This window comes from Manis pentadactyla, chromosome 3 (genome assembly GCF_030020395.1).
Source record: "Manis pentadactyla isolate mManPen7 chromosome 3, mManPen7.hap1, whole genome shotgun sequence".
Lineage (NCBI taxonomy): Eukaryota > Metazoa > Chordata > Mammalia > Pholidota > Manidae > Manis > Manis pentadactyla.
The window spans coordinates 83,831,561-83,975,739 of NC_080021.1; the positions used below are offsets into that span (position 1 = coordinate 83,831,561).

The window sequence follows — 144,179 nt, forward strand, 5'->3', positions numbered from 1 at the left end:
TTTGTCTGCTGCTCTCACTAGTTTTTAATTTCATCCTCTGGTCTGCCAATAAATGCTAATCAACCTTTTAAGCATATATCTTATTGAGTCTCATCTCTGTGCTATTATTCATTGTAACCCATTGCCTAGGAACAGCTGCCTCTTCTTAAAGAATCAGGTCAAACTGATGCTCCAGCAAGCCCTGTATGGCCATGATAAGCTTGCTTGAACCTTATAGATCAGATCATACAAGAATGCCTCTAATTATTCTTATATTCTAATTTAAGTATTGGCTTTTAATTTTTGTGGGGTTTTTTGCATTTAAATTTGTAAGCTCTTGGGGACAGGACTGTGTTTTAATGAGATGCAAGATAAAGATGCAAATAAAACATTAACTTCCCATTTAACAGCAATAACCAATTATAAAATGTAATAGGAAAAAGATCCCATTTATAATATTAAAACAACAATATACCTAGGAATGTAACTACAAATAAACATCTACAAATTGTGAAGAAAACTTTACTGAAGGACAGCAAAGAAAACCAGAAAAAAATAGAGCAATATAGCTTTGTTATTGTAGGAGACTCACCACTCTAAGAAGTCAGTGCTTCCCAAACTAATTTATCAACTTAAATCAACCTCAAAAACATTCCATATTTTGACAAGCTATTAATAGGCCATTAAGGAAATAAAGCAAAGGGCAAGATTGACCTAAATACTTTTAGGGGGAAAAAATTATAGATTAATTTGCTGTAGCAGATACCAAACATTTTATAATTGTGCAGTGCTTGAAACAGGACTCACTTTTCTTTGTCCCGGGTGCACCGGCTGTGGGGACCCGCTCACAGGTCTTACTGTCCTTTTTCCCTAGTTTCCAGCACCCCATGCATGCACTGTGTCTGCTCTGTGGTGCGGAGGTCCTAGGCATGGCAATTAGACAAAACAAAGAAATACAAGGAATCCAGATTGGTAAAGAAGAAGTTAAACTGTCACTATTTGCAGATGACATGATATTGTACATAAAAAACCCTAAAGACTCCACTCCAAAACTACTAGAACTGATATCGGAATACAGCAAAGTTGCAGGATACAAAATTAACACACAGAAATCTGTGGCTTTCCTATACACTAACGATGAACCAATAGAAAGAGAAATCAGGAAAACAATTCCATTCACAATTGCATCAAAAAGAATAAAATACCTAGGAATAAACCTAACCAAAGAAGTGAAAGACTTATACTCTGAAAACTATAAGACACTCTCGAAAGAAATTAAAGAGGACACTAACAAATGGAAACTCATCCCATGCTCTTGGCTAGGAAGAATTAATATAGTCAAAATGGCCATCCTGCCAAAAGCAATATACAGATTTGATGCAATCCCTATCAAAAAAAAAAAAAAGCCAGCTGTCTGCAAGGCAAGGAAGAGGCCTCAGGAGAAACCAGCCATGAAGACCCCTTCCAGATAGACTTGCAGCCTCTAGAACAGTGAGACAATAAATTTAAGCCACCAAGTCTTGGGTATTTGTTATGGCAGCCCTAGCAAATTAATTCACATAGTAAAGAATTTAGGAAGATATGCACCCAGCTGAACATAGAGGTCATTTCTGGAGCTCTGGAATGACAGGAAGAGAGGAAAGAGTTTAAAGTATGTGTGTGTATATATATATACATATGTATATATACACATATACACACTTTATATATGCTTTCATATTGCTAGAAATGTTTAGAGCAGACACTTATATATTCCATACTTAAAAACGAAAGGAAAAAAACAAGAACTATCACCCTGGTAAGTAAGGGAACATTTGGAGATGATGCACAAAGTAATAGATACTTTAGTCCATTACACAATTTTTTCCAACAAGTAGCATGTAGACAGTATGTTTTGAGCTTAGTTTTACAGGAATCTCATATAGCTTATATAAGAGGTACATTTCTTAAAAGATTTAAAATATCACTTCTATTTTCAGAAGGCCCATTTTCAAAAAAAGAAAACTCACTAGCAAGTCTAATTTTAAGTCTGAGGACTCTCATAGAAGACTGCTGCCTCAGGTTCCTCTACTCCAGTTCCAGTTCTACAATAAGCCACCACCACCACATTTTGCTAAATCTGTTATTCAGAATTAAACACCACACACATGAAGTCAGAAATATTTCCACCACACAAACAGCAGCAGAATCCACAATGCAGTTCTCTTGTTTCAATCACACACAGCTATTTATATCACAACACAGACTCTGACAGGTTATCTTTCTGGACAGTTGGAGACCTTGCTTCGTGATTAGATGACTACAGGAGAAATTCAAGGAAAAGAAGCACAGGGATGAGAAGTCCCCACTTCTCCCAGCTCTACAACACCTGGAAACTTTAAATTGTTGGCTAGAGGTATAAAAACTCTACCCACCAAAGTTTCAAAATAACTCAAAGCCACGTTTTAACCCCAGAGCCCTTTACACTCTGCCACCCACCCCCATCCCAGCCTGCCCCTAAGCTTAGAGTTTTGGATTCAGCAGCTGTTACATGTTTGTTAAACTTACTCTTATTATGTCATTTTTGTCAATACAAAATCTTGATCTCTTTAGGCTGCTTCTTACCACTTCAACATTTGAACTCAATAAACAAAACATTAAAAAGTAAGGAAATGTGAACCATCTAATTTTAGTATAAAAATCACCTTGCATGTCTTGAACAAAATCCTTTAGAAGTGATGATTTTCTTCTTTCTACCATCTCTGTGGGGGAAACAAATTGAAATTATATTTGACTTTTAAAGCACTGAAGCCATTTTTGAGAGTCTGCCATTAAGGTATAAAGAGGAAAGTCCTCTCAGATTTGATGATAATGGAGTAAGTCTGTGTCTTGCCAATGGGTTTCAGCCCCAGGCAAGTTCACTGTGGATTCAATGTGACCAAAGATATGACAGTAGAAAGTTCTTGGGGGTGAAAGGGTTATACCCAACTTTATTTCAACAGTGACATCAGATCAATCACTAGAATCCTGTCCAACAGTGACATCAGATCAATCACTAGAATCAGAGCAAGTCTGCATGCAGCAAGCTGGTCTCTGCCTCTGGGCCACTGTCCTTAGTGCTGCCACCACTCCAGCCTCTGCTCTGCTCTCCTGCAGCCTTGCAGCCCTGCCACCGTATCATCCAGAGCACTGGGCAGGGCTCTTTATATAGAGTCAGTAGCAACGTATTGCGCACACGTGTGTAGTGAGCTAGCCAACCAGGACCAGGTGAGAATTCTGGCCACAGGAACCTTCACTTTATCCACAGTCTGCCAGTAAAAAGAAAGCTGCAGATGGGGTGATAAGTCAGCTGTGGGAACCTGACAAAGGTGTGACAGGTGCAAAGCACATGTGTGATGAAGGTATGACAGGTGCCTTACTCTTGGGAAAGGAAGGGCAGAGCAGGTGCAGGAAGGTCTTCCCAGGAAAAGTCAGCTTGAGCCTCATCAGTGGGAAACACTGCTGCAAGCATGTTGTTGTAAAGGTTGCATTTGCAGGCAAGGGATCAGCTCGCAGGTGTGGCTCATAGGCAGGACTCAAGGTGGGGCTCACAGGTGGGGTTCACAGGTAGGACCTGGTTTTACAGCACTGCTGAAAGGCTGGTGCCCAGGCTGCAGACAGAACGCAGGCTTCACTTGTCTCAGAAGACGGGACATGGTCCCTGTGCAATCCTCTCCCCACAAACTGCCCCCTAAAGGACATCATGCAGGGTGACCAGTGGGTCCAGAATCTCCCAGGCTGCCTCCAGGAGGTCAGGTCACATGTCTCAATTGCTCCAGACCGTGACCTCAGAATCTCAAACTCAGAAGGACCAAGGTCCCTGCACAATCAGAGCTCCAACTCCAGGATTCAGCCACCCAAGGTGCAGAGTGGCACAGAGGACAGGGACATGCTGGGACAATGGGCTCTCTTCATTTTTGACAAATGAGTAGTTTTATGTATTGTTAACATGTTGAGCACATTTCAGAAATGCTCGCAATTTCAAAAGTAACCAAAGGAATCTTCACCTTATGCCAGTGTGGATAAAGTGAAGGTTCCTGTGGCCAGGATTCTCACCTGGCCCTGGTTGGCTAGGTCACTACACACATGTGGGCAATGCGTTGTTATGGACTCTATATAAAGAGCCCTGCCCAGTGCTATGGTGACATGGTGGCATGTCTGCAAGGCTGCAGGAGAGCAGAGGTTGGAGTGGTGGCAGCACCGAGGACAGAGACTGAGACGACTGCACAGGCAGAGAGGCCCAGAGGCAGAGATCAGCTTGCTGCATGCAGACTCCCTCTGAGTGGGTGGGATTCTAGTAATTGACCTGCCACCGTGGGAATAAAGTTGGGAATAACCCTTTCACCCCAAGAACGTTCTACTGTCATTTCTTTGGTCACATTGAATCCATAGTGAACTTGCCCAGGGCTGAAACCCATTGGCAAGGCAGCCAGTTAGATTTCTGTGAAAATCCATTCCTTTTTACCAAAGGGCAGCTGCCCTGTCGTGCTTTGGGACTTCTGGTTGACCGGGAGGCAGTGGCTTCTTTAGGGAAGCACTGCCTATGTTAGGCTTTCTGCCATGCCATGGTGGGTTAAGTCCTGTCCAGAAAAAGGATTGAGTGCAGAGGAAAAGATATGGTGGAAGTGTTTTTGGAAATGAAAGATCTATTTCAGTTTAAAGACCTGGAGAAGATCGCTCCCCAAAAGAAAGGCATTCTGTCAGGGAAAGAAGTCCTTTAAAGCTTCTTCCATGAAGGTACCATTAACTGAGAGAAGACTGGAGTTCCCAATTATTGTTGGGCTTTTCCAACTAAAGCTCTTCATGCAAGGAGAAGGAAGTAGGGGATACTCAATCAGTTATCTGAGGAAAACCTAAGCACATGGGAAAAAACATAAAATGTAAAACAATTAAAATAGGCCAGCATGAAACGGAAAAGTGAACTATGCTAGGAAAAGAGCGTTCTTCACTTAGAGACCAAAGGCCAGATAAAGGCTCAAGTAGAAAAACACCAAGAATGTGACCCGCAAGTCGTGGAAGAACTATGCCAAGTTAATAAAGTAGCTGCAGAAGCTGCTAACAGACTGGTAACACATTCACAATAAAACTTTGGCCAGGAGAAATACTGGGTTCAAAGAAAATAAAATTGATAAAAATTCTGGAATTACAGAAGACTTTGACTACATAGACTATATATATTGTTTGACGTTGGTGAAGAATTTATGTGCCTGTGAATATGTATATACATTTAAAAAAATATGTTCCAACCAAATGTACTGAATTTCCATTTACCTAAAACTTTTTTTATCTTATTAATTTTAAATAAAATGTAAAAAATAAAAATTAAAGAATCTCTCCTTCTTGCCTCCTGCTTCATCGCAGTGTGTTCTATTTCTCTTTCATCCTATCCTGGTTTTGGTGCCTCACTTTACCTGTGTGGCCCCACCATCTTCTGACTCACCTCTTTCCCAGGTGACTTCTCCTTTGTGGACAACTGCTTTTGCACATGGCACACTGTGGGTGGCCCAGGGAGATCTCTCTGCTCTGTCCGAGGCCCTTTCTCTCTGCCCCACAGTACTAGGGCTCCAGACCCAGGTGGACTGAACATCATATGATGTACCTGTGCTGAGGAGCATGAACTAGAGCACACAGGCACCTGGAATCTAATCTGAAGACACAGCCTTCTGAGAACTGAATGCAGAGTAGATCAGAAGGGATCAAAGCTGGAGACTCAACAAAAAGCTTGTCTTCAAACTAGTTTTTATAGGGAATAACAGCTTGAATTAATCTAAGGTAATAGCAATGGATGTGCAAAATATTTGGATGGTAAACACTAATTGTCTTTCTCAACCAAGTGACATCAGAGTGGAGAGAAGAAACTTAAGATCACCCCCAGGCAATCTCCCAGCAACCAGCTTTGTGATGATGCCCTTAGCTGAGAAAAGGAGCTGTTAGTTCAGAGGAAATATGCATTTAGTTTTAGACTAGGTCTTTTTGAGGTACCTGTAGCATTTTGTCAAAATCATACAAAAATAAAAATAAGAGGAAAATTACTTTAAGATTTGGGCTATATTTTTAAGCAGCTGTGTATTGTATAGCACTATGCTTTTTAAAACTATTATTCATAGTAAAATTTGTTTTTAAAAGTTTAGGTGAGAGGGTATGAGCAGTAACATTAACTGTTAATGCAATACTAATTATTGGTTAGAATATTAAGTGGTATGTTTATCATTTAGAAAAGTATTAGTAACTTAGTTTTTAATCCAAGCTGTAGTCAAATCTTAGCAGTAAAGGAAAAAAAAATCTAGAATAAATGATGTTTATTTTTTCCACTTAATGCTAAATATAAAAGGCAATTTTCTAAAATTTGCCTATATTATGCCTTATAAAAGAAAATGGGAAATGCTTTATTTAGCCCAAAGCAACCATGGGTTGGATACCAGCATTTCTGGAGACCAACTATATACTTCTTACACATGAATAGGGATACTAAAATGTGTGCTAACATGTTTTAGAAATAATTTATAAATAATTGCTTTGAAATTTATTTTTAATCAAACATTGTCACTAATGTTTTCCCTTCACCTCTTTTACCCATCCCCTCACCCTCCATATTGAGTTTTTTCTTGAATAAAATTTTTAGGAAAACCAACTCAAGGTATTTACAACTACTATTATAACTATACTAAAATCTTAATATATGTCAAATACCTTATAATCCAAGAAAGAAAAAAATCACTAAAATTTTTCTGTATAAAAACAAACATTACTGAAAGAAGGTTTAGGTGGTAATTAAAGTGCACACATACAACTATAATATGTGGAGAACTTCCTAAATATACTACTATGCATTTTACATACATTTATATAATTTGTTCATCAAAACAACATATGAGAGCTCTTGTTTTTATTTTAAAAATCAACAGACTTAGTCCTGAAGGAGTGATATTACCTACCCCAGATCATACCAGCAGGATTCTCAGCAGGTTGCAGGACCCCAAGTTTTATTTATGCATCCCCTCAACAAACGTTTCAATTCAGTGACAAGATCTGCTCTAGGCATTGGGTATGGAATGGTGAAAATGCAGGCAAAATCTCTGCCGTGGTACAGGTTGCATCCTAGCAGGGGAAGACCTGGTGAAAAACAAAAAAGTGAATAAAATGATATGTTTTAGAAGTTAAATGCTTTGAGAGAAAAAAAAGAAAGCAGGGAGGAGGAATAGCCAATGCCACAGGCCTTCTGGGCTGGGACTTTAAACAAGATGGTCTGAAAAGGCTTGTCATGAAGGTGTCAACAAACAAAGGCTTGGAAGCCCTGAGTGAAAGCACCTGTCATGAGGTATCTGGAAAAAGAGCAATCCAGATGGCAGAACAGGAACCTTGCCATGACACTAAGCTGAAAGATGCTGAGTGTCCAAGGAGCACTCAGGAGGCTAGGAGAAGGAAACGAGCAGCAGTGAGGTCAGAGAATTTCTACCCTGAGATTGGATGGTATTGGAGGTTTGAGCAGAGGGATTTCATCCCTAGAAACCAGCTGTAAAAATGACACTGGATGCTTCATGGACAATAGACAGGTGAGAGGGCTTACAAGAGAGCAAGCAGGCAGAAGAAAGCAGGCAAAAGTGTTAACACATATTAAAATCAGCTTAGTAAGATGATGGTGGTGTTTTAGACCAGGGCATGGTGAAGTGGAGCAGTGAGAAGTCAGATTCTGGATACTTTAAGGGTAGAGTTAAGATGATTTCCTGATGATTAACTTGAGGTGTGATAATAAAATAAAATAACCAAAGATAACTTGGAGTTTAGGTCCTGGACAACTGGAAGATCAAATTGCAGACATGGGAGATTTTGGAGAATCAAGGAGTGTGGTTTGGGCATAGTTTGGAGATTTCACCAGAAACATTGGATATATAATTAGAGTTTAGAGGAAAGGTCTGAACTGAAGATAAAGATTTGGGAGTGGACCCTGTATAGTTGGTATCTAATTCCATGAACCTGGGGGTGGTAAAGATGAGGTCCAAGGTCATAGAGATGAAGAGGGACAGCAGAGATGAGAGGAAGGGGAGCATGATATTCTGAGGAAACCTAGGTAAAGAAAAGCCTTCAGGGAGTAGAGCTGACCAGTCCTGGCCAAGTCTGCTGTTAGTGCAGGCAGGGATGAGGAAAGGCCTTTGATTTCACACACAGTTATTGGGGGCTGCTGTAAAAGCAGTCTGTTGCAAAGATCTTTCAAGTGGTTCAAGAGAAAATGGCAGAAAAGGGGATTGGAGTGAACCCAAGTTCTAAAATCCTCAACAATATTAGCAAATTTAATCCAACAATGCAAAGAATTATGTACTGTGATGAAGTTGGATTTATTCCAGTTATGCAGGGCTGGTTCAACATTTAAAATCAATGTAACACACCACATCAAAAAGCTGAAGATGAAAAAAAATCACATTATCATAGCAATAAATGCATAAAAAGCATTTGACAAAACCCTACTCCCATTCAAGATAAAACTCAGTAAATTAGGAATACAGAGAAACCTCTCAACTTGTAGAAACAAAGAATATCTACAAGAAAAAAAAATGACTAACATCTAACTTTATGATGAGAAACTCAGTGTTTTCTCTTAAGTAAATCAGGTACAAAGTAGGATGTCCACTCTCACTGCTCTTTTTCAATATCATACTAGAAGTTTTAACTAATGCAATGAGACAAGAAAAGGAAATAAAAAGTAAGGAGATTGGGAAGGAAGAAAAGGAATTAAAGATAGGAGGCAATTACTTAGTAGTTTTGCCACAAGGATGGTAGTTTGTGTTTTAAAGATGGAAGTAATAAAGTAGAGAAAGAAGCAATAATGCTAGAGAGCAGAGAATTGCTGAAGAAATACCTTTATTCATGCTACCTTATCTCTAGCCATCACGATGTTAAAAACCATCAATGAATGCTGATGTCATCACTGTTTATTCTCTCCCTCTTGTTCTCTCCTTCCCATCATCCTCTGTCACTTTCTTTCATTTTTTTTTTCATTTCAGACATCTTTCTAGTCTTTTTTTTTTCACCCAAGACAGTAGTAAACTTTGAAATTATTTCTTCTGTAAGGATACTGACAGTGACTATTCGATTAACAGTTTCTTGGTAATTCTATGCAACTCCTTTTAAAAATCTTATGTAGAACTAGAAAAAAATTTGCCTCTACTAAGCCACATATGTGTTCAAATGTAAACAATTTTGGGGGACCCAGGGAGGGCTGTACAACACAGAGAAGACAAGTAGTGATTTTACAGCATCTTACTATGCTGATGAACAGTGACTGTGAAGGGGTATGTGGGGGGGACTTGGTGAAGGGGGGAGCCTAGTAAACATAATGTTCTTCATGTAATTGTAGATTAATGATATCAAAATAAAAAAAAATGTAAACAATTTCATTCAACCAACAGACACATTTTCACACTGCATTTTAAAAATCTATGTCTCCATCAGTCCAACCTCTGCCACAAGCCACAATAAAGCCTCTCTAACCCATCTCTAACTTCAACTTTTTTCTAATTTCATTTCAAAGAGTATGGTTATGAGTTACACTGATGTGCATTATTTATTGTAATCCATGTGTGACTGTTGAACCAGATTCAATGTATTGTTTTTTATTTCTTTTTTAAGTAGCTGAATAATACTCATTGTGAATATGTACTACATCTTTTTTGTTCATCTATTGATGGACACTTTGGTTGCTTCCATATCTTGGCTATGTAAATAATGCTGCACTAAACATAGGGGTGCATATATCTCTTCAAATTAACAGTTCTGTTTTCTTCCGTAACTTCCGAAAGTTACTGGATCATATGGTATTTCTATTTTTAGTTTTTTGAGGGACTGCCATACTGCTTTCCACAGTGGCTGCACCAATTTACAGTTCCACCAACAGTGCACAGGGGTTCCTTTTACTCCACATACTTGACAACACTTGTTATTTCTTGTCTTTTGGATAGTGACCATTCTAACTAGTGTGAGGTGATATCTCATTGTGGCCATGATTTGCATTTCCCTGATGATTAGTGATATGGAGCATACTTTCATGTGCCTGTTGGTCATTTGTATTTCTTCTTTGTAAAATTCTCTGCTCATTTTTTAAAATTGTGTTGTGTTTTGGTTCTTTATATATTTTTGATGTTATCCCATTGTAGAATATATCATTGGTAAAATACATTCCCACATACAGTAGGTTGCCTTTTCATTTTTTTTTTTTGATGGTTTACTTCACTGTGCAGAAGCTTTTTAGTTTGACATAGTTCCATTTGTTTATTTTTCCTTTTGTTTCCTTTGCTTGGAGAGACTATATTCAGAAAAAAAATTACTAATGCATTGTTCAAGATTTTATTGCCTATGTTTTCTTCTAAGAGTTTTATGGTTTCAGTTCTTATATTTAGGTCTTTAATCCATCTTGGGTTTATTTTCATGTATGGTATGAAACAGTGATCCAGTTTCATTCTTTTGCATGTAGCAAAAGAATTATTTTGTGTTTTCCCAATACCATTTATTGAAGAGACTGTCTTTTTCCCATTGTATATTCTTGCCTCCACTGTCAAATATTAATTGACCATATATGCATGGTTTTATTTCTGGGCCTTTTTTTTCTTCCATTATCTATGTTCTTATGTCAGTACCATACTGTTTTGATTACTGTAGCTCTGTAGTATAGTTTGAAGTCAGGGACCATGATGCCCCAGCTGTGTTCTTCTTTCTCAAGATTGTTTGGATATTGGGAACTTTTGTAGTTACACACAAATTTTATGATTATTTTCTCTAGTCCTTTGAAAAATGCCATTGACATTTTGAGAGGGATTGCAGTGAATCTGTAATTTGTTTATATCATAGGATGAAGCACATTAATTGATGATACATCTGGAATCAAATCTGATAATATATTATTATGAATTTATGTTGATATGATAAAGAAGACATATATTTTTTAAATTAACTTCTAAGGAAACATGAAGCCAAAGATAATAATCATAGAATCTTGTAGAAAGTTTAGTTTTATCTTTTAAAAATTCCTTCCCAATAAATATTTACTATATCTATTAAAGAGTACAACATTGATTATCTAAGGATTTATCTCCGATCAGGTACAGTTAGAAAATATTCTATGTTCTAATATAGAGGCAGGATAAAGAAGGAAATCAGTAGTCTGGACAATCTCTAAACTGAATAATTAGTAATCGTGAAAAATCATCTGTAGTTCACAGAAAGCTGCATGCAGATCCAAGGCCTATATTTCTTCCTTGACTTTGTTACTAGCTGTCTGTATATTGACAGGCTCCTAGACTCTCTGGACATCCATTTCTTCATGTATAAAATGAGGAGTAAAAATAGAACTTGCAATTCTAAAACTCTGTAATTCTAAACTAGCATTACAACATTTATTGTCATTCAGAGCAATCCTTGAGGTTATAGATGAATGAACTCCATTCTTGTATATGCATCTTTAAACAGAGAATAATATTCTTACAGTCAAACCTGACACACTACTGAAATCTTTATTCCCAGTACCCTTACTCTCTATGTAAAGAGACTGACCCATGGGGGTATTAGACTAAAGTGAAACTTTCCCTGCTATGTTCAGGGAATACTCAGATATTTACACCTTTCTCCTCCCCAAAACCAGTAAGTTCAGAAGATTTAGTAATAACAATGGACTATTTCACCCACAGTTATGGGCATGGAAATCATGACATTGTCACTGTGGGGCCTCTAAAAGCTATAGCATATATGAAATGTTTAGTTTGCACTTCCAGCAAAAGAATCCTGAATATAATACCTCATACTTTGCCTACTGATGTAGCAGAACTGAGAGAAAATCAAATCAAAATGAAACACAAAACTCATTACAGGTGAAAGGCAAGGGTTAGATGAAAGTATTTTTGCCTTCCAGAAATAGGTAATAAAATGCACATGCACAGTTTATAAGCATTTACCTTTCTCATAAAATAGAATCAAGAAAACGATATATAACAAAAATGCAAATCAGCACTCTAGGACAATAAATATCTGCAGAGAGAACAATATTGGCTTTCAGTTCTCATTAGCTGTCAGGAAATTTTTATTAGCAAAAACAACAAACCAATAAAGATGCCTAGCATCTTTAAGAATAGCTTAACAAGACTGACAGGCAGTTCACTATGTCTACTCCCTGCCAGGTATTCACAAAGGGTGCAGACTCCATCATAAACAAATAGGAAGAAGTGATGGGCTTCAATTATCGGGTAGAATACCACAAGTATAATCTGTTTGTGGATGAGTAGTTAAAACTCCTCTGACATCTCTATGCCATTTTTCAATTGACAATGAACTTTATAGAAATTGCCTGTTTAATCATTCATTCATTGGTATGGGTGCCTGCTATGCTCTGGCCTTTACAAGACACTGCAGAAGTGGTGACGAAGGAGGTGACAAGGCCCTTCTCCTGCTTCCTGAGGCCAACATAATATTCTTATCCACAGTAGACAGAGGAGGAAATTATCCACAACAGCAGAGTCAAGACTTAAATTTAGGCCTTCTATTCCAAGGCCAAAACAATTACAAAATTCTAATTGATTTAAAAGGCAGATAAGGTACTGAAATAATATGACCAATGTTAGCCAAGAAGCAAATACTGCACATTAGAGATTTCTGTGTGATTTTGATGATTATGACTCAAATATAGTAAGGCTGAGTGTAGGCTCTTGGTAGATACTGATGAATACAAAAAGACATGGGGGAAGGTGCTCACTTTAGGGGGAATTGGCAAAGGGTATATGGGCATTCTCGGTACTATCTTTGCAACTTTGTTATAAATCTGAAAATATTCCAAAATAAAAAAGTTAGTTAAAAAATTTAACAAACAACCCAATTAAAAAATTGGCAGAGGATCTGAATAGATATTTTCACAAAAAAGACATACAGATGGTCAATGGCACATGAAATGATGAATCATCAGGGAAATGAAAATCAAAACCACAGTGATATATTATCTAACACCTGTTAGAATGGGTAGCATCAAAACACACAAAATATTGGTGAAGATGTAGGGAAAACGAAATCTTCATGCACTGTTCATAAGAATGTAAATTGGCAGAGCCAACTAAAAACTACGAAGGTTCCTCAAAAAATTAAAAATAGAAATACCATATAATCCAGCAATTCCATGTCTGAGTATTTATCCAAATGAGACAAGACCACTAATTTAAAAAGCTATCCACACACCAATGTTCACTGAAGCATTACAATAGCCAAGTCTTGGAATCAAGCTAAGAGTCCATTGATGGATGAATGGATAAAGATGTCGTATATACACATTTTAAACGACATGGATGGATGGACCTTGAAGGCATTACGCAAAGTGAAATATAAACAGCGAAAGACAAATACCATATGAGCTCACCTATGTGTGGAGTCTAACAAAAACAAAAAACCAAACTCCTGAACACAGAGAACAGATTTGTGGAGGTCAAAGCTGCAAACTTTCAGCCATAAAATAGATAGTCCTGGGGATGTCAGTGGCAGCATAGTCACTGTATTAATAATGCTGTATTGTATACTTGAAAGTTGTGAGAAAATAAAAAATATTCTCATCACAAGAAAAAAATTGTAACTGTGTGGTGATGGATGTTAACTAGACTTAACTGTGATGATCATTTCTCAATATATGCAAATAGTGAATTATTAGGTTGTACATGTAAGACTATAGGTTATACGTCAATTATATCTCAATAAAAATTTAAATTATATTTAAAAAACACAGAGATTGGAAAGAAAATCACAGAAGGGAGCTGGAACAGGCAGTCTGAGTGGGGCCCAGGGAGGTAAAGTAAGGGTTGGGATCCTAGTTCTGTTGGTTCCTAGACTAGTCGACGGTCAAGGAATAAGTTTGCAAGGTTAATTATGAGTGGTACAATCATGGTTTTGGAGTTCAAATTTTTTTTTTTTTTTTTTATTGAAGGGTAGTTGACAACAGCATTGCATTACATTAGTTTCAGGTGTACAGCACAGCGACTCAACATTTATATACATGATATTTCTAGGTACCAGGTATCACCATACCAAGTTGTTACAATATTTTGACTATATTCCTTATGCTATACATTACATCCCGGTTACTTATTTATTTTACAATTGGAAGTGTGTTTATATATATATATATTGTGAGGGCATCTCTCATATTTATTGATCAAATAGTTGTTAACCACAACAAATCTCTGTATAGGGGGGTCAATACTCAATGCACAATCATTAATCCACCCCAAGCCCAATTTTCGTCAGTCTCCAATCTTCTGATGCATAACGAACAAATTCTTACATGGAGTACAAATTCTTACATAGTGAATAAGTTACATGGTGAACAGTGCAAGGGCAGTCATCACAGAAGCTTTCGGTTTTGTTAATGCATTATGAACTATACACAGTCAGTTCAAATATGAATATTCATTTGATTTTTAAACCTGATTTATATGTGGATACCACATTTCTCTATTATTATTATTTTTAATAAAATGCTGAAGTGGTAGGTAGATACGAGATAAAGGTAGAAAACAGAGTTTAGTGTTGTAAGAGAGCCAATGTAGATGATCAGGAGTGTGCCTGTAGACTATGTGTTAATCCGCGCTAGACGAGGGCAATAAACATCCATGTATGCAGAAGATTTCTCTCAGAACATGAGGGGGGAGGTTCTAAGCCTCACCTCTGCTGCTCCCCATTTTCTCACCAGATGACCCCCTGCGACTGTGCCTGTCTTAGGTTGTTCCTCCCTTGAGGAATCTTACCCGTCTCTGGCTAACCAGTCATCTTCCGGGACCATACAGGGAAATGTTAAGTTGGTAAGTGAGAGAGAAGCCTTATCGTTTGAAAAGGTTAGCTTTTTACTTCTTTGCATATTTATGCCCTGTGGCTTCTATGCCCAGCATTTGTCTTGAGGTGTCTTTACCACTTGGAAGAATTATGATACTCGGTAAATTCGACATGTGGCACGAGTTCTATTTAAAGGTTGTGATTAGGTAGGAAGAAGAAAAGCTACAGAAGTAACAGGCAGAAGAAAACCTGGGAAGATTGATTATTTCTTTGACATATCTTCTTGTAGAGTAACTTCAGCATGGATAGGTTTTAAACGACTAATTAAATTGTGCACACACATTAACATAATAGGAATATAGTTACCTAACCAAAGCATACCTGTAATTACCAGCCATCTCCAGTGAAACCAAGAAAACCAGTTAGGCACCTTAAGCATTTGTGAAAACTTATCTATGATATGGTGGATATTGTCCGACTGAACTTAAACAGTCTGAGAGAATTCAGATAAACTAGAACACCCCATTCCTGGGGACTGTTCATATCCCATATGTTCTTTTAACGATAAATAGTCTGTGGTTGTAAGATTTTGGAGTGCTACAATTTGCACTTCTCCTAATTCTTGGTTGAGTTCCAACAGTATAGATCCAGTCCAATTTTTGTTTTACTGCATGCACAGGCCAGCTTAGATATCTCCTTCATCTTTCCCATGGCAAGTCCAGGAACTGGTGGGGTGAGTGCATCTACACCTGTGACAGTGCGTGGATCTTTGTTGAAGTTTTTTTTTTTTTTTTCTGATCATCTTCTGTCATGAGTCTTCCCGAGAGTGCTGATGTTGGAAGTTCTTTTTCATATCGTATCTTAGTTCATTTTCGGGGTAGCCAAATTAGGCTTTGATCCTCTGTATAAACACAAACAGACCCTTTGCCTACACTTTTATATGTCCTTTATATCATTGTGTAGAACTCATTAGAGGTCACCACATAGGAACTGCATTTTTTTTTTAATCATTAATCTACACTTACATGACGTATACTTTGTTTACTAGGCTCTCCCCTATACCAGGTCCCCCCTATATACTCCTTTACAGTCACTGTACATCAGCATAGCAACCTGTTGTAGAATCACTACTTGTCTTCTCTGTGTTGTACAGCCCTCCCCTTTCTCCCACCCCGCTATGGATGCTACTCTTAATACCCCCCTACTTCTCCCCCCCTTATCCCTCCCTACCCACGCATCCTCCCCAGTCCCTTTCCCTTTGGTACCTGTTAGTCCATTCTTGAGTTCTGTGATTCTGCTGCTGTTTTGTTCCTTCAGTTTTTCCTTTGTTCTTATATTCCACAGATGAGTGAAATCATTTGGTATTTCTCTTTCTCTGCTTGGCTTGTTTCACTGAGCAAAATACCCTCCAGCTCCATCCATGTTGCTGCAAATGGTTGGATTTGCCCTTTCCTTATGGCTGAGTAGTATTCCATTGTGTATATGTACCACATCTTCTTTATCCATTCATCTACCGACGGACATTTAGGTTGCTTCCAATTCTTGGCTATTGTAAATAGTGCTGCGATAAACATAGGGGTGCATCTGTCTTTCTCAAACTTGATTGCTGTGTTCTTAGGGTAAATTCCTAGGAGTGGAATTCCTGGGACAAATGGTAAGTCTGTTTTGAGCATTTTGATGTACCTCCATACTGCTTTCCACAATGGTTGAACAAGTTTACATTCCCACCAGCAGTGTAGGAGGGTTCCCCTTTCTCCACAGCCTCGCCAACATTTGTTGTTGTTTGTCTTTTGGATGGCAGCCATCCTTACTGGTGTGAGGTGATACCTCATTGTAGTTTTAATTTGCATTTCTCTGATAATTAGCGATGTGGAGCATCTTTTCATGTGTCTGTTGGCCATCTGTATTTCTTTTTTGGAGAACCGTCTGTTCAGTTCCTTTGCCCATTTTTTAATTGGGTAATTTGTTTTTTGTTTGTTGAGGCGTGTGAGCTCTTTATATATTCTGGACGTCAAGCCTTTATCAGATGTGTCATTTTCAAAGATATTCTCCCATACTGTAAGGTTCCTTTTTGTTCTATTGATGGTGTCTTTTGCTGTACAGAAGCTTTTCAGCTTAATATAGTCCCACTTGTTCATTTTTGCTGTTGTTTTCCTTGCCCGGGGAGATATGTTCAAGAAGAGGTCACTCATGTTTATGTCTAAGAGGTTTGTGCCTATGTTTTCTTCCAAGAGTTTAATGGTTTCATGACTTACATTCAGGTCTTTGATCCATTTTGAGTTTACTTTTGTATATGGGGTTAGACGATGGTCCAGTTTCATTCTCCTACATGTAGCTGTCCAGTTTTGCCAGCACCATCTGTTGAAGAGACTGTCATTTCGCCATTGTATGTCCATGGCTCCTTTATCAAATATTAATTGACCATATATGTCTGAGTTAATGTCTGGATTGTCTAGTCTGTTCCATTGGTCTGTGGCTCTGTTCTTGTGCCAGTACCAAATTGTCTTGATTACTATGGCTTTATAATAGAGCTTGAAGTTGGGGAGTGAGATCCCCCCTACTTTATTCTTCTTTCTCAGGATTGCTTTGGCTATTCGGGGTCTTTGGTGGTTCCATATGAATTTTTGAATTATTTGTTCCAGTTCATTGAAGAATGTTGCTGGTAGTTTCATAGGGATTGCATCAAACTTGTATATTGCTTTGGGCAGGATGGCCATTTTGACGATATTAATTCTTCCTAGCCATGAGCATGGGATGCGTTTCCATCTGTTAGTGTCCCCTTTAATTTCTTTTAAGAGTGACTTGTAATTTTCAGAATATAAGTCTTTCACTTCTTTGGTTAGGTTTGTTCCTAGGTATTTTATTTTTTTTGATGCAATTGTGAATGGAGTTGTTTTCCTGATTTCTCTTTCTGTTGGTTCATTGTTGGTATATAGGAAAGCCACAGATTTCTGTGTGTTGATTTTGTATCCTGCAACTTTGCTGTATTCCGATATCAGTTCTAGTAGTTCTGGGGTGGAGTCTTTAGGGTTTTTTATGTACAGTATCATGTCATCTGCAAATAGTGACAGTTTGACTTCTTCTTTGCCAATCTGGATTCCTTGTATTTTTTTGTTTTGTCTGATTGCCGTGGCTAGGACCTCTAGTACAATGTTAAATAACAGTGGGGAGAGTGGGCATCCCTGTCTAGTTCCCGATCTCAGAGGAAATGCTTTCAGCTTCTCGCTATTCAATATAATGTTGGCTGTGGGTTTTTCATAGATGGCCTTTATTATGTTGAGGTACTTGCCCTCTATTCCCATTTTGCTGAGAGTTTTTATCATGAATGGATGTTGAACTTTGTCAAATGCTTTTTCAGCATCTATGGAGATGATCATGTGGTTTTTGTCTTTCTTTTTGTTGATGTGGTGGATGATGCTGATGGACTTCCGAATGTTATGCCATCCTTGCTTCCCTGGGATGAATCCCACTTGGTCATAGTGTACGATGGTTTTGATGTATTTTTGAATTCGGTTTGCTAAAATTTTGTTGAGTATTTTTGCGTCTACGTTCATCAGGGATATTGGTCTGTAGTTTTCTTTTTTGGTGGTGTCTTTGCCTGGTTTTGGTATTAGGGTGATGTTAGCTTCATAGAATGAGTTTGGGAGTATCCCCTCCTCTTCTATTTCTTGGAAAACTTTAAGGAGAATGGGTATTATGTCTTCCCTGTATGTCTGATAAAATTCTGAGGTAAATCCATCTGGCCCGGGGGTTTTGTTCTTTGGTAGTTTTTTGATTACCGCTTCAATTTCGTTGCTGGTAATTGGTCTGTTTAGATTTTCTGTTTCTTTTTGGGTCAGTCTTGGAAGGTTGTATTTTTCTAGGAAGTTGTCCATTTCTCCTAGGTTTCCCAGCTTGTTAGCATATAGGTTTTCATAGTAGTCTCTAATAATTCTTTGTATTTCTGCGGGATCTGTTGTGACTTTTCCTTTCTCATTTCTGATACTGTTGATTTCTGTTGACTCTCTTTTCCTCTTAATAAGTCTGGCTAGAGGCTTATCTATTTTGTTTATTTTCTCGAAGAACCAGCTCTTGGTTTCATTGATTTTTGCTATTGTTCTATTCTTCTCAATTTTATTTATTTCTTCTCTGATCTTTATTATGTCCCTCCTTCTGCTGACCTTAGGCCTCATTTGTTCTTCTTTTTCCAATTTTGATAGTTGTGACATTAGACCGTTCATTTGGGATTGCTCTTCCTTTTTTAAATATGCTTGGAGTGCTATATACTTTCCTCTTAAGACTGCTTTTGCTGCGACCCACAGAAGTTGGGGCTTAGTGTTGTTGTTGTCATTTGTTTCCATATATTGCTGGATCTCCATTTTGATTTGGTCATTGATCCATCGATTATTTAGGAGCGTGTTGTTTAGCCTCCATGTGTTTGTGAGCCTTTTTGCTTTCTTTGAACAGTTTATTTCTAGTTTAATGCCTTTGTGGTCTGAAAAGTTGGTTGGTAGGATTTCAATCTTTTGGAATTTACTGAGGCTCTTTTTGTGTCCTAGTATGTGGTCTATTCTGGAGAATGTTCCATGTGCACTTGAGAAGAACGTGTATCCTGTTGCTTTTGGATGTAGAGTTCTGTAGATGTCTATTAGGTCCATCTGTTCTAGTGTGTTGTTCAGTGCCTCTGTGTCCTTACTTATTTTCTGTCTGGTGGATCTGTCCTTTGGAGTGAGTGGTGTGTTGAAGTCTCCTAGAATGAATGCATTGCATTCTATTTCCTCCTTTAGTTCTGTTAATATTTGTTTCAGGTATGTTGGTGCTCCTGTATTGGGTGCATATATATTTATAATGGTTATATCCTCTTGATGGACTGAGCCCTTTATCATTATGTAATGTCCTTCTTTGTCTTTTGTTACTTTCTTTATTTTGAAGTCTGGTTTCTCTGATACCAGAATTACAACACCTGCTTTCTTCTCTCTGTTGTTTGCTTGAAATATCTTTTTCCATCCCTTGACTTTAAGTCTGTGCGCGTCTTTGGGTTTGAGGTGAGTCTCTTGTAAGCAGCATATGGATGGATCTTGCTTTTTTATCCATTCTATTACTCTGTGTCTTTTGATTGGTGCATTCAGTCCATTTACATTTAGGGTGATTATTGAAAGGTATGAATTTATTGCCATTGCAGGCTTTAAGTTTGTGGTTACCAAAGGTTTAGGGTTAGCTTCTTTACTGTCTTACTGTCTAACTTAACTCGCTTGTTGAGCTATTATAAACACAATCTGATGATTCTTTATTTCTCTCCCTTCTTATTCCTCCTCCTCCCTTCTTCCTATGTTGGGTGTTTTGTTGTGTGCTCTTTTTAGGAGTGCTCCCATCTAGAGCAGTCCCTGTAGGATGCCCTGTAGAGGTGGTTTGTGGGAGGCAAATTCCCTCAACTTTTGCTTGTCTGGGAATTGTTTAATCCCTCCTTCATATTTAAATGATATTCGTGCTGGATACAGTAGTCTTGGTTCGAGGCCCTTCTGTTTCATTGCATTAAGTATATCATGCCATTCTCTTCTGGCCTGTAGGGTTTCTGTTGAGAAGTCTGATGATAGCCTGATGGGTTTTCCTTTGTAGGTAACCTTTTTTTTCTCTCTGGCTGCTTGTAATACTTTGTCCTTGTCTTTGATCTTTGCCATTTTAATTATTATGTGTCTTGGTGTTGCCCTCCTTGGATCCCTTGTCATGGGAGTTCTGTGTACCTCTGTGGTCTGAGAGGCCATTTCTTCCCCTAGTTTGGGGAAATTTTCAGCAATTATTTCTTCAAAGACATTTTCTATCCCCTTTTCTCTCTCTACTTCTTCTGGAATGCCTATGATTCTTATATTATTCCTTTTATATTGATCACTCAGCTCTCTTAAAATTCTTTCATTCCTGGAGATCCTTTTATCTCTCTCTGCATCAGCTTCTCTGCGTTCCTGTTCTCTGTTTTCTAGTCCATTAATGGTCTCTTGCATCTCGTCCATTCTGTTTTGAAGTCCTTCCAGAGCTTGTTTTATTTCTGAATTCTCCTTCCTTAGTTCTTGCATATTTCTCTGCAAGTCCATCAGCATGGTTATGACTTTTGTTTTGAATTCTTTTTCAGGTAGACTGGCTAAATCTATCTCCCCAGATTCCTTCTCAGGGGAAGATATAGCAGATGCTGAAGCTGTCTGGGTTAGTCTTGTCTGGATCATATTTTTTTGCCTTTTCATGTTGACAGGTGCTATTGACTGTCAGCTGGGAGGGCCAAAATTTTCACTTGCTACTGGCCTTTCTTTACTGGGACAACTGCGACCCCTAGTGGCTTGTGTTGGGTAATTGCGTGTAGAGTGGGTCTTTGTGTCTTGCCTGGCCGGAAGGGAGAAATTTCCCTTTCTGTGGGTGGAATTTGTCTCAGGCTGCTTCTCTGCTTTCGCAGCACCCGGTGGGGTAATGGATGGGGGGGCTGCTTGACTGTTTGCCTCCGTGAGGGGTCTCAGAGCTGTTGCCCAGGGGGTTAGTGCACCCGGTTTTCCCTGTAATTTCCAGCTGCTGTACTGTGACCTGTGTTGTTTCCGTCAAGCTGTTAAGTCCCTGTCCCTTTAAGACTTTCAAAAAGCCCCCGCTTTTCTTTGTCACAGGGGCATCAGCTTCGGCACCCGCTCAGAGGTCTTACTCCCTGTTCCCCCAGTATCCAGGGCCCCCTGGGCATGTACTGTGTCTGCGCTCTGGCCCGGATGGCTGGGGCTGGGTGTTCAGCAGTCCTGGGCTCCGTCTCCCTCCCGCTCTGCCTATTGTTCTCCCGCCGGGAGCTGGGGGGAGGGGCGCTCGGGTCCCGCCGGGCCGGGGCTTGTATCTTACCCCTTTCACCAGGCGCTGGGTTCTCGCTGGTGTACCTTCCGTCTGGCCACTGTCCTGCGTCTTCTGGTCTCTCTTTTAGGGCTAGTTGTGTTTGTTGTATTTTCAAAAGTATATATGTTTTTGGGAGGAGATTCCCACTGTCCTACTCACGCCGCCATGTTGGCTCCGCCTCCTGGAGTTCAAATTTTTTATTCTGTAAAAGCACAAGCCTGAAAAACATATTTCACCTAGATTTGATTACAGAAAATCTTTCTTCCCTCAAAAGTTCTAATAAATAAGTAGCCAAAGAGAATGGAAAGAAATTAATTTTTTAAGAGACATCAGTCCGCTGTATCCCTTGATCCAGCCCTCACGCCAGGAGCCCGTAGCCGCCCCTCTTCTGCATGATCCCGGGACGCCAGGACTCACCGGAGGGTGAGGAACTAACAGCAGCGCTGAGCACGTCCCAACTGCGGGCCCTGCCCGAGGGGGCAGAGCAGCCTGAGGACCGAGAGTGCCAGGAGGCTGGGAGGCAGATGGGCTGGTGGGGGGAGGCAGGGTGCGGGGGGCGCAGTGGCGGTCGGGGGCCTTGGGAGGGTGCTGCGGGCGCGGTGGGGCTGGGACACAGCGCCGGCCGAGGATGCGGGGGCGGCCGGGGGGCGCGGGTCCGGATGAGTAGGGGCACATGGGGGTGCACAGCAGGGACGGGGGCTCTGGGGTGACTGGGGCTCAGTGGGGCGGCCGAGGGCGGGGCCGGCCTGGAGCTGGACTGCGGGAAGGCCACCTGAGCCGAATGCGCAGGGGTGGCAAGAGGGCAGTGCTGCGGCAGCGCTCCGTCGGGCTGCAGGCTAGAGACTGCAGGAAAGAGGACACCCAGAGCCCCGGCGCCCGCAGAGCACGAACCCCACGCGGGCCTAAGTGGGCACATGGAGCCTGGGTGCCGATTTCCCTGCCAGTGCAGGGCACCTGCTCTCCTTACGCAGCACTAACGGCTCACACGCTTTACACCTATCTTCTATGTACACGTGTTCAAACTCCTCTGTTTATATGACGTATACATATACGTCTTGGTTTCTTTTTCCCCCAAAACTGAACCATTCTCTGCATAACATCTTATAATTTCCTTTTTTAACTTAATTTCATAATATCTTAGACTATTTTCCGTGTCATAAATATAGATTTAGTTCATAACTGAACAGCTACATAATATTGCATTATACACATGGATCAAAACTTATGTGATCAATCATCTAAGATGTATGTAAATTGTTGGCTCCTATTTTTACTCTCATAAGCTAAGATGTGACAAATACCCTTGCAGTTTTCCCATTATTTCCTAAGGTTAAATTTCTAGAATTGAATTTATAATTTTTTGGATATTGCCTAATCTACATAACATTTTGACTAAAAACAGTTTTCAAATGAACAGAATAGGCACAAAGCACTCCATAGCTCACCAAAATATATACATAGGAAAAATCTGGGAAAATATCCTCCAAAATATTAATAATGATTAGCTTTAGATAATAGTGGCATTAAGGGTGATTTGTGTTTCATACTTCACAATTTTTCTAGTTACCAAATCTTTTACAATTTATCATTAAGGAGCTATCTTATATAAAAAGAAATGTACTGAATTCTCTCAGACTGTTCAAGTTCAGTTGGACAATATCCACCATATCATAGATAAGTTTTCACAAATGCCTAAGGTGCCTAACTGGTTTTCTTGGTTTCACTGGAGATGGCTGGTAATTACAGGTATGCTTTGGTTATGTAACTGTACTCCTATTATGTTAATGTGTGTGCACAATTTAATTAGTAGTTTAAAACCTATACATGCTGAAGTCACTCTACAAGAAGATATGTCAAAGAAATAATCAATCTTCCCAGGTTTTCTTCCGCCTGCTACTTCTATAGCTTTTCTTCTTCCTTCCTAATTACAACCCTTAAATAGAATTCGTGCCACATATCGAATTTACCGAGTATCATAATTCTTCCAAGTGGTAAAGATACCTCAAGACAAATACTGGGCATAGAAGCCACAGGGCATAAATCTGCAAAGAAGTAAAAAGCCACCCTTTTCAAACAATAAGGCTTCTCTCTCACTTACCAACTTAACATTTCCCTGTATGGCCCCGGAAGATGACTGGTTAGCCAGAGACGGGTAAGATTCCTCAAGGGAGGAACAACCTAAGACAGGCACAGTCGCAGGGGGCCATCTGGTGAGAAAATGGGGATCAACAGAGGTGAGGCTTAGAACCTCACCCCCCCTGTTCTGAGAGAAATCTTCTGCATACGTGGATGTTTTATTGCCCGTGTCTAGCTTGAATTAACACATAGTCTACAGGCACACACCTGATCATCTACATTTGCTCTCTTACAACACTAAACTATGTTTTCTACCTTTATCTTGTATCTACCTACCACTTCAGCATTTTATTAAAAATAATAATAATAAAGAGAGAAATGTGGTATCCACATATAAATCAAGTATAAAAATCAAATGAGTATTCATATTTGAACTGACTGTTTATAGTTCATAATGCATGAGCAAAACCGAAAGCTTCTGTGATGACTGCCCTTGTACTGTTCACCATGTAACTTATTCACTATGTAAGAATTTGTTCTCCATGTAAGAACTTGTTTGTTATGCCTCAGAAGATTGGAGACTGACGAAAATTAGGCTTGGGGTGGATTAATGATTGTGCATTGAGCATTGACCCCCCTATACAGAATTTTATTGTTGTTAACAACCATTTGATCAATAAATATGAGAGATGCCCTCAAAAAAAAATAAAAATAAAAAATAAAAAATAAATTAAAAATAAATAAATAAATAAAAAGAAATGTACACTATTTAGCAAAATCTCCAGTGATAAAATTTTCTGCTGCAAAATTCTATTTTTTAAAGAAAATCCCTCTTTGATAGTTCTTCCTGGGGAGTCATATTCAGTTGCATAAATTTGCTAGGCTAGTGAGGCTGTAGACAGTCCCCTCTTTGCACACTGGTGTGTGGCTGAGAAGATGCCCATGTGCAAGGAAACCATGCAAAGCAACCTTACTGATCAATGGGGGAAAATACGATTGTCCTGTGACTTTCAAAATTTTTGTCAAAATACTGAAACTGCCCTACTGTCAGCTATAAATGTAAAGGGAAATGAAAAACAGTAAAATGAATATTTACTTATTGTAATTTAAAACAGCAGGAACATTGAGAGTGGAAATGTTTCATTACTTGAAGAAGAAAAAAAAGTTTGAACACTGCTTGCCTTCATTTAACTCTCAAGACAAAGGGACATCTTCTGTGCCTTGTCAATGGTCAGGCTCCTCTCTAAGTAGGTTAGCTCCCAATATTTTATGTTTTGTGCTTTTGATGACATGAAATATCTTCAATAATTCCTTTCATGTGGTGATTTTTGCTGGCATCTCTTCCTCAGGGACACGGTCATCCTTTTCTCCCAACCACATTGTTCACTTATGTTGATCCATTCCCGTCACGTTGTCCCTGAGGCTGCACGTCGGAGTCTCTCCAATGGCAGCTGTGTTCACATTGCCACGATTAGGTATTTATTCTATAATTCCATTTATGTTTAACTCAAATTTCATTTCCAAGATTATCAATTTTTATCTCTTTGCTGCACTTTTAATTTTTGTTGGCCAATTTACTTTTTTCAGTTTCTATTTTCACAAAATGCCAGTGAGGGACATTTTATATCACTGGGAGACAAGGAGACAGCACAACTACATTCCTTACTGTCTGTGTGTGCACTGAGAGGAGTAGAGACCCATCCAACAGACCCAGAGGTGCGATGTGATTATTGGTAGTAATGTACATCTGCTGTTTATGAAATGGTGTGTGCACTGAATAGCTCGCAGTTAAATTTGTACTTTATTCAGTTACTCACAGTTAATGTATCATGGGAACTGAAAGTCTAGCCGTGTTGTTGGGGGACTGGTTTATTAAACTAAACTGTGGTAACTGAAAATTCATGCATATTGGAACCATGAAAAACAAGAACTGCCTGTATTTGTTTTTGACTTGCTTATGCCAATACTTTGGAGAAATCTTAGAGAGAAAATCGGACCTCATTCTTACCTCCCTTTCCTGATCTCTATACAAAATCTTTACATGCTTTCCATCATAGCTAGAATTGCACTGACGGCCAGCCATCCCTTGGTGTTAACACCCTCATATGATCAATATTTACTGAGTACTTACCATTCTATACACAAGGAATATAGTAAGAATAGGTAAAGATGGCCCTGCACAAATGGGGCTTACATTCTAATGGAGAAAGTCAGAAAGCAAAATTAACAAATAAACCTAAGGTAAGATTTCAGACTGCAAAAGTTTGGGGAAAAGAAACAGAAAGGATGATGTGATAAAAGTGAAGCCAATGTGGGTGAAGAGGAAGCTGTGTAGGATAAAAGGCAAAAAAGGTCCTGTCTGAGATTTTAAATGAGCTGAGCAAGATGAGAAGAACCAGGTCACAGCAAATGAAAATGAAAATGAATTTAGAGTATTTGAGAAAAAGCAAGGAGTGTGGCCAGGTCCTACCAGTGAGGATAGAATTAATGGGACATGAAATGGGAGAGCTGGGCCAGAACACCTAAGACCATATAGACTATGGCAAGGAGTTGGGTTTTGCTCTAACTACAGTGGGAAAACACCAAGAATTTTTATGCAGCAGAATGGCATGATAAGAGCTTTGGTAAGATGGAAATATATCTGGGAAGGATGACAAGCTGTTGCCAGTTGGATAGAAATGATAATTCTGTAGCTGAGCAGAGAGGAATAATTTTGGATGATGGGTACCAGCCACACAAAGACTAATTGGAATGCCGCAGTGCAGAGATGTGGATGCCTCAGGGGACCAGCCTAAAGACAATGGGTGCCTTCTGGGCAGGAGGTGGAAATATACTGCCACGTGACTCTCCTAGCTGGGTGATTTGGCCAACAGCCATCTCTGCACTCAAGACATAGAAGCTTTCTCCTAAAAATGACATTTTTGCTACACTGAAGGGTGCCATTGCCTGCCATCCCTTTTCATTTTTTATCCATTGTCACTAATCCAGATCCTCCATACCCAGTAGAGACAGGAGACAGCTAAGAAAGAAACAAGATACAATAGTGAGAAGCAGGAAAACTATTCCTTAGCTCTGTTTCCAAAATCTCCCAAGGAAGTTGAATCTTTCTCCTGTGCTTGGAGTCCTGAATATAAATTGGAATTTTGTAAACTTGAAAAAAGACAGAGTGAGCAGTTTCATACTATTGTGAAATATAGTCTTTTGTTAACAGAACCCCTTTGGGTAGAGCAATGCAATGGAGACAACGGGGGCTTTGCAGCCAGACAGGCTTAGAATCAACTTCCAGTAAATACTTTCTTTGAACCTCACCTTCCTATTTGTATGGAACATGGATATTAAACTAACCCATATGTTAACCTGAAGAATCAAATGAGGCAAATATGTAATATGTGAAAATCCCTGGCACATAAAGTGTGTTAAATAAATACTTTATATATTAAGTGCAATACACAGGAAAATCCCTGGGACCTAGTAGGTTCTCCATTAGATCCATCCTCTTCCTTCTCTCTTGCCATTTATCTCCTGCCCCTCCTCCCCTTGAATGGGATCCATGATAGTTCCAGACTACACTGAATTTTCTTCAGTATTAATATATTATCATAAGGTTCTAGGATAGGGGGAAAAGGGCAATTTGAAGGTCAACAGCAGTGTGCAACTTTGAATAGTCCTTGAGGAGGCAGAGAGAGGCTCTAGTCAATAATCTTCTAGCCCTACGTTATATAGCAGTACATGCAGCAGTTTGTTAAAATGATGGCCCAGCCCTGAAGCAGTAGTAAATTCCACTTGCACAGAGCACTCTGGCACAGATGTTCTGTGAACTGCACCAGGAAGAGGGCCCCCAGGCAGGATTACAAAAACATTGTCAAGTTTTCAAAAAATGACTGTTGAATCACACTGAATGCTAAAATCAGAGTGCCAAGCTAGTCAAGAATGTGGAAAGGTCATCCTGCTAATTTCTTCGTGTTTTGGCCAAAATAAGGAAGACCTCCAAGATTGATGACATCCAATTTAACAAATAGTTGATAAAGCACATACTGCATTCCAGACAACATACTAGGCAGTGAGACTACAAAGGTGAGTGTTCACCAAGGCAAGAAGGTTCTAAACATCTAATAGTAAGCCACTTTTTATTTACTAATCCTTGGCCAAATTGTCCTGACCCCTCATCCCGCCTCCAAAATAAAGAAAGTCCAGTAATGATATCTTTTACGAGAATACTGTAGACATTTAAAGATTGAGACTACTAGATGATTTCAAAGTTTTGGCCCTAACAAACAGAGCAGATAAGTAAAGAGATGATACCTAAATCCAAACTATCTGCTCTCACATATTTTGTACACACATGCTTATACACATCAAGGGGATGTTTACAGCCAAATAGAAAAGTAATCTCTTTAGAATTGTAGTTAACTGGTCTAGCAGCCTAGAACTCCTGTCTTATGTGTATCTCTGTAATTTGATTAATTTGAATATAAATTCTGCCTAATTTAGAGATTATTCTTATTTTTTTTAAAGCTGAATTTAAATGGAATTGAAGAAGTAAGTTGGTTTTCTTTCCTTGTTTATCATTTTCTTCCATATCCATTCTAAGGTTGAGTTATGCATTCCTGGTATCAAGAATCAAAAGAGAAGAGAAAGACAAAATGATAGAAAAGTCATATCAAGCTTACTGAGGGAAGCTGACAAACAGGAATGGGATAGGAATCTTGAGGTTAAACACCACCCTTGTGCAGCATTTTCCATTTATGTTTGAACCAGGTAAGTATGCATTCCACTATCATTCCTGGTATAGAGCTATAGTACCATCGGTAAATAATGTCGGAAACAAATCCAGACTGAGCTATGTGGTTTGCTTTGTAACTTATATAACATGCATATAAAAATCATAAAGCAGTAAATAAATTACTGGCAAAAATTGGAGGAAAATATGCCTCTTCTATGCACAACAAAATCCATTCCTACACCCTTTGCTTGCTCCTACTTTGCAGCCAGTAATCATTTGATCTTCCTTTATTTTATATGCTATTGTCTTTTTGATCCTGTTAAAAGTATGGTCAGAATAAAAAGCAAATACTCAAATAATCCACCAGCTTTTTCTGCATTCAAAAATAAATAAGATTTACTACAAGTCCAAGTATAATCCCAGCGGTATTTCTTGTAGGAATTAACTGGCTAATTCTTAAATTTATATGAAAAGGCCAAGAACCTAGGATATGCAAACCAATCTTATGAAGATTAAAGTTGGAGAACTTACCACCTGACTTCAAGACATGCAAATCTACAGTTTTCAAAACATCATAACACTCAGATAAGGACCAACAAAAACCAATGGGACAAAATATACAGAAGGAAAACAGACCCAAAGTTATAGAGTTATTTGATTTTCAGCAAAGAGAAATAATCAAATTGGAAAAGGGCAATCTTCTCATCAAATGGTGCCTGAACAGCTGGACACCCATTTAGAAAACAAATAAAATTTGACTCCTCCTTTACACTGGGCTTAAACATTGATTTGAAATGGATCATACAAAAAAAATGTCAAAGCTCACACCCTAAGACTCAGTAGAAAACACAGACTATCTTTGTGACTTGGGGTCATTAAAGGTTTCTTAGAAAAAATATGTAGAACAAAATAGCTTAATTGAAAACAAAAAAACCATGAGAAGAGAAAATTGATAGACTGGGTTTAATCATAATTTAAAATTTCTTAGTAAAAGACACTGTTAAGTAAATGAACAAGAAAGCCACAAGTACAAACATGTATCTGTCAAAGGACTGGTATGCAGAATAAATAAAGACACTGTACAACTTAAAATTATTTTATCAATGAAAAAATGGGCAAAAGAGTTGAATAGACACCTCACAAAAGAAGATCTATGAATGGTCAATAATCTCATTAAAAACTACCCAGTGCCTTTGGTCACTAGGGATATGCAAATTAAAACCACAACAAGATATCTCTACACACTCACAATAGCAAGTGCTTTCAACAACATGGAGCAACTGGAGCTGTCACACATTATTGGTGGGAGTAAAAAATGGAACAGCCATTTTGCAAAATGACCTCATATTTTCTTTGAAATTTAAACATGCACATACCCTAGTGTTCTATTACTACATATTACTCAAGAAAAATGAAAATGGATATCCCCAAAATAGTTGTACAAGAATATTCATATTCTTTATTCATGATAACCAAAAACTGGAAATGGCCAAGTACCCATCAATAGGAGAAGGAATGAACAAACCATGGTATGTTCATGAAATGGAACACTAATGGATAATAGAAAAGAAATAAGCTATTAACACACACAATTTGAGGGCAATCTCAAAAGCATTGTGTTAAATAAAAACCTAACACCAAAGACCATATACTGTATGATTCCATTATATGAAGTTCTGGAACAGGAAAAATTAGCGAGGTAGAAATGAGCATAGTGACTGCCCCTGGCTGGTTAGGGACATAGATTAACCAGAAATGAACATGAGGGAACTTTCTGAAGGTGAAGGAGATGTTCTATACCGTGATAGAGGTTTAAGATACATAGGTGAATGCACTTGTCAAAACTCAAGGAATAGTAGACTTAAGGCTGGCCCATTTCATAGTGTGTGAGTTTTTCCATATAAAAAGAACTGTAAGCAATACTGAGTTTAGGGGAATTGTATTTATGTCTGCAACTTACTGGGAAATGCAGCAAAAAATAAGATTTGTTGATGGGTAATAGAGGGATGGATGTATTGATATATAGCAATAAAGCAAGTGTAATAAAATGTTAATGGTAGAATCTAGGTTGTGGGTATACAGGTTTATACCATAAAATTCCATTTTTCTGCATATTTGAAACTTCTTGTAATAAATTGATGGGAAAATGAACTTAAAGATTTTTTATAGTGCTTTTAATGTAGCGCTATATTATTAATGTTACTAACATTTATCTGGAATTGTCTACATCTTCCAAATCCTTGGCCATTTTTGCCATGGCCAATCATGTTCTCAGCCCGGCACCCTTCTCTGTATTTACATAGTTCATTTTCTCCCACCCCACCATGTGCTCTATACTCTCTTCAAATCTGTTAAGATGTATCATGATGATTAATGGTCCTGCCTCCATGTCGATGGTCATTTTGATACCATATACTTATCAATTCCCCACCCTCACCCTCAAACCAGGGCTGTGGCTTTTCCAGGGCTATTTATCCTGTCTGATCTCCATGCAGGGGGTGGGAAACAGCAGTCTCCTGGGTTGGTCAGTAGTCAGCTTATTTGCCCAGATGCCTAGTTCCAACAGACTCATCATAGTGAGATTAGTTTTAGCCCCATAACTTTTTCAACCAGCAGGTACCTTACACTCCAGATGACTCCCCACTCCCACTTTTCTCAACAGGATCTTCTAATGAGACTATAATATGGCTTGCTTTTGGTATCACAATTAGCCAGAGGGAAAATGAAGAAAGACATCCAGGCCTTCTGATTTCACAAAGGCCCTTCCAGTTAATCTCCATCAATCCCAGTTATGTTAATCTCATTAGAAAGGAAAAGAGAATGCAGATAATGGAAACAATCACCTTAATGTGACTAATTTTAGACTGTAACTATTATTTCAAAGGTCATTTGTGGAAATAATGTTTTATAGGAGTACATATACTCCATCATCTTACAAAGCACGCCAGGATTTCTGTGTGGTTAGAAGTCTGGGTGTCTGCTAACCCACAAAGGCTATCAACCTAAATAGTCTGAATGTCAGCAGCCAGGTGCTCTCAGGACTCTGAGATGAATAGATAGGGATGAGGAGAATGACAGGAGAGGAAGAGGCATAAAATAATGAAAATGAAGACTGAAACTCTACTGTAATCTTTTCAATTCTGTAGTGCTGTTTTCTATTAATTCTATAATGTTGAAATGTTCTCTTATTAATGACCACGAGCATGCCTCAAAAGTTTCCACACCTCCCCTGACTTTGGTCTTTCAAAGATATACCTCTCTATCTTTGGTCTTTTTCCTCTTGACTTATCACATTAGCTGAAACATATTTTTCAACAGTCCTATCTGCTAGATCATCCCTTATTTTAGTTAATGCTTTGCATTAACACTTGAGTCCCTTATCATGATAATGTTCATTTTGACTTTAGACCATTATTTCCCTGTCTTATGCCCATGGCTTTACCTACTGTTATTCAGACATCCAATTATGTTATCACATCTCCATCCCTCTTGTTTTCATCTCATGGACAAGAACAAACCTTAAATATAGGGATTCAACATAGGAATTCAAGATATAAGGGAAAGGACACAGAACCTGAAATCAGAAAACTAGTGTTGGGAAAACTGGACAGCTACAGGTAAGAGAATGAAACTGGATTGTTGTCTAACTTCATACACAAAAGTACACTCAAAATAGATCAAAGACCTGAATGTAAGTCATGAAACCATAAAATTCTTAGAAGAAGACATAAGCAAAAATCTCTTGAATATAAATTTAGGCAACTTTTTCCTGAACACATCTCAGGCAAGGGAAACAAAATCAAAAGTCAACAAATGGGACTACGTCAAACTAAAAAGCTCCTGTCCAGCAAAGGACACCATCAGCAGAACAAAAAAGCAGCCTACAGTTTGGGAGAATATATTTGTCAATGACTTATCCGATAAGGGGTTAACATCCAAAATATATTAAGAGCTCATACACCTCAGCATCCAAAAAACAAATAACCCTATTAAAATTGGGCAGGAGACCTGAAAAGACACTTCTCCAAAGAAGAAATACGGATAGCCAACAGGCATATGAAAAGATGCTCCACATCGCTAATCATCAGGGAAATGCAAATTAAAACCACAATGAAATATTACCTCACACCAGTTAGGATGGCCAACACCAAAAAGGCAAGCAACAACAAATGCTGGTGAGGATGCCAAGAAAGGGGAACCCTCCTACACTGCTGGTGGGAATGTAAGCTAGTTCAACCATTGTGGAAAGCAACATGGAGGTTCCTCAAAAAAATAAAAAGAGAAATACCATTTGACCTGGGAATTCCACTCCTAGGAATTCATCTGAAGAAAAAAAGATCCCTGACTCAAAAAGACATTTGTACCCCTATGTTTATCACAGCACTATTTACAATAGCCAAGGTATGGAAGCAACCTAAGTGTCCATCAATAGATGAATGAGAAAAGAAGATGTGGTATGTATACACAATGGAATATTACTCAGTCATAAAAAGCAAAGAAATCCTACCATTTGCAACAACATGCATGGAGCTAGAGGATATTATGCTCAGTGAAATAAGCCAGCAGAGAAGGACAAATACCAAATGATTTCACTCATTTGTGGAGCATAAAAACAAAGCAGAACAGAAGGAACAAAATAGCAGTAGACTCATAGACACTGAGAAGGGACTCGTGGTTACCAAAGGGGAGGGGTTGGGAAAGGTGGGCCGGGAGAGAGGGAGAAGGAGATTAAGGGGCACATAATTCACAACTACAATATTGGTAGGTCACAGAGACAGCAGTACAGCACAGAGAATACAATTAGTGACTCTATAATATCTTACTATGTTGATAGACAGTGACTGCAATGGAGGGGGAGGACTTGATAATATGGGTAAATGTTGAACCACTGTGCTGTGTATTTGAAATCATCACAAGATTGTAATATCTTATGATACGTTAATAAAAAAAAAAAGAAGAAGAAGAAGAGCACTTGGGTCCTGCTCCAAATACCAGAACTAAGATCTGTAGAGTTCTGTAAAATGAGGGGCTGGCTTAATCTCTATAGTCCTCCTTTCACAGTTTGAGTTTTGTGGATACAGTCAAGTGTCCTTGTGGAATTCCAATCCCCAGCCTGTGCCTCATGCCTAAGGATGACCCATGTGGCTTTAATCCTCCAATTCTGTATCAGGGAAAACCACACAGTTCCAGAAAATTTCCAAGGGCTGAACCTGATTGTAAGTGCTGCACGAGCCTAGACCTGGAAGGAGCAGAAGCAGGTGGTGACAAGCCTTCCAGAGCTGTGCCTCCCCATGTGGGTGGGTCACATGGACATCCATGTACACGCAACATTCCTCACCTCAGACAGGAGACAGAGACGGAGCAGATGATTACCCTTCTAAGACGCCCCCTGCCACAGGCAGCCACAAAGTAAGGTTGCATGTCTCAGGCATACTTCATTACTTATTTTACTTTTAGCTTTCCCTCACCTTTTTACTATTGAAAGTTCCTAAGTTTATAAACAATTCCTAGGGAGATCTTCAAGGGAACTAATTTTATAACAGAAGACTAAGGAGTGGCTGAAAAATGGTGACATGTGTCCAAAGGCAGATCTGAAGCAGATTACAGATTATGAAGTAAAAAAATATATATATTTTTGTTCTCAAAAAAAAAAGAAGAAGACGACTAGCTCTGCTTCTTATGACAGGGGTTGCTTTGAAAAATGCACAACCTGTTTCCTTTCTTAGAAAGGAAATAGTATTATTCTGCCAGCCTCTTCTAAAACACAGGAAGCTAAATCACGGGCTGGTGGCTGTTTTCAGGGTGCTTATTCCGCAGCTCCTGTGGCCTGCCCTACGCCCGGGCAGAGCTCCTTCTGCAGCTTCTGGACTTTGAAGTAGTAAGTGCTGAGGAATACTAGCAGGGCACTAAGAACACGCTCACACATTTTTTAAAATAAAACATCACACGATCGCTATTCCTTAATCGCCTCGGCATTTGGGTCAGTCGCCTCCTCACACTGTAATCTGCTGCCCTCCTTGCTGCGCAGCCCACAGCTGCCGCACCTCCAATGTCTCAGCCCCACTTCACCCACCCATAAATATACGCCAATCGCTGATCACTTAGACGTCCTCCATCTCTGAAATCTTCAACTCGGAGATTTTTTTCCTTTTGTTTCAAGTCGTTTTTCCTTTGGCCACTCCTGCTCCTCGTCATCTGCAGCTTTATCACCAGGACTTCAGCCTCTCTTCAGTCTCATATGCCTATCAGGACACTCTGGATTTCATCTGTTCCTCCTTCCCGGGTGATCAGTGGGTTAGTCTCCGTTCCAGGCGGCAACATAGAATCCCATGGTCTCTTGCTCTAACAGTTCATATTGCCACTTCTCAGCCTCAGCTGCTTCTTGTGTGTCCTCAACATCTTTCAACGTTATGTTCAATCATTTGCATCAAGAATATTGCTTGGGGGCTCTCTCATGTCAGTTTTAAGAGATCTGACAAATACCAAAAAATAAGGTGCTCTGATACATTGTATCAAGCCAAACCACACAACTATTCACAGGTATCATATGAAAGGAGTGTTTCAAGATCATATAACTTCAGGAACTTACGGGTTAAACAAGATTGAGAGGCTTGCTATCATCAGATTTCTCAGAGCCATTAAATATGCTCACATGCACTGTGAATATTTAAGAAGATAGAGCTGGCAAAGTTTTCCGAATTTATTTGACTCTGAGGGTTCTACAGAACAAATTTTGGGACACGCTGATTTATTATGATCACAAATTACTACATGTCACAACCTGCCAGGAACAGATGTATGATGTCTGGGTGTTTTGTGTGGCTTTGGAAGAGGGGTGTTGGGACACTGCCATCCCCAAAAATATATATTTTGACTGATTTTTTTCCCTATCTTTGCTCACAGAGAGTAGAAATCTTTCCCCTCTACTTACTGCATAAATCATATTCTTAGGGGAGAACGTTCTAGTAACTTTCAAGCTAGGGTGAATCAATGTAATTGCTCATTCCAACCTCCAGGAACATTTACCTCTGTCCTTAGGGACTTTGTACATTGTGATTATTACACAGGGTATAGTCTTTCTGTTACAACCAAAATGTCCCAGCCTCACCTGTCTGTGATTAAGACTACGGTCACATGTCTGTTAATGCCCAAAGTATTGTGCTATTCTAAGGATCCCCTCTATCTCTCAACCTGCACTACCGCAAATTATACCAGTATTTGTCCATAAGCTGGTCCTCCGGGTAGCTTGCCTGCTGTCTGTGGGGAGAGAAGAACTCCAATGCTATTCTGCCACTTACCCTCCTTCACCAACATCTCTTCTCTCTTTAGATGAACCAGTTCCTGCACTGGCTGTAAACAGCTACATATTCCCTTGTCTCATGAAGGGACTGTGGTGATCTAACTGGGGGTTCTCTCAACCTGAAGGCGCATACTAGGCACTTGGGGATCTCCTTAGAGTGCAGACTTTATCAGGTAGCCTGCAAGGAATCTGAGATTCAGAATTTTTAATAAGCTCTCAGGTGATTCCCATGTATTTGATCCAAGGACCACATTTTGACCAGCAATGTTTAACGTCTTAGATTTTTGCCACCTCTCAATTAGACCTGCACTCTAATGTACTTAAATCCTTTTCTCTGTAGCAAGAATCATTACTTAGGCTCTCCTCTTTCTCTCACTCATCACCAGAACCAGTAATTTAAAGTGACCAAGGCAACAGCAATAATAATAAAAAGTTATTTCTACCCAGCCTGAGAGTTCCTTTATTGATGACCAATCCTCATCAGATCCTGGGCTTAGGACAGCTGATGCTTCTTAAACTTGAATGTACCTAATCACCTAGGGAGTTTGTTCAAAGGCACATTCCTGGGTCTCTCCCCCAAAGGTTTGGATGCAGCAGGTCAGAGTAAGGACCAAGAATTTGCTTCCAGGCAACACTGATGATGCCATCCAGGATCCATTCTGCGAGTCTGAGTAGCAATGGGACAGGCTCGTTCACCAAACTGTGGGCTCCCAGCAAATTTTATTGCTTGCCTCAGTCCTGAAAATGGGCTAACAGTGAATTGCCATTGCAAGGGAAATGAGGAAAAGAAGTGATTATTTTTCACTTTACGTATTAGGAAAATTAGCAAATAAAATTTTAAAACAAATAATTCCCAGAAATTCTTACATGGTTTCAGAGATGCTGGTAAAGAAATAAAACCATGAAGACTAAAGTTTGCCATGTGGAGCCACAATTCCAGGTCAGTTTGTCTCTGAGGCAGAGAAATCCTGGAATAGAGAAAAGGAAGGAGGCTGAGGCAGGAGACACCCTGGTCCTGAGGGGACTGTGCCACGCCTGGGAAAGGGGGCCTTATTCTGGATCCTGAGGAGAAAATACCAGAGAAAGGTGTCATGATTTATGGGCTTTGAGGGACGTTATTCAGAGGTTGTGCTAAGGAATGTGCAAGACAGATATGAGGCAAAGATCAGATATATTCTGAATAACATTAAAATCAGCTGTTTTCAATACCCATGGGGTGTTATGAGCACATGTTTTATGAAAGGTCTTAGCTGACTTGATTTACCCTCAGGGTATCTCTACGTACAAAGGCCTTTTGTGCACGGAGAGTTCTCCTAGAAGTCTGTAGGCTCACCAAAGCCTCAAAGGCATCTTCCAGATAATGAAATCTGATTGCAGCTCAAAGGCACTGAAGTGAACCGACCAGTAAAATCAAGAAAACAGGCTTGACAACAGTAATAATTTTTAGTAATCATTGGTAATATACAAGCTTACAGTTTTAATGTAAACTTAAAAAATAAAATCGCAGTTTTTCATTAACTACAAAACTGTTTATATTAAGTACTGTTTTAGAGGATTTATGGTGAGTCTTTTAGGGTAAACACTTTATAATAACATTCTTTCCGCAGATGGGACACTAATCATGTTCTAAAACAGTTCTGCCTAGGAATAAGTGAGGGTTACACAGGTGAATGTGCAATTTGTGGTAATTTTATGTCTAAACTGGCATACTTTTGAGAGCAAAGGGGGATGATGTTAGTAATTAGGCCAGGATATAATAACTCTGAATTTAGGCATAATGTGGCTCATGAATTTTAAAACATTAATAAACTTTGTATGAAGAAAGATAGCCTTAAGATGGTGTTACTCAAATTTAAAATGCATTTTATGACAAATAACCTCAGAGCAGACACCCTCTGACATCTTCATCTGTGAACTAAATTCCAGTAACTTCTTCTCCTGTAGTGAGGTGGTTTCATACAGTCATATCAAAGATAGTTATTGTTAGTTCAATGTTCTCTGAAGATAAGCTTTCTCAGATAAAACACACATACACAACTTTTCTTTCTTTATAATTTCTACTAGGTTTGACCTTGACTAACAACATTTAATTTCTTTTGCCATTTCAACAGTAGCATGGAACGCATTAAAGGTCTGTGCAGATATGTTAAATAATCTCTCCTTTTCCTACTCTGTTATTCAAAAATACTAATCTTACAGGTCAAAATCATTTGTATATTTTGCGATTCTTCCTCCTTTCATAATTTAGCTAAATGCCCCCAAATTTAAAATAAAATATAGATAAGCTTGGTTTTATAACATTTATGCATATGGGTGTGTGTGTATACATTAAAACCAATTTTTTGCACTTTTTCCTACTTTGATAATGTAGCTAAATGCCCCCAAATTTTAAAATAAAATATAGATATGCTTAGTTTCATAACATTTATACATATGGGTGTGTGTATATACATTAAAACACCAAGGTCTGTGTGCGAGCACATGACGACACACATGATTTCCCAAACACATTCCTGTCTCATGCGATTTTCATTTGTGGAAGTGACTGAGTGAGGACACGGAGATATCAGTGCCGCTGCGAGAATTGATTACTCACGTTTCCCAAGAGAAGGGGGCTTACTGCCTGCAGAGCCACAGAGGAAGCCTGCCTCTGGTCAGGAGCACAGGCAGGAGGCGACAGCCTGTTCCAGTCTTTTGGGCTTTCTGCAGAGAAGGCCAGGCAGGGCAGAGTGATCGGTCTGGTAATGGCTCGTTTGAACAATTCTGGCAAGTTTTGGGCTATCGAGGTGGTCCCCAGTCTTCTGATACCTGGCCCTGGGATGACTGAGGGCAGGGATTGGCTTACTGTGTGAGAGGTCGAGAGGACTGCTGAGTTATTCCCTTTTGGTTCCATCCTCTGTAAACCAGAGAGAATAATACTATATACATAAGATACAGGTTGTGGTGAGGAATGTGTGAAATAGTAGAATATGGGAAGCTCTCCAAATTGTCCCTTCCCTGCCAGTCAGCAAACCCTGACACCTTTTGTTCTGGGTCTGTAACGTTGGCTGTCCATTGACTGGGAGTGCAGCCTGGGGATAAGCTGGTTTGCATATGAAAGGCATGCCTCTTCCGAGCCCTCTGTCACCTCTAACAATTGGCCAGCCCCAGAAGGGGCAATCTCTCCAGTCCATGAAAAATTTGTCAAAACATCGTAAGATGCAAAAAAATCTGAAACCTGACCAATATAATTTCATGTTAAACTTAATAGATTTATAGCTTTACTGATACAAGAAAAAAAATAATTAATGTACAAATATTCATCAAATCATTGAAAAGGGCTTTAAGTAGGGCAAAGACTATCGAGATATTCCATGGCCTTCCTGCAGCTCTAAGCTGTGAGTTCACATGGCTGCATCAACAGTGTGGGACTAATGCATGTGTGGTTATCTTCCCAGTGATCTTTATGCCATCAACACAACCCAATGTTTCAAACAGATGTCAGTAAATGCCACTGGGACAGGCTCTTGTCATCTGGCTTTTCCTCATCATCAAAGCTCATGTCCCCAAAGGTACAAGACTCTGCAGGACAGAAAAGGAATGATAACTTCCAACTCTAGGGACTACTGGAAATAGATTTCCAGGGAAAGCCCCAATATGAGAAAGATCTAATGCAATGGTCAATGGCCTTTCAAGGTGGTCTGGCTTTGACCACACATACTTATATTTCTTTTTGTACCAGAAACCCAAAAATGGACAAGCCCATGGTGACTGGTCTTCCAGCAGATTTCATACAGATTTTTAAGACAATTATCCTTTCTCTGCAGCCTCCCGGGAATGTGAAATTTTCCCTTTTCCCTCCTGTGTCCTCTAATGCTCTCAGCCTTTCAGAACCAAGACCTTCCTTTCAGTGGAGCCTCTTACATTCATTCATTCATTTATCCAGTCATTCACTTACTCAGTATTCATTCATTTGGTAGCTACTAGACTTTAGGCCCCATGCAATTAAGGGCATTCCCAGTTTTCACACTGTGAACATTTCTAGATTATTTTGAAAACATTTTAAATAAGGTTGAGAGAATATACTGGTACTTAAGGATGGATGTGAGCTTCAAATTCTACTTGCTTTGTTACCTTGGGCTGTTGAGTTATCCCCTTTTGGTTTCATCCTCTATAAACTGGAGAGAATAATAGTATATACATAAGATCGGGGTGTGATGAGGAATGTGTGAAGCTCCCAGAATTGTCCCTGCCCATCGGCAAACCTTGATGCCTTTAGTCATGGGTCTGTAGCATCAGCTACCCATTGCCCAGCTCTAGAGTTTCTCTTCCCAAGGGCATTAGCCCTATTCCTTGAAGGATGATATGCACATGCTCCTCTCACACCCATGGGTAACAGGGTGATTTCACACTGTTGTGAAGTCTGGGTAATTAACAACTCCTAGAAAACTAAGTATGAACCTTTGGTTATGACTGGGCCCTGTTCATAGGCTGGGCTTCTACCCATGTGGAGTGCTTGGACTTGATTCCCTCCATTGTAGGAGCATCTGTTAAAGCTGCTCTGTTTCACGGAGCAGACTTCCTCATGCCAGGGCTGCTTCCTTCTTTAGTATGTCATTCTCTATCTTCTGTTTATCAAAATTCTACAGCATTTTTCAGGGCCTGGTTCTAACAAGACCTACTCCATGAAGCCAGATCTGATCGCCCCCACCCCTGCCAATGGGCAGGACTGACAAAATTTTAATAGGGTGCCACATAACTTTGGCCATAGAAGAATTTGGCATATTTTATATCACAAATGTCAGGAAGATGCTAAATGGAGTTGTAATGATTGATAAGAATGTTTTTAGAATGAAGATAGTTGTGCCCTTGTGAGACTATTTCTCTTTAAAGAGGAATAGAAAAATATCTCAGACCCCATAACAGTAGGGAGCCAGCAATCCCCCACGGAACTCAGTTCCTCCACAATCAGAGAGAGGATTAAAGAAGGCGGCGTGTGAGATGAGACAGAGGCTTCCTCCTAAAACCACATACAAAAAATTCACCATTTTAAAGTGTTACTATTCAGGTTTTTAGGGTATTCATAAGGTTGTGTAATCATCACCACAATCTAATGTCAGAACATTTTCATTATTTAAAAAGAAGCTTCATGTCAGTTAGCAATCATGTCCCATTGCACCTTTTCTGCAGTACTGATCTACTAATCTACTTTCTGTCTCAGAATTTACCTATTGTGGACATTTCCATATAAGCAGAATCAGAGTAAATGTCTTTTTCTGACTAGATTCTGTCACTTAATATGTTCCCATGTTCATCCATGTGGTAGCATGAATCAGTACTTTGTTCACTTTTGTTGGTGCAATAATATTCCACAAAAATAGATCATATTTGGCGTATACATTCATCAGTTCACACTTGAGTTCCTTTTTTTTTTCACTGCTAAAAGTACTGCTATAAATATCTGTGATCATATTTTTGTGGACGTAGGTTTTAAATTCTCATGGGTATATATCTAGTGTAATTGCTGGGTCATAGAGTGATTCTATTTACTTCGTGAGGAGTTGAAATTCTCATATCATATATACTGTTGTATGGATATGCCACATTTTGGCTATCCATCAATCAGTTGATGGATATTAGAATTGTTTCCACTTTTTAGCAATTATGAATAATACCGTTTGAACATTTGCTTACAAGTTTTTCTGGAGATGTATGTTTTTATTTCTCTAGGGGTGGAATTGCTGGGCTATGTAATACCTCTAAACTTTTTGAGGAACTGCCAATCAAGTCTCCAAAGTGGCTGCACTATTCTACAATTTCTCCAGTTATATTAGAGTTTCAGTTTCTCCACATCCCTGTTATCATCTTTGATTTCAACCATTCTAGTGGATGTCATTATTCACTGTGATTTTGATTTGCATTTCCCTAATGACTAATGAGATTGAACATTTTTTCATGTGGTTATTGGATATTTGTATATCTTTGCAGAAATGTCTATTCAGATCTTCAGCTCATTTTAAAAATTGCATTGTCTTTTCATTACTGAGTTGTAAGAGCTCACTATATAGTCTGGATATTTGTTCTTTATGTGATATGTAATGTGCAAGCATTTTCTCACATTCTGTGTATTATCTTTTTACTATCCTGACTGTGTCCTTTGAAGCACAAAGTTTTTAATTTTGATCAGGTCCATTTTATCAAACGTGTGTGTGTGCACATATTGCTTGTGTTTTTGGTGCCACGGATAAGAAACCATTGCCCAATGCAAGATCACAAAGATTTACTCCTATGCTTTCTTCTAAAAGTTTAATAGTTTGAGCTATTACATTTAAGTTTCTGATCCAGAATGAGTTAATTTTTGTATATGGTATGAGGTAGGAGATCCAATTTTTCTTCTGCATGTGGCTATTCTTCTTCCATTGGAATGTCTTCATACCCTTTCTGAAAATCATTTAACAGTTCATTTCTGGACACTCAATTCTTTTTCATTAATTGGTCTAATCTTATGTCAGCACCACACTGTCTTAATTATTGTAGTTTGGTAGTAAGTTTGAAATTGGGAAGTGTGAATGCCCCACCTTTGTTCTCTTCCAAGATTGTTTTGACTATTTTGGTCCCTTGAATTTCCATATGAATTTTATGAAGAGCTTGACAGTTTCTGCAAAAAACCTAACTGGGATTATGGTAGGGCCAGTGTTGAATCTGTAGATCAATTTGGAAAATATTGCCATCTTAGTAAGTGTTCCGATTCATGAACATGGGATGTCTGCTTTAATTTATTTCAGCAATGTTTTGTAATTTTCAGTGTATAAGTTTGCATTTCTTTGATAAAATTCTTTCCAATTATTGTTTTTTAAATGGGTGTTTTTTTAATGTAATTGCTTCCTCAATTTCATTTTTTTGAACTCTTTATTGATAGTGTACAAAAATATAATAAAAATGTTTTTAAGTGAAAAATACTATTGAAGCAGTTTCATAAAATAGTAAAAGGAAATATTTTCTAAATAATTTAATGTGGACTTTTGCTACTTTTGAATCTATATTGTCCACTGTGTTAAAGACATATATATTACAACTTCTTTACAAAGGCTGGATAAACTTCCTTTCAGGTAATCTGTGATTCTCACCTTATTTTCTGGTGATGTTGGATATTTTCAAAAAAGATTAAAGGTTTTTTTGAAATGGGATTGGAAAATTATTCTTGGGAGACTTAAATGTGGACAGGAAAAGACAAGCATTCACATAACCATCTTGCTTTGATCATTTTCCAGAACTTTAGGACTATAAATAAATGACAGGGAAAAAATCCATAATATGGATGTAAATGATGAGAAAGATGTACAATTAAGAATATTTTGAAGTAATTCCTTTATATTTTAAATACAACCAGATATTTTTTATTGAAGTACATACAAGTTCTTTATTAATTTCAAAAACTGATGGAGTTGCATTTTTCAAAAAGTATTGAGTAGTTACTATATAATTATTGTACTGGAACCATACTGAGTATCTGAGCTGCAGTGTATTATACATGCAATTTAATAATTCTAACCTATAGAGTAATGTAAGGTAGCTATAATAGGTATTGCCAACACCATGCTAAAAGGAAGAAAGTGAAATCATAGATATTATGTAATTTTCTAAATCCAAATAATTTCAGGATTTCCAATTCCTAAATGCAAATAAACTTATGATACACTTTGGCAGAAACAATACACACGTATTTTTAAAAATTAGGGCACACTTGAGAATGGCAAATGTGTTCAAATCAATCCCTTGATAACAGTCCAAAGATGCAGAAGTACTGTGAGTATAGTAGGGCTTGTCTGGTGAGTTCATTGTGAGAGAGAACGTGGCACCTCTGTATTGAAAGGTGAAGGAAAGTTTAGTGGGATTGTAAAGATCTTTAATGATTTAGTCCTTTGTTTTTTAAGGCCACATTTGCATTAGAATTCCCTGATGTGCTTATTGGAAAGTGAAGAGCCTCAGGCTCTGTAACTGGTATGTACCTAGTGCATTTGACACTTTGAGTGGGTAATATTTTAACACTCCATTCTTCTATACAATAAAATTAGTTCTAATAACAATCATGCAACAGTAAAAATAATAATGGCCAGAAAAGGAAACAGATTTAACATTTTTCTTGAAACTTTATTTAATCGAGGAAGTCAAAAAATTCAGTTAAAAAATAAGTATTACTGAAGTTAAAAAGAAAAACACTTTTTCTTCTCTTTTTATTGAAGTACTGTTGATATACAATCTTATATTGGTTTCACATATAGAACACAGTGGCTCACCAGTTATTCATATTATTAAATCCTCTCCACCACTACTACAGTTAATTTCTGTCAACATAGGAAGATGTTACAGAATCACTGGCTATATTCTCCATGCTATACTGTCTGTAACTCTGGGGATGGAGGTGGGTGGGAAGGGGATATATTCCCTGCCTGGAGTAAACTACCTTTGAAGCCTGTGGGTAAAATTGTAATATTTCTAGAAATCTCTCACCTGGCTTTAGGGCGTCTGCATATTAATAGGGGTTTCTAAGGGGTGGAGAGAAGTAGTCCATCTATATCAATAGGTAATTACAAGGGCGTGCGAGGATCTATCTGGACCAGAGAGGTTGGGTGGAGCTCTCTTCTGCTGCAGCCTGGTCAAGAGAGAGACGGCACAACTGCTTATAATAAATAAATGGGTTTCTTAACTTTATTTCCCCTTTAACTCATTTCGTGTTTAGAGGTATTTTGCCCCTGGATTTTCCCGCCAGAGTTTTCAAAGCTGAAATCAGTCAAAGGGAGAAGTAAAGTGGGAGAAACCTGTTTATTGCTTACACGCAGTTGTCCACTTCTGCTTGTGCGTGTCTCTCATGACCCGGCTACAAAAAGGAGACCAAACCAACTTCTCAGGTCCAGATATGCCCTCGCTATCCACGTAATCACCTATTAATATGGAGATGCACTACTTCTCTCCACCCCTTACTCAGGAAGATAATTTGTTTCCTTTTCCAACTTTTCCACGGTGTAGGCGGAGGACAGTTCCTGCAGTCAAAGATCCGAGATCCCCTGCTCCTTGCTAGCTGTCCAGATTGCTGTATTACTTGTCTGTCTCCCTACATATTCAAAACTGGGAATGGTGGCTTGAGGCCCCTCTCATGCTTTGAATCTCTGTTCTTTCTTGTGCTACATTTTTCTGATGGGCTCTTCAGCCTCCATTTGCCACTGTGAAGGATGTATGTGATTAGATTGAGGCCACCTCGATAATCCAGGATAATGTGTGCACTGAGGCATGAATAATTGTTTTCCTGATTTCTCTCTGCTAGTTCATTTTTAGTGTATAGGAATGCCACAGATTTCTTTCTATTAATTTTGGATCCTGCAACTTTGCTGAATTCCAATATTAGATCTAGTTCTGTGGGGAGGAGGCCTTCAGCATCCTGAAGTTTCACGCTGCTCTTGCCCCTGTACACAGCTTTTCCGTGTGGACTAGTCTGCCTTCTGCCAATTTCCCACCTCAGCCACACACACACACACACACACACACACCCCACTGAAGTTGAAGGGAACCCAATGCTCCTCTCAGGAACCAGCCGAAATGAGCCTTGTCTGGGCCCAGCACATACACTCTCCACACCCTTGTTCTCTGAGTGCCCTGCCCTGTGATGTCATCTGGGCGGGACACTTGTGTTGCCTGAAGTTATTGTGTGCTAACTGCTGACAGGGGTCTGGGCTGTTGTGGCCCCTAGGTTGGCTCATTCAGCACTAGTGCTGTGGAGCGGACGGCAGCAGGGGAGCTGAGATCTCCTGAAGCCCGAGGCTTTGTTACGATGGAGAGGATATTTGGATCCTGGGGTCTGAAGTGTTGGCCATCTTTGCGCTCCTTCAGAAACCATTCCACTAACACAGAGGTTGACTGCTGGGGAGTCAACTTTCAGGCCCAGTACCATATCCGAAGCAAAGATGTCAGAAAGATCCACATGGCTGCCAGTAAGGGCAAAGTAGCCAGAGTGAAGCAGATTCTGTTTATGGGGGAAAATGGCTTGAATGACCCGGACAAGAAGAATAGGTAAGAGGGGCCGGGAGGCCAGAGGCGGTCTGGGAGGAGGTGGGTGGACCGGGGAAAGCGCTCACCTTCCAGGCTCACCTGGGGAACCGTGCCTCCTGGTACCAAGGCCCCACAGGACCTGGGTTCCGGAAGCCTGACAAGGGGTACCTGGTGCCCATGCCCACAGTATGAGAAGAAGAGACAAAAACTAGCGATTTCAGATGAACTCATAATTCTTACAGAGCACTTATGGACAGTTTGGCAGTGATTTAACTTAACATCACTAATAGGAAAACAGCGTATAGACAGCATTTTATCTTTAATGTATACATTTTCATACCATAATATTAGATATTACAGAAAAGTGCATAATGGAATAAAAGTGCCTAACAATACTGCCTAAAAGCACATAATACATAATGAGAAAAATGAAAACTTTTGTCAACTTGTAAAAATTCTTTGGGTAAAATGCAATATCCATTTTATATGGGTGCACACCCATGTATATATCTGCTTTTTACTGATGGACCTGGGAAAGGAATTTTGAAGTGGGAAAATCTACCTATTAAATAGGAAGATTCATTTTCTCAAAATGTGTGCTCTTCTTATATTTATTAATTTCACATAAACCAAATAAAAAATAATCACGCTTTGAAAAATTGGAGGTTCCTTATGCTGTCCCTCTTTTATTGTGATGAAATTTAGGAAAGTCTTGTATATTAAACAAAGGTTTGCCCTTCTAGATATCAAAATGTGCTATAAATTATCAGAGTGTTGAGTTATTAACAACTGAAAAGACAGATAAATGAATGGAACAGAATGGAAAGTGACCTATAGATCCAAATAACACTTAGGAAGAGGTGAATCATTTATAAATGGTGGAGAGATACCTGCTAATTATGTGGAGATAAGTAGCCAGATTTTTATCCCACAGAAAATTGTTCCAGATGGAATTTGTAGTACCAGTGTATTTTTCTTTTTCTTTTTGAAAAATCTGAGTTCTGCAATAAGGAGCAGCATCTATCTCAGAATGAGCCTACTGGAAAAAAAAACAGATAACTTATTTACAGATACAGATTTAAAATGCACTGTGAACAATTCTGCCAATAAATCTCTTTCTATGGAAAAACCAAGATCAGAAAAAAGAAAAAAAATTGATGATTTTGTCATAGAAAATGAAGTATTGGAACAGTTATTCAAGAATACATAGCCAGAGTTAGAAATTGCAGTGAAAGTTCCAAAACAGGAGGATGGTGTCAATGTTAGAAAAAGACCAAGATTGGAAATAGAAACAAATGGCATTTTTAATGATGAAGTAATACCAGAAAGTAACAAAGTATCTGAAGAAGATGGAATTGGAAAGAAATGTGAGCTCAAGAAAGATTCACTATGGTCAACTAAAGAACTCTCTAACAATGATGAACTTCTGGATGATGGTCAGATGCTTCCAAGGAAGGTGTTACTGACTGAGTTTAGATCACTGGTGGTCAATAACTCTACCTCCAGAAATGCATCCAGTGTAAGTGATGATTATGGTCAACTAAAGAACTTCAAGAAATTCAAAAAGGTCACATTTCCTGGAGCAGGAAAACTTCCATACATCATTGGAGGATCAGATCTAATAGCCCATCATACTCAGAAGAATAGTGAATTAAAAGAGTGGTTAAAGCAGGAAATGGAGGTGCAAAATCAACATGCAAAAGAAGAATCTCTTGCTGATGATCTCTTTAGATATAATCCTAATGTAAAAAGGAGAAGATAACTGAGGATTTTATAAAGAAGCCATGGAAAGACATTCCTATCAAGCATTTACTTCAGGTTTCTTTGATACATGCACATCGTATACAGAGTTTTCAGTTACAAATATTATAGCCAAAATTGTTAAATAAAACACACAAAACTCCAAAAAAAATACTTAAATTATCCAACAGCAAACAAATTCTACTCCGGATTCTTTCAAACTTCATGTTTCCCATTGTGAGCAAGATGAAAATTTTTAAATTGAAGTGTTAGGATCTAATCTCAACTGAAGCTTTTCCTACTCTTTCAAACAAAAGCACTTCTGATCATACAAAATTGTAAAAGATAATGTTTACCTGCCTTCTAGAATGTTTATAATAGTATTCAGTCCTAAGTTGATCATCGCACATATCTAATTTTCTTACAACCTGTAAATGTAAATATTGAATAAAACCAGCTATCCTTATCCCTGAATCCTGAATTTCCTTTGGCTTAAAGTTTCATGAAAATCAAAATACTTATTTTTTTAAAATTTCTGCTTCTGTTTTGATATTTCAGAAGAACCACTATTTCATAATGCTTTTTTTTTATTAGTTTTATTTTGGTATCATTAATCTACAATTACATGAAGGACATTATGTTTACTACGCTCCCCCCTTCACCAAGTCCCCCCAACATACCCGTTCAGTCACTGTCCATCGTCATAGTATGATGCTGTAAAATCACTACTTGTCTTCTCTGTGTTGTAAAGCCCTCCCCACGCCCCCCCACACTATACATGTTAATTGTAATGCCCCCTTTAGTTTTTCCCGCCCTTATCCCTCCCTTCCCACCTGTCCTCCCCAGTCCCTTTCCTTTTGATAACTGTTAGTCCATTCTTGGGTTCTGTGCTTCTGCTGCCGTTTTGTTCCTTCAGTTTTCTTTTGTTCTTACACTCCACATATGAGTGAAATCATTTGGTACTTGTCTTTCTCCACCTAGCTTATTTCACTGAGCATAATACCCTCTAGCTCCATCCATGTTGTTGCAAATGGTAGGGTCTGTTTTTTTATTATAGCTGAGTAATATTCCATTGTGTATATGTACCACATCTTCTTTATCCATTCATCTATTGATGGACATTTAGGTTGTTTCCATATCTTGGCTACTGTAAATAGTGCAGCGATGAACATAGGGGTGCATCTGTCTTTTTTCAAACTGGGGTGCTGCATTCTTAGGTTAAATTCCTAAAAGTGGAATTCCTGGGTCAAATGGCATTTCTATTTTGAGCATTTTGAGGAACCTCCATACTGCTTTCCACAATGGTTGTACTAATTTACATTCCCACCAGCAGTGTAGGAGGGTTCCCCTTTCTCCACAACCTCGCCAACATTTGTTGTTGTCTTTTGGATGGTAGCCATCCTTATTGGTGTGAGATGATATCTCTTTGTGGTTTAATTTGCATTTCTCTGATGACAAGCGATGTGGAGCATCTTTTCATGTGTCTGCTGGCCATCTGAATTTCTTCTTTAGAGAACTGTCTATTCAGCTCCTCTGCCCATTTTTTAATCAGATTATTTGCTTTTTGTTTGTTGAGGTGTGTGAGCTCTTTATATATTTTGGATGTCAACCCTTTATCGGATCTGTCATTTATGAACATCATAATGCTTTTAAGAACTAAAATTTATTTAAATCCAAGTATGTGAACTGCAGTAGATCTGTTGTGTATACCATTATTTCATTTAATGTAATTCACAGTGGATTATCTGATGCTGTACTATTTTATGCACTAATAAGAAACTTTTTAAATGCTGCCAATTAGTTATAAGACATTATGAATTATAGTTGCATTCCAATGTGAGATGTTAAAAATATGAGGGAATGAGAATCTTAAAATGATTCAAACACAGTGCTCTAATTAAAACATTTTTGTAAAGTAGGCACAATTATATCATTTTACTAAATTGGATTCTCTTTGAAAAGAAGTAGTAATAGTAATAATCATAACAATAGTGTAATAATTGCTGACCCGCTGTTTGTGCTAGGAACTGTTCTAAAGCATTTAGCATAGATTCTTATTTAAACATCACAGTAGTATCCCATGAGACAACTTATTTTTATCCCCATTATGTTGGTGAGGAAATTGAGGCACCAAAAGGCCAAGTGATCACTATTGTGTAAGATTCAAACCTAAGGTGAGCTGAATCCCAAGGTCATGCTATTTCTATCAAATAGTCCATACTTTCATTAATGTGGTGAGTAATAAGGCTGATAAATATTGTACCTTCTCCAGAAAAAGTAAATTTGTTTTGAAGACTTATGCTCTTTAATGTTCACAATTACATGAATAATTGTATGTTTTGAGAAGAGTGCATTGTTCCTAACAAGTCCACTCACTTTCCTAGGACTGCTCTGCATTTGGCCTGTGCCAACGGCCATGCAGAAGTGGTAACTGTTCTGCTGCAGAGAAAATGTGAGCTTAACCTCCGTGACAACCTAGAGAGGACACCCCTGATCAAGGTATGTAGGAGCTGTTGATGCCAGCCTGAGATCAATTTGATGTAATAGCTAAGAAGATAAATAAATTTATCTCATTTAAATATAACTCACTGGTGAAACCTGTAGAGTGTCTACTTTGAAATCCTAGAATTTATACTGTGTTTCTTTGTGTAATACCAACAGGCTGTGCAATGCCAGCAGGAGGACTGTGCACGTATTCTTTTAGACCATGGTGCTGATCCCAATGTGAGTGACATCTATGGCAACACTGCTTTACACTATGCAGCTTGTGGTGAGCGTGTAACAACAGTGGCACAGCTCCTTTCGCACAATGCAGACATCGAGGTGAACAACAAGGTATGCATCCACCACCTTTATCTACAAAAATTTGAATAACATGTTTTTAATTTCTTTAGTAGACATAGATGTATAAAATTCTTTTACATATACATGTGCATGTGTGTGTATATGTAGACACATACATATACTGCATACTCGACATCGGGCCCTGTCACCATGGAAACACCTCCAAAGCCAAGTCAGGGAGGGCTGGAGAAAGGTTGCCCATACAGAGGGCAGAACAGTTTCCTGGCCCCGCTTTTCCTGAGGAGGAGGACCTTCCCTTGAGTGCCTGGGAGGTGGGGGTAGGCTCAGAGCCCACATAGGACTGAAGGCTGAGAGGGTGTGAGGTGATGGTGGAGGCTGACTGCTCTGCAGAGCCTTAGGAAATGGGTGCTGCTGGGGATGGGTGGAAGGAGAGGTGGAGAACTGGTACCAGGCCAGAGGAGCTGGGTGAGTGTATGTGGGATGTGGAAGCGGCACACCACAGGACCTGGGCCCTTTGGGACCCCAGGGCTCTGAAGATCCAGTGAGGGGTTTGGGTCACACCTTGACATCAGCAGGGCAATTCCCTTGTACTGGCAGCTGCTCTCCCAGCCGTGTGCCACCTTAGGGTTTCTCACATCACAGAGTAGTTCCTGCTCAGCCTCGTGCAGCTCCTCACCGGCTTGTAGCTGTATGTAGGGAACAGGTGATGATGAAGCTGATCTACCTGCTGTTTCTTCTGGACGTACATTACCTCCCATGCGGCAGCCCCGACAGGTTAATATAGTTAGGATCAATTTTACATATTTGGAAAATCAAGCATTTCCTGACTGAAAATATTTTGAAATAACTAAAACTTCACTCAAAGTAATGACTCTTCTAGGAAAGCATTAGAGTACAGCCTTGTTACATGCGTTTATGGCAGATGTTTGTGAAAACACTGAATTTGCTGAAGTACAGCTTTTCTTTCAAATATTTTTTCCGCACCCAAGTTTTTTTCTAATTGGTGTAAAGCAAAACAGGAAAGCCAAGTTTGCTTTGGAAACAGGCTTTATCTAAAAAGAAAACAAAAGAAATGCATTTTATAATCTGAAATTGTGGCTACTGTTGACGAGTTTCTATTTTATAAAAAAAAACTGACTTATGTAAAAGCGATTCCTCTTTCACTGGCTAAAGTTTCACAGGCAAAAAGGAAAGGGAAAAGGAGAGAGCAATCAGAAATATGGAGGCCAATTTGGAATTTGGGCACATGAAGGGAAAGAACAAGAAGAGATTTTTTGTGTTTGCTTTTTCCTTCTTGTTTTTCTCTGTTTAGGCAAGATGTCTTCAGCCTTGAGGGAAAATAATTGTTTGTTTGGGAAAGGGGAAGAATGGGTTATAAACTTGCTTAGAGATCAACATTAAGAGGACTCTTGAGGAACCAGACTGGCAGAGAACAGGTGGTGCTGAAGTGGGAAACAAGGGAAGATGATGTAATGAACTGATATATCCTGTTCTCTCAGAAACAGCCACATAGATGAGAGCTAAACGCTGCCTTCAGATCTAGAACATGTTGATGGGAAGGGAGGAGTTTATGAATAACGAAATCAAGTTACATTATGGGTTTCCTTACAAGTCCCTGTTCTGCCCCCACCCAGGAAAATTAAATGCAGTTTTGCTAAGTGATTCATCTCTTGTGCTTTCCTTTCTTTGATAAAATCCTCTAGTGATAGCAGGAATTGATCACATATGTGAGAGATGAGAATGACGTGATTTTCCAGTGCACCAGTGCTCAGCTAGGGTTGTGCTGGTGAATCGAATTGCCTGGGAAACTTTAAAAAACCAAGTCCAGTAAGGCCTGGAGATATATATATATATATATATATTTGGAAATATTTCCTTGATGAACTGATACAACTCTTGCTTAAGAACTACTGAATGGATAAGTGTAATATATAAATTTGCAGATCTCACAAACTTAAGAAATCTCTAGAAGAGTTGGAGTTTGATAGGTTACTACTTCCTTCAGCTCTCTCCTTTCTGACAATTTTAGCCTGACTTCTATCTGGCCCTACCTCTGTGACTGAGAAGTTTAAAAAGAATATTACTGGCGATATCTGTTGGCCTAAACAAAAACACGTTTTTCCTTCCAGCCATCAGTTATTCCCTAGCACTCAAAGAGTCTTTAGTAATTTGCTTCTGGATAGTCTTAATAAATAGAGGCTGACCCTTGAAGGATTTTGCATCTTTTGGTATCATTAAAGTCATTAGGCCAACAAATTGGTCATCACAAGCAGGGCTCTCTGACTGCAATAGTAGTAAATCATGGACCTTCTTTTTAGCTGAAGCCATGTGATAGAGTGTCTCAGTATGTCTGTTAAATTCATAGAGTCCTGGCATAATTAGAATTGCAATTTTAAATATCGAAATCCATGTAGTTAGTGACAAAAGAGATGGGAATTGTTTAATAGTGTAGGTTCAGCAGTCCTAAGAACTAGTTATCCATTTGATTAACAATCTGGGAGAATTAAGTAAAAATAGATTGTAGCTTTCATAAGCATTGGAAAAATTTTTTGAGGTGGTATTATTTATCATTTTTGGTATTTATCGAATGTACAGCACGGTGGTTCTATAGTACCCCTCCTCCTCCCTCCAACATGCCTGCCTAGTTTGCTCCCCCTACGTAACCACTAGATGCTTCTTGGTGTCTATGAGTCTAATGCTGTTTTGTTCTTTTTCTTTTTCTTTCTTTTTATATTCCACAAATAAGTGAAATCATATGGTATTTGTCTTTCTCCACCTGGCTTATTTCCCTGAGCATAATACCCTCAAGATGCATTCATGTTGTTGCAAATGGCAGGATTTCCTTTCCAGAGCAAAATAATATTCCATTGTATATGTACCACATCTTTATCCAGTCATCTACTGATGGATGCTTAGGTTGCTTCCACATTTTGGCTATTGTAAATGGTGTGACAATAAACATAGGGGTGCATATATGTTTTTGAAGCAGGGATTTTGTTTTCTTCAGGCAAACTCTCAGGAGTGGAATTAGTGGGTCAAATGGTATTTCTATTTTTAGTCTTTTGAGTAACCTCCATGCTGCTTTCCACAGTGGCTGTACCAATTTGCAGTTCCACCAACAGTGTAGGAGTGATCCTATTTCTTGGTATTATGAATCTTAATAGCAATTTTTATTACATGTTGGGGCCCAATGTTTTGGTAAACCATATGATACTAAAGAAAGGGAAGATTTTGCATACACCTATTTGTTTTATACACAACCACTGGGAAATGTAAAAAGTATAAAACAAGTGAACTATAGACTAACTGTGGCCCCTGAATACATTTAATTTGCCCCCAAAAATTGAGTCAGTATTTAAAATGAAGGTTTTTATCAAATGTACAGCACGGGCTTCAGGCTTCTCTTAAAGAATCATATCTGCAACGAGGAGCCATGCCTACTCTGAGGTGTGCTGTGCAGAGGGCTTCCCCTTTTTCTGTTCCCCTGTCCCCACCCGGGGTCTTTACTTCCTTGAGTCACCTACTTCACCTCTATAAACACTGGAGGTTACAATTTGACGTTACACTATTTTATAGTATTTTTTGATAAATATTCAAGATTTTTGAGATGGTTTGTATTAATTTACAATGTAGAGTTCACGTCATATATTAATCTCAGGAATAGGATTGACTTAAGTTAGAATTTATAAGTGGTTTATATTTACTTATTCCTTTTTATTTGCTTATTTTTATTTATTCATTCATTTATTTATTGATACATCATTAACATACACCTACATGAACAATATTGTGGTTACTAGATTTCCCCCATTATCAAGTCCCCACCACATACCCCATTAAGGTCACTGTCCACCAGTGTAGTAAGATGTTATAGAATCACTACTTATCTGTGTTAAACTGCCTTACCCGTGTCCCCACACACACACATTATGTATGCTAATCATAATGCCACTTTTTCCGCTTATCCCTCCCTTCCCACCCATCCTCCCCAGTCCATTTCCCTTAGGTAACTGTTACTCCATTCTTGGGTTCTGTGAGTCTGCTGCTGTTTTGTTCCTTAACTTTTTGCTTTGTTCTAACACTCCACAGATGAGTGAAATCATTTGACACTTGTCTTTCTCTGCCTGGCTTATTTCACTGAGCATAATACCCTCTAGCTCCATCCACGTTGTTGCAAATGCTAGGATTTGTTTTCTTCTTATGGCTGAATAGTATTCCATTGTGTATATGTACCACATCTTCTTTATCCATTCATCTACTGAGGAACACTTAGATTGCTTCCATTTCTTGGCTATTGTAAATAGTGCTGCCAAAAACATAGGGGTGCACCAATGTCTTCTTCAAACTGGGTTCCTGCATTCTTAGGGTAAATTCCCAGGAGTGGAATTCATGGGTCAAATGGTATTTCTATTTTTAGTTTTCTGAGGAACCTCCATACTACTTTCCACAATGGTTGAACCAATTTACATTCCCACCAGCAGTGTAGGAGGGTTCCCTTTCCTCCACAACCTCACCAACATTTGTTGTTGTTTTCTCTTTTGGATGTTGGCCATCCTAACTGGTGTGAGGTAATATCTCATCGAGGTTTTAGTTTGCATTTCTCTGATGATTAGTGTGATGTGCAGCATCTTTTCACATGCCAGTTGGGCGTCTGAATTTCTTCTTTGGAGAAGTGTCTGTTCAGATCCTGTGCCCATATTTTAATTGGGTTATTTGGTTTTTGTTTGTTGAGGTGCCTGAGCTCTTTCTGTATTTTGGAGGTCAACCCATTATTGGATCTGTCATTTATGAATATATTCTCCCATACTGCAGGATGCCTTTTGGTTAAACTGATGGTGTCCTTTGCTGTACAGAAGCTTTTTAGTTTGATATAGTCCCACTTGTTCATTTCTGCTTTTGTTTTCCCTTGCCTGGGGAGCTATGTTCATGAAGAAGTTGCTCATGTCTAAGAGTTTTATGGTTTCATGACTTACATTCAGGTCTTTGATCCATTTCAAATTTACTTTTGTGTATGGAGTTAGACAGTAATCCAGTTTCATTCTCTTACATTTAGCTGTCCAGTTTTGCCAACATCAGTTGTTGAAGAGGCTGTCATTTCCCCATTGTATATCAATGGCTCCTCTATCATATATTAATTGACCATATATCCTTGGGTTAATATCTGGACTCTCTATTCTGTTCCACTGTCTATGGGTCTGTTCTTGTGCCAGTACCAAATTGTCTTGATTACTGTGGTTTGAGGTAGAGGTTGAAGTTGAGAAGTGAGATCCACCCTGCTTTATTCTTCCTTCTCAGGATTGCTTTGGCTGTTCGAGTTCTTTTGTGGTTCCATATCAATTTTAGAACTATTCCAGTTCATTGAAGAATGCTGTCGGTATTTTGTTAGGGATTGTGTTGAATCTGTAGATTGATTTAGGCAGGATGGCGATTTTAACAATATTAATTCTTCCTACCCAAGAGCATGGGATGTTTTTCCATTTATAGGTATCCTCTTTAATTTCCCTTAGGAGATTCTTGTAGTTTTCAGAGTATAGGTCTTTCACTTCCTTGGTTAGGTTTATTCCTAGGTATTTTATTCTTTTTGATGCTATTGTGAATGGAATTGTTTTCCTGATTTCTCTTTCTGCTAGTTCATCGTTACTGTATAGGAATGCAACAGATTTCTCTGTATTAATTTTGTATCCTGCAACTTTGCTGAATTCAGATATTAGTTCTAGTAGTTTTGGAATGGAGTCTTTAGGGTTCTTTACATACAATATCATGTCCTCTGCAAACAGTGACAGTTTGAATTCTTCTTTACCAATCTGGATGCTTTTTATTTGTGTTGTGTGATTGCTGTGGCTAGGACCTCCAGTACTATGTTGAATAAAAGCATGGACAGTGGGAATCCTTGTATTGTTCCCAATCTTAGAGGAAAAGCTTTCAGCTTCTTCCTGTTAACTATGATGTTGGCTGTGGTTTTGTCAGATATGGCCTTTATTATATTGACGTACTTGCCCTCCTATACCCATTTTCTTGAAAGTTTTTATCATGAATGGATGTTGAATACTGTCAAATCCTTTTTCAGCATCTATGGAAAGATCGTACGGTTTTTGTCCCTCTTTTTGTTGATTTGCTGGATGATGATGATGGATTTTCTAATGTAGTACCATCTTTGCATTCCTGAAATGAATCCCACTTGATCATGGTGTATGATCCTCTTGATGTATCTTTGAATTCACTTTGCTAATATCTTGCTCAGTATTTTTGCATCTGTGTTCATCAGGAATATTGGTCTGTAGTTTTCTCTTTTTTTGTGTGTGGTGTCTTTGCCTGGTTTTGGTATTAGAGTGATGCTGGCTTCATAGAATGAGTTAGGAAGTATTCCCTCCTCTTCTATTTTTTGGAAAACTTTAAGGAGAATGGGTATTATGTCTTCTCTAAATGTCTGATAAAATTCAGCAGTGAATCCATCAGGTATGGGGCTTTTGTTCTGGGGTAGTATTTTGATGACCAATTCAATATCATTGCTGGTAATTGATCTGTTTAGATTTTCTCTTTCTTCCTGGGTCAGTCTTGGGAGGTTGTATTTTTTTAGAAAGTTGTCCCATTTCTTCCAGTTTATCCAGTTTGTTAGCATACAGATTTTCATAGCATTCTCTAATAATTCTTTGTATTTCTGTGGGGTCTGTAGTGGTTTTTCCTTCCTCATTTCTGATTCTGTTTATTTGTGTAGATTCTCTTTTCTTCTTAAGTCTAGCTAGGGATTTATCTACTTTGTTTACTTTTCAATGAACCAGCTAGTGGTTTCATTAATTTTTTCTATTGTTTTATTCTCCTCAGTTTTATTTATTTCTTCTCTGATCTTTATTATGTCCTTCCTTTTACTGACTTTGGGATTCATTTGTTCTTTTAACAGTTTCAATAATTGTGAATTTAGACAATTCATTTTGGATTGTTCTACCTTCTTTAAATAGGCCTGAATTGCTATATACTTCCCTCTTGGAACTGCCTTCACTGCATCCCGCAGAAGGAGTTGTGTTGTGGCGCTGTTTTCATTTGTCTCCACATATTGCTTGATCTCTGCTTTACTTTGGTCATTGATCCATTGATCGATTAGGAGCATGTTGTTAAGCCTCCATGTATTTGTGAGCCTTTTAGTTTTCTTTGTACAGTTTGTTTCTAGTTTTATACCCTTATGATATGAAAAGTTGGTTGGTACAATTTCTATCTTTTTAAATTTACTGAGTCTCTTTTTTTGGCCTAGTATGTGGTCTATTCTGGAAAATGTTCCATGTGCACTTGAAAACAATGTGTGTCCTGCTGCTTTTGGGTGTAGAGTTGTGTAGATGTCCGTTAGTCCATCTATTCTAATGTTTTGTTCGTGCCTCTGTGTCCTTACTTTCTCTCTGATTGATCTGTCCTTCAGAGTGAAGTGGAGTGTTGAAGTCTCCTAGAATGAATGCATTGCATTCTATTTTCCCTTTTAATTCAGTTAGTATTTCTTTCACATATGTAGGTGCTCCTGTGTTGGTAGCATAGATATTTATAATGGTTATATCTTCTTGTTGGATTGATCCCTTTATCATTATGTAATGTCCTTCTTTGTCTCTTGTGTCTTTCTTTAAAGTCTATTTTGTGTGATACTAGTACTACAATGCCTGATTTTTTCTCCTTATTAGTTGCATAAACTATCTTTTTCCATCCCTTCACATTTAGTCTGTGCATGTCTTGATTTTGAAGTTAAGCTCTTGTAGGCAGCATATAGATGGATCTTGTTTTTGTCCATTCAGTGACTATGTCTTTTGATTCGTGCTTTCAGACCATTTACTTTAAGGGTGATTATCAATAGGTATGTACTTATTGCCATTGCAGGGTTTACATTCATGTTTACCAAAGGTTCAAGGGTAACTTTCTTACTATCTAAGACTCTAACTTAACTCACTTAGTATGCTATTACAAACACAATTTAAAGGTTCTTTTTTTTCTTTTTCCCTCCTTTTCTTCCTCTTCCATTCTTTTATATTATAAATCATATTCTGTACTTTTTGTCTATTCCTTTTTATTACCTCTGGTGACAGCTATTAAACCTTAGGAACACTTCCATCTGTAGCAGTCCCTCCAAAATACACTGTAGAGATGGTTTCTGGGAGCTAAATTCTCTCTGCTTTTCCTTATCTGGATATTGTTTGATCCCTCCTTCAAATTTAAAAAATAATCTTGCCGGATAAACTTTACTTGGTTTGAGGCCCTTCTTCATTGCATTGAATATATCATTCCATTCATTTCTGGCTTGTAAGGTTTCTGCTGAGAAATCTGATGAAAGCCTGATGAGTTTTCCTTTGTATATGATCTTATTTCTCTCTCTGGCTTCTTTTACTAGTCTGTCCTTATCCTTGATCTTTGCCACTTTAATTATTATATGTTTTGGTGTTTTTGTCCTTGGGTCCCTGTGTTGGGAGATCTGTGCACCTCCATGGCCTGAGAGACTATCTCCTTCCCCAGATTGGGGAAGTTTTCAGCAATTACTTCCTCAAAGACACTTTCTATCTTTTTCTTCTGGTACCCCTATAATACAAATATTGTTCCATTTGTATTGGTCATACAGTTCTCTCAGTATTCTTTCAGTCTTTGTGCCTCAGCTTCTTTGTATTCCTCTTCCATGTCCCTAATTTCTATTTCATTTATTGTCTCCACTGTATCTAATATCCTTTTAATACCCTCCATTGTGTTCTTCAACTATTTGATCTCCGTCCTAAATTCATTCCTGAGATCTTGAATGTTTTTCTATACCTCCATGAGTATGTCAATGATTTTTATTTTGAAATATCTTTCAGGAAGATTCATGAGGCCGATTTCATTTCAATCTTTCTCAGGTGTATTCATAATTTTGCTTTGAACCAAGTTCCTTTGACAGTTCATAGTTTGTCTGTGGTGCCCTGTAGTGCCCAGAAGCTCTGCTCTCTGGAGCTGTTTAGCCCCTGGAGCAATGTTTGGGTTCGCAGCAGAGCTGTGTTGGTGCCTTGGGGGAGGAAAGAACTGTTTCCTGCTTCTGGGCTGCTATGCCTGTCTCCAGTACCCGAACCAGTGGGCCAAACACACAGGTGTAAGCCTCTATGCTTTGTGTTTGTAGCTGCCGTAGGCGGGGCTTCCCTCTGGCTGGCCTGATGGCAGGGCAAGTTTTGTGGATTTGTGATCCTGAGCCAGGTGCAGGCTAGCCGGGTGGGAGTAAGACACAGCAGGCTGTGTATCATGGTGGGGGGGGGGGCCTTGGAGCTGTGTACATAGCCAGGGGGATGGAGTGCCTGAAGGTAGTTTAAGCTCCCAACCTGCTGGGCAGAGTGCACCCAATTTTGTCTACCTGTCCTTTCTCCTGAGCAGTAAGCTCTGCGCAATCCTTGCCCCTTTAGCAGCCCTCTCACTTTTAGGAAGTCTCTCAGACTGCCCACCCACATCAGCCAGATATGAATCCCTGTTTTCCACAAGCAGCTGGAATTTCCATCTCTGCAGGTATTCAGCCTGTCTTAAGCTTTCCAACCGCACTAAATCAGAGCAGCATACAATGCAGGTTCGTGCTCCCAGAGCAGATCTCCAGGGCTAGGTGTTCAGCAGTCCCAGGCATCCACTCACTCCATGCTGTTTATTCCTCTTCTGCTGGGCTGGGGTGGGGGAAGGGGTTGGGTCCCACCGGGTCAGGTATGTTACCGTATTCTGTGAGGTCTGCTCTTTTCTCCATGTGTATGCAGTCTAGTGCAGCCTTCTTTCCTGTTGCTCTTTCAGGATTAGTTGTATTAATTATATTTTCATATTATATGTCATTTTAGGAGTTCTCTCTCTCACCTCTTATGCCACCATCTTTTCTATAAGTGGTTTTTAAAATAACTTTTTTTTACATGTATTATTGGTAATCCTATCCCCACTGGAATGTCTATAAGCCTAATGTGGTTGATCATGGTTACAGTCAGTTACGTTATCTGTTTAGTGTAGACAATATTATATCTTTCCCCTCAGCATTGTTCCTTAAAAATGCAAGTGATTCAGTTAACTTCCATTATGCTACAAATAATCCATATAGATCAGTATTAGAAGTTTTATTGATAAGCCATTATATTTTTATTTGATTCATATTTTGCATGGAATACAATTTTAAGTGGCAATTAAAATGGAAACCTAAATAAAAAGATTTTTTAGTGGGCCCAGGGTTATCATTACAATTGGGAATAAAATTTCATATTGAGCTTACTAACAGCAAAGGTAAAACAAAACTATCTTCTTATAGGACAAAACCCATGGACCATTTGGTTATAAGCAATCCTTTCATTTGAAGCCTGTCTCTTTAAATTCAGAGCCCATTTTCCAGTGACCCATTCGAAGCAGTAGTGCCTGACATTGACATCTTGGAACCTGACACCATTGATAGAAAAATCAAGCAATTTTGTACACATGGGAAAAACCTTCATTTTTACTGGAAAGCTGTCAGAACTATCCCTGAAACACTTAATTCCTCAAATGTTAATGTTTGCAACAAGGACGTATTGGGCAGATAGGGAGTAAGCAAAGTTAAACAGATTTCTTTAGTACTAGACATATAAAGCAAAGCTTTAAAATATTTCTCAAATATAGAACATGGAATCCTCACTGTGGCATAGTCATTAACTTTTGGTAAAGTACATATTCTTTGGAATAATTGTTGTAAGAAACAGTACCCCAGAGAGACTCACTTCGGTTAACTCAGTAAAAATACTTAAAGCACTTCCTACTACATCTTAAAGCTTGGAGATACAGAGAGATTAAGAAACAGCCCCTGCCCTCAAGAAACTCTTGATTTAGATGGGAAGCAGTAAGGCAAGTACAGCACACCATGTTCAATACTGTGATGGGAAGCAAAGACTTTCTGGAAGAATTCAGTGTTTGAAGTGAGTTGTGGAGAATGCCTTTGCAGGTAGTCTGTGGAAGAGGTGTAGAGGAAGGGCATTCCCAGAGAAGGAGCAGCAGGTGAAAACTGAGGGCTGAGAAGGAAGGGGCCACTTTTTATTTTCCTTCTATATTATATGTTTAAGGGCAGAGGATCCTTCATAAGTTTTTTATTCAGTTTAGAAATATATGATTTTGTAAATTATAAATTGTTTTTGCTCTTTTACAGGAAGGCTTTACACCACTTTTGCTTGCTATAAGGCAAGGAAAGCATGAAATGACAAAGTATTTGTTAACTAAAGGAGCAAATGTACATGCTGTTGATAAGAAAAAAAGGTACAGTATTGTTTTCTTAGCCTTCTGTTTCTCTAGCGTCATGATAAACACATCAGAAGATTAAGTGTAGGATTAATTGATAATTACGTAGTGGAAAATATCAATGCATCATTAGTAAAAAAGCAATGATTCTGACTAGGCAACATTCTATACAGCAGGGGTCTTTTACAATATTAGCTGATGACATTTGCAATCTGACGTTTTTTGCTCATGATTTTTAGATTAGCTAAAGGGTGGGTTTCATATTGGTTTTTATAAAATACAGGCTTTTTAAGGACACAATTTTGGACTTCTTAATGCTTTTATAATATTTTTTTTACCTCTACTTTACATACATTTTTTTCCTAAAAGATGCTTGTTGAGCATAAAAAGGAATTGATTTTTGTCTTTTGGATGTGTCTTTGCTTTAAGTTGCTTTCTTTAAAGAATAATGATGTTACCAGGTTATTCCTAAGTGACTGTTAATGACTATTACCAGATACTATGGGCTCATCAGTTTTTATCCTTTTTCACTTCTAGTATATTTTGATTTTTTGTTTTTCATTGGTATGGTAGAAGGAAGAAAGATAGCTTTAGTTGAACAAACTTTCCATTTACTGAAGACAAGTCATAGGTGGGTGATAAAAAGAAAAGAGGTGGGCTTTAGGTTCTCACAAGACTGGGTGTGATACCTCACTTTCCTGCTTGTTACGTGTGACCTTGGGAACATTACTTATCAGCACCAGTATGTTTGATATAAAAAAGGATTATAATATATCCTTCAAGGGTGGTTGTGTATAAGTAAGATTACAGATACATCATTTAGTTTAGGGCCTAGCACATACTTAGCATCTTAACTGCAACTATGAGTATTACCATTATTACTACTATTGTTATAAGCCTGCAAATAGCTTTAATGTATCAGTCTTCTGTCTTTTTCAAGTATAATATAACGGACTAAGGAAGAAATGGGGGATTCTTCATTTAAATCTTCACCTATTTCAGAAAAGTGACATCACTATAGTTTCTTGTCCACCAGAGGACTTTAAAGTAGCAACTTCTACTACATAACAGCCAAGTGGGACAAAAGGCTTCCTTTTTGTCCCTTCCTTTTAGTCTTGGAGGTAATTTACAAAGATGAACCCTTGACTATGTGAATGGTCAGTTCTACATAGACAGGCAAGATTTTAACTTGGTAAAGTGTATTAAGTTAGCTATTTAAGTAACAAAGTTCCTAAGGGTGAAGTTATTTCTCTGTCATTTTAGAACAACACTCATGCTTGCTATAGATAATGGATCAACAGTTATAGCCAGGCTGCTTCTTCGGCAAGATATTGATGTCCTTTCAGAAGATACCCTTGGATGGACTGCCAAAAATTATGCTTGTAAGAGAGGTTTGAATACGTAAGTATTTACATTAAAACGCCAGCTACCACTGAACTAATGTTTAAAATAACTGTTACTCAGTATGTAACAGGTGATTTCATAGTTTGTTTCAGTCAGTTTTGGAATGGCACTACACATAGTGCACATCATCAGCCAGGAACCCAGCAAAAAGCTAGACTAGTAGCAATGATGCCCAGTTCTTTATCACAGGACTTTTAAGACATAACATTATCCATTTAATTCTATGTATATCTGCTATGCATGGGGCACAAATAATGTCACATCTCTGATTTTTCTCATGTTATCTGGACATGTTCAGGATAGCAGAAAATCCTGGGTTTTTTCCCTGGGGACTACCCCTACACTCTCCCCCCTGAATTTTCCAAGAACCCAAGGGTTTCCCTAAGACCAAAGAGACAGTGCTCTTTCATAAGTCACTTGGAGGGGGGAGAAAAGGACACTCTATGTTCTGTTGTTTCCACTGCTTGTACTGCTGCAGCATTGCTACTGAAATGGCCCTGCAGGCAGTCCTGATTGACCTTTGCTCCCAGAATGTCCTTGCCTTTCTAGATTCCTGTCTTCATGGTGATCCACACTAGACTAGAAAAGCCAGACCTTTTCTCAGTTCACATATATATGCTTGTATGTTCAGCCACTATTCCAGAGCATGAGCTCCCTGTTCTGGCAGGTGGGCCTGCTAGCTTCAGCAACACACTTTTCTGCACACCCTCAAAAGCCTTATGGAGAGCCTGCATCCTAGCCTGAGACCCTCACAATGAGTCACCCTTTGAGGATATTGTCTGTGCTGTTTGCTGATATTAGGTGGGACCATTAGCTGCAGATATTAGCAGAGAGGTTCAGATAAGGCTGCAGGAAGAGATTAGACTTGCCTTCTCCTAGGGTGTTCTGTACCCACAGGGTAGCAGGTTTCTTAGGTCATGGAACACCCCATATTGCCCTGACCTAAATAGTGGGACCAGTTTGCCTGAGATTCCATAATTAAGGTTCGCCCCTTAAGTGGTCTGTTTTCCATAATAATGAAAATTTCCAAAGTGCCTTGAGTGGAGTTCAGGTTTCAAAATACTTTCAGATTCTTCCTCACAAGAAAGCCAGCCACTCAACAGGAATCTCTGAATCTCAAGTAGGTTACTTGGCCTTAGGAGAGCTAAGCCCCATCCATGTCTCATCAGAATCCACATGTACAAGAGTAGGGGTAAGTCTTTCAAGTCAACTGGAGATGACATGGAGATGAAACATCATTCAGATAAAGACCTGCTAGTTCAGAGTTTGAGTAGATGGAGAGGAAAAAGTAGCAGTCGGCGCTAGGTTTTGACTTCTATTGTTTTGTGCCCTCGGTGTGATTAGCTACAATGATAGGGGACAATGCTGTCATCGAACTTAATGAGGTAGTATATTTATAAGTTACTTATCCCCTAAATTACCACAAAGGAAGAACAGTTAACCAAAATAATAACATCTTCTGAACACGGCAGCTAACTTGTTAGAACATGTGAAAACCCACTGGGTTTTATTTGGTATTCCAAAATAGTTTCAAGTTGAAGAGCAATCATTCCATTCCTTCAGTGTTCCTCTGAGCATTTTAGGGGTATAGTAGCTCATTAAACCCTTGCAACCACTTTGTAAAATGAGGTGGCAAGATCCCTACTTTCTAGAGCAAGATCCCTAATTTCTAGAGCAGGACATTGAATTGAAGAGAAGCAGCTTATCCAATAACAAATAGCTGTTGGTTACAGAACTAGCTAGGCCTTCTGAGTTCAAGACACATCCGTCCATTATGGCACGCTAACTCTGACTCATTTACTGAGCTATAGTGCCCTCAGTTCATGACTGGTCCACCTTACTATCTTACTGCTTGTCATATTTAGTTATTTGCTTAATAAAACGTTTGTAATACTTAGAAATTTGGAGTGTATGGGCTAATTAAGGCTTTGTATTACCTGTTATTATCCAAAATACTCTTAGGAATGTTATTTGGTAAATGTTTTTCAAATCAGTATAAAGTAGTAATATTATTTGTAACCTTTCTTTACACATAGCATTTGGCAACTAATTGATATGTACAAAGTGGACAAGGGAATTAAAAATTCTTCTCAAAATAATCGAAACTCTTCTCCAGGTAAGAGTTGAGATAGTGAATTGCCCTTGGTGGTCTACCATAGATAAAGTTAGAATAAGGGAGTTTTGAAAGACCAATGAAGAAGACCAGTGTATAACTTACATGTATACTTTTTCTTTCTTTATTTCTTTCTTAATAGTTCAATATTCAGAATTATTTTTAAAGCTAATGTAGGTAACTTAAAATTTGAGATGGTGTTTATTTCAATTGTCTGAAAAGGAATTGATTTAGTCATGACCCCTAAAATCCCATATATCTTTGTGTACATAAAAGATTTTTAAGTTAAATGTTGTATCTTTCCTCTATAATCACATTGTAACAAATTAAACTTGTCATAATGAAGTAGAAAATAAGGTAAAAAATGATAAATAAAAATAGAATATTTTACAACTGAATTACGTTTAGTACATGAATGTTTCTTATTACATACTGATTTATCTCACTAATAAAAATAACTGTCTTTAAAACTGGGAACACAGCAATACCTTCCTGGAAGAACCATACATAAATGGCAGACACTCAGAACTTCACTGGTATGCAGCAGTACTGCTGAGACAGGCTCATGAAGACTCCTGCTGGAAGTACAGGAGTCAGAAAAGCCATGCCTCATTGAGAAACACAGCTTATTTTACATACTGTTACACCAACATGGCCTGTTACCAGCTTCACACCTCATTAAGTCAAACCAGAATGAGAGAGACCAGGTGCTGTCACATCTGCTAAGTGGGGCCATAATAGTTTGAAAGCAGTCGTAGACAAGACATAACTGAATAATAAGCATGACTGCTCCCAGACGACTGTTTCGAAGCCAGATGGCAGATTGGATTTGGCCTGTGGGCCACAGCTTGATGACCCTTCATATAAAGGACACTGTGAAGGAAAACACAGAAGGTGACACAGCCAAAGGAAGTTTTTGTTTCTTTGGACTTGTATCAGCCCATCTTGAGGTGTTCACCCAACGGTACTGAAATGAACACAGTCCGGGTGCTCAATTTATTCAACTTCCATTGTTGGCCATTTGTGACAGAGACAGAGAGAGAGGGAGAGAGGTCTTTGATTATTAAAAATGGGAAAAGTAATTATACCTTAATAAATATTGGTGGAATTTTAAAACAGTAATTCTGAAATGTTTTGGTCTTAGATTCCTCTGTATTATGAAAAATTACTGAGAATTCCTAGGAACTTTTAGATAAATGGGTTGTATCTATTGATAGTCATGACATTAGAAGTTAAAACTGAAACATTTTAAATACAAATGTACATGATCATACATTGCGTTAGCTATTAGAGCTCTGATGTTATCACATACCATATCTCTGGAACATTACACTGTATGCTTGTAAAGAGAATGAAAATGGAAATGGCAAGTAACATTGAGCTTTATAGCAAAAATACTTGGACCTCTTGGACCCCATGAGCAGATGGATCTTGGGATTCCAGGGACTCCCAGGTGATGCTTCACAACCACCACTTTAAGCCAGGCTGGGCTCATGGATGAAACTTTTACCAGTCCTTGTGATGGAAGGGCTTCAAAGTTTCCATCCAAATTTCTTTTTTTGCTCACTTGCTTAAAATTTAGAGTTTAAATCTGATGATTTTGTCTTGAAGAAAATAATTTTGTTATATATTCATTTCCTAACTAATGCCACTCTATACTCCGGAGTAAACTTGCCCTCTTTTAACTTGGAAACAGGTCACTCAAGGCTGTCTTTTCTCACATAAACTGACTGTGCTTATTCCAGGTTTAACAAGTAAATTCTGAAGATCCTGGTGCATACTGTAATTAAAGTGATGCCATTCACTGACAACGTTTTTGAAACCTATGTCTCTACAGCACCCAATAACCATTATGCATGTTTAAATGTAAAATAAGTGGTTACCCATAAATTTCATTAATAATAAAATTCATACCTTGAAGAATCGTAATTCCTCATTAAGCTCTATAGAATATAGAATAGGTAATAGAGATTGATGAGCAAGTCAAAGTGATAGTAGAAAATATAAAAGTAGAAAAAATGAGGGACCGTGGTTAGTTAATTAGGCTTACCTATGTGGATAGCAGTACAGGGCATGTAAAATGGGAATTAGGAGAGAGAGTAATTTCTTCTAGGCTAGTATTGAGAATATACTTAAGAGTGTGTAGCAGGATTGTGTTTAGAGTTTAGAGATTGTTTGGGAAACTAGGTAGATAGCCAAAGATTGTCTACTCAGACCAAACTTAGTCTCTTAGTTTTATTTTTGTATCCCTGAATTCACAAGTATTAGTTACAGCTACATTAAGTGTAACTAAAAGAGCACCTTCCAAAGCCAAAAATTCAAATATTCCTTGTATTTTGTATGACTTTATGTAATTTAGAGTTGGCTCTACCAGGAGTAATGGGAAATATTGGGAATTGACTACACAGTGCCGCCTCCGATATATACACAGTTTATCAACTTGTCTTATAATTTTTTGTTATCATTCATCTATAATTACATGAAGAGCATTATGTTTACTAGGCTCCCCCCTTCACCAAGACACGCCCCCATACCCCATTAGAGTCATTCCACCAGCATAGTAAGATGCTATAGAATCACTACTTGTCTTCACTGTGTTGCACAGACCTCCCCATGCCCGCCCTACATTATACATGCTAATCGTAAGGCCCCCTTTCTTTATCCCCACACTTATCCCTCCCTTCCCACACATCCTTCCTAATCCCTTTCCCTTTGGTAACTATTAGTCCATACTTGGGTTCTGTGATTCTGCTGCTGTTTTGTTCCTTCAGTTTTTCTTTGTTCTTATACTCCACATATGAGTGAAATCATTTGATACTTGTCTTTCTCCACCTGGCTTATTTCACTGGGAATAATATGCACTAGCTCCATCCATGTTATTCCAAATGGTAGGATTTGTTTTCTTCTTATGGCTGAATAATATTCCATTTTGTACCACATCTTCCTTATCCATTCATCTACTGATGGACATTTAGGTTGCTTCAATTACTTGGCTATTGTAAGTAGTGCTGCAATGAACATAGGGGTGCATCTGTCTTTTTCAAACTGGAGTGCTGCATTCTTAGGGTAAATTCCTAGAAGTGGAATTCCTGGGTCAAATGGTATGTCTATTTTGAGCTTTTTGAGGAACCCCCATACTGCTTTTTACAATGGTTGTACTAATTTACATTCCCACCAGCAGCGTAGGAGAAGGGTTCACCTTTCTCCACAACTTCGCCAACATTTGTTGTTGTTTGTCTTTTGGATGGTGGCGATCCTTACTGGTGTGAGGTGATATCTCATTGCGGTTTTAATTCGCATTTCTCTGATGACTAGCGATGTGGAGCATCTTTTCATGTTTCTGTTGGCCATCTGAATTTCCTCCTTGGAGAACTGTCTATTCAGCTCCTACGACCATTTGTTAATTGGATTATTTGTTTTTGGTTTGTTGAGGTGCATGAGCTTTTTATATACTTTGGATGTAAACCCTTTATCGGATCTGTCATTTATGAATATATTTTCCCATACTGTAGGGTACCTTTTTGTTCTATTGACGGTGTCCTTTGCTCTACAGAAGCTTTTCAGCTTGATATAGTCCCACTTATTCATTTTTGCTTTTGTTTCCCTTCCCTGGGGAGATATGTTCATGAAGAAGTTGCTCATGTTTACGTCCAAGAGATTTTTGCCTATGTTTTTTCTGGGGGTTTTATGATTTCATGACTTACATTCAGGTCTTCGATCCATTTTGAATTTACTTTTGTGTATGGGATTAGACAGTGACCAGTTTCGTTCTCTTACATCTAGTTGTCCAGTTTTGCCAGCACCATTTTTTGAAGAGACTGCCATTTCCCCATTGTATGTCCATGGCTCCTTTGTCATATATTAATTGACCATGTATGTTTGGGTTAATGTCTGGAGTCTCTATTCTGTTCCACTGGTCTGTGGCTCTGTTCTTGTGCCAGTACCAAATTATCTTGATTACTGTGGCTTTGTAGTAGAGCTTGAAGTTGGGGTGCGAGACGCCCCCCACTTCATTCTTCCTTCTCAAGATTGCTTTGGCTATTTGGGGTCTTTGGTGTTTCCGTATGAATTTTCGAACAATTTTTTTCCAGTTCATTGAAGAATGTTGTTGGTAATTTGATTGGGATTGCATCAAATCTCTATATTTCTTGGGGCAGTGTGGCCATTTTGACGATATTGATTCTTCCTAGCCAAGAGCATGGAATGAGTTTCCGTTTGCTAGTGTCCTCTTTCATTTCTCTTTAGAGTGTCTTATAGATTTCAGGGAATAGGTCTTTCACATCTTTGGTTAGGTTTGTTCCTAGGTATTTCATATTATTTTTGATGCTATTGTGAATGGAATTGTTTTCCTGATTTCTCTTTCTATTAGTTCATTGTTAGTGTATAGGAAAGCAACAGATTTCTGTGTGTTAATTTTGTATCCTGCAACTTTGCTGTATTCCGATATCAGTTCTAGTAGTTTTGGAGTGGAGTCTTTAGGGTTTTCTATGTACAGTATCATGTCATCTACAAATAGTGACAGCTTAAGTTCTTCTTTACCAATTTGGATTGGTTGTATTTCGTTGTTTTGTCTAATTGCTGTGGCTAGGACCTCCAGTACTATGTTGGATAACAGTGGGGAGAGTGGGCATCCCTGTCTTGTTCCCGATCTCAGAGGAAAAGCTTTCAGCTTCTCGCTGTTCAGTATGATGTTGGCTGTGGGCTTATCATATATGGCCTTTATTTATGTTGAGGTACTTGCCCTCTATACCCATTTTGCTGAGAGTTTTTATCATGAATTGATGTTGAATTCTGTCGAATGCTTTTGCAGCATCTATGGAGATGATCATGTGGTTTTTGTCTTTCTTTTTATTTATGTGGTGGATAATGTTGATGGATTTTTAGATGTTGTACCATCCTTGCATTCCTGGGATGAATCCCACTTGGTCATCGTGTATGATCCTTTTGATGTATTTTTGAATACGGTTTGCAAATATTTTGTTGAGTATTTTTGCATTTACGTTCATCAGGGATATTGGTCTGTAATTTTCTTTTTTGGTGGGGTCTTTGCCTGGTTTTGGTATTAGGGTGATGTTGGCTTCATAGAATGAGTTTGGGAGTATTCCCTCTTCTATTTTCTGAAAAACTTTAAGGAGAATGGGTATTATGTCTTCTCTGTATGTCTGATAAAATTCCGAGGTAAATCAACCTGGGCTGGGGGTTTTGTTCCTCGGTAGTTTTTTTATTACCACTTCAATTTCTTTGCTGCTAATTGGTTTGTTTAGATTTGGTGTTTCTTTCTTGGTCATTCTTGGTAGGATGTGTTTCTCTAAGAAGTTGTCCATTTTCCTAGGTTTTCCAGCTTGTTAGCTCATAGATTTTCATAGTATTCTCTGATAATTCTTTGTATTTCTGTGGGGTCCGTCGTGATTTTTCCTTTCTCGTTTCTGATTCTGTTGATGTGTGTTGATTCTCTTTTTCTCTTAATAAGTCCGGCTAGAGGTGTATCTATTTTGTTTATTTTCTCAAAGAACCAGCTCTTTGTTTCATTGCTTTTTTCTATTTTTTTATTCTTCTCAATTTTATTTATTTCTTCTCTGATCTTTACTATGTCCCTCCTTCTGCTGAGTTTAGGTCTCATCTGTTCCTCTTTTTCCAATTTTGATAATTGTGTCTTTAGACTATTCATTTGGGATTGTTCTTCCTTCTTTAAATATGCCTGGGTTGCTATAAAATTTCCTCTTAAAACTGCTTTTACTGCGTCCCACAGAAGTTGGGGCTTTGTGTTGTTGTCATTTCTTTCCATATATTGCTTGATCTGGATTTTGGTTTGGTCATTGGTCCATTGGTTATTTAGGAGCATGTTGTTAAGCCTCCATGTGTTTATGAGCCTTTTTACTTTCTTTGTACAATTTATTTCTAGTTTTATACCTTTGGGTCTGAGAAGTTGGTTGGTAGAATTTCAATCTTTTTTAATTTACTCAGGCTTTTTTTGTGGCCTAGTATATGGTCTATTTTGGAGAATGTTCCATGTGCACTTGAGAAGAATGTGTATCCTGTCCTTTTTCGGTGTAGAGTTCTATAGATGTCTATTCGGTCCATCTGTTCTAGTGTGTTGTTCAGTGCCTCTGTGTCCTTACTTACTTTCTCCCTGGTAGATCTGTCCTTTGGAGTCAGTGGTGTGTTGAAGTCTCCTAAAATAAATGCATTGCATTCTATTTCCTCCTTTAATTCTATATTTGTTTCACATATGTTGGTGCTCCTGTATTGGGTGCACATATATTTATAATGGTTATGTCCTCTTGTTGGAATGACCCATTTATCATTATATAATGTCCTTCTTTATCTCTTGTGACTTTCTGTGTTTTGAAGTCTATTTTTTCTGATACTAGTATTGCAACACCTGCTTTTTTCTCTGTGTTGTTTGCATGAAATATCTTTTTCCATCCCTTGACTTTTAGTCTGTGCATGTGTTTGGGTTTGAGGTGAGTGTCTTGTAAGCAACATATAGATGGGTCTTGCCTTTTTATCCATTCTATTACTCTGTGTCTTTTGATTGGTGCATTCAGTCCATTTGCATGTAGGGTGATTATTGAAAGATATATACTTACTGCTATTGTAGGCTTTAGGTTCGTGGTTACCAAAGGTTCATGGTTAGGTTCTTTACTATCTTACTGTCTAACTTCACTCACTTATCGAGCTATTATAAACACAGTCTGATGATTCTTTATTTCTCTCCCTTCTTATTCCTCCTCCTCCATTCTTTGTACTTTAGGTGGTTTATTTGTGTGCTCTTTCTTGTTTCTTTTGGCTGCTTTTGGGGGTAGTTGATTTCATTTTTTGCCTTCAGTTAATATTTGATAGTTCTGCTTTCTTAGCTGTGATTTTATTTTCTCTGGTGACATCTGTTTAGCCTTAGGAGTGCTTCCATCTAGAGCAGTCCCTCTAAAATACCCTTTAGAGGTGGGTTGTGTGAAGCAAATTCCCTAAACTTTTGCTTGTTTGGGAATTTTTAAATTCCTCCCTGATATTTAAATGAAAATATTGCTGGATACAGTATCCTTGGTTCAAGGCCCTTCTGTCTCATTGCATTAAATATATCGTGCCATTCTCTTCTGGCCTGTAAGGTTTCTGTTGAGAAGTCTGATGTTAACCTGATGGGTTTTCCTTTGTACGTGACCTTTTTCCTCTCTCTAGCTGCTTTTAAAACTCTTTCCTTGTCCTTGATCTTTGCCATTTTAATTATTATGTGTCTTGGTGTTGTCCTTCTTGGGTCCCTTCTGTTGGAAGTTCTGTGTACTTCTGTGCTCTGAACAATTATTTTCTCCCCCAGTTTGGTTAAGTTTTCAGGAATTATTTCTTCAAAACACTTTCCATCCCTTTTTCTCTCACTTCTTCTGATACCCCTATAATGTGGATATTGTTCCTTTTGGATTGGTCACAAAGTTCTCTTAATATAGTTTCGTTCCTGGAGATCCTTTTATCTTTCTTTGCGTCAGCTTCTATGCATTCCTGTTCTCTGGTTTCTATTCCATCAATGGCCTCTTGCATCTTTTCAACTGCGCTTATAAATCCTTCCAGAGATTGTTTCATTTCTGTAATCTCCTTCCAGACATCATCTGTTAGCTCTTGCATATTTCACTGCAGCTCCATCAGGATGGTTATAACCTTTGTTTTGAATTGTTTTACAGGGAGATTGGTTAGGTCTATCTCCCCAGATTCCTTCTCAGGGGAGGATGTCTGGGTTGGTCTGGTCTGTATCAAATTCTTCTGCCTTTTTATGGCAATAGAGGTAGTTGTGGGGAACTGGAACATGTGGTGGCTGCGAGAATGTCCCTTCTTGCTGGTATGTGGCCTTCCTCTCCTGGGAGAATGGCGACCGCTAGTGGCTTGTGCTGGACAACTGTGCGCAGACAGGGTTAGTTAAATAGGTAGGCTTACATATGTGAATGGCTGTATAGGGCATGTAAAATGCCCATGTAAGCGGTGAGGGAGAAGTGTGTCTCAGTGGGGAAAGGAGGATGTGGGAGTGCTTCTCTGATAAACATGTTGCATAAGTTAGCCAAATTTGTATCATTACTTACAGACTAACACATGGAAACCTTGTTTTCCGATTTTTCAGGTTCGGACTCTCCTGGTATCACTGTCAGTGATGTGTCCAGTCAAACACCTGGGGATCTGAAAACTGAAGGTAAGTGTCCATTTGTGTCACTGTCAATGAACAAAAATCAGTCAGCATCCACAGAATTTGGACAGATGACCCACAGAGATAAAGGAAAGATTAATATTGGAGCTGTGTTTCTGTTAGAGGATTATAAACTCTGACCTTTGTGAATCACAGCTTCTAGAGGACAGAGAGAGCACAGAAGCTAAGAAGAAAAGCACGGGGAATTCAACCCTGATCACCTCTGCATGGCTTCATGTAGTTTGATTTTTCAAAAATCATTTTGTGACAAAATCTTTGTGGTTACTCTTTGTATGCAACCTACAAGCAAACAGAATACCTTTTAGCAAGGATTGGCATTCTTTCACTCCCAAAACAATATATAAATAACAGAGAATTAGGAGAAAAGGTAATTTCTTCTAGGCTAGTATTGACAACATACTTAAGAGTGTGTAGCAGGATTGTGTTTAGAGTTTAGGGACTGTTTGGGAAACTAGGTAGATAGCGAAAGATTGCCTACTCAGACCAAACATAGTCTCCTGGCTTTATTTTTATAGCCCTGAATTCACAAGTATTAGTTACAGCTACATTAAGTGTAACTAAAAGAGCACCTTCCAAAGCCAAAAATTTAAATATTACTTGTATTTTCTATGACTTTATGTAATTTAGAGTTGGCTTTCCCAGGAGTAATGGGAATTATTGGGAATTTACTACACAGTGCCGCCTCCAATATGTACACATAGTCTGCAACTTGTCTTACAATTTTTTAATGAATAAATAATTCACAAGGAGTGTTGGTTGTTTTGAGGATTGTATCATTTAAAACTAATATACAGAAAACCAATTTTAATACTGCTAGGACAACCAGTCTGTTATTAACCACATGTAATGTGTCTACTGATTAACCACATGTAATGTGTATTCTAACTTTATGCACCAGTTAATTCAGTGCCCTTTATCAGTCATAGGCTCAGGTATCTACTAAAATATTATATAATATTTTTCCTACCCCTATAGTTCTATCTTTTTTTCTTTTTACCTTTAGAATTAGCAATGTAGTATACAGAAGATTTTCAGTTATATCCTAGAGTAGTGATGACATTGAGCTGTAAGCCCAGTTGTTTACCTGTACAACTGACTTGTTTGCTCTATTTCCTCACAAGTTGGGCAGACCCAAAAAGCAGGACATTTAAAATGAAACATCTACACAAGTCCCTGCTGCACTGGAAGATGTGAGATGGAATAACTACAGAATTAAATATAAGCAACTTAGAACAGTTCATGTGGACCATTGCTCTTCTTAGCTGATACCTTTTACAAAGTAATGAGCAGAGTTAGTTTTCCAGGGACCTTAATTTTATGATGAGCCCTGGAAATTTTATATCCTAAATATATTTTCAGAATCTTCTCAGTGCAGGCCTGTATCACCTTTATTTTACATTACTGCTTTATAATATGTCTGCTTCCGTTTATTCGCTTGCCCTCCCACCCATGTTCATCCCTCCCTTCAATACAGAGTGACCTATCTCAGCTATAAATAACAACAATGAAGCACCCTAAAACACATTTATGTCCAGGCATCCAAAATTACATAAGGAAGGCTTTGGTAATCTGACTCCTACCTAACTCCCTACCATCAGCCTTTTCTACTGCCCACCCTCTTCTCTGGCATTCTGATCTGCTGGGCATGCCAGCCTCACCAATCCCTGAATTTCAGTCAGATAGTCACCCCATCATGTGCTGCTCTGCCTGTCTTGCAATGGTCCTGCATGCTCTCCGCATTCCTGCCCACTCCCCGTTTGGTTCTGGCTAACCTCACTGTTTAATCAGCACAGGCATTGTCTCTAAAAACCCATTCCTGATTCCTGTTGTCCACGGTCTTCTTTAAACCTTTAAAGTATTTAGCTGGAACTCAATAAATAACAATTGAGTAAAGTAAATAAAGACTATTTTTACAAAGATGATTTACGAGACTGTCGCCTAGTTTCAGAGCAAAAGGGGATAAACACGTAGATGATAATTCACAGCTTGTATGGTAAAGACATACAAGAAAAATCTTTAAAGCACTAAGGTAGGCCCAAAGAAAGAGACACCTATTCATCTGGGGAGGAAAGACAGCCACAGTAAGGGAGTACTTTACATAGCAGTTTGAATCCTTACCCTCCCCTCTCCACATGCGCCCCCTTTTTTTGTTAAGTTATCATTGATATACACTCTTCTGAAGGTTTCACATGAAAAACAATGTGGTTACTACATTCACGCATATTGTCAAGTTTCCCCCAATACCGCATTGAAGTCACTGTCCATCAGTGTAGTAAGATGCCACAGAGTTGCTAGTCTTCTCTGTGCTGTACTGTTTCCCCCGTGACGCCACACACACCATATCTGCTAATCATAATACTCCTCGATCCCCTTCTCCCTCTCCACTCCTACCCACCCCTCCCCTTTGGTAACTACTAGTCCTTTCTTGGAGTCTGTGAGCCTGCTGCTGTTTTGTTCCTTCAGTTTTGCTTCATTGTTACACTCCACAAATGAGTGAAATCAGTTGGAACTTGTCTTTCTCCGCCTGGCTTCTTTCACTGAGAATAATTCCCTCTTGCTCCATCTATGTTGTTGCAAATGGTTAGGATCTGTTCTCTTCTTATGGCTGAGTAGCATTCCATTGTGTATAAGTACCACATCTTCTTTATCCATTCACCTACTGATGGACACTTAGGTTGCTTCTGTATCTTGCCTATTGTAAATAGTGTTGCAAAAAACATAGGGGTGCATATGTCTTTTTGAATCCAAAAACTCGTTTTCTTTGGGTAAATTCCTAGGAGTGGAATCCCTGGGTCAAATGATATTTCTATTTTTAGTTTTTTGAGGAACCTCCATACTGCGTTCCACAATGGTTGAACGAATTTACATTCCCACCAGCAGTATAGGAGGGTTCCCCTTTCTCCGCATCCTCGCCAGCATTTGTTGTTCCTTGTCTTTTTGATGTGGGCCATCCTAACTGGCGTGAGGTGATATCTCACTGTGGTTTTAATTTGCATTTCCCTGATAATTAGCGGTGTGTAGCATCTTTTCATGTGCCTGTTGGCCATCTGAATTTCTTCTTCGGAGAAGCGTCTGTTCAGATCCTCTGCCCATTTTTTAATCAGGTTATTTAAGTAATTTGAAAGAGAAGCACTGGCTGTCATTTTTTTTTAATAATTTTTTTGGTAAGTTAGTTGCTTCACAAAAATTCTTTAAGGGCCATCATGGTACACCAAGCCAAACTAATTTGGGAAATGAGAAACGAGGGAGTTCGTTCTCTAAATACTAAAATTGTGATTTTTAGCAAATGTTACACTGATTTTGAAATATAAAAGATTTTTGATATCTAATAATTCAGTGGCAATTAAATTTCTTTCTGCCTTTTCAGTAGCCATATTTCAGTATTGAGAGCTCATTATACATTATACATTATCTCTTAGAAGTGTTTTTGATATACCTTCTCGCATGAGCGGATCAAGAAATTTAAAGATGACTAAACTAGAGGATTCAAGAACTGTAGGCATATCAGTAGGCCACACAGGTATTTAAAAAAAAGAGAGTATTTTTTAAACTATAACACTACAACCTGTATATCCAACCTGATCCATTCATAACACTCTCTCTGATGAGAAAGACATCCAATCCCTGAATTTCCATCCCAACTCTGTACTTCCTGAATTTCAGAACAAACGGAGGAAATTTACAAATGCTTGTAGCATAAGCCTACAAATGATTCTGCTGTATTTCATTAAAGACACGTCATTGCATTCTGCCATCAGCTTTTCAAATTTATCCCCTCAGGGTCATGATATGTTCCTCTGACTAATGATCACTTTTATTTCCATCAGTCAGCATGTTCACTTTCACATATGTGCATTTTTCTGTGTTAGTTATACTCTTCTGAAACATAGTCTTACTTTTGAAATCTTAACTGCATGTTTTGTTAAACCTATATAGTCCTATGTTTTTCTTCAGCATTTACACTGGATTCATATTTCTGTCTTGTTGCTGTCCTAAACACTCAAATATCACAAAGCACCAAATCCTAATGTAATAATTTTCATAGCCAAGCATGAGGATTCAGCTTAGCACTATATCTGCCATGAATATATAGTTGGCTTTCTCATTAATGTAGCACTGATTACATATCCCTTTTGCTTTCTAGGTTCGGATGAAAAATATCACATCGAGGTAAAATTTACATATTTTTATCTTGATTTAGTAACCACAGATTGTATGAAATGTAAGTTATTTATTATTCACCTTGTTTCAAAACCCATTCAGCCTGCCACAGAAGCAAAAGACTCTGTCGGCTATAAAAGAGTAGCAGAGAAGGCAACACAAACATCCGGAGCAGGTAAAGTTTGTAATACACGTTTAACTCTGAAAAGAAGTATACTAAAATATTTGAAATGCTCACAGTGTTCTTATTCCTAATTGTTTCTTTTTTTTAAGTTTAATTAAAGGGCTGTACATAAATATGGCAGATGTTATTGTTGGTATCCATGTTTGAAAAAAAGGCTTATAACCATTTGAAAAGGAGATTTTTAAAATAAAACCTTTAATTCAGAAGTTTCTACTTTTATGTTTTGATACCCTGACATTCCCAGTTTAAAATCCCTATCTTAGGGAATTCCCAGAGGTTAATTATTAGACTTTGAGAGTTTTCCAGTGTTTTAGAAAGCTTATTTGATTTCTATCCTTCATGTACCTAGAGTAAAACTTCTTGCTTACATGTCAATTGTTTTTATCACATCTTAACACTAATGATATTAAGCCACCCAGATGTTCCAATTAGCAGACTGTGTGTATGTGTGTGTGTGTGTGTGTGAGAGAGAAGTCTTTGATTATTAAAAATGGACAAAGTATTTATACCCTAATATTTGGTAGATTTTTAAAACAGTAATTCTGAAATGTTTTGGTCTTAGGACTCCTCTATATTATTAAAAATTACTGAGAATTCCCAGGAACTTTTAGTTAAATGGGTTCTATCTATTGATAGTCATCACATTAGAAGTTAAAACTGAAAATTTTTTAATACAAATGTACATGATCATGCATCACATTAGCCATTAGAGCTCTGATGTTTCACATACCATATCTCTGGAACATTACACTATGTGCTTGTAAACAGAATGAGAATGGAAATGGCAAGTAACATTGAGCTTTATAGCAAAAATACTTGGACCTCTTGGACCCCATGAGCAGATGGATCTTGGGATTCCAGGGACTCCCAGGTGATGCTTCACAACCACCACTTTAACCCAGGTGGGGCTCATGGATCAAACTTTTAGCAGTCCTTGTGATGGAAGGGCTTCAAAGTTTCCATCCAAATTTCTTTTTTTTGCTCACTTCTTTAAAAACGTTTAAATCTGATGATTTTGTCTCAAGAAAAAGAAAGTGTTGTTATTAATTTCCTATCTCATGGCACTCTGGCCTTGACTTACCCTCTTTTTACATGGAAACAGGTCACTGAAGGCTATCTTTTCTCACATAAATTGACTGTGTTCATTCCAGGTTTATCAAGTGAATTCTGAAAATACTGGTGCATACTATAATTAAAGTGATGCCATTCACTGAAGCTTTTTTGAAATCTATGTCTCAAGAGCACCCAGTACCTTTTATGCATGTTTAAATGTAAAATACGTGGTTACCCATAAATTTCATTAATAAGAACAAAATTCATACCTTGAAGAATCTTAATTCCTGATAAACAAAGCTCTAGAGAATATAGAATAGGTAATAGAGATTGATGAGCAAGTCAAAGTAAGTGATAGTAGAAAACATAAAAGTAGAAAAAATGAGGGACAGTGGTTAATTAGGCTTGCCTACTTGAATGGCAGTACAGGACATGAAAAATGCCCATGTAAGCGGTGAGGGAGCAGTGTGTCTCAGTGGGGAGGGGAGGATGTGGGAGTGCTTCTCTGATAAATACGTTGCATGAGTTAGACAAGTTTGTATCATTACTTACAGACTAACACATGGAAACCTTGTTTTCCGATTTTCCAGGTTCAGATTCTCCTAGCATCACTGTCAGTGATGCGTCCAGTCAGACTTCTGGGGATCTGAAAACTGAAGGTAAGTGTCCATTTGTGTCACTGTCAATGAACAAAAATCAGTCAGCATCCACAGAATTTGGACAGATGACCCACAGAGATAAAGGAAAGATTAAATTGGAGCTGTGTTTCTGTTAGAGGATTATAAACTCTGACCTATGTGAATCACAGCTTCCAGAGGACAGAGAGAGCACAGAAGGTAAGAAGAAAAGCACGGGGAATTCAACCCTGATCACCTCTGCATGGCTTCATGTAGTTTGATTTTTCAAAAATCATTTTGTGACAAAATCTTTGTGGTTACTCTTTGTATGCAACCTACAAGCAAACAGAATACCTTTTAGCAAGGATTGGCATTCTTTCACTCCCAAAACAATATATAAATAACAGAGAATTAGGAGAAAAGGTAATTTCTTCTAGGCTAGTATTGACAACATACTTAAGAGTGTGTAGCAGGATTGTGTTTAGAGTTTAGGGACTGTTTGGGAAACTAGGTAGATAGCGAAAGATTGCCTACTCAGACCAAACGTAGTCTCCTGGCTTTATTTTTATAGCCCTGAATTCACAAGTATTAGTTACAGCTACATTAAGTGTAACTAAAAGAGCACCTTCCAAAGCCAAAAATTTAAATATTACTTGTATTTTCTATGACTTTATGTAATTTAGAGTTGGCTTTCCCAGGAGTAATGGGAATTATTGGGAATTTACTACACAGTGCCGCCTCCAATATGTACACATAGTCTGCAACTTGTCTTACAATTTTTTAATGAATAAATAATTCACAAGGAGTGTTGGTTGTTTTGAGGATTGTATCATTTAAAACTAATATACAGAAAACCAATTTTAATACTGCTAGGACAACCAGTCTGTTATTAACCACATGTAATGTGTCTACTGATTAACCACATGTAATGTGTATTCTAACTTTATGCACCAGTTAATTCAGTGCCCTTTATCAGTCATAGGCTCAGGTATCTACTAAAATATTATATAATATTTTTCCTACCCCTATAGTTTTATCTTCTTTTTCTTTTTACCTTTAGAATTAACAATGTAGTTTACAAAAGATTTTTAGTTATATCTGAGAGTAGTGATGACATTGAGCTGTCAGCCCCATTGGTTACCTGTAGAACTGACTTGTTTGCTCTATTTCCTCACAAGTTGGGCAGACCTAAAAAGCAGGACATTTAAAATGAAACATCTACACAAGTTCCTGCTGCATTGGAAGATGTGAGATAGAAAAACTACAGATTTAAATATAAGCAACTTAGAACAGTTCATGGGGACCATTGCTCTTCTTATCTGATACCTTTTACAAAGTAATGAGCAGAGTTAGTTTTCCAGGGACCTTAATTTTATGATGAGCCCTGGTAATTTTATATCCTAAATATATTTCCAGAAACATCTCATTTCAGGCCTGTATCACCTTTATTTTGCATTAATGCCTTATAATATGTCTCCTCCCATTTATTCGGTTGCCCTCATGACCTGTCTCAGCTGTAAATACAACACGAAGCACCCTAAAACACATGTATGCCCAGGCATCCAAAATTACATATAAGGAAGGCTTTGGTAATCTGACTCCTACCTAACTCCCTACCATCAGCCTTTTCTACTGCCCACCCTCTTCTCTGGCATTCTGAACTGCTGGGCATGCCAGCCTCACCAATCCCTGAATTTCAGTCAGATAGTCACCCCATCATGTGCTGCTCTGCCTGTCTTGCAATGGTCCTGCATGCTCTCCGCATTCCTGCCCACTCCCCGTTTGGTTCTGGCTAACCTCACTGTTTAATCAGCACAGGCATTGTCTCTAAAAACCCATTCCTGATTCCTGTTGTCCACGGTCTTCTTTAAAATTTTAAAGTATTTAGCTGGAACTCAATAAATAACAATTGAGTAAAGTAAATAATGACTATTTATACAAAGATGATTTACGAGACTATCCCCTATAGTTTCGGAGCAAAGGGGACAAACACGTAGATGATAATTTACAGCTCATATGGTAAAGAAATACAAGAGAAATCTATAAAACACTAAGGTAGGCCCAAAGAAACACCTATTCTTAGGGGGAAAGACCGCCATGGTAAGGGAAGGCTTTATACAGCAGTCTGAATCTTGAAAAAGGAAGAGGAGTTTGTCAAATAGTGCAGCCAAACATTTCAGGTAAAAGGAGGGGTGGTATATACCCCAATAAAGTCACAGAAAGTAATAATTTTGGTTCCTAAATAATGTAGGTGAAGCCTAGCATGTTGTTAAGATCGTACACTTCTGAGGTAGAAAATAGAGTACCTTGCGGCTTTATATGTTTCTTCTGCATGCATTTTTAAATTTTGTTTTGTTTCTGATTATTTTGTTTGATGTTGGATGGATGGATTTTTGAATGAGGGTTTTACATGTTTGTATGCTTTTATCCTGGCAATTTCTAGTATTTCCCAAGTGTTTGTTGAAGTTGTACATAATTTAGAAGTATTTCCTAAGTAAGTATTCAGATAAAGATTAAGCTTAATTTAAACTCTCAATTGATAAAATGTTATTTTCTCTTTTTTTAAGAGTATCACTTTTATTGAACCATTCTGTTGTAGTTCAATTTAACTGAATATATCAATTTGTCAGCAGAACAAGACTTCATAATGATGTCAAAAAAAGAAGAAGAACGGCCTGATGGAAGTGACCATAACCACCCACAGGTATATAAAAAATTTTAATTTCTGGTTTAATATCGTTGACTATGCTTTAATGTTGTAACATAGTTTAAATGAAATTACCTTTTGAACTAGTCCTTCAGAGTCAATAGATCACTTAATAGGAAGTCTAAAATTTTACTACTTGCAAAAATGAATGAGGAATGTCATAGAATATATCTATATATTCAGGTCTTCCTCATGCAAAAGTGTGAGGAAATGTGGATCAAACTAGGCAAATTGAGTAAAAAAAATATTTAAAACTCATCACAAATGAGTTAAACAGAAGTTTGGTGATCTTTAGGAAAAAGAATTTTAGGAAATAAAATATGCCCAAATATATGCCGATCTAAGGCTCTTACTCTAGGGTAACTGAATTGGTTAGATTTCAGACTTTGAAGTCAATTTTTAAGTGTAGTTAGATTCATTATTATTCTATTTTATGCCTTCTGAGTTGTAATTCTTCAGTTAAATTTTGAATAAAGTTTGAGATTTGGATCCAACTTAGTTTTTTTCAGTTGGATATCCATTAATCACAAAAGTTTTCATTGTATAAACATTCGGGTTGTCCCCTATTTTCAGAGGAAATCATGATAAGTCTTTTAATTGAGTGCTAGCTGAAAGTCTCCTTTTACTTAGATTTCTGATAGTCATGAACATCTATTGCTTAAAATCTACATGTTGCAGGATAAAATTGCCATGCTAAAACCAGAAACACAAACGATGAAAAATCAGAAAGAAAAGAAATATCTTGAGGACACTGAAATTACAAAAGAAAAAGATAATCTTCAAAAGAAAACAGTGATTAAGGAAACATCTACAAAAGTAATGTTCCACTATGGTGGACAGCTTGACATCCTGACATCTGAGAATACAATGCTATATTCTAAGTTGCAGAATGAAAAAGCAAGCAGAGAAAGATTGGAGACAGAAGTTGTATCAGACAATTCTAGACTATCTACTGCTACCCGTGATCATGAGCAAAGTCAGGCATCAGAAAGAGAACTAGAATTTGCTTTCCATAGTCTTAGAGCAAGAAATGAGTGGTTTCTGTCTAATCAGGAAGAAAACATGAGCGTTCTTTCTCGACAGCTTTCTAAAGCTGAAGGTAAAGTCAGTAGCCTGGAAATTGAGCTGAGTCACACCAGAGATGCCCTTAGAGAAAAGACTTTGGACTTAGAAAGTGTGGAAAGAGACCTAAGCCACATACGCTGTCAAAAGAAGAACATTGAACACAAGTATGAGAACAAACAAGATAAACTGAATAAATACATCAGAAAGCAGGAGTTCTTAGAAAAGAGATTATCTCAACTACAAAGTGAAAATGAGTTGCTCCGACAGCAACGGGATACTGCTCAGAACAAAGCTAAAAATGAACTCCAAACTGAAAGGGAAAAATGTCTTACCCTAGAAGGAAGGAATAAAGAATTACTCGATGATTTTAATCATCTCAAAGAAAGAATGAATCAAGGTGAAAATGAGAAAAGAGAACTAGAAGTAAGTATCCAGGAAAATAAACATTTTTCAAAATTCCTGAAAGAAAATTCAAAGTAATATTTGATTATGGGAAAGTGTTGAGTCTATTGAATATAAAAAGGATATAGACTATAAATATCTTAAAGGCGTGCTTGTATCCAGCAAAAAAATTAATTTGGCAGGTGCTTTATTTTGAAGAAAGACATTTGTGTTGACTATGTTCATTTATAATTTAGTCTTATACTGCTTAAATAATAATTTTAGTCTTTGTGTCATCACATTTTAATACTGTGACGAAGCAGATAAGTGGAAATGCTCATACTTAAAATGAACCTCTAGATTCAATCAAGTGGATCACCTTGACAGTTATTCCAGATTTCCCAGATGAGATGAAGGGCCGATGCTGTATGTCAGAGTCCTTTTCCTTCAGCAGCTTTTATACATTTTCAGTTGGTGTAATTTTATTTTGATTCATGTCAATTTGAATTAAATTTGGAAACATTTTAGTCTCAAATCATGTATTATGACCTGTTTAAAGGCTTCTGCTCACCAATACATCGTAATTTAAAACAAATGTGATGACGTATAGCAAAAAACCATATTTGATTTTTCCCAGTGCTATTTGAAATCTACTTCAAACTTATTTACAAATAGTTTGCTCACAATTCTCATTTCAAGGAGAAATGTAGTTGACAGGTTATAAGACCTAGGTTAGTACATAACAAACTTACTGGACATAATAAGTGTGTCCAGTACAAAGAGAACTGTAACTGTCTGTGATTGAAGCTCTTTTTCAGACTAATGCGCAGTGGCAGCAGGATTTGTGTATAGCAGGAATGGAGTGCGTTATAGGAGCCAAGGTCAGGGAGGCAGGTAGAGGCCTGGTTACCTAGGGCCTGAGTCCCACTGACATGACTTCACATTTATTCTCAGATGGGGTCTGTTGCAAGGACTCACGCAGAGGATTCAGTATGTGAGGAACTCTGAAGTCAATTTAGGTTACTAGGAAAAAAGAGGAAAAACCTTTCACAACATATAATTTACCACCTCCAAGTCTCACGTATATGGTTTTTTTTTGAGACTTCCCTAGGCGGTAAAGCTCTGCAAATTCTTAGGGGGAGTGGATAGTGGGGCTGAATTCATTGTCTTAAGTATACAGTACTGATTAGGCAGGAGGATCACACAAAATTCAGTAACCAGGAATGTGTATGCACGAGGAAAAGGTGAATTGATGAATGCAGTGACATTTTTCAAAACACGTATGTTAGAGTGATATATTAACAACAAGTATATTATTAGGTACGTGTGAGACACCAACTCCAACAAGAATGGGCTGACATGGAAATACAACGATTTGAGTCAGAGAGTTTGCTAGAAGCTACCTCCTACTATACCATTGAGAGACAGGACTTAAAGAAGAAATTAAATCAAGCCCTAAGTCAGGTATGTGTGAAATTTAACATACCAACAGTTAATCTATAGCTAATGAAATAATACACAGTGTTTGAGAATATTAATTTCTGTGGACAGCTTTTATATTTTCATTACAACAAATTTATTACAATTCTGTCTTTACAATGCACTTATTTCTTAAACTCTGACTTTAGTTCTACCATTTATATTATCCATTTTTTCTTACAATATTTATCCTTAGGAAAACAAAATTACGCATCACTCTTCACATCAGTTGAGACTTTGTTTTTTAGTACCAACCATTGTTTTTTTTACAGATCTCTCTTTTGCCATGATGAGGCAAGCCAAATAAAATCACATCATAATGTTTAATGGAATGTTTCAGAAAATTGTAATTTTTGTTACCTTCACTGTTGCAGATGTAGAATACATTTATTTTGTGGATTTCAGGTTAATTGTACAAAAGGTCATTATATAAACCAGTTGAAATGAGATACTTCCCTCATTTCCTTTCCCCTTTAGATATTCTGTAAAAATGTGGAAAGATTCAGATTATGTATGGTATGTATCCAAACAGAGAGAATTAAGAAAATTATCTACATCCAGCTGTTAGTCAGAAAAATAGATATGAGTGAGGTGGAAAAAGAGTAAGGCCAGGAAAAAGCCCACTGAAAAAGACCCAGAGTTAATCAGTTAACACTCAAAAAGCCAGGAACAACTTGGCCTGGAATGTTTGAATATTCCCCAGGTAAAGAAGGGTACCTCAGCATAGCCCATGTCTTTATTGTGTTAATTATGCGGGCCCAATTTATTTTTTAACTTTACCTATCTGCTGGTCTTTTTCTCCTTCAGCACTAATCAAATAATTTGCAACCCAGGCAACTAATTTAGCATGCAGGCCCAGCTGTAAACAGCATAGTAAAAGGCAGGAAGTTAAGTAAGATTCTTAATTTACTCTTTCCCAAGTGGTGCTTGAGGGTTCTGATGCTTTTCTACATTCTTAACAACATCTGTCATCATCTGTCTTTTTTATTGTAGCCATCCTATAGTGGGTGTGAAATGTCATCTCACTGTGGTTTTGATTTGCATTTTTCTGATGAATAATGTTTTTGAGCATCTTTTCCTATGCTTATTATCCATTCAGGTATCTTCTTTGAAGAACTGGCTGTTTGATTCCTTTGCCTATTTTAATATTGGACTGTCTTTTCTAAGTGAATTACAAGAGTTATTTCTATATTATAGATACAGATCCATTACCAGATAAAGGGTTTTCAAGTATTTTCTCCTATTCTATAGCTTGCCTTTTCACTGTCCTGATGAATCCAGTTAATCTGCTTTTCTCCTTTGGTGTCATCTAAGAAACCATTGCCAAATCCAGTCACAAAGATACACATCTTTGTTTTTTCCTATGAGTTTTATAATTTTTGCGCTTACATGTTGAGTTAACTTTGTATATATGCTATGAAGTAGAGGTCTGATTTTATTCTTCTGTATGTGGATATTCAGTGGCCCCAGTACCATGGGTTAAAAAGATTATTTTTGATCCATTTAACCTTTTGGCACCCTTGTTGAAAATCAGTTCACCAGAGTTTATTTTGTATCCCCAATTCTAATACGGTTGCTGCATGTCTATCCTTATGCCAATACCAAATCAAATATTGTGAGGACTCTTTCACGGTCATCTTGAATAGTACCACTTGCTTCTCTCAGCTCATGCAGACACTTTTAGCTTCAGAGAGCCTTTGTCCAGCTTGTGCCCTGCTGACCGTGCCATGATGGGAAGTCAGGCTAACAACAAAGGTAGAGCCCATTCCCTTTCTTTTCTCCATTCACACCTTTAGTCTCTCACCAGTGTTCCTCCACCTCACTCCCATTTGCATGTCTGGCTCACAGGATCTGCTGATTCAGTCTGTGTAGTTCATTATGTTTCAGTGACTCACTATAGGGCATAGACTGATCCATAGATTTCACCATCTAGGAAGGAAGAGATGAAGTCTGGGCTTTTGGCTTTCTCTTTGGAAGTCTTGCTAATCTGTCATCTTTCTATTCACAATTAAATCTTCTTTTGACCTGGTTCTTGTGTGTAATCCTGAGGCCAACCTTGTTCTTGGTGCTGATCCTTAATTCTCAGAAACCTCAGTTCTCTGTATCCACCTCCTTTTACTTAAATCGAAAGAGATGGATAGCTGTACTTCATAGCTCAATGCATAATTGACAGAATCCTATTTCTTCCTATCCCAAGGAAAAAAAATGTCAAGAGTACAACTCTTAAAAGTGAGGTAATTATTCAACCAAGTCATTGAATAAACAATTGACTTAATCAGAATTTCAAAGCTAAATTGTATGATAGGGAGAAGTACTATGGTGCAACAGAAAGATGAGATGGTCTTACCTCCCCATACTGACAGCCTTGAGGTAAGATAAAGGAGAAATTGTACTTAAATAGTCCAAAGGACACTGCATTTATTTTACTACTGAGATTAAAAATGATTCCTTAATGTTCTCTTTATTTCCTCACTGAGGCAAGTAAAATGAAGCTTGAGTGCTAGACTGACTAATAAATACTCCATACTGTCTATTAGAATTTCAGTTAATTGAAATCGGATAAAATGCCTCATTATTGGCTACTAAAGTATTTCAGTTGTTATTCTTTAAATCCTATGTCTCTCCTTGCTTACCAGTCTTCCCTATCCCCTAACTTGAGGAAAAGTTCTGAAGAGGCATATATGCCTAAGGGTAAGAATTTATAATTGAAAGGAACCCTAGAAAAACTTCTTAGGTCTTCTAGTCATCTGCTTCTTCTCATTAGCATTGTTTACCATTAATAAATTAATCTCCACATTTATTATAACTCATTTTAAAGGGGACTCATTTCTACTGTTTGGCACCCTTGATGAAAATCAGTTCACCACAAATAAGTTAGTTTTCATATTATCCCTTTTTTCACCACTTTTCTGTTTATCTGTTTTACCCTAATAAACTCCCAGGTTCAGTAGCTTAAATAACATTATCTTATTCACAAACCTCCGTCAGGAAAGTGTGGCCAGGACAGCTTGTCTCTGCTTCCTTCAGCTTTAGCTGGGACAGCTTGGAGGCTGAGGCTGGAGTCATTTGGAGGCTAGTTCACTCACATGTCCGATTGTTGGCGCCAGGCCCTGGCTGGGACTTTAGTTGGGCGGGGCAGCTGGAACACCTGGCCTATCCCGGCCAACCAGCCTTGGAATTCATACAGCATCACCTTCACCATATTCTGTTCACTGGGAGCAAGTCAGTAAGGTTGGTCCATAACCTTCCTTTCTAAAAGAAATCAATGGATGTTTTAAAAGTAGAGACACGTTTAAAAAGCACAATTTTTAATTACCCTCCCACATGAAAAACACACTCCAATCACTATGTTATATACTTGAAACCAGTGTAATATCGTATGTCAACTATACTTAAAATAAAAAAGCCAAACAGACAACAACAAAAGTATATATCCATGTAGCCAAAACACTGGTCAAGATATATAAAACATTTCCATAAAAAAGAAAAGACAAGAAAAACACACTCACCCCTACCCTGTATCTGTGTGCCAAGCCTCAGTGATGATGGCATCCAGTTCAGGCTGGAGTCTGAGATCTTACATCTTCATCAGGTGCAGATGGGACAGGAGCCTGGGCTGTGGTTTCTACAGTTTAGCCCTTGGAGTACAATTCCTCTTAATACAAAGATTGAGAACTGAAGAGCCAAGTTATCTACCACCACCCACAGAGCCAACATTCTGCTGACCTTCTCAAGACTCTCATTCAGAATAGAAAATGGGAGACACATTAGTCCATAGCAATTCTGAAAGGCAGCCTGCTGCAGGCTGCTAGTTCTTTGAGGAAGACTTAGTCCTAATCATGGGAATGCCTCTCCGTGGCCCTTTGCTGTGCCTCTGAGCTCTCAGTTCTGTCTTCCTCATAAGAGATGACCTGTGTTTGCATCTGTTTTTTCAGCCTGCTTCCTCCCTGTAGAACTTCTAAGACCCAAAGGCCTCTTTTCATTTGTATTCTCTCCATCTCTCAGTCCAGGCTACCAGGCAGTGTTTTTGCTAATACTGTTTTTAAAAACTTGAGTTTCCTGTGAATTTTATTGGGGTTCATGCCAATAGGAAAGGGACCCTCATGAGTGATTTTGAGATAAGCTCTTCACTTTGGGCTTCCTGTGAAGCTGTTGTAGGATGGTGCCTTAAAATGTGTAAACTCTGAAGATCCTTAGAAGAATTTGAGGCACCACCGTAAATCTTTCTGAGATCCTAACAAAGGATTTTACAGTCTTGGCTGCAACTTTAGGCTGTGTTTTCTCCTGGCAGCACCCTGGATTTGATCTTAGTTCAGAAGTCATTTCTTTTAGAATTATTTGGCAATTAGACATGAGGAAAGGCTGTAATTGGGAAACAGATATTTGACCCTAGTAAGCCCTAGTTCCTTTATGTGTAAAATTCTTCAGCTTATCTTGCTCACTGATCTTTACTTTCAGCTGCTTTGGAGCAAGAGTCCCCTTTCCTCCAGGTTCCAGTGTCACTGTCTTTCCCTGCCTAGAAGCCCTTGCTGTCAGCCCCTTCAGGGGCCATCAGGCTTCCACTAACAGGCTCCCGGAGGCCCTGCTGGTTTTCATTCTGACTCTTCTCCACCTCCTTTCAGGTTCCACCTATCACCCTGTTCAAAGGCACTCTTTATGTGTTTTAGTTGTTTTTCTTTAATGGCAGCACCCCATTTTTAATATCAGTATCTGTGCCAGTTATTTATTGCTGCATGATGAACCACCTCAAAACCTAGTGGCTCAAAACAGTACTTACTTTGTTCACAAATCTACAGTTTAGGCAAGGCTCAGTGAGGCGAGCTTCTTTCTTCTCCACTTGGCATCAGCTGGGATGATACACCACTGGGGACTAGAATCACCTAAAGGTGCCACATGCACTTGTTTGGCAGTTGAAGTCAGCTTCTGGCTGGCACAGAAGCTACATCAGTCTCAGTTGGCACATCTCTGTGAGGATTCACTTGGTGCCCTGGGGTGCTTCACAGCAAGGTGGCTGGGCTCCTAGGGTGAGCCTCCCTAGAGCGAGAATATCAGATGGAAGCTGTATTTACACTTTCTAACCAAGCCTAGGGTTCACACAGCAGTTCCACCATATGCTCTTCACTAGAAACGAGGTAGTGAGGCCACACATATGGAAGGGGAGGGAATTTCACAGGAAATGTAAAATTTGTAAGAATTTGTAAAAACCACATCCACTCACCTTATCTTACCAAATAATCACTGTATCTAAACAAAAGTAGTTCTTCCCACCTCAGTATCGCTGAAATTACAACAGGTTTTCTTTTTGTTAATTATGTTTTCTTATTTGTTGGTAAGAAACAAAAGATAACAAGATAGCACTATGGAGTTGTGGTATTGTTCAAAAAAATGTATGGCTCATCTCACTAAAATTCCATATTGGGAGATATGAATTCTCCTTAACTGTGACAATCCTTTTCTTGGAAACTGATTTGAATTAGCATAAAACATTTGTAGTTGAGAAAAAGGCTTATGGCATTAAAATACATATTTATAGATCACTAGAGTCTTATTTTGGGAGGCATTTACTGAGTTAGGGCTAAATAACTCAATGTGATAGTTCTGAAACTTTTTTTAAATTATGAACTGTTAGCATGGGGGACCTTTCCTACTGAGAGGTGACATATAATAACTTTATGGAGAAACAACATGTGACAATAATATAAAAATATAAGAGCATAAAACCAAGTGCAAATGTTGTAATGGCAAAAATGGCAGCAAAGGGTGTATTATTTTGACTCCTGGTGGTTTTAATTTTGTTCTTGAATTTCTGAGCAATTCAAGGTTCAGTGTTCTAAGACTCTACTATGGTATGGGTAACATTTTATTATAACTTAATTTATTTTAATTGATACTGGCTTTGACTTGGGCCATTCTCAGTCTTCTTTCATTACCAAACTCACTTATTTCATTCATGTAGGTTGTTGATCTTTCAAGAAAACTGGAAGTTTCATCTTCAGAAGTCAGAAACCTTAAAACTCACCTGGCAAGGATTTCACTGGAACACAATAAGTTGGAACAGTACAGACGGGACACTGAAGAAAGAGCAAGACAGAAAACAGGAGAAAAATTAAAAGAAGTAGATTGGTTTTTACAGGTTAATTTATTAATCTGTAATGTGCCTTATTTCATCTCCCTGCAGATTACATTTTCGATGTATACATTTATCTCTGTTTCCTCTACTTTTATGCCAGTTGGTTTCATACATTTCTGGAAGGATGGTAGCATGTGTTTCTCCTAAATATTTCAGTTTCCATCATTATCACAAAATCTATCTTTCAGAATCATTCTCATTAGACAATCATTTAGAATTTTCAAGACTGGCTGACAAGAGGAAAAGGAAATTGTGATTTTAAAAGTATACCATATTCTTGGATTATATTGTTTAAATATTTTAACTATAGATTGTTATTCTTTGAAATGTCAGATTATATGAGTACTAAAATAAGAATGACTCAACCTAATTTTTATAATGCAGATTTAATTCAAATGAGGTTAAGGTAAATATATTAAACTTCAAGTCTTTTTTTCACATTTAAAATTGCTTTCTGAAACACTGAGTCAAAACTAAGGGAAACAAATATGCTATAATTATTCAGATTATACTTACTTAAAAAACGCATTCTTTTAATTTGTTTTAAAGGATGAAGCACAAAAGAGATTACAGCAGTGGAGAGAGAAGGATAATTCTTCATTTAGAATGCAAATGGAACTCAGAATTAAAGATCTCGAGTTTCAGCTCTCCAAAAAAATTTCTCAGGAAGATTCCATTAGAGCTGAATTGGAGAAATATAAACAATTACACAGAGAAGAAGTAAATACCAGCCTGTCATTGGCAAATCAACTAGACAAGTAAGTCAAAACAGAATCATAGAAAATAAATTAAGCTCATTAGTTTGCCTCTAAAGCATTATTTCTATGGAGCCAGGTTTATAAGATTAGTAGGAATGAAAGGTAACTGGATAGTATATTCTGGAAAATGATGTTTGTAAATGAACTTACATTTAAAATGTTCCTCCAAGAGTTTTTGTACCCCTCTCCCCTTGTTGGTTTTAAATGACTTTATTTTTTCCTTTTAATATTTTCATAGTTAACCTGATCTACTAGTCTTGAGGCTCATTGTTTTTGAAGCTTTGTAACTTAGACAGTGATATTATTATAAAATACTTCTAAAGAATTCCACTAAACAGAAATATTAATGAGTTTAACTATTTTTTGGAAGATTACATCTTAAACTCAAAGGGCCAAGTACTACTACTCAGCTGTCTTGCCTGAGGGCTTCAGTTCCAGGCAAGTTCACTATGAATTCAGTGAGATGGAGAAATGACAAGGGAACGTTCCTGGGGTTAAAAGGTTTCTACCTGGCTCTATTCTCCCATCAATAGCTGGACACTAGAATCACATGCACCCAACAGTCTGCAGGTCCGTAATCTACATCTCTGCCTCTGGGAAGGAGTCTTTATATAATGACTCGGCCACTAATAGCTTATTGCCTATGGGTGTGGAGGCAGTAGCCTAGCAGCAGGGCAATTAAATCGACCAGTTTAGGTTCTGTTGAGGATCCTGGCAATAGAACCTTCCATTTTCCTCACATTAGCATATCCACTGCATGGAAGTTTTGTTTTCCTGATTGTAATCTTTGGTGTTACCACTAGAGGGCTTCATGGAAAAAACTATCATAATTTTTCTACTCTACATAAAGGCATCCATCTGAAATAAAGACTGACATAGGGATGAACAGCACTATAATTCACAAAGTGGTTAAAAATAACACTGTGGGGGGAGGAGCCAAGATGACGGCATGAGTAGGGCAGCGGAAATCTCCTCCCAAAACCATACATATTTTTTAAAATAAAAACAAATACAACTATTTCTAAAAGAGAGACCAGAAGATACAGTACAACAGCCAGGCTGCATCTACATTTGTGAGAACTCAGCATCTCACGAAGAGGGTAAGATACAAGCCGTGGCCCGGTGGGACCCGAGCGCCCCCACAACCCCACTCCCCAGTGGGAGAAAAGGAGTCGCAATGGGGAGGGAGTGGGAGCCCAGGACTGCTAAATACCCAGCCGTAGTCATCCACACCAGGAGCACAGACACACAGTGCGTAGTCTGCTGGAAATTAGGGAAACAGAACAGTAAAATCTACAAGCGGGTCCCCACAAACGGTGCCCGTTGCACAAAAGAAAAGCGAGTGCTTTTTCAAAGTCTTAAAGGGACAGGGGTCTCACAGCTGGATGGAAGGATCCTGGCACACTCAGCTCAGCAGCTGGGAACCCCGGAGAACTATGGGTGCTCTACCCCCTGTAAGGCAGCACAGCTCTTAGGCTCCTCACAACGATCAACAGCCTTCTGTCCATTCCCCCTCCAGTGCAGCCCCGCCATGGCAGTGAGCAGCTTGGGAGAGGCCAGACCCACAGCAACTGCCCAGAGCCTACTCCGCAGCCATCAGGGGAAGACTCAGAGGCACGGTCTGTGCGCAACTGCCCAGCACAAGCTGCCAGGGGTCGCTGTTCTCTCAGGAAAGGAAGGCGAACAGCAAGCCAGAAGGGACTTTGTTCTCCCAGCTGACATACACACCAAATGCCCAAGACTACCTCTATCACCATGAAAAGGCAGAAGAATTTGATCCAGACAAGAATAACTCTGACATCCCCCGAGAGGGAACCTGGGGACATAGATTTAACCAATCTTCCTAAAAAAGAATTCAAAATAAAGGTCATAAGCATGCTGATGGAGCTACAGAGAAATGTTCAGGAGCTAATGGATAAAGTTGGGAGGGAGAATACAGAAATAAAACAATCTCTGGAAGGACTTAAGAGAAGACTGGATGAGGTGGAAGAGGCCATTAATGTAATAGGAATCAGAGAACAGGAACACAGAGAAGTTGACACAGAGAGAGATAAAAGGATCTCCAGGAATGAAAGATTATGAAGAAACTGTGTGACCAATACAAATGGAACAATATTCACATTAGAAGGGTACCAGAAGAAGAAGGGAGAGAAAAAGAGATAGAAACTGTCTTTGAAGAAATAATTGCTGAAAACTTACCCAAACTGGGGGAGGAAATAGTCTCTCAGATGACAGAAGTTCACAGGATACCCAACAGAAGGGACCCAAGAAGGACACCACCAAGATACATAATAGTTAAAATGGCAAAGATCAAGGACAAGGACAGAGTATTAAAGGTAGCCAGAGGGAGAAAAAAGGTCACCTACAAAGGAAAACCCATCAGGCTATTATCAGACCTCAACAGAAACATTACAGGACAGAAGAGAATGGCATGTATATTTAATGCAATGAAACAGAAGGGCCTTGAACCAAGAATACTGTATCCTGGAGGATTATCATTTAAATATGAAGGAGGGATTAAACAATTCCCAGACAAGCAAAAGTTGAGGGAATTTGCCTCCCAAAAACCACCTCTACAGGGTATTTTAGAGGGACTGCTCTAGATGGGAGCACTCCTAAGGCTAAATAGATGTCACCAGAGAAAATAAAATCACAGCAAAGAAAGCAGACCAACCAAATACTAACTAAAGGCAATAAATAAAATTAACTACACACAAAAGCAATCAAAGGAAACACAAAAGAGCACAAAATAAAACACCCAACATATAAAGAATGGAGGAGGAGGAATAAGAAGGTAGAGAAATACAGAAACATCAGACAGTGTTTACAATAGCTCAATAAGCAAGTTAAGTTAGATGGTAAGATAGTAAAGAAGCTAACCTTGAACCTTTGGTAACCACGAATCTAAAGCCTGCAATGGAAATAAGTACATATATTTCAATAATCACCCCTAAATGTCAATGGACTGAATGCACCAATCAAAAGACACAGAGTAATAGAATGGGTAAAAAAGCAAGACCCTTCTACATGCTGCTTACAAGAGAATTGCCTCAAACCTAAAGACATGCACAGACTAAAAGTAGAGGGATGGAAAAAGATATTTCATGCAAACAACAGGGAGAAAAATGCAGCTGTTGCAGTTTTAGTATCAGACAAAACAGAATTCAAAACAAAGAAAGTAAGAGATAAAGAAGGACATTACATAATGATAAAGGGGTCAGTACAAGAGGATATAACCATTATAAATTCTAAGAGGAAAGTATATAGCAATCCAGGCATATTTAAAGAACAATCCCAAATGAATCGTGTAAAGTGACAATTATTGAAATTGGAAAAAAAAGAACAAATGAGCCCTAAGGTCAGTAGAAGGAGGGACATAATAAAGGTAAGAGAAGAAATCAATAAAATTGAGAAGAATAAAATAGAAAATATCAATGAAACCAAGAGCTGATTCTCTGAGAAAATAAACAAAATAGACAAGCCCCTAGCCAGACTTATTAAGAGAAAAAGAGAATCAACACACATCAACAGAATCAGAAACAAGAAAGGAAAAATCATGACGGAGCCCACAGAAATACAAAGAATTATTAGAGAATGCTATGAAAACCAATATGCGAACAAGCTGGAAAACCTAGAGGAAATGGACTATTTCCTAGAAAAATACAACCTTCCAAGACTGACCAAGGAAGAAACAGAAAATAAAATGGACCAATTACCAGCAACGAAATTGAAGTGGTAATCAAAAAACTACCCAAGGGCCTAACCCCCAGGCCAGATGGATTGCCCATAGAATTTTATCAGACATACAGGGAAGACATAATACCCTTTCTCCTTAAAGATTTCCAAAAAAATTGAAGTAGAGTGAATACTCCCAAACTCATTCTATGAAGCCAGCATCACCCTAATACCAAAACCAAGAAAAGACCCCACCAAAAAAGAAAATTACAGAGCAATATCAACGGACGGAACATAGATACAAAAATACTCAACAAAATATTAGAAAATAGAATTCAGAAATACATCGAGAGGATCATACACCATGACCAAGTGGGATTCATCCCAGGGATGCAAGGATGGTACAACATTCGAAAATCCATCAACATCATCCACCAAATAAAAAGAAGGACTAAAACCACATGATCATCTCCATAGATGCTGAAAAAGCATTCAACAAAATTCAACAGCCATTCATGATAAAAACTCTCAGCAAAACGGGAATAGAGGGCAAGTACCTCAACATAATAAAGGCCATATTTGATAAACCCACAGACAACATCATAATGAACAGCGAGAAGCTGAAAGCTTTTCCTCTGAGATCGGGGACAAAACAGGGATGTCCGCTCTCACCACTGTTATTCCACATAGTACTGGAGGTCCTAGCCATGGCAATCAGACAAAACAAAGAAATACAAGGCATCCAGATTGGTAAAGAAGAAGTCAAACTGTCACTATTTGCAGATGACATGATATTGTACATAAAAAACCCTAAAGACTCCACTCCAAAACTACTAGAACTAGTATCAGAATTCAGCAAAGTTGCAGAATACAAAATTAATACACAGAATTCTGTGGCTTTCCTATACACTGACAATGAACTAACAGAAAGAGAAATCAGGAAAACAATTCCATTCACAAAAGAACAAAATACCTAGGAATAAACCTAACCAAGGAGGTGAAAGACATATACCCTGAAAACTATAAGACACTCTTAGAGAAATTAAAGAAAACACTAACATATATAAACTCATCCCATGCTCTTGGCTAGGAAGAATTAATATTGTCAAAATGGCCATCCTGCCCAAAGCAATCTACAGATTCAATGTAATCCCTATCAAAATACCAACAGCATTCTTCAGCGAACTGGAACAAATAGTTCTAAAATTCATATGGCACCACCTAAGACACCAAATGGTCAAAGAAATACTGAGGAGGAAAAATAAAGTGGGGGGATCTCACTCCCCAACTTCAAGGTCTACTACAAAGCCACAGTAATCAATACAATTTGGTAACAGCGCAAGTACAGAGCCACAGACCAGTGGAACAGAATAGAAACTCCAGACATTAACCGAAACATATATGGTCCATTAATATACGATAAAGGAGCTGTGGACATACAATGGGAAAATGACAGCCTCTTCAACAGCTGGTATTGGCAAAACTGGACAGCTACATGTAAGAGAATGAAACTGGATCATTGTCTAACCCCATACACAAAAGTAAATTCAAAATGGATCACAGACCTGAATGTAAGTCATGAAACCATAAAACTCTTAGAAAAAAACATAGGCAAAAACCTCTTAGATATAAACATGAGCGACTTCTTCATGAACATATCTCCCCAGGCAAGGGAAACTAAAGCAAAAATGAACAAGTGGGACTATATCAAGCTGAAAAGCTGCTGTACAGCAAAGGACACCATCAATAGAACAAAAAGGCATCCTACAGTATGGGAGAATGTATTCATAAATGACAGATCTGATAAAGGGTTGACATCCAAAATATATAAAGAGCTCACACACCTCTACAAACAAAAAGGAAATAATCCAATTAAAAAATGGGCAGAGGAGCAGAACAGACACTTTTCCAAAGAAGAAGTTCAGATGGCCAACAGACACATGGAAAGATGCTCCACATCGCTAGTCATCAGAGAAACGCAAATTAAAACCACTATGAGATATCATAAGGATTGCCACCATCCAAAAGACAAACAACAACAAATGTTGGCAAGGTTGTGGAGAAAAGGGGAACCGTCCTACACTGCTGGTGGGAATGTAAATTAGTTCAAACATTGTGGAAAGCAGTATGGAAGTTCCTCAAAATTCTCAAAATAGAAATACCATTTGACCCAAGAATTCCACTCCTAGGAATTTACCCTAAGAACACAGTAGCCCAGTTTGAAAAATACAGATGCACCCCTGTTTATCGCAGCACTATTTAGAATAGCCAAGAAATGGGAACAACCTAACTGTCCATCAGTAGATGAATAGATAAAGAAGATGTGGTGCGTATACACAATGGAATATTATTCAGCCATAAGAAGAAAACAAGTCCGACCATTTTCAACAACATGGATGGGGCTAAAGGGTATTATGCTCAGAGAAATAAGCCAGGCAGAGAAAGACAGGTACCAAATGATTTCACTCATATGTGGAGTAAAAGAACAAAAAAAAATCTGAAGGAAAAAAACAGCAACAGAATCACAGAACCCAAGAATTGGACTAACAGTTCCCAAGGGAAAGGGACTGGGGAGGATGGGTGGGAAGGGAGGGATAAGGAGGGGGATAAGAAAGGGGACATTATGATTAGCATGTATAATGTAGGGGGAGGCACAGGGAGGGCTATGCATCACATAGAAGACAAGCAGTGATTCTATAGCATCTTACTATGCTGATGGACAGTGACTGTAATGGGGTTTGTGGGGGGTACTTGGTGAAGGGGGTTCCTAGTAAACATAATGTTCCTCATGTAATTGTAGATTAGTGATACCAAAATAAAAAAAATAATAACACTGTGGTCTGCCTGAGGGAGTGCATGGAAAACAGAAAGGATGGATACCTTGGTGACGATGTTACATGCTAACTGCCTCCAGAGCTATTTTAGTCTTCTTTGGTCACCCACACCCTTTTTCCTCCCCTAGAGATTGTTGCTCTCAATTATGCCTCAGTGCCTAATGCCTAATTTCTCTGAGATAGTGAGTGAGACATAAAGGGTGGTCAAAGCAAATGCTCGAAAATGTCTTTGATGGATGCTTTATCTTTTATCTCTGAACTGGTTTACTAAATAGGTTTAAGTGTCTCCTCATGAATCTTGTAAATACAGACATTCCAGAAGGCAGGAAGTTTTACTTCTAAGCCATCTATATCATGAATAGCCATTTCTCTCCCTTCCCTACTTTGAATTACTTGTTAGTTAGGCGTCACCCTAGAAAAACATGTACTTAATTGTATACAATAGATCTTCAACAGATTTTCAATGCTGAAACACTGTTCTGTAAGAAATTCAATTTAGTATTGCAGTGACTTTTTTTAATGCAAGGTATTTAGGTATCACTTAGGGAAAAATGAAATAATAAGCATTTGTTTTCACCACTCTCCACAGGACTACTGAGAGGTTAGCAGAGATCAATAGCAAACGTAGAGAGAAGGAAATGGACACATTCTTTGCCAAGGTTAGTTATACTCTCCTTTTTCCCCCTGGGTTTCAAATTTGTGATGTAATTCTTGTTTTTAGTTTGTTGAAATTCTAGTTGTTTAACTGATTAGTGCTCACTACTTAAAAGTCATAATTATTTGTGCTTCTGAGAAAGGAGACAGAAATTTTATTTTTTAAAGTTGTTGGATTTCTCATTTTCAAGAGATACCTAATGTTAACTCTATTCAATAAGTGAAACTAAACTGACACATTTTATATTTTGTGAAAAGCTGCATATTGAAAAAAATGCATCAAAACTCCCACTTTCCAGAAAGGCAACAAAATAGTCATTAAAGAATTGAGTATTATTTGCCTTGTTTCTAATTCTAGAAAATTATGAATCAGAAATTAAGTTTGAAAACTGGCTCCAGCCTCTATTTTTCCTTTCTTCAAGCAGATATTCTGAAATCTTTGTGTCCATATGAAGTAGAGAGAGATTTTGTAGTCATAGTACAGACGGAAAAATGGTTTCACTTAACTTTTGGCATGAATTTTTACATGACATTGTTATGACAGTCCCACTTTCCTCATTTTATGTATTTAAGATTCTGTGCTGAAAAATTAACAGCACAGATTATACCTTATCTAAAAGTACAATAATAGAAAGCCCTTTTGAAGGAAAAATTCATTAGAGTAAGAAAACTGATAAAGCTTTTATACAGGATAGTTTTTCTAAGTCTTGCAAAGTAATGCAGTGTATAATATGACTTGAATTGTTTAAATTTCTTCTTAATAGTAAGATCAAATATCACCTTTCTGAAATCATGTATTTAACACACACCAATATTGTACTTTTTATCAGATTAATCAAAATAACATTGCAGATATGTTATCTAAAATTGAGTAGGAATTTATTTTATTCATGTGATTATTTTTCTATTGAAGCAATCCCCAAGGTAAGTCTAGTCTCTAAAACTATTAGTTAAAGGCCATACATCATCAGCTATGTGTCACTCACATGATAATGTCTTGCTTAACTTAAAAATTACAAATAATATTTGACTTATTTCAGATGGAGCAAGAATTTGACAAAAATATAACTAGAGCACTAAAAGAAGGTATGTTGCCAAGATTTATTAATTAAATTTAGATGTCACTGCTCTCTGAAATGAACTCTGAATAGTAAATAGCAACTCTTTCCATTGTTCGGATAATAGGTATTATGTAAATATTTGTTTCTTATACATATCTAATGAGAAAATGTGAGGGCACAGCCATTCATAGTGAATAATATTTCTTCCTCATTTATTCAACATGTTCCATAGATTTTTTAAAATCTCAATACATCCATCAGTCTGTTCTTATTTTTGGCTATACCTTTTCTTTTACTTCTGCTATTCCTTTAGAACTGTCATCCTACACTTCTCAGAACACATGGGCTTTGTCAGCTTCTCATGTTTCTGGTAGTGATTTAAGGCCAAGAAACCAAGACTCACCTACTAATAGGCAATTTTAAGTGTCACTTGAAGGATGACATTTAAATCTCCAGCCACTGACTTGACCATTGGTTTTACCTTTCTACTCGCAGGAAAAATTACGAATACCTTAGCAAGGAATAAAAACACCCAAATCAAATTTGGTGCTTGCCAAGTCCTTCAGTCTCATCTCTTGCTACTTACCCTACTCTGCCCATTTGCTCTAGCATGTCACTGAACTAGACTACTTACAGTTCCACAAATGTTCTTCCTCACCTCTAGCTCTTTGCAGATGCTTCTTCCCTCTATCTGGCACATCTTTCCCTTTTCCTGCAGTATCAATTGGGATGTCCCCTCTGTGTGTTCTAATAGCACCCTGTTTTATACCTCTCATGGTATACCTGACTGTGTGGGAACTGCCTGTCGGTCTGTTTTTCCCGTTTACAGCATATGGTTGTCACGGTGAACTGTGTCATCTTTATCTTCTCTAGTTCCATCTTGTAATAGGAAAACCAGAAGCTCTGATACTTAGCCACAGTCAGAATTAATTGTGTATAACTATGGGCAAGTTATATTTCCTAGTAGTCTTGTATTTTGTACCACAGTTGTGTATAGATATTTTTCATTTTTAACACTCATAAAGGCCCCAACTTCTTTTTATTAACTCATACATGTTAACTCTGAAGTATTTTATATGGAGTATAAGTTTTTCTGTTTCTTTTCAGATGCTGCTAAATTTGAATTTGAATCCTCTATAGCTGCTCCTTTAGGATCTATGGATGGGTTAACTCCAACTCAAGCTCTACTTTTGAAGACGTCACAGGAATATGCACAGATTTTGAGGAAAAACTATATGATCTGAAAGAAATGTAAAATGTACTTGTCTGATGGAGGGGGGAAAAGATGGCTGGCAATGAGAGAACTGAGGCAGAAACCACCTCCCAAAACCACATGTAATGAAAATACAGCAAATACCACTAATCCTAAAAGAGTGACCCAGAAGACTGCAACACACTGCCTACATCTGGGGAAAAGAAAAGACCTTAAAGAAAAGGATAAAGTAGCAAACTCAGCCCAGCAGGTTAGGAACATTCAGGACCATCAGATGCTCCATCCCCCTGGCTGGCAGTGCAGTGCTAAGGCCCCCCACTGTGATATGCAGCCTGCCACTCATTCCTCCCAGCAGGCATGAGTCTGCACAGCTGATGCCACCACCATTGCACCAGGTCACGTGGAGGGCAGCCCCACCTAGGGTACCTACAGGGGCATAACACAGAGGTTCCTACCTCCATTTTCGATGTACTGGACCTGGCAGTGGATGCAGACACTGCAGCCAGGTAGCATTTTCATGCTACCAAAAGAGCTTTTCCTCCTGGCACGTACCAGCACTGTGTACCTGTGACCCCACCATCACTCCAGGTGCTGGATAGCTCCAGAGAGTAGAGCTGGGCACTAGAGGGTGCCACTTACACAAAGGTATTGTTTCATAGTCATCATCAGAATTATGAAACAGCAAAAGAATTTTGTACAAACCAGGATACCTCAAACACCAGAAAGAGTGCTCAGTGAAACTGAAGTCACCAATCTTCTTGATTAAGATTTCAAAATAAAAATCATAAACATGCTCACAGAGCTACAGAAAAATATTCAAGATCTCAGGGACAACTTCAAGAGAGAGAGAAATATGAAAAATACAGTATCTGAAATGAAACACACACTGGAGGGATTTAAAAGCAGATTAGAAGAGATGGTCAATGGAACAGGAATTAGAGAACAGGAATATAAAGAAGTTGAGGCAAAGAGAGAAAAAAAGTTCTAGGAATGAAAGAATAATAAGACAACTCTGCAACCAATCCCAATGGAATAATATTCGCATTACAGGGGTATCAAAAGAAGAAGAAGAGAAAAGAAGAAAATGTAGCTTTGAGGAAATACTGAAAACTTTCCCAGTCTAGGGAAGGAAATACTCGCTCAAGCCATGCAAGTGCAAAGATCTCCAAACTCAAGGGACCCTAGTAAGACACCACCAAGCCATATAATAATTAAAATGGCAAAGATCAAGGACACAGACAGAGTATTAAAAGAAGCCAGAGAGAGAAAAAAGATCACATACAAAGGAAGGCCCATCAGGATATCAGCAGACTTCTCAGCAGCAAACTTACACGCCAGAAAGGAGTGGCATGACATATTTAATGAAATGAAACAAGGGCCTCCAACCAAGAATACTCTGCTCGGAAAGATTATCACTTAAATTTGAAGCAGGGATTAAACAATATTCAGATAAGAAAAACTTGAGGGAATTTACCTTCCACAAACCATCTCTACAGAATATTTTAAAGGGACTGCTCCAAAGGCTAAATAGCTGTCATGAGAGAAAATAAAACCATAGTAAAGGTAGTAGACCAATTAATTACTAAGGAAATGCAAAATTAAATCAGTTACCCAAAAAGTCAGTCAAGGGATACACAAAGAATACAGGATATGACACCTAAAATAAACAGAGTGGAGGAGGAAGAAAAAAAGGGGAAAAAAAAAGAACCTTTAGATTATGTTTGAACTACTGTAATGAGCGAGTTAAACTTAGAATGTTAGATAGTAAAGAGGCTGCCCTTGAACCTTCGGTAACTGTGAATCTAAAGCCTGCAATGGCAATAAGTACATATCTATTGATAATAATCCTAAATGTAAATTGACTGCACCAATCAAAAGACACAGAGTTACAGAATGGATAAACAAGCAAGACCCATCTATATGCTGCCTACAAGAGACTCGTTTCAAACCCAAAGACACACACAGACTAAAAGTGAAGGGATGGAAAAAGATATTTCATGAAAATAATAGGGAGAAAAAAGCAGGAGTTGCAATACTTGTATCAGAAAAATAGATTTCAAAAACAAAAAAAAAGTAACAAGAGACAAAGAAGGACATTATGTAATGACAAAGAGGTCAGTCCAACAATAAGTTATAACCACTACAGATATCTATGTACTCAACATAGTATTTGTTTCATGTATTTGGATGTTCCTAACAGAATTAAAGGCTGAAATAAAATGCAATGCATTCATTTTAGAAGATTTCAACACTCCACTCACTCCAAAGGACCGATCAACCAGACAGAAAATAAGTGAGGAGACAGAGGCACTGAACACATTAGAACAGATGGACCTAACAGACATCTAAGGACACTCCACCCAAAAGCAGCAGGATACACAGCTTTCTCAAGTGCACATGGAACACTTTCCAGAACAGATCACATACTGGGCCACAAAAAGAGCCTCAGTAAATTCAGAAGATTAAAAACATGCCAACCAGCTTCTCAGACCACAAAGGTATGAAACCAGAAATTATTCAAAGGAAAAAAAAAAAACCACACTTCATAATGCTCCTTATCTAAAGCTGAATTGGGTTTTACTTAGAATTGGAATAAAGATCTTACAAGTGTTTTGAGAGAGTTTTTTTAATTCCTCATTTAAAGCACTAAATATCGCTTATCAAGGCTTCAAATGGTCCTCAATAGCTAGAGGCCTTTCAAAAAGCACTTTTTTTTTCCTGAGGCCTTTTATGACCTCTATGCCATTTTTTAAAATTATTTATTAATTTATGTACTTATTTTATCACTGATATACAATCTGATGCTCAGGTTTCACATGAGAAACATTGTGGTTACTACCTTCCCTTTACTATCAAGTCCCCACCACATACCCCATTACAGTCACTGTCCATCAGCATAGTTAAATGCCATAGAGTCACTGCTTGTCTTCTGTGCTATATATACTGCCTTCCTCATGCCCCCCCCACATTATGTGTGCTAATAAGCATGATGCCCCTTAATCCCCTTATCCCTCCCTTCCCACCCACCATACCTAGTCCCTTTCCCTTTGATAACTGTTAGTCCATTCTTGGGTTCTGTGAGTCTGCTGCTGTTTTGTTCCTGCAGTTTTTGCTTTGTTGTTGTACTCCACAGATGAGTGAAATCATATGGTACTTGTCTTTCTCCACCTGGCTTATTTCACTGACCATAATTCCCCCTAGCTCCATCCATGTTGTTGCAAATGGTAGGATTTGTTTTCTTCTTATGGCTGAATTGTATTCCATTGTGTGTATGTACCACATCCTTATCCATTCATCTACTGATGGACACCTAGGTTGCCCATATCTCGGCCATTGTAAACAGTGCTGCGATAAACATAGGGATGCATATGTCTTCTTGAAACTGTGATCCTGTTTTCTTAGGATAAATTTCTAGAAGTGGCATTCCTGGGTCAAATGGTATTTCTTTTTTTAGATTTTTTGAGGAACCTCCATACTGCTTTCCACAATGGTTGAACTAATATACATTCCCACCAGCAGTGTAGGAGGGTTTCCCTTTTTCCACATCCTCGCCAGCATTTGTTGTTTGTCTTTTGGCTGTTGGCCATCCTAACTGGTGTGATATCCCATTGTGGTTTTAATTTGCATTTCTCTGATGATTGGCGATATGGAGCATCTTTTCAAGTGCCCGCTGGTCATCTGAATTTCTTCAAAAATCACACCCTTAAAGCTCTGTAAATCCTGTCTAATCTTAACCCCAAGGAAAGGGCTGAGTTAACAGAAGTACTGTCTGAGGATAGAAAAGTATTTTGTGCATGTATTATCAAGTGGCGTAAAAAAAAGTGCCATGCCTCTTCATTTAAAGATTTAAGATTTAAATATTTATTTACTTTGTAATCGATAGTTGCCGGAGTCCAGGGGTGTGTGTGAAGCCCAAAAGGATGAGACAGTGTCAGTGCATGGAGAGACAGGACACAGAGTCAGATGGAGGTGGTCTCTCAACAAAGCGCCAATGACAGCTTTATTTATACCATTTTGCACAAGGATATGATTATTTTTTATTGTTCTGTTGATTAATTGGTAAGGGCAGTTCATTAATAGGTATAGGCAAGCTTTTTTCTTTCTTCTTCTTTCTAATCTATTCACGGTTGGTCAAGTGTTAGACAGGTGAACATTTTCTGTTCCTTGACCAAAACTTTTCCTAGCAACATGTACGCTTTCATGTTTTACATTTCTATGCAACGCAGTTTCTAAGTAGTGCATGTGACAATAGGAGCATGCAGTATGTAGCAGTGACTATGGAGTCTATCAGCCCAGCGTGAAATACAGGTCACCTACTGCCACAGTTAGCTATGATTCTTCCCCACAAAAATATTCTTAGAGGCTTTAATCAATTTATAATCAATCTAAAATCATAAACTCATATCTTCATTATACACCCCTTTATAGGGCACAGTAAGCAGCAAACTAAATTTCCCCTTCTTATCTACATTTCTCTTTCTTCTGTGTGGATACCAAAATCTCCCTGACATATAATACACAGGTCTCCATGACACCACTATTGCAGGGACTAAACAAGTTTTTACATGGTGAACAATGCAGGGGAATTCATATCATAGAAACTGTTTCTGTTTTCACTATAAATCTTAAACTATTAACAATCAAGTCAAATATGATGTATCATTATTCATTTGATTTTTATACTTTATATGTGAATCTCACATTTTCTCCTTTACATTTCTAATAAAATCTTGATGTACTAGGTAGATGCAAGATATAGATGGAAAGCATGATTTAGTGCTGTAAGAGGGCAAGTGTAGATGATCAGGTCTGTGCCTATAGACTAGGTATTAATCCAAGACAGACAAGGGCAACAAAACATCCACGGGTGTAGACAATTTCTCTCAAAACTGGGGGGGTGAGGTTCTAAGCCTCACCTCTGTTGGCCCCCATTTTCTCACCTGATGGCCCCCCCATGACTGTGCCTGTCTTAGGTTGTTCCTCCCTTGTGGAATCTTACCCGTCTCTGGCTAACCAGCCATCTTCCGGGGCCATACAGGGAGATGTAAAGCTCGTGACTGAGAGAGAAGTAATGTTCTTTGAAAATGTTAGCTTTTTACTTCTTTGCAGATTTATGCCCTGTGGCTTCCTGGCCCTGCACTTGTCTTGAGGTATCTTTACTTCTTGGAAAATTATGGTACTTGGTAATTTCACATATAAGGCAGGAATTTTAGTAAATGGCTGTAATTACGAAGGAAGAAGAAAAGTTGTAGAAGTAGTAAATAGAAGAAAACATGAGAAGATGGATTAAGTGTCAGACAGGGTTATTCTATTCAGTAACCTCTCATAACTCTATTTCTCTAATTTTCCTATAAAACTCTTCATCACTAATTTCACTAGCATTGCAAACAAGGGGGGCATTCCCACTTAAGCGGAGATGGGGTAGTCAATGTTTGACTAACTAACTGCAGGTTTTGGTATTCTATGCCAAGATAGCCATCTGGCCCCCACGTGTTCTATTCTTCTGGAGCACTGTCCTGAAAAGCTTTGGGGAAGTTTATGTTCTCCTCCTTTCTGTGCTGCTTATCAAAGGTTAGCTTAGTCTTTGGCAAAAATGCAAGCAAAAGCAAAGTCAATAGTATAATGGAGGATAACAAAATCAAGGTGGTAATAGGGGGAGCCAGCTGCTAAGGCCCCTGCTTTGCAGGGGTCTTCCTCCAGCCTGAGCTTTGCTACACAGCTTGAGTAGCATGGCTCCCACCAGATAGTGACAGAAGACCTGATAATTGACATCACTGAACATGTATGGTTATATCTCTAAGGCAGGAAGAAATGTGAAAGTTGACAAGATTGTTTAAGTTGCCTTTATACAATAAAGAATAACCAGATAAAAACACAGTGAAAAGAATGTTTATTTTTTCTAATGGGATTTTTTCTACTTTAGTTATCATTTCATTATTCTCTTCAACAAGTGGTCTATGCCTGACTTATCAAGACATACTTGCTAAGAACATCAGAATGCCTTATCCACATGAAAAAAAGAAAAAATGGATATGTATATAAGATCCATTTATGTACTTCTTGCCAAAAGAATTATCATTACCCTCAAACCAATCTAGTTTTAAGATAAATTGGTAAGGGCAACTGATAAAACATCTCAAAAATGTATTGCTGCACTCAAATTTTAAGTACGAAACTCACATCATTCTTTAATTTGGGTCTATGGTTTCCATATATCAACAACTCTTAAACTCATTTGCTATTACATCTCCCCTCAACCAGGATTCTGAAGTATAACTATCTAGGTCCTAGAAATAACCCTGAAGTAGTTGAAATATCAAGTTAGCAAGAACTCTCCAGCAATTTTAGTTTGTGGGAAGGTCACAGTCTTTCACCCAAGTCACTGAAGTTTTTCTTCTGAAACAAAGTGGATGAGGAGGTACAGTGAACAAACTGTAAAATTAGCTAGTAGTTCTGTCATATGGTCCCACATAACCTTACATTTTAACAGTGACTTCACACTTTTAACCAACCAAACCTAGTAGGGAAATTACAGCTTTTGCTTCAAACTAGCTCTGTGATCTACAACAAATCACACAACTTTTTGAGGCTCTCAGTTCCTATCTATAAAATGACCAGATCAGATTGATTCCTTAAAATTTGTTTCCAACCTAAAAATCTATTATTTCATTTCTCTCAGACTTTTTCAAACCCCTTTCAAAAGTGATTGGGGCACTAAACAGTGAAAGAGCATGTGCTTGTCTTTTTCTGACAGCCCGCACAGCAAAGATTTCTGAGCTCTTCCAGCATGTTCAAAACCCTCCTTACAATATAGAGGGGCTGATTTCCCTTGTAGCATGATGATTCCTAAAAGTTAATGACACTGTCTGTGCTAACAGCCTCCTTTTTGTGCTAACATTCTCCCTTTAGACTCCTGGTCCCAAAGATATTCTGCTTAGTCAAGATGAGTCTCATAACCCATAAAAAGTGTTAAGATTTTGATTTGTCAATGTACCTTTATGGGAAACATCAAGACTTCTGGAAAGTAGTTTTGTACAGCTGGACAACTTATAGCACATAGGATCTCCAGTCACCACATTTACTGGAAAATGTAACAAACTTAGAGAAAAAATACAAATTTTAGGTTATCAGTCGACCTTTAGGTAAATTCTGAAGCTGAAATTAATGTTTCTATTTTAAATAGCTGTGAAAGAATTTTTACATTGTATAAAACAACTCCCCCAAAATCTATGCCTTCATCTTCAGCTAAATGGAGTTACGGATAAACTTGTAAATGGAGTTACGGACAAACTTGGGAGGTCTGAAATAAAAAGACTAGTCAATGAAAATGTTCAAAATATAAATAGTATAAGGCCTATGAACTTGGATTTTTAGCATGTTAGTGGTTAATCTGGGCTTAACCACCTCCCCAATTTACTCCTCTCTACCCCAAGCTGTTAATATCAAAACCAAATACCTTGATTTCTATGTTCTCCCAAGTCAAAAGTATTGGACTCTACGTAATACTTATTGAGTTTCAAATTAATATTTCTTTATTAAATCTGTTGAAAGAGCAAAAGTTTTAGTCACAAGACTTGATTCAGCAAAACGAGAAAAAAATGAGTTAGTTGCAATTTCCCACAATCCTTGTCTGAAAGGAGTAAGGGTCTTCTAACAAGACACTGAATAGAGCCTTTCTTCTGAAACAAACAGTACGAGGTACAGTTAACAAACTGTAAAGCTAACTACTTTGGTCATAAGGTTCTCTGCAACGTTCTTACAGTTTAACAATTAGCGATTGTTGTTTGCAGCTTCTAATCAATTATAATCAGTAAAGACATAGTAGCTTCTGCCACTAAAAGTCATGTGAGTCTAAGCATATTCCTAATTTTCAAACAGATTATCAGAACCTAATTCAGAAAGTTTAAAAGGATAAAAGAAAATTCAAGAATTTTCTATTTTTATTAGTATAAAATTTAAATCCTATTAGGTATTAAATACTTATTGAAGTATGTTTATATTTAAATATTTTATACTTCAGAATTGGTGAAGTTACCAGACTCACAAAAATTTACACAGAAAATATTTTAATACATACTATACACACACCTGAACAAATAAAAAGTCTCTTATGATGATAACTAATGTGAGGTAATCTAATCTAGTTTATTGATAGGGGGAAAGCTAAATACTTCCAAATACAGTGCCTTAATTTGTCAAGTAATATTCCTGTAACAGTACTTGGATCAAATGGGGACCACAGATACCACCTACTCTACTCTATGTTAATGTATGGAAATCACCAGGCTGGTGAGGCTTCAGGGAAAACTATGAAGATGACAGCAAGTCCACCTACACTCACCTGCACTTTCTCCTCAGAACTGTCACCCCATACCCCAATAAACCTCTATAATAAAGATAAATGTGGGGATTATGCCAAGTTGACCCCAAGATTTGTTCTCCTCCTCAACACACATCTGATTTGACAAACATTTAGGTCTCCAAAGAGGGAGGTGAAAGTGAAATCATACTTCGGGTATTCATGGGCTCTGTGTCAAAGGTCCTTAACTAGTATTTCAACTGCTGCATACTAAGACTAAAGTGAAGAGAGTGTAGAAAACCACAAAATCATAGTATATCTGCTCTAAAAGGCATCTTTGAAAATCATCTCCTCCAAACTTAATTATACAAACATATTTCATACCATATTTGATTAACTTGTGATTTCCTAAGAGCACTTACTCATTTGTGGGAAAGACGCACATACATACACAAACAAAAGGACAAGCAGGCATAAGTATTCAACCACAAAATGATAAATTCCATAAATCAGGGACAATGCTTTAAATTGATACAATAAATAATGAAATTAGGTTTAATATAAACCTATAATAAATCACTGGGTTTTCATATTTTTCTGAGGGGAAATAAATCAGGACAGAAATTACAATGCTATTGAAATATATGAAATGACATTAGAGCCTTTCCGAGCAAATGAAATAGGAGATTCAGTAATCTTAAAAATGAACCAGGATTAATTGCTTAGGGTTACTGAAACATTCTGAAAGTGTTCAACTTAATGTTAAGTATAGTTTACTGTTGAAATGAATTTTTACTTTTCTTCTGTCACACAATGTATGTAGAAAGAGAGCTCTCAAGAGCTTCTTGAAACAAAAGCATTCAAAAAGATACTTGGAGAAGGAGGGTAAAAGGGTCAGCCAGGGAACAAATGAGGATCCACTGGGCAGTGGCTGAAGATTTAGAAGAGCAAGTGTATTCTGTTTTTACTATCCTTGGGATGTGTACCCAACCGTTTCCGAACACAGAGGTGGGCCATGCTGCTGCTACAGACACAAAATTCTCTCTACTACTATATAAAAAGAGTGATGTAGGATTTTTGAAGGGGAAAATGTAACATTTAGAATTCATACCTTAAGTATGGCTGGAATATCAGGCAAACTTATAAACTTTCATATTTATATTCTGAGTACTTTTGAAGTCTTCCAAAAAGATAATCCATATCCAGAAGGAAAAAATAAATCATATTCAGCAAGCCCAGCTTATTCCAGTCTTTTCAGCAAACCAGATCTAACCCCAACCTATGTTAAAAACCTGGATTCAAAGGAAATGACATCTATCTATTCTATTTGTCAGTCCCTCCCTGCCTCTGACCTGCAGACAATGGAGGAGACTCGATGAGACACAGAAGATCTGAAAGGACCAACCAGGGGACTCGAGGCTTAACTGCACAAGAGGTGCTGAGAGGGCACCTCTCATTTATTGATCAAATGGTTGTTAACAACAATAAAATTCTGTATAGGGGACTCAATACACAATCATTAATCAACCCCAAGCCTTAACTCTCAACAGTCTCCAATCTTCTGAAGCGTAACGAACAAGTTCTTACATGGTGAACAATGCAAGGGCAGTCATATCACAGAAACTTTCGGTTTGATCACACATCATGAACTATAAACAAGTCAGATATGATTATTCATTTGATTTTTATACTTGATTTATATGTGAATCCCAAAACTATTCTCTATTGTTCCTCACCTATACATTTCCATGTAATAGCTCCTCACTTACTGAGGACTGCTCATAATCTTCCCCTCTACCTAAACTTTTATTTTTAACCCTAGGAATCTCTCAACATCTACGTATTGTCCCATTGAGCTTCAACAATGAAACATCCTCTGTTCTACTCCAGTCCTAAAACCTGTCCCTTTGTCATCACCCAGAATGACTCCACCTCAAAAAGGTAGAATCCAACATTGCACTCTCTGACCATACTTCCTCCTCTTATCTCTCTTGCCTTCCATTTCTAGGACACCTCGTAGAGATCTCCAGTCCTAGAATCCCAGCTCCCTCTCTTAGACTCACTTTCTTCCCCCTACTAGCTCTGCCATTAAGTAACATAAGTTACATCTTCCACACCTGTAAAATGGGATAATATGTACACTTCATATCTACTCATTAATTCAACAAGTATTTGAGCCCATTGTTTATGCCAGGCACTGGGAATACACAAAAAAATACCTCCTTGCCCTCATGGAATTTACATTCTACAATCTTCTGTGACAACTACAGTTGTTGTGGGGATTAAATAGGTTAATATTTATAAAGAATAATACACAGAACATAATATGCAACATTTGCTACAGTGGATCATCTAAACTGCTCTAAATCAATACCTTAGCTTCCCTACACATCATTTTTCACTGTACCAGCCTAGTAAAACCTCAGTCCTTACATGAATGCTACCTCCTGATCTCCATCACTCATTTAGGCTACAGAGGGCAACTGAAGAAATCACAACTGTACCAACCTATTCCATTAACAATGCATAGTTTCTCTTCTCACTTTGATCCAATAGTGATCACTCATTACTTCACTTGTCCTTGGTTAGCACTTTCTCTCCTCTGTGGGACTTCCCTTCCTCTGCCTGACTCTGAAACACTAATGGTCCCCAAGATGCTGTCTTCTGTTCTCTTTTTTTCCCCTGAGCCCACATACATGCCCTATATGGTCCCATGGTTCAGTCACCTCTATAGACACTGATTTCTGCAGCCCAGAGCCCGTCACATCCCACAGTATCAAATTCAAAAGGCCAACTGCCCTGTTAGACCTCCTGCACTGGATATTTCACTACCCTCTCAAACTCACAACATCCCAAACTGACTTCCTGAGCTTCTAAATTGATCCCTACAAATTCTCTCTTCGTTTGGTGTCATTACCATCCATGCGGTCACTCCAGCTAGAACCCAATTTGGAGTTCAGCTTGTTTACTTCTCCACTGACTACTTGCAATCATCAAGTCCTACTGAATTTCTTACCAACAACAAAGGTAAAGAATCTGAAATATGTCCCTCTTCTCCATTTCTATTAACTGAGCCTGAATCTAAACCCTCATCAGCTCTCATTAAGCCCACTATCTTCCAAATGGCTTCCCTGCCTCAAATCTTTTTCCCTGCAAATTTATAATCCACAACAGCTACCAGAGTAATCTATTAAACCTAACTACAATCAGATCAGGCCCCTGCTTAAAACTCTTTGATGGCTTCCCAAAACATAGAATCAGAGATGAAGTCTAAGTTCCTAAACTTGGCATAAAGAACCCTCCACAATCTGCCTCCATACCTCTCCGTCACTCTCTGCCCCTTATTTGCAATGTGCTTTTGCTCCTGTTCTCCTCTTGGTTGGTCTACTTCCATCCCCCTCTGCGCCCCTCACCTCGATTCTTATATGCACACACACACACACCTTCTCTTTCTCTGATCCTTTAATGTTCAGTTTGGACATTATCTCTCCAGGTAATGCTTTCTTTGACCATTCTTTCCATTTCTCTATATTTTAGTGACTGTACTGTATTAACAGTATCTGTTTCTATGTCTCTATCCACCATTTGACCATGAGCTCCATATGTGCAAAACCAGTTTTATCCACCATTGTATCCCTAGCAATTAGGAGTCCTACAACACATTAGGCAATCATTTAATGTTTGATACATTATACTATCTCATCTTCTACAAAGAATGTCATTGAGTACCAAATTGTAAAATTATATAAAACTGAAAATGAAAAGTAAGGTGATTTACTGTTTCTTTCGGAATGTTAACTGCGATTACTAAAACATTATCGGTGGGTCTTAAAGATTAGCTGCAGCTCCATCGACAAAAACCAAACTTTAAACTGCTATAGTTTATCATACAAATGGTTTCAGGTGTGTACCAAAAGAATAAGTGAATAATTCATAAAATTAATGCCCCTGTTTTGACTTCTGAAAGAAAGATATGCTTGGTAGGGGAAGGGAGGAACAACTTGGAGACTTGAAGACACAGATAAAATAATGTAATCACCCGAGAGGACTCATTTGGCCCAATTTTTAAGTGGAAAAACTTCAGATTCTTACGGTCCTCACACTAACACACACAAGTGAATTATATAGTAACATAGCAATTTTGCATTATTTTCAAAAATATAATCGAGAAATACTTATTTTCTGTGAAACACTTTATGAAGGTTATACCCCAATATCTACCAGGGGTATACTTTACTCTGCTGTGCTGTTGAGATGGGTTAATCCAGAATTATTTAAAATACCATATATTACATGGCCTAGTCTCCCTAGCAGAGAAGTGGGTGGGACCTGTCATAATTACCCAGAATTCTTCATTAACATCCCAAATTATCTGATGGTCAAAGCTATAAACTGCTATACATTTATACATATTCTTAAAAAATAAATGTCTTTATTCAGCTGCAAGAGCTTTTCTTATTTAAAAGTAACATATACAAAATAAGCCAGGCAGAGAAAGACAAGTACCAAATGATTTCACTCATCTGTGGACCATAAGAAGAAAGCAAAAAAATGAAGGAACAAAACAGCAGCAGACTCACAGAACCCAAGAATGGACTAACAGTTACCAAAGGGAAAGGGACTGGGGAGAGTGGGTGGGAAGGGACAGAAGAAGAAGAGGAATAAGGGGCATTACGATTAGCACACATAACGTAGGGGGGTGCATGAGGAAGGCAGCATAACACAGAGAAGACAAGTAGTGACTCCATAGCATCTTACTATGCTGATGGACAGTGACTGTAATGGGGTATGTGGTGGGGACTTGATAATGGGTGGAATCTAGTAGCCACAATGTTGCTCATGTAATTTTATATTAATGATACCAAAAATTTTAAAAAGAACAAAACAAACAAAAGAAGTAACATATGTACTTATTAGTCTTACAAAAGAAAAACAGGCCACTCAAGTAAATTACGGAGAGAATACTGTCTCTTTGAAGGATCTCTGAAAGTGAATTAAGCCATATACATAGTTTCAGCTCTAAAGTAAAAATCAGTAACAGTCCTCTGTTTTGCCTGATAAAACCAAGTGCCACTGAAAGTTAAACTACTTGAAGTAGCTAATAAAACAACATATAAAAACAGCTGAAATTATCTTAGAGACATTTATCATGAACATACAGCTATAGGATAAAACTTCTCAAGAACCTGTAAAGTACAGGCTCTAAGTGGGAATAGGGTTAGGCGTTGACCCATGAAAAGACTTTCATATAGTTATAAAACTGTAGAATTTATATGGAAATTTCTGTAAGCTAACGTCAAGAGTCTCAAAAGAGTGTGGCCCTCAGGGGATGAAGAACCACTGCTATGAAGGATCCACGTCTTCTCTCTTTACCCCCAGTGCCTACTCTTGAACAGTACTACTACCTTCTTCACAAATCACTTAAAATTATCCAACGTTCTCTTCACAGTCCATAGAATTTCCCCAAAGTGTCATGTCAACATCCCTGAATCAAATATTGCTTTCCAAAACTTCTACTTGCTACTGTTAAACTTTGACTTTATTTTATGACCCTATCAATTCACCTTTGGAAAAAGAGGTCACTGTGACCATTTGTGCATTTGTGCTAAAGCAAACCATGAAATACTGCAGTTAGAAGCAATGACCTAAATGTACATACATGACCAGATCTCAAAGAATGCTGAGTGAACAAATATATAGCAAAATAGCAGCTTTGCAGATGCAAAACACACAAAAGAACTAGATAATTTTACAAGGACAGAGACATAACCAAGAACATATATAAAACACATTAGATGGGGTACAAGTGAGGATTGGGATGGACAGAGTGAATGGCAGTTGAGAATGGGAATAAAAAGTAAAAACTGTAATCCAAATAAGAATATGCCTCTAAACAATACTCTCTACAACTCAAATATTTTGTTAGTCACACCAACTACTAAATTTGATACGATTTTGACAGGTGGTTAGAAATACTTTTACCTGAGATGACTGAGCATTCTAAACATCTTGGTCTGAACTATGATAAATTTGAAAATTCATGGCATCTAGTTCTCAGCTGTTACAAATGGTCTAATAAGAGGAATACTGAGCTCCGAGTCTGAAAAGCTATAACCTAGTCCAAGGTAAGTACTACTAGCACTTGAGCAGTCCTTTTATCTCTTCAATCTGTTTTCTTACCTGCAAAAATGGATTTGGATTATTCTCCAAATTCCTACAGCTCCAAAGTTATTAATTTTCTTAATTTTTATTAATATGCAATTACTTTCTCTCCTCCAACTATCCCCCCGCAACCCCCACCAAAAAAAGAAGCAAAAAGCAAGAGTATCAAAAGAGGGCTAAAAAAGAAATGTAGCAATAGGAACTTAGTTCCTAAAGGAAGCATTATTGGGACATCAGTTTTGACAAGAAACTTCAGTATGGTGTGAGCACATCTAGATTTTAACCTTGATGGAGGTTAAAAAACTAATGTTTATTACATCAGTAACAGCAACTTTTTTATTACAAAACTAAAACCAACTTAGTTTTTTAGGGTAGAAAGGAGAAAACATTAAAGAGAAACAGTGATTTTGTACAGCCTTTTCAAGATCTAAGGCAGAGTAAGTTTCTCCTGAGCCCAAGTTCACACCACCTATTCTTTGAAGAGTATCACTGTGCGCTGTCCCACACGTGACTATGACTCCTCCTCAAAGCCATGTGAAAGCCTCTTATGCAGCTTCTAACTTGAAAGACCCTAAATTTGAGCTTATCTGTATCAGTTTTCAGATAAAAAGGGACCTCTGAGGATGCCTTCCATATTAAAAATGTAGGATTCCAAGAGAATCACGAATTTTCTAATCAAAACTCTTCACACTCTGAGCATTTAACAAAAAACCCAAATATTCAATTAGAATGTAGACTGAATGGATATAAAGATCTTAGATTAGGAAAATTAGGATATATTGTCGGTTGATGACCACGAACAGTAACTGAACTATCTAAATAACAGTATCACATTTTACAAAAAGAAATTTGAAACTGGATTATTTAAGATATCTAAAACCAAAATTGGAATAGTAAAACTTATCTGAAAATTTGAAATTAGAATACTTTAAAAGAGAAAGATCTTTGAATAGTCTTAGAATACAGCAATAAATATAAGAAATTGACCTAATTCCCACGTTTATCTTTCATTCACATTTAATTTTAAATATGGATGGGGAAAGAGAGGGAGGGGAGAGGGAATTAAGTGGTCACAAGCATCTGTTACTAGTAATTCCAGCACACGTGTATTTGGTACTGCAAAACAGACGATGAAGCTTTTCCCAGGCCGCCATACTCTTAAGGTCTTCTACCAACAGCTCTAGTTCCTAACTCACACTCATCCGGGACCCGCACACACGCGCGCACGGACGACACGCAGCCCGCCGCCACCCGCCACGCGCCCGCAGCCCCGGCCGGTCAAATCCGCGGGGCCGAGCGACAGCGACCGCGCCGGCCGGGGCCGCGGCGCGCGGCAGGCACTTTGCAGGGTCCGCGCCAGGCACAAATTAGTCCCCGGGCTCCGGGGGGGCTCCGCGCTGAAGGAGGCTAACACGGACGGGAATGAGGAGACGAGGAGGCGCGGAGGGGCAGGAGAGTGGGGAAACGCGCGGAGAGAAGCAACAGCCGCTCCACCCAGACCAGAAAACTGGCCGGCCGCGTCCCAGCCACCGGCCCAGCGCCGGGTATGCGGCGGCGGCGGCGAACCGTCCCGGGGGTCGGGGGTCGGGGGGCGGCAACGGCGGCAGAAACGGCTGGCCGGAGAGAAACCGGGTAAGAGACTTAACGGGTCAGGCGAGCGGAGGGGCTGCGGCGCGGGTCGGGCAGCTGCGGCGGCGGAGGCGGGCAGAGAGCGCTACGACCCACTTAGCCGTCCAGGCTCCGGCAGCCTCGCCCCCATTGCCCCCATTACCCCCGGGGCGCCCCGACTGCCCGGCTCCCCCGGACTCCGCAGCTACCCGGTCCCGCACGCTACTCACTGTTACTGCGCCGCGGGCTCGACTGCAGTCTGCGCTCACACCTGGTCGCATCCGTCTGCTCCTGCGGCCGCCGGAATGTTCGAGCCACGTCCTCCACTTCTGTCCGCACCGCACCTGGCTTACGACACTCACGACTTTACGGCACCACGTTCCTTACACCCAGAGCCGCTCGCTCTACGGCGGGAACCTTGTTGCGAGGGAGAGGGTGGTTTGAACCAACCATAAAACATTACTGAGGAAGGGTGGATGGGGAGGGTGGGAGAAGGGAATTAAAGGGCACTACGATTAACACAACATAACATAATGTAGTGCGGTCACGGGGAAGACAGCATAGCACAGAGAAGACAAGTAGTGACACTACAGCATCTCACTACCCTGATGGACAGTGACTGTAAAGGGGTGTGTGTGTGTTGGGGGACTTGATAACACGGGTGAATGTAGTAACCACAATGTTGCTTATGTGAATCCTTCATAACATTGTTATTAATAACAAAAATTGTTTTAATTACTGAGAAAAATTAAAGAGTTGAATAAATGAAGAGAGGTGGCATGTTCAGGGATTTCAAGATTCAACTGGATGACAGTTCTCCCTAGATCGGCTGTAGATTCAACATAATCCCCATCATAAGCCTACAGGCTTTTTTTTATTATTATTATTCAGGTGTCACTAATACACACTCTTATGAAGTTTTCACATGAAAAACGTAGTTTCAACATTCACCCATACTATCAAGTCCCCCCATACCCCATTGCAGTCACTGTCCATCAGTGTAGTAACATGCCACAGAGTCATACTTGTCTTCTCTGTGCTACACTGTCTTCCCCATGATCCCCCAACACTATGTGTACTAATCATAATACCCCTCAGTCCCCTTCTTCCTCCTCCGAGGTGTACCGGACCTCTGCTCCTTTCCATAGTTGTGACCAGAATCCAACACGTTGGCGTATCCGTTCAAGCTGCTGCCAAAGAACCCATCCATAACCATCTTCGGTTACATGAACATCTAGTTCACAGGGCCTTGGTGAGTCCATTACATTCAAGTTCTGTTCGACCTTGACTGCCCACTTGGCAGCACTAAAAGCAGCTGCACATGTCTCATCCCAGTCCCAATTGATGTCCTTTCGTACCAACTGGTATAAGGGCCTCACAATTTGCACCAAGTGCTGGATAAACACTTTCCAGTAGCCCAAAAGACCCCAAAGCTCTTGTAATACTGCCACAGTTCTAACAAGATTCTATTGGGCTGCCCATTAAATTTTTCTTTCAGGTCCTGGAGACCTTCACGGGGCCTTGTGCAATTCTCCTTTCAGTCGTAGCCCATACTTCCCTCCGTGCCCTTATTGTTTCAACCTCCCCCACATCTGCTAAAGTACAAGTAGCCTCACTTATGGGATGCCCTAGGTGGGGGGCATTTCCTACTTCATGTTGTATGTCAACTGAATCCTCAAAAGTATGACAATAACACATTAACTGTGTTTATACTCAGGTTAAATAAAATTATTAGCCTGTGAAATATAGCAGTTTTATTTGCAAGTTCTATGCAGAATAGCCTAAAAAAGAAAGGAAAGGGCTTTTATTAGAACCTGTTGTGTTATTGATGAGTATGTGAGAGCAATGGGCCTGCCTATATTTCTGGAAAACAGCAACTGTATTCTACAAAACACTGATGGGCTAAGCAAGCTATTAATGACAGTTGCTTTTAACACTTAAAATGGTCAGGCTGTGTTGCCTAACCACAAGGACAAATAGGTCATCATTCTCAAACATTATGCAATATAAGAAACATAAATGAGACCTCTGTGGGGGAAAAAAACCTACAGGTATGGCTCCAGAGTTCTTTTGCTATTCAACTTTAACAGAAAGCACCCCACTTAAAGTTATAAACATATGTAGCTCTTTTTACTAAAAGATTTATCACCACTTATTTAATTTTCTACCTAAGGCTGAACAAGGTATTATTAGGCCTAGTGTCTAGCTCCAGCCCTAAAATACACTACCTAATACCTGGAACCAAAATAAAGAAAAAAATTGTCCCTTTGTTATTCTTACACTGTAAGATGAATAAATTTCTGCCCCTGTACAAACCTGTGTAGTGTCCATCTCTCTGGGTTTATGAACACCTAACCAATCATTCATAGGTTGCAGAACCACATTCAGTGAATACATGGGGAAACATCTAGATTTTTCATCAGATGAAGAAGGCCCTGTTCATTGGCCACATGTCTTTCAAGTCAATGCCTTTCAATGCACTCTTCTTCCTGGTAGTCACTGGACTGCCAGCATTAACCTTACTTAGGATAAATTTAAAAAAAGAAAATCTAGAATCAGATATTTAAAAAGTAAAAACAGAAATGGAAGGGAAAATATTTCAAAAATGAAGAATAAATCATTAGGAGTCCAAAGAAAATACATTTGAATGAAAATTTAATAAGAAATGCTGAGTAAAATCAAGAAAACTGAAAGAATGAAAACAAAGTAGATACAATAGCAAAGAGAGAGAAAGGAACTGAAACAGAAAATAAGCAAAGAAAGATTTTATATATATATCGTATTTAATTGAACAGAATATAAATACGTAATTGGAATCCTTGAAGAAAACAAAACAATGGAACAGAACCAATTCTTAATACCACAATCCAAGAAAGTTATTTCTAGAAATGAGGAAGTTAAGTATACATACAAAGAAACATAGAATCATTAGCCAGAAATGATCAACCTTGAGAATTATCCTAGTAAAACATGAACAATGGAAAATATGTCAATACTTCAAGGCAAAAAAATAAGTATAAGAAAATAGACTTGCATCAGAGATATCAAGAGCAAAATACTATTTTCAAGAAAGTCAAGGAAAAAAAAACTGTAAGCCAAGGATTTTATGTTCAGTCAAGCTGTCATTCAAGGGGCCAGACTATAGAAAAACTTCTTAGAACATGCAAGATCTGTGGCTATACTGTACACCTGAGCCTTTCTTGAGGAATATACTGGTGGATGAGTTTTATGCAAATGGGAGATCAGTGGGGAAATATCAGCAAAAGAACTAATGACAAATATCTAACATATTTAATTTTAGAATTCATGTGAAAAAAAGATGACAGCCTGAGTGGAAGAACAGTATATAAACATTGCATATTTTAACAAAGTAGCAAGAACGAAACAGGAATAAATAGGAAGAAAAGGAAAGTAATATAGGATTGTTGACTATAATAAAGGTAACAAGTGAGTCAAAGGATGTCATTTAAAAGGTTATATAGGAATACTGAGTATTAAAAACATTATGAATAGATAAGTTCTGTAGAGAAATAAGCCACTGATAGTTACAGGGGGGAAGTAAAATGATCACATTGGTCTTTTAAAAAAGACCAGTCCCCAAGATGGCAGTGTGAGTAGAGCACTGGAAATCTCCTCCCAAAACCATATATATATTTGAAAATATAACAAATACAACTATTCCTAAAAGAGAAACCAGAAGGTACAGTACAACAGCCAGACTACATCTACATCTGCGAGAACCAAGCGCCTCATGAAGGGGGTAAGATACAAGCCGTGGCATGGTGGGACCCAAGTGCACCCCTCACCCAAGCTCCCCAGTGGGAGAAGAGGAGTCCGAGCAGGGAGGGAGAGGGAGCCCAGGACTCCTAAATACCCAGCCCTAGCCAGTCACACCAGGAGCACAGACACACAGTGCATGGTGTGCTGGAGACTAGCAAAACGGGACAGGAAAACCTGCCAGTGGGTCCCCACAGCCGGCGACCCTGTGACAAAAGAAAAGCGAGTGTTTTTTGAAAGTCTTAAAGGGACAGGGGCCTCACAGCTGGATGGAAGCGTCCTGGTGCACTTAGCCCAGCAGCTGGGAATCCAGGGGAACTCCGGGCACCCTAACCCCCTGGGTGCCAGCACAGCTCAGAGGCCCCTCATGGTGATAAATAGCCTCCCTCCCATTCGTCCTCCAGAGTGGTCCCACCAGAGCAGGGCAGCAGCCTGAGGCCGGCCGTGCCCATAGCAACCTCGCAGAGCTTATTCCACAGTAGCCGGGCAAGAATCAGAGAACCCGTCTGCAGGCAACTGCCCAGCACACGCCACTAGGGGTCGCCATTCTCATAGGAGAGGAAGGCCACAAATCAGCAAGAAGGGACGTTCTCCCAGCTGACACACATGCCAACTCCCCACAACTACCTCTATCACCATGAAAAGGCAGAAGAATTTGATCCAGACCAGATTCACACTGACATCCTTCCCTGAGAGGGAATCTGGGGAGATAGACCTAACCAATCTTCCTGAAAAAGAATTCAAAATAAAGGTCATAACCATGCTGATGGAGCTGCAGAGAAAAATGCAGCAGATAACCGACAAAGTAGGGAGGGAGACTACAGAAATAAAACAATCTCTGGAAGGACTTAAAAGCAGAATGGACGAGATGCAAGAGACCATTAATGGAATAGAAACCAGAAAACAGAACGCATAGAAGCTGACGCAGAGAGAGATAAAAGGATCTCCAGAAATGAAGCAATATTAAGAGAACTCTGTGAATAATCCAAAAGGAACAATATCCACATTATAGGGGCACCAGAAGAAGAAGAGAGAAAAAGGGATAGAAAGTGTCTTTGAAGAAATAATTGCTGAGAACTTCCCCAAACTGGGGGAGGAAATAATTGATCAGGCCACGGAAGTACACAGAACTCCCAACACAAGGGATCCAAGGAGGACAACACCAAGACACATAATAATTAAAATGGCAAAGATCAAGGACAAGGACAGAGTTTTAAAGGTAGCTAGAGAGAGGAAAAAGGTCACCTACAAAGAAAAATCCATCAGGCTTTCATCAGACTTCTCAACAGAAACCTTACAGGCCAGAAGAGAATGGCATGATATATTTAATGCAATGAAGCAGAAGGGCCCTGAAACAAGGATACAGAATCCAGCATGATTATCATTTAAATATAAAGGAGGAATTAAACAATTCCCAGACAAGCAAAAGTTGAGGGAATTTGCCTCCCACAAAACACCTTACCGGGTATTTTAGAGGGACTGCTCTAAATGGAAACACTCCTAAAGCTAAACAGATGTCACCAGAGAAATAAAACCACAGCAAAGAAAGCAGAACAGCCAAATACTAACTAAAGGCAAAAAATAAAATCAACTACTTACAAAAGCAGTCAAAGGAAACACAAAAGAGCACAGAATAAAACACCCAACATATAAAGAATGGAGAAGGCAACGGCAATAAGTACATATCTTTCAATAATCACCCTAAATGTAAATGGACTGAATGCACCAATCAAAAGACACAGAGTAACAGAATGGATAAAAAAGCAAGACCCATCTATACGCTGCTTACAAGAGACTCACCTCAAACCCAAAGACATGCACTGACTAAAAGTTAAGGGATGGAAAAAGATATTTCATGCAAACAACAGGGAGATAAAAGCAGGTGCTGCAGTACTAGAATCAGACAAAATAGACTTCAAAACAAAGAAAGTAACAAGAGATAAAGGACATTACATAAAGATAAAGGGCTGAGTCCAACAACAGTATGTAACCATTATAAATATATATGTACCCAATACAGGAGCACCAACATATGTGAAATGAATACTAACAGAATTAAAGGAGGAAGTAGAATGCAATGCATTCATTTTAGGAGACTTCAACACACCACTCACTCCAAAGGAAAGATCCAGCAGAGAGAAAATAAGTAAGGACACAGAGGCTCTGAACAACACACTAGAACAGATGGACCTAGTAGACATCTACAGAATTCTACAACCAAAAGCAACAGGATACACATTCTTCTCAAGTGCACATGGAACATTCTCCAGAATAGACCACATACTAGGCCACAAAAAGAGCCTCAGTAAATTCAAAAAGATTGAAATTCTCACAACCAATTTTTCAGACCACCAAGGTATAAAACTAGAAATTAATTCTACAAAGAAAACAAAAAGGCTCACAAACACATGGAGACTTAACAACATGCTCCTAAATAATCAATGGCTCAATGACCAAATTAAAATAGAGATCAAGCAGTATATGGAAACAAATGACAACAACAACACAAAGCCACAACTTCTGTGAGACGCAGCGAAAGTAGTCTTAAGAGGAAAGTATATAGCAATCCAAGCATATTTACAGAAGGAAGAACAATCCCAAATGTATAGTCTAAAGTCATAATTATCGAAATTGGAAAAAGAAGAACAAATGAGGCCTAAAGTCAGCAGAAAGAGGGACATAATAAAGATCAGACAAGAAATAAATAAAATTGAGAGGAATAAAGCAATAGAAAAAATCAATGAAACCAAGAGCTGGTTCTTTAAGAAAATAAACCAAATAGATAAGCCTCTAGCCAGACTTATTAAGAGAAAAAGTAAATAAACACACATCAACAGAATCAGAAAAGAGAAAGGAAAAATCATGCGGACCCCAAAGAAATACAAATAATTATAAGAGAATACTATGAGAGAGGCGGAGCCAACATGGCGGCGTGAGTAGGGCAGTGGGAATCTCCTCCCAAAAACATATATACTTTTGAAAATACAACAAACACAACTAGCCCTAAAAGAGAGACCAGAAGACGCAGGACAGTGGCCAGACTGCAGCTACACCAGCGAGAACCCAGCGACTGGTGAAAGGGGTGAGATACAAGCCCCGGCCCGGCGGGACCCGAGCGCCCATCCCCCCGGCTCCCGGCGGGAGAACAATAGGCAGAGCGGGAGGGAGACGGAGCCCAGGAGTGCCGAACACCCAGCCCCAGCCATCCGGGCCAGAGCGCAGACAAAGTACATGCCCAGGGGGCCCTGGATACTGGGGGTACAGGGAGTAAGACCTCTGAGCGGGTGCTGAAGCTGATGCCCCTGTGACAAAGAAAAGCGGAGGCTTTTTGAAAGTCTTAAAGGGACAGGGACTTAACAGCTTGACGGAAACAACCCAGGTCACGGTACAGCAGCTGGAAATTACAGGGAAAACCGGGTGCACTAACCCCCTGGGCAACAGCTCTGAGACCCCTCACGGAGGCAAACAGTCAAGCAGCCCCCCCATCCATCACCCCACCGGGCGCTGCGAAAGCAGAGAAGCAGCCTGAGACAAATTCCGCCCACAGAAAGGGAAATTTCTCCCTCCCGGCCAGGCAAGACACAAAGACCCACTCTACACGCAATTACCCAACACAAGCCACTAGGGGTCGCAGTTGCCCCAGTAAAGAAAGGCCAGTAGTAAGTGAAAATTTTGGCCCTCCCAGCTGACAGTCAATAGCACCTGTCAACATGAAAAGGCAAAAAAATATGATCCAGACAAGACTAACCCAGACAGCTTCAGCATCTGCTACATCTTCCCCTGAGAAGGAATCTGGGGAGATAGATTTAGCCAGTCTACCTGAAAAAGAATTCAAAACAAAAGTCATAACCATGCTGATGGACTTGCAGAGAAATATGCAAGAACTAAGGAAGGAGAATTCAGAAATAAAACAAGCTCTGGAAGGACTTCAAAACAGAATGGACGAGATGCAAGAGACCATTAATGGACTAGAAAACAGAGAACAGGAACGCAGAGAAGCTGATGCAGAGAGAGATAAAAGGATCTCCAGGAATGAAAGAATTTTAAGAGAGCTGAGTGATCAATATAAAAGGAATAATATAAGAATCATAGGCATTCCAGAAGAAGTAGAGAGAGAAAAGGGGGTAGAAAATGTCTTTGAAGAAATAATTGCTGAAAATTTCCCCAAACTAGGGGAAGAAATGGCCTCTCAGACCACAGAGGTACACAGAACTCCCATGACAAGGGATCCAAGGAGGGCAACACCAAGACACATAATAATTAAAATGGCAAAGATCAAAGACAAGGACAAAGTATTACAAGCAGCCAGAGAGAAAAAAAAGGTTACCTACAAAGGAAAACCCATCAGGCTATCATCAGACTTCTCAACAGAAACCCTACAGGCCAGAAGAGAATGGCATGATATACTTAATGCAATGAAACAGAAGGGCCTCGAACCAAGACTACTGTATCCAGCACGAATATCATTTAAATATGAAGGAGGGATTAAACAATTCCCAGACAAGCAAAAGTTGAGGGAATTTGCCTCCCACAAACCACCTCTACAGGGCATCCTACAGGGACTGCTCTAGATGGGAGCACTCCTAAAAAGAGCACACAACAAAACACCCAACATATGAAGAAGGGAGGAGGAGGAATAAGAAGGGAGAGAAATAAAGAATCATCAGATTGTGTTTATTATAGCTCAACAAGCGAGTTAAGTTAGACAGTAAGACAGTAAAGAAGCTAACCCTAAACCTTTGGTAACCACAAACTTAAAGCCTGCAATGGCAATAAATTCATACCTTTCAATAATCACCCTAAATGTAAATGGACTGAATGCACCAATCAAAAGACACAGAGTAATAGAATGGATAAAAAAGCAAGATCCATCCATATGCTGCTTACAAGAGACTCACCTCAAACCCAAAGACGCGCACAGACTTAAAGTCAAGGGATGGAAAAAGATATTTCAAGCAAACAACAGAGAGAAGAAAGCAGGTGTTGCAATTCTGGTATCAGACAAAACAGACTTCAAAATAAAGAAAGTAACAAAAGACAAAGAAGGACATTACATAATGATAAAGGGCTCAGTCCATCAAGAGGATATAACCATTATAAATATATATGCACCCAATACAGGAGCACCAACATACCTGAAACAAATATTAACAGAACTAAAGGAGGAAATAGAATGCAATGCATTCATTCTAGGAGACTTCAACACACCACTCACTCCAAAGGACAGATCCACCAGACAGAAAATAAGTAAGGACACAGAGGCACTGAACAACACACTAGAACAGATGGACCTAATAGACATCTACAGAACTCTACATCCAAAAGCAACAGGATACACGTTCTTCTCAAGTGCACATGGAACATTCTCCAGAATAGACCACATACTAGGACACAAAAAGAGCCTCAGTAAATTCCAAAAGATTGAAATCCTACCAACCAACTTTTCAGACCACAAAGGCATTAAACTAGAAATAAACTGTTCAAAGAAAGCAAAAAGGCTCACAAACACATGGAGGCTAAACAACACGCTCCTAAATAATCAATGGATCAATGACCAAATCAAAATGGAGATCCAGCAATATATGGAAACAAATGACAACAACAACACTAAGCCCCAACTTCTGTGGGACACAGCAAAAGCAGTCTTAAGAGGAAAGTACATAGCACTCCAAGCATATTTAAAAAAGGAAGAGCAATCCCAAATGAACGGTCTAATGTCACAACTATCAAAATTGGAAAAAGAAGAACAAATGAGGCCTAAGGTCAGCAGAAGGAGGGACATAATAAAGATCAGAGAAGAAATAAATAAAATTGAGAAGAATAAAACAATAGCAAAAATCAATGAAACCAAGAGCTGGTTCTTCGAGAAAATAAACAAAATAGATAAGCCTCTAGCCAGACTTATTAAGAGGAAAAGAGAGTCAACACAAATCAACAGTATCAGAAATGAGAAAGGAAAAATCACAACAGATCCCGCAGAAATACAAAGAATTATTAGAGACTACTATGAAAACCTATATGCTAACAAGCTGGGAAACCTAGGAGAAATGGACAACTTCCTAGAAAAATACAACCTTCCAAGACTGACCCAAAAAGAAACAGAAAATCTAAACAGACCAATTACCAGCAACGAAATTGAAGCGGTAATCAAAAAACTACCAAAGAACAAAACGCCCGGGCCAGATGGATTTACCTCGGAATTTTATCAGACATACAGGGAAGATATAATACCCATTCTCCTTAAAGTTTTCCAAGAAATAGAAGAGGAGGGGATACTCCCAAACTCATTCTATGAAGCTAACATCACCCTAATACCAAAACCAGGCAAAGACACCACCAAAAAAGAAAACTACAGACCAATATCCCTGATGAACGTAGACGCAAAAATACTCAACAAAATTTTAGCAAACCGAATTCAAAAATACATCAAAACCATCGTACACCATGACCAAGTGGGATTCATCCCAGGGATGCAAGGATGGCACAACATTCGAAAGTCCATCAATATCATCCACCACATCAACAAAAAGAAAGACAAAAACCACATGATCATCTCCATAGATGCTGAAAAAGCATTTGACAAAGTTCAACATCCATTCATGATAAAAACTCTCAGCAAAATGGGAATAGAGGGCAAGTACCTCAACATAATAAAGGCCATCTATGAAAAACCCACAGCCAACATTATATTGAATAGCGAGAAGCTGAAAGCATTTCCGCTGAGATCGGGAACTAGACAGCGATGCCCACTCTCCCCACTGTTATTTAACATTGTACTAGAGGTCCTAGCCACGGCAATCAGACAAAACAAAAAAATACAAGGAATCCAGATTGGCAAAGAAGAAGTCAAACTGTCACTATTTGCAGATGACATGATACTGTACATAAAAAACCCTAAAGACTCCACCCCAGAACTACTAGAACTGATATCGGAATACAGCAAAGTTGCAGGATACAAAATCAACACACAGAAATCTGTGGCTTTCCTATATACCAACAATGAACCAACAGAAAGAGAAATCAGGAAAACAACTCCATTCACAATTGCATCAAAAAAAATAAAATACCTAGGAATAAACCTAACCAAAGAAGTGAAAGACTTATATTCTGAAAACTACAAGTCACTCTTAAAAGAAATTAAAGGGGACACTAACAGATGGAAACGCATCCCATGCTCATGGCTAGGAAGAATTAATATCGTCAAAATGGCCATCCTGCCCAAAGCAATATACAGATTTGATGCAATCCCTATGAAACTACCAGCAACATTCTTCAATGAACTGGAACAAATAATTCAAAATTCATATGGAACCACCAAAGACCCCGAATAGCCAAAGCAATCCTGAGAAAGAAGAATAAAGTAGGGGGGATCTCACTCCCCAACTTCAAGCTCTACTATAAAGCCATAGTAATCAAGACAATTTGGTACTGGCACAAGAACAGAGCCACAGACCAATGGAACAGACTAGACAATCCAGACATTAACTCAGACATATATGGTCAATTAATATTTGATAAAGGAGCCATGGACATACAATGGCGAAATGACAGTCTCTTCAACAGGTGGTGCTGGCAAAACTGGACAGCTACATGTAGGAGAATGAAACTGGACCATTGTCTAACCCCATATACAAAAGTAAACTCAAAATGGATCAAAGACCTGAATGTAAGTCATGAAACCATTAAACTCTTGGAAGAAAACATAGGCAAAAACCTCTTAGACATAAACATGAGTGACCTCTTCTTGAACATATCTCCCCGGGCAAGGAAAACAACAGCAAAAATGAACAAGTGGGACTATATTAAGCTGAAAAGCTTCTGTACAGCAAAAGACACCATCAATAGAACAAAAAGGAACCCTACAGTATGGGAGAATATCTTTGAAAATGACACATCCGATAAAGGCTTGACGTCCAGAATATATAAAGAGCTCACACGCCTCAACAAACAAAAAACAAATAACCCAATTAAAAAATGGGCAAAGGAACTGAACAGACAGTTCTCCAAAAAAGAAATACAGATGGCCAACAGACACATGAAAAGATGCTCCACATCGCTAATTATCAGAGAAATGAAAATTAAAACTACAATGAGGTATCACCTCACACCAGTAAGGATGGCTGCCATCCAAAAGACAAACAACAACAAATGTTGGCGAGGCTGTGGAGAAAGGGGAACCCTCCTACACTGCTGGTGGGAATGTAAACTTGTTCAACCATTGTGGAAAGCAGTATGGAGGTACATCAAAATGCTCAAAACAGACTTACCATTTGACCCAGGAATTGCACTCCTAGGAATTTACCCTAAGAATGCAGCAATCAAGTATGAGAAAGATCAGTGCACCCCTATGTTTATCGCAGCACTATTTACAATAGCCAAGAATTGGAAGCAACCTAAATGTCCATCGATAGATGAATGGATAAAGAAGAAGTGGTACATATACACAATGGAATACTACTCAGCCATAAGAAAAGGGCAAATCCAACCATTTGCAGCAACATGGATGGAGCTGGAGGGTATTTTGCTCAGTGAAACAAGCCAAGCAGAGAAAGAGAAATACCAAATGATTTCACTCATCTGTGGAATATAAGAACAAAGGAAAAACTGAAGGAACAAAACAGCAGCAGAATCACAGAACTCAAGAATGGACTAACAGGTACCAAAGGGAAAGGGACTGGGGAGGATGGGTGGGTAGGGAGGGATAAGGGGGGGAGAAGTAGGGGGGTATTAAGATTAACATGCATGGGGGGGTAGGAGAAAAGGGAGGGCTGTACAACAGAGAAGACAAGTAGTGATTCTACAACAGGTTGCTACGCTGATGGACAGTGACTGTAAAGGAGTATATAGGGGGGACCTGGTATAGGGGAGAGCCTAGTAAACAAAGTATTCGTCATGTAAGTGTAGATTAATGATTAAAAAAAAAAATGCAGTTCCTATGTGGTGACCTCTAATGAGTTCTACACAATGATATAAAGGACATATAAAAGTGTAGGCAAAGGGTCTGTTTGTGTTTATACAGAGGATCAAAGCCTAATTGGGCTACCCCGAAAATGAACTAAGAGATATGAAAAAGAACTTCCAACATCAGCACTCTCTGGAAGAAGCATGCCAGAAGATGATCATCAAAAAACCCCAACAAAGATCCACGCACTGCTACAGCTGTAGATGCACTCATCCCACCAGCTCCTGGACTTGCCATGGGAATGAAGGAGATATCTAAGCTGGCCTGTGCATACAGTAAAACAACAAATTTGACTGGATCTATACTGTTGGAACTCAACCAAGAATTAGGAGAAGTGCAAATTGTAGCGCTCCAAAATCTTACAACTACAGACTATTTACTGTTAAAAGAACATATGGGATGTGAACAGTGCCCAGGAATGGGTTGTTTTAATTTGTCTGATTTTTCTCAAACTATTCAAATTCAGTTAGATAATAACCATCATATCATTGATAAGTTTTCACAAATGCCTAGGGTGCCTAACTGGTTTTCTTGGTTTCACTGGAGATGGCTGGTAATTACAGGTATGCTTTGGTTATGTAACTATACTCCTATTATGTTAATGTGTGTGCGCAATTTAAGTAGTAGCTTAAAATCTATACATGCTGAAGTTACTCTACAAGAAGATATGTCAAAGAAATAATCAATCTTCCCATGTTTTCTCCCGCCTGCTACTTCTATAGCTTTTCTTCTTCCTTCCTAATTACAACGAATTCTTAAATAGAATTCGTGCCTCATATCAAATTTACCGAGTATCATAACTCCTCCAAGTGGTAAAGATACCTCAAGACAAATGCTGGGCATAGAAGCCACAGGGCATAAATATGCAAAGAAATAAAAAGCTAACCATTTCAAACAATAAGGCTTCTCTCTCACTTACCAACTTAACATTTCCCTGTATGGCCCCGGAAGATGACTGGTTAGCCAGAGACGGGTAAGATTCCTCAAGGGAGGAACAACCTAAGACAGGCAAAGTCGCAGGGGGGTCATCAGGTGAGAAATTGGGGATCAACAGAGGTGAGGCTTAGAACCTCACCCTCCCTGTTCTGAGAGAAATCTTCTGCATATGTGGATGTTTTATTGCCCTTGTCTAGCTTGGATTAACACATAGTCTACAGGCACACACCTGATCATCTACATTTGCTCTCTTACAACACTAAACTATGTTTTCTACCTTTATGTTGTATCTACCTACCACTTCAGCATTTTATTAAAAATAATAAAGAGAGAAATGTGGTATCCACATATAAATCAAGTATAAAAATCAAATGAGTATTCATATTTGAACTGACTGTTTATAGTTCATAATGCATGAGCAAAACCAAAAGTTTCTGTGATGACTGCCCTTGTACTGTTCACCATGTAACTTATTCACTATGTAAGAATTTGTTCTCCATGTAAGAACTTGTTCGTTATGCTTCAGAAGATTGGAGAGTGACGAAAATTAGGCTTGGGGTGGATTAATGATTGTGCATTGAGCATTGACTCCCCTATACAGAATTTTATTGTTGTTAACAACCATTTGATCAATAAATATGAGAGATGCCCTAACAACAACAACCAAAAAAAAGTACACACTTCCAATTGTAAAATAAATAAGTAACCGGGATGTAATGTATAGCATAAGGAATATAGTCAAAATATTGTAACAACTTGGTATGGTGATAGCTGGTACCTAGAATTATCATGTATATAAATGTTGAATCACTGTGTTGTACACCTGAAACTAATGTAATGTAATACTGTGTGTCAACTACCCTTCAATAAAAAATAATTATCTAAAAAAAAAAAAAAAAAAAAAGAATACTATGAAAACCTATAAGCTAAGTAGCTGGAAAACCTAGAAGAAATGGACAACTTCCTAGAAAAATACGACCTTCCAAGACTGACCAAGGAAGAAACAGATAATCTAAACAGAACATTTACCAGAAACAAAATTGAAGCAGTAATCAAAAAACTACCCAAGAGCAAAACTTCCGGGCCACATGGATTTACTGTGGAATTTTATCAGACATAATACCCATTCTCCTTAAAGTTTTTCAAAAAATAGAAGAGGAGGGAATACTTCAAAACTCATTCTATAAAGCCAGCATCACTCTAATACCCAAACCAGGCAAAGACCCCACACAAAAAAAAAATTACAGACCAATATCCCTGATGAACATAGATGCAAAATAACTCAACAAAATATTAGCAAACCGAATTCAAAAATACATCAAGAGGATCAGACACCATGACCAAGTAGGATTCTTCTCAGGGATGCAAGGATGGCATATTCGAAAATCCATCAACATCATCCACCACATCAACAAAAAGAAGGACAAAAACCACATGATGAGCTCCATAGATGCTGAAAAAACATTTGAAAAAATTCAACATCCATTCATGACAAAAACCCTCAACAAAATGGATATAGAGGGCAAGTACCTCAACATAATAAAGGCTATCTTTGACAAACCCACAGCCAACATCCTACTTAACAGCGAGAAGCTGAAAGCTTTTCCTCTAAGATCCGGAACAAAACAGGGATGCCCACTCTCCCCACTTTTATTCAACATAGTACTGGAGCTCCTAGCCATGGCAATCAGACAAAACAAAGAAATATAAAGCATTTAGACTGGTAAAGAAGAAATAAAACTGTCACTATCTGCAGGTGACATGATATTGTACATAAAAAACCCTAAAGACTCCACTCCAAAACTACTAGAACAAATATCTGAATTCAGCAAAGTTGCAGGGTACAAAATTAATACACAGAAATCTGTTGCTTTCCTATACACTAATGATGAACTAGCAGAAAGAGAAATCAGAGAAACAATTCCATTCACAATTGCATCAAAATGAATAAAATACCTAGGAATAAACCTAACCAAGGAAGTGAAAGATCTATACCCTGAAAACTACAAGACACTCTTAAGAGAAATTAAAGAAGACACTAACAAATGGAAACTCATCCCATGCCCTTGCCTAGGAAGAATTAATATTGTCAAAATGGCCATCTTGCCTAAAGCAATCTACAGATTCAATGCAATCCCTATCAAAATAACAAAAGCATTCTTCAGTGAACTGGAACAGATCTAAAATTCATATTGAACCACCAAAGACCCCGAATAGCCAAAGCAATCCTGAGAAGAAAGAATAAAGTGGGGGGGATCTCACTTCCCAACTTCAAGGTCTACTACAAAACCACAGTAATCAAGACAATTTGGTACTGGCACAAGAACAGACCCACAGACCAGTGGAAAAGGATAGAGAGTCCAGATTAACCCAAACATATATGTTCAATTAATATATGATAAAGGAGCTATGGACATACTATGGGAAAATGGCAGCCACTTTAACAGCTGGTGTTGGCAAAACTGGACAACTACATGTAAGAATGAAACTGGATCATTGTCTAACCCCATTCATAAATTTGGAATGTATCAAAGACCTGAATGTAAGTCATAAAACCATAAACTCATAGAAAAAACATAGGCAAAAATCTCTTAGATCTAAACATGTGCGACCTCTTCACGAACATATCTCCCCGGGCCAGGGAAACAAAAGCAAAAATGAACAAGTGGGACTATATCAAGCTGAAAAGCTTCTGTACGACCAAAAGCAAAGGACACGACCAATAGCACTAGAAAGCATCCTACAGTATGGGAGAATATGTTCATAAATGACAGATCTGATAAAAGGTGAACATCCAAAATGTATAAAGAGCTCACGCACCTCAATAAACAAAAAGCAAATAATCCAATTTAAAAATGGTCAGAAATGCTGAACATTCTCCAAAGAAGAAATTCAAATGGCCAGCAGGCACATGAAAAGATGCTCCACATCACTAGTCATCAGAGAAATGCAAATTAGAACCACAATGAGATATCACCTCACACCAGTAAGGATTGCCACCATCCAAAAGACAAAGAACAACAAATGTTGGCAAGGTTGTGGAGAAAGGGGAACCCTCCTACACTGCTGGTGAGAATGCAAATTAGTTCAACTACTGTGGAAAGCAGTATGGAGGTTCCTCAAGAAGCTCAAAATAGAAATACCATTTGACCCAGGAATCCCACTTCTAGGAATTTACCCTAAGAATGCAGCAGCCCAGTTTGAAAAACACAGATATACCCCTATGTTTATTGTAGTACTATTTAAAATAGCCAAGAAATGGAAGCAACCCAAGTGTCCATCAGCAGATGAATGGATAAAGAAGATGTCGTACATATACACAATGGAATATTATTCAGCCATAAGAAGAAAACAAATCCTACCATTTGCAACAACATGGATGGAGCTAGAGGGTATTATGCTCAGGGAAATAAGCCATGTGGAGAAAGACAAGTACCAAATGATTTCACTCATATGTGGAGTATAAGAACAAAGAAAAAACTGAAGGAACAAAATAACAGCAGACTCACAGAACCCAAGAATGGACTAACAGTTCCCAAAGGGAAAGGGACTGGGAAGGATGGGTGGGAAGGGAGAGATAATGGGGGGAAAAAAGAAAGGGGAATTATGATTAGCATGTATAATGCTCTTGGGGGTGCACGGGGAGGGCTGTGCAGCACAGAGAGGACAAGTAGTGATTCTACAGCATTTTACTACACTGATGGACAGTTAGTGTAATGGGGATTGTGGAGGGGGCTTGGTGATGGGGGGAGTCTAGTAAACATAATGTTCCTCATGTAATTATAGATTAATGATACCAAAATAAAATATATAGATATATTTGAGAATAAAAATAAAGTGAATATAAGAGTGGAAGGGGAGTGACACAAACAAAGCTTACTGGTGCAGTCATTTCCCCAGCACACAATCCATGCTTTGGGAACAGGATGGTGCACAAGGAAGGGCACACTGGCAGTGAAGGGACAGGATGGGAATTTATCGATTTGTTGAAGGCCATGTTGGGAGTCCCATCGGAGCAGGGGTGGCTTAAGCATAGATTTGCAGTTGGGGGAGCTTGAGGACACAGCTGAGAATAACCTCAGGGAGTCTCTAAAGCCCCTGGCTGAAGACTAAAACAGAAACATTTCACTGACTGGCTCAGATGTGTCTGAGGGAGTGTTGGAGAATAGAGGGTGTCAACCTTAAATATAAAATGGCCAGAATTTTACTAGCAAAATGAGTTTATTCAGGAATGGAATAGCAGAGGAATTGCAATTTAGGACAAGCCAGCTATGGCAAATCACAGGCAAGTCCGAAGACACAAAGGCAAAGCCAGCTTTTATTAGGAGGGCAGGACAAAGAGAAAAACTAGGAATAAAAGAAGCAGAGAGAAAGAGAATGAAAAAGGAAGGAAAGTGAGAGAAAAGAGAGAAAATATATCCTTTGTTTGTTGCCTTCTAAGAGTTTGAGCCTTGATCACCACCTCTGGGCATACTGTCATGCCTGACATATGTGAGACTGGGCAGGCAAAAGGGTTAAAAAAGGCATTATTCGGTGAAACTTGTTAAAGTACAGTAAATCAGACTTTATTCTGGCTAGACTTTGACAATGCAGGGACAGGCACCAAAGCCCGAAAGTTGAGGCTTAGTTGGGAACAGGATCCAGAAAAGCCTCTAAAGTTTGGCCAAGGAGAGACTGTCAAAGGGTCATCAAGGACTGGCAATTTCATAAAATAAACTTTCTAAAGCTGACTGACTAAACCTATGCAGAGTGTGATTTAACATGTATATTTCCTGAACTTTGTGTTTAGAATCAGCTGGATGGTGTAGGGCTCCCCCAGTCTGAATTTCTTCTTTCCAGTCAGGCTTCACCATCAACTGACCCTGCAGTAAGACCCTGTCTGTGGAGATCATAAAGTTGTGTATGACTGGTAAGTGTTACATCACTATGAAGACAGTATGGTGCCCTTGGAGAAACACAGCACTGGTAAGGTGATGTGTAAAGCTTATGGCCCAAAAATAAGGTAAAACATGAAAATAGGTCTATAAGTTGTTAAATTAGGACTATAAGAAAACTCCTCAGCCCAAAAAACTTTCTCTAATTGTTCAAATGATTCCTGAAAAGCTTTATTTGAAGACAAGGTGCTTATTACATTTAAGAAATGACACAAAATGCAAATATTTTTACTACATTATGATTGCATTTGCTTCCTTTCTTAGAAGAAGAGCCTGAAATTGAAGGATGGGAGAGAAAGAAAAGAGGGTAAGAAAAAGAAAAGGAAAGAAAACAAAAGCTAGGGACAATAAAAACTAACTTTCTGTTACAGAATTTTCCTAAAAGCTAGGCTTATGAAAAATACTTGATCAGATGCAAAAAAGAACCTGGGGTGATGAGTTAGAGAGACCAAATGGGTAAATACGAGGAGACCAAATGTGGTCGAAGGAGAAAGAGACTGAAAAAGACATTCATGCAGTCTAAAGAGCATCATCCCAAGATGTTAGTTTCTCAGATGGAAATCATAGCTACGTTCTTTCACTACGTAAAACCTTTGACTATATGCAACAACCTAATGTTTGTACATGAGAGTTTACTCATGATTCAAGGTGGAGTGAGGGAAGGAAATTAAGAACAGATGTTCCCATGATAATTGTATAATTGTAAGGTGTAGAAGCAAACCCTAAAATGTTCTAAATATCTCTCATAATGGACCAGGTAAATAATGGTGTTATGTCCATATGGAGATGGAATACTGTACAGTGGATCTGGTATTTTTACCATAAGCATCTTTGCTACAAACATTTTCACCATACACCTCATTGGCCACAAGGCAATTTTGCTGTAAAAGACAAATTCACAAAAAACAAAAGAGGGACATTCATTAAAAAGGACACAAAGAAACACGGAAAATGAATAACAATGAAGACTATTGCAAAATGCAAAATACCTAAATACATTTAAAATGTGTGTAGTCTCATGGCAATACTGCACAAATTTTATAGATTTTATCTTGTGGATTGTAACTAAACATTTATCTTTCATCTTTTATTCCTAGTGTTAATACTTCCTTTTGTTTGTTGATTCATTTCCTCCCCAAAGCATCACACTTTCCCCGTTCTTCACTAAAATTTCTTCCTTCATGAAGAGAGGTATCTGTTTCCAAACAGTAGGATGCATATTTGTAACTAAGCTTTGTATTGTTGTGAAAGCCTTCCATTGTTGTTCTTGGCATATTGTCACATGTCCATTGATAGACGTTTCAAAGTTCTGTAGTAAATGTGGGTTCAAAACAATGCCACAACATAGACCATTATGAGAGCTAAAATTTATATAATATGAAACTGGGAGTACTGCAGCAATGAAGAAATGAAATCAAACTGTCAACCATTTCTTAAACATCTTTTATAACAATATTGCTTTACAGCCAACTAGTTATGTAGCAAAAATGTTTGCAACAATAATGCCTGCATCAGAAGTACCTGGAACTACTAAAAGGCATTGAAAGAAATAGAATTAAATCTATGTCTTCTGACACATATATGTATATTTATAGATGTAGTAAAACATCTGAAAGGAGATAGATGTATCTCCTCTACCATCCTCCAGGGATGTCTGATCACCCTGGCCTGCCTTCAGCAATAATATACATAGGATGGAGAACAAGACGAGCAACAAGGTGACTTAGGAAAGGCAGAGTGGACACATCATAGGAGATCTATGATTCCATAAAGGTTCAGAGGACAAAGCAATGACATTCAGTTAAGCAGGCAATAAAGATGATTTTAAAAATTGGTAGCCTATTGACTGGAAAGGTGAAGCAGAGAAAATTCTAGGAACCAGCCTGAGCAAAAGCATAAAGCTGGAAAAGGGAAGATAATTTCTAGACCAAGGAATAACCGGCAGCACTGATTGAGCACTTAATACCTGCCAGGTGGTCTTTTCAGCTCTTGACACGTGTTGTTTCACAATACCTTGACAATGTAGGTATCATGGTTTTCCTTTTAGAAATGAAAGGGAGGATTAAAGATGGTGGCTTGAGAGGTGAGACAGAGATCTCCTCCCCAGACCACATCTAATATGAAAATATAGTTAATATAACTAATCCTGAAAGACCAACAGGAAAGACAGCTGCACGAGACTGCAAACACCTGGAGAAAAGAACAGACCTCACGGAACAGAGTAACATACCAAAATTGTGATCTGGCGGGACCCAAGCACTTCCCCAACCCCAGCTCACCAGAGGGAGTAAGATAAATGAAGCACGGAGATGGTGGAGGCCCAGGACTGCTGAACGCTCAGCCCTGGAGATCTGCTCTGGGACCACAAACGTACATTGCATGGTGCCCTGAAGATTAGTGGGATTGGAAAGCTAAAAGAGGCCAAATACTTGCAGAAACTGGGATTCCAGCTGCTTGTGGAAAACAGGGATCCACATCCAGCTGCTCTGGGACAAAAGAAAAGCAGGCAGTCTGAGAGACTTCCTAACAGCGAGAGGGCTGCTAAAGGGGCAAGGATTGCACAGAGCTTGCTACTCAGGAGAAAGAGGGGGACAAAATTGTCTGAGAACACTCTGCCCATCATGTTGGGAACTTTCAGGAACTTCAGGCTCTCCATCCCCCTAGCTGGCTCAGCAGCTCTGAAGCACCCCACTGTGATACACAGCATGCTGTGCCTTCCTCCCAGCTGGCTCGCATTGGCTCATAAACTGGCAGCCCCTGTCCTGGCGTCTGACCTGATAAAGGGAGGTGCCACCTATTGCACCTACAAATGGAAAGCATAGAGGCTTATACTAATGCACTAGGCCCACTGGTTCTGGCAGTGGAGACAGGCACAGCAGCCAGGAATCAGGAAACATCTCTTTCCTCCTCCCAGGCACCAGCACCGATCCCATGCAACCCCCAACATCGCTCCAGGGGCTGAGCAGCTCCAGGGAGTAGAGGTTCTGGGCACTAGGGGTGCCACATACAAATATGAAATGTCAAAGGAACCTAGTTCAAACCAAAATCACACAAACACCAGAAAAAGGGAGAAGTGAAACTGAACTCATCAATCTTCGTGAAAGAGATCTCAAAATAAAAATCAGAAACATGCTCATTGAGGTACAGAAAATATTCAAGGACTCAGGGATGAATTCAGGACTGAGATTCAGTCATTAAGTAATACAGTATCTGAAATGAAACATACAATGGAGAGATTAAAAAGCAGATAAGATGAAGTAGAAAAGATGGTAAATGGAATAGAAATTAGAGAACAAGAATACAAAGAAGCTGAGGCACAGAGAGAAAAAAGGATTTCTAGGAATGAAAGAATATTGAGAGAACTGTGCAACCAATACCAAGAGAACTATATTTGCTTTATAGGGGTACCAGAAGAAGAAGAGGAAGAAAAAGGGATAGAAAGTGTCTTTGAGGAGGTAATTGCTGAAAACTTACCCAGTTGTGGGAAGGAGATGGTCTCTCAGGTCATGGAGATGCACAGATCTCCCAAGACAAGGGATCCAAGGAGGACAACACTAAGACAAATAATAATTAAAATGGCAAAGATCAAGGATAAGGACAGACTATTAAAAGCAGCCACAGGGAGAAAAAAGATCACATACAAAGAAAAACCTATCAGGCTATCATCAGACTTCTCAACATAAACCTCACAGACCAGAAGGGAGTGGCATGATATATTTAATGCAATGAAGCAGAGGGGCCTCGAACCAAGAATGCTCTACTCAGAAAGATTATCATTTAAATTTGAAGGAGGGATTATTCCAGATAAGCAATTTCTAGATAAGCAAAAGCTGAGAGAATTTACCTCACACAAACCATCTCTACAGTGCATTTTGGAGGGACTGCTCTAGATGAAAGTATTCCTATGGCTAAATAGCTGTCACCAGAGGAAATAAAACCACAGTAAAGAAAGTAGAACAATTAATTACTAAGCAGATGCAAAATCAAATCAACTACCCCCAAAGTCAGTCAAGGGATAGACAAAGAGTACAGAATATGATACCTAATATATAAAGAATAGAGGAGGAAGAAAAAGGTGGAAAAAGAAAATAATCTTTAGATTGTGTTTGTAATAGCATACTAAGTGATTTAAAATAGACTGTTAGATAGTAAGAAAGGTACCCTTGAAACTTTGGTAACAACAAATCTAAAGCCTGCAGTGGCAATACATACATACCTATCAATAATCACCCTAAATGTAAATGGTCTGAATGCAGCACTCAAAAGACATAGAGTCACTGAATGGATAAAAAAACAAGACCCATCTATATACTGCCTGCAAGAGACTCACTTCAAACCCAAAGACATACACAGACTGAAAGTAAAGGGATGGAAAAAGATATTTCATGCAACTAATGCAGAAGAAAAAACAGGAGTTGCAGTACTTGTATCAGACAAAATAGACTTCAAAACAAAAAAAGTAACAAGAGACAAAGGGCATTACAAAATAATAAAGGGATCAATCCAACAAAAGAATATAACCAGTGTGAATATCTATGCACCCAACACAGGAGCACCTTCACATATGAAACAAATACTAACAGAATTAAAGGGGAAAATCAAATGCAATGCATTCATTTTAGGAGACTTCAACATACCACTCACTTCAAAGGACAGATCAACTGGACAGAAAATAAGTAAGGAGACAGAGGTACTGAGCAACACATTAGAACAGTAGGATATAACAGAAATCTACAAAACACACCACCCAAAAGCAGCAGGATACATATTTTTCTCAAGTGCACATGGAACATTTTCAAGAATAGATCATACACTAGGCCACAAAAAGAGCCTCAGTAAATTGTAAAAGATTGCATTGTACCAACCAGCTTATCAGACCACCAAGGTAGGAAACTAGAAATAAATTATACAAAGAAAACAAAAAAGCCCACAAACACATAGAGGCTTAACAACATGCTCCTAAATAATCAATGGATCAATGACCAAATCAAAACAGATCAAACAATATATGGAGACAAATGACAACAATAATTCAAGACCAAAAAATCTGTGAGATGCATCAAAGGCTGTGCTCAAAGGGAAGTATATCACAATACAGGCCTACCTCAGGAAAGAAGAAAAATCCCATAGGAACAGTCTCAACTTACAATTAATGAAACTAGAAAAAGAAGAACAAAGGAGGCCAAAGTCAGTAGAAGGAGGGACATAATAAAGATTAGAGCAGAAATAAATAGAATCAAGAAGAATAAAACAATGGAAAGAATCAATGAAAGCAAGAGTTGGTTCTTCTAGAAAGTAAACAAAATAGATAAACCCCTAGCCAGATTATCAAGAAAAAAAGAAAGTTTACACACATAAATAGAATCAGAAATGAGAAAGGAAAAATCACTATGGACACCACAGAAATACAAACAATTATGAGAGAATACTATGAAAAATCATATGGTAACAAACTGGATAACCTACAAGAAATGGACAATTTTCTAGAAAAATACAACCTTCAAGGCTGACCCCGAAAGAAATATAAAATCTGAACAAACCGATTACCAGCAACGAAATTGAACTGGTAATCAAAAGACTACCTAAGAACAAGACCTGTAGACCAGATGATTTCACTGCTGAGTTTTATCAACATTTAGTGAAGACCTAAAACCCATCCTCCTTAAAGTTTTCCAAAAAGGAGAAGAAGAGGGAATACTCCCAAACTCTTTCTATGAGGTCAGCATCATTCTAATACCAAAGCCAGGCAAAGACACCACAAAAAAAGAAAATTACAGACTAATATCCCTGATGAACATAGATGCAAAAATACTCAACAAAGTATTAGCAAACCGAATTCTAAAATATATCAAAAACATCATCCATCATGATCAAGTAGGATTTATTCCAAGGATGCAAGGATGGTACAATATTAGAAAATCCATCAACATCATTCACCACATCAACAAAAAGGACAAAAACCACATGATCATCTCCATAGATGCTGAAAAAGCATTTGACAAAAGTCAACATCCATTCGTGATAAAAACTCTCAACAAAATGGTTATAGAGGGCAAGTACCTCAACATAATAAAGGCCATATATAACAAGCCCACAACCAACATTATACTTAACAGCAAGAAGCTGAATGCCTTTCCTTTAAGATTGGGAACAAGACAAGGATGCCTACTCTATCCACTTCTTTCAACATAGTTCTGGAGGGCCTAGCCATGGCAATCAGACAACACAAAGAAATAAAAGGCATCTAGACTAGTAAAGAAGTTAAACTGTCATTGTTTGCAGATGGCATGGTATTGTACATAAAAAAAAACCCAAAGAATTCACTCCAAAACTATTAGATCTAATATCTGAATTCAGCAAAGTTGCAGGATATGAAATTAATATGCAGAAATCTGTTGCATCCCTCTACACTAATGATGAAGTAGCAGAAAGAGAAATCAGGAAAACAATTCTATTCATAGTTACATCTAAAAGAATAAAATATCTAGGAATAAACCTAAAGAAGGAAGTGAAAGGCCTATACTCTGAAAACTGCAAGACTCTCATGAAACAAATTAAATAAGATACTAATAAATGGAAATACATCCCATGCTCATGAATAGGAAGAATTAACATTGTCAAAATGGCCATTGTGCCTAAAGCAATCTACAGATTCAATGCCACCCCAATCAAAATACCAACAGCATTCTTCAATAAACTAGAACAAATGGTTATAAAATTCATATGAATCCACAAAAGACCCAGAATAGCCAAGGTAATCTTGAGAAGGAAGAATAAAGCTGGGGGGATTATGCTCCCTGTCTTCAATCTCTACTACAAAGCCACAGTAATCAAGACAATTTGGTACTGGCACAAGAACAGACCCATAGACCAATGGAACAGACTAGAGAGCCCAGATATAAACCCAACTATATCTGGTCAATTATTATATGATAAAGTTGCCATAGACATACAATAGGGAAATGACAGCCTCTTTAACAACTGGTGTTGGCAAAACTGGACAGCTATATGCAAGAGAATGAAACTGGATTCTTGTCTAACCCCATACACAAAAGTAAGCTCAAAATGGATCAAAGAACTGAATATAAGTCATGAAACCATAAAACTCTTAGAAGAACACAGGCTAAAAATCTCTTGAATATATAAACATGAGCAAATTTTTCCTGAATGCATCTCCTCAGGCAAGGGAAACAAAAGTAAAAATAAAAATGAACAAATGGGACTACATCAAGCTAAAGAGCTTCTGTACAGCAAAGGACAAAAAAGCATCCTACAGTATGGGAGAATATATTTGTAAATGACATATCTGACAAGGGGTTAATATCCAAAATATATAAAGAACTCATATGCCTTTACACCCAAAAATCAAATAACCCTATTAAAAAATGGGTGGAGAATATGAACAGACAATTCTGCAAAGAAGAAATTTAGATGGCCAACAGGCACATGAAAAGAAGCTTCATGTCGCTATTTATCAGGGAAATGCAAATTAAAACCACAATGAGATATCACCTCACACCAGTTAGGATGGCCAACATCGAAAAGACTAGGAACAACAAATGCAGGTGAGGATGCAGAAGGGGAACCCTCTTACACTGTTGGTGGGAATGTAAACAAGTTCAATCATTGTGGAAAGCAATATGTAGGTTCCTCAAAACACTAAAAATAGAAATACCATTTGACCTGGGAATTCCACTCTTAGGAATTTACCTGAAGAAAACAAGTTCTCAGATTCAAAAAGACATATGCACCCCTATGTTTATCACAGCACTATTTACAATAGCCAACATACGGAAGCAACATAAGTGTCCATCAGTAGATAAATGGATAAAGAAGATGTGGTACATATACACAATGGAATATTATTCAGCCATAAGAAGAAAACAAATCCTAGCATTTGCAACAACGTGGATGGAGCTAGAGGGTATTACGCTCAGTGGAATAAGCCTGGTGGAGAAAGACAAGTACCAAATGATTTCCCTCCTTTGTGGAGTATAACAATGAAGCAAAACTGAAGGAACAAAATGCAGCAGACTCACAGACTCCAAAAAGGGACTAGTGGTTACCAAAGGGCAGGAGTAGGGGAGGTTTGGTGGGGAGGGAGGGAGAAGGGGATTGAGGGGGTATTATGATTAGTACATATGGTGTGGGGGGATCATGGAGAAGACAGTGTAGCACAGAGAAGATAAGTAGTGACTCTGTGGCATCTTATTATACTGAAGGACAGTGACTGCAATGGGGTATGGGGGGCTCTATAATAAGGGTGAATGTAGTAACCACATTGTGTTTCATGTGAAACCTTCATAAGAGTGTGTATCAATGGTACCTGAATAG

The 144,179-nt window shown here is 38.5% G+C and overlaps 2 protein-coding genes and 1 pseudogene across 2 annotated transcripts; 2 read left to right on the forward strand and 1 right to left on the reverse strand.

Moving 5' to 3' along the window:
• Positions 1-4,613: 4,613 nt before the first annotated feature.
• On the forward strand, positions 4,614-7,516 carry LOC118931527 (meiotic nuclear division protein 1 homolog; annotated as a pseudogene).
• A 14,457-nt stretch (positions 7,517-21,973) lies between these two features.
• Positions 21,974-22,531, reverse strand: LOC118931528 (uncharacterized). Its single transcript, XM_036924107.2, has one exon. It carries the CDS (start codon positions 22,529-22,531, stop codon positions 21,974-21,976), a length of 558 nt encoding a protein of 185 aa, XP_036780002.2.
• An 11,199-nt stretch (positions 22,532-33,730) lies between these two features.
• On the forward strand, positions 33,731-103,778 carry LOC118923551 (ankyrin repeat domain-containing protein 26-like). The gene is made up of 16 exons (XM_057499341.1): positions 33,731-33,823; positions 45,439-45,758; positions 47,004-47,399; positions 49,862-49,976; positions 50,139-50,312; positions 61,405-61,511; positions 62,757-62,894; positions 64,934-65,013; positions 73,112-73,180; positions 81,844-81,914; positions 84,684-84,827; positions 90,799-90,975; positions 91,522-91,730; positions 98,829-98,898; positions 99,934-99,979; positions 101,062-103,778. The coding sequence occupies exons 1-16, from the start codon at positions 33,731-33,733 to the stop codon at positions 101,196-101,198; spliced, it is 2,346 nt and encodes a 781-aa protein (XP_057355324.1). The 3' UTR covers positions 101,199-103,778.
• Positions 103,779-144,179: the final 40,401 nt, after the last annotated feature.

What these genes read in the sequence shown, in the direction of transcription:
- LOC118931528 (XM_036924107.2), bottom strand. Translation starts at nt 22,531, where the DNA reads ATGTGCCCACTTAGGCCCGCGTGGGGTTCGTGCTCTGCGGGCGCCGGG.
- LOC118923551 (XM_057499341.1), top strand. Translation starts at nt 33,731, where the DNA reads ATGTACACGCAACATTCCTCACCTCAGACAGGAGACAGAGACGGAGCA. An exon ending in GACCCGGACAAGAAGAATAG is followed by an intron (nt 45,759 to 47,003) that starts GTAAGAGGGGCC and finishes TGTCAATGTTAG; the next exon opens with AAAAAGACCAAGATTGGAAA. An exon ending in TGGACACATTCTTTGCCAAG is followed by an intron (nt 98,899 to 99,933) that starts GTTAGTTATACT and finishes GACTTATTTCAG; the next exon opens with ATGGAGCAAGAATTTGACAA.